We start from the raw sequence: 144,179 nt of genomic DNA, 5'->3' as shown, positions 1-144,179 counted from the left end.
ATAATCACTTTTTAAATTAGCATGCAAAGTATAATAGACAGATACAGTGCTATAACAACTCTTTGTGTAAGGTGCATAAGTTGTTGAATTTGAAACTAATCAATTTATTCTGATGAATATTATTTGAATTTCCAAGCCTGAGCATTTGAATTTTATTTTCAAAATTCAGCTGAAGGAAAAGAAGAAAAATAGAAAAGTTAGCAAATTATAATGGAAACAAGAATATTTTTCTATAATAAACTATGTATCTATGCAGCCAAACAAACCCTCCATACTTGTGTCTGATGAATTGGGTATTTACCCACGAAAGCTTATGCTCCAATACTTCTGTTTGTCTATAAGGTGCCACAGGACTCTTTGTCACGCCATATGTTGCAATTATTAGCAGTATATGATGTGTGACAGGGTCAGGCCAGATGGCTACAGGAAAGTGATCCTATTGGGATCCAGGCTTTGCCCGCCCACTGCTAAAGGATTCCCTGCCCCCCCCCAGCCTAAGGGGGGGGATCCACAGGACCTGGAAACCAAATGATTACGGGGGACAACTAATGAAATAATAGGGGCAGGAGTGCGGTCAAAGGGTCAAACAAAGGGAACCAGATGGGGACACCGAGCAGAGAATCACGGACAGTGCCCACTGCTCCTCGAAGGCGTCAACGGAGTCAGTGGACGCTGCCCAGAGGAACTCTGCCCATATACGTGAACTGATGGAGGATCGGAAATAGGCCCCAGAGTCACAGGAGACTCCATCGGCCAACCTCCTCTCCCTGGTTTTATAGATGGCCAATTTAGCCAGGGCCAGGAGAAGGCTGACCAGGAGGTCCCGTGACTTTGTGGGGCCACAGATAGGGAGTGCATAAATAAAAGGTGAGGGGAAAAGTGCAACTAAAATCTTAACAAGATGTCTAAGAGGAGCCAGAATAGGGGCTTCAGCCTGGCACACTCTAAGTAAATGTGCGCCAGGGTTTCCCTCATGCCACAAAAGGGGCAGGTGTCTGGGATAGGGGTAAACCACGCCAAGTACACCATGAAGGAGCCACCAACTGATATCCCCGGTGGGTATCGGGACCAGAGTGGAGTATAGGCTGGCCCACCGGGGCTCCTCACCCTCTAGAGGTGGCAAGAGGTCCTGCCACTTTGTGTCAGGGCGGGACACGAGGGTGAGGAAGTGAAGGGTGTGGAGCACAATTGTGTCTAGATGTTTCCCTGGTGTGGTCTAGAAGCAGACCAGCTGCAGATCGTGCAGCCAGCTCACAGTGAAGGGGTGGGGGGGCCAGTGGGGTCCATGAGGCAGGGGCCCGATGAAAAGATCCAGAGGGCCTGGGGTGGAGGGTGGGTGAGGCATGCCCTCTCGCAGGACCCAGTTGAGGTAAACTTGAGCAGCAGGCGGAAAAGCGGCCCTCACCTCCTGAAGCATGCGCCGAGGAGTACGAGGCCGGGAGAGCCCCATGTGCTGAGTGAGCGTCAGGGGCTCCAACCAGCTTCCCATCGTAGTCCAGGAGATCTCCAACTCTGGTGATTTCTGCCAGGACCAACCTCTGGCGCACTGAGGGGGACCCCACCACCTGCACACAGAGCTGAGGGTTGTGTAGCAGGGGCTCCATGAGGAGATCTGCCCCCATGGTGGTCGCCACAGATCTGGTCACTGAGAACAGTTTCCAGGTCCAGAGGAGGTCCTGGTAGAAGACCGGCATTCCAGAGAGGTCTCGCGGAAGACCTCTCGGATGGACATAAAGGAGCTGCCAGTCATATCGGAGCCCTCAGAAGCGGCACAGGAAGGTGCGTGCCAGTACGCTCCACGCCAGACTACCTGTACCATAAAGGAGCCTCTGCAGGGCCTGGAGGCGAAAAACATGGACCTGAGTGTATAAACACTTCAGGCCCTGCCCTCCCTCCTCCAGGGGTAGATGGAGAACCCCTGAAGAAACCCAGTGCAGTCTTGGCCAGAAGAACTCCAGAATCACGGTCTGGAGGTTGGCCAGGAAAGCCGGGGCCGGGACCAGGGTGTTGAGCCGGTACCAAAGCATGGACAGGACTAGTTGATTAAGCACCAGTGCTCTCCCTCGAAGAGAGAGGCACCGGAGTAGTCCTGTCCATTTCCAGAGCCACTCTGTTACCCTGCCCTCTAAACTGTGCCAGTTCTCTGTGGCAGAAAGGTAAATGCCAAGATAGAGCAGCAGACCCACGCTCCACCGGATGGCTGAAGTGCAGGTGAGAGGGAGCTCACCTGCCACCCATCCCCGACCATCAGGCCAGAGCTCTTGACCCAGTTGACCCGGGTGGAGGAGGCTGCCAACTAGACAACCTGGCAAGCCTCCACCTGCGCCAAGTCGCCCGGGTCCTGAACCACGAGGAGCACGTCATTGGCGTTCGCCGACAGGACCAACCGCAGCTCTGGCTCTCGCAGCACCAACCCCGTCAACCTCCTGCAGAGGAGACAGAGGAAGGGCTCGATCGCCAGAGTGTACAGCTGGCCCAAGAGGGGGCACCCCTGCCATACTCCTCGCCCGAAGCTGACTGGTTCAGTCAGGGTCCAGTTGAGCCTGACCAGACATTCTGCGGAAGCATACAGCACCTGGAGAAAACCCACAAACTGGGGTCCGAAGCCAAACGCTCGCAGAGTGCTCAGGAGATACCCATGGTCCACCCTGTCGACCGCCTACTCCTGATCCAGGGACAGCAGGGCGAACAACAGACCATCCCTACACCCAAGTTCCAAGAGGTCCCAGACCAGATACAGATTGTCAAAGATGGTGCGGCCTGGGATGGTGTAGGTCTGGTCTGGGTGGACCGAGTCTGCCAGCATGGACCCTAGCTGCATCAAGATGGCTTTTGCTACGATGCTGTAGTCCATGCTGAGGAGCGAGATGGGATGCCGATTCCGTAAATCGTGGAGGTCCCCCTTCTTCGGCAATAAGGTAAGCACAGCTCACCTGCATGAAAGAGGGAGGACCCCGCTCTGCAAGGACTCGGCCTAGATGGTGACTAGGTCTGGGCTGAGGACATCCCAGATAATGGGGTAGAACTCCATGGTCAGCCCAGCCATGCCCGGAGATTTATTGGTGGGCATGCAGTGGAGGGCTTCCGAGAACTTGGCCAGAGTGAGAGACAGCTCTAGCCGGTCTCGGTCGCTGACGCTGACTGTAGGTAGTTCGTCCCAGTGCTCTCTGCAAGTGTTAGGATTGGTCGGATCCAGGGAGAAAAGGCCTGCGTAGAAGGCCCTGGCCCTGCCGCACATCTCCACCGGATTCGTGAGGGGAGTGCCGTCCTCTGCCAGAAGGCAGGTGACGTGTTACTTTGCCCACTTCCTTTTCTCCAGGGCGTAGAAGAAGTGGGAGACACAATCCATCTCCCGAAGGAGACAGATGTGGGATCGAACAAAGGCGGCCCGGGCCCGATGGTCGTTGAGGGCCCAGAGCTCCTCCTGCTTCTCCCGGCATGCTCCACAGAGGGATGGATCCTTCGGGCTGGCAGCCAGAGGCCTCTCCAGCTTTAAGACCTCCCATTCCAACTGCTCTATCGCCGCATCCCTCCGTCGGCTGGCACCCAAGGTGTAGTCATGGCAGAAGAACTGAGTACACACCTTCCACGGGTCCCACCACTGCTGTGCTGAGGGAAAGGCACGCCATTGCCCTTGCCAGGCCATCCAGAACTCCCAGAAGGATGCCACGAAGCCCACATCCTCCAACAAGCTGTTGTTAAAATGCCAATAGGCCAGCCCTGGCCTCTCCGCGCTCAGAGAGGCAGTCAGAGAACAGGGTCAGCTGGAGGCTGGAGAAGTGGGCCCGTAAAAGGTGGAAACGAGATAAGTAGATGTGGTCCAACCGGGAATGGCACGACTAATGGGCCTCCATCTGGACAAAAGTGAATGTTAAAACGTTGTCCAGGTGGTGGTCACACCAGACGTCCATCAGGGAATGATGTTCGACTATCTCTTGGAGGATGTCCATGGGGGCTGGGCACTGCTTGATCCCCAAGCAGTCCTGCTTCTCGAGGGTGGCGTTAAAGTCCCCACCCAGGACCAGTGAGGATCCAAGGTGCTGAGGAGGGCAAACACCTGCTGATAGAAACTCAGCCACTCCGGGCCCAATGTCAGGGCATAGACGTTAACGAGGTTGACCACGAGCCCATCCATACCGACCCGGAAGTGCAGCAGGCGGCCCAGCACAGCCTCGGCAACCCCCAGCACCTCGGGCCATAGGTCAGGGGAGAACAGGGTTGCCCCTCCAGCTGTACGAGCTGTGAGATGGCTAAAGTAGACCCTGTCCCCCCATTCCAGCTGCCAGCTGACTTCAGCGGCCAGATCCATCTGGGTCTCCTGCAGGAAAACCACAGAGTACCCCTAGCCCCCGCAGAAAAAAGGAGAGCACCTGGCTCCTGCGGAGACCCATCCTACAGCCCCGGGCGTTCAATGTTGCGAAGATGATAGGTGCCATGAGGAGGGCTGGGGGGTATCCTCACCAGCAGGGATGGTCACGGCCCCCATCAGGCCGCGCAGCAATCCATGACCTACCCCGTAGGTGAGTAAGGAGTCACAGAAGAGGCAGACCCGCTGGTAGACTATGGCGGCCTGCTTCCCGGTCCTTTTACCCTCCCCCATGAGGGCCCTCACAGCCCAGAAGATTTGATGAAAATCCCCTCATTGCTGGAGAGTGAGCTGCACCTTGTTACGGGAGCCACAGATGTCTTCAAGGAACTCCCGCAGCTCTTCTCGCAGCGTATGGGGGGGTAGGGGTCACTGGCCCCTGGCTATCCTCCGAAGGGGCCCCTGTCAAAGCCTCATGGCCCACCAAGATGGGCAGGCAAGGGGTGGACCCCCGATGCCGTGCCCGATGGGCTGGTGCCACGCGGCCTACCTCAAACCCCAGCTCAATGGGGGGCGGCAGAGGGAAGGGAGCAGCTCCTGGTGGGTCAGGACCAGGAAATACAAAGACCGTTCACTGGGGGTCATCCTCTGGGAAATGGAAGGAGTCGGCCCCAGGGGCAGCAATGGCATCACAGGGGAGAAGGATGGAGTTGGCATCAGGGGCAGGGCAGGGATCAAGAATAGGGGCAGGGCAGGGGTCAGGAATATGGGCAGGGTAGGGGTCAGGAGCGGAGTCAGGAAGAGGGACAGAGGCAGGATCCTGAGCCCCAGTAGCTGGGCCACTGGGAGGTGGCCCCTCTCGGTTTGGCTCAGGGATCTGGGGGGTGGGAAGGGAACCCTCAATGATGCCAGGCTCAAGCTCTATGGCTGGTGTGGCAGCCATGGCATCAGAAGGTGGATAGTCTTCAGTGGGGTCCCCACCCAGGAAGGAAGTCGGTTGCCCCACACCTACGAGGGATACTCCATGGGACTCGGGTCCCGGCTGCGTGGCACCGGCCATAGCCTCATTAGGCTTGGCGGCTGTCAGTGGGGTGCAAACCTGCGGCCGGGCAGATGGAAGAGCCCAGGGGACCCTCGAGGTGGGAGCAGAAGCAGTGGTTAGGGGGAGGGAGCATGGGGAAAGTGGGGCCAGGGTGAGGTTGCTTAGATCAAGGCCCGCTGGCAGAGGGTTGTCCTCCCCCTGGGTGACCAGGGACAGACCCAGGGCCTCGATCTCCTCATAAATGGAGGGGAAATCACCTTCCACCACCCCGGTGTTCTCCCCGCCGGCACCCGAAGCGACGCTCACTTCAGGGCTCGCTAGGGCCTTAGGTGGCAAGGGGGCGGGAGGGGCTCCATCGGGGGCCTCTGAGGGAAGGGACTCCAAAAGAGGGATGGTGCTACACTCCAGTGCTGCCACATCATCCCCAGCCAGCACCAGTGAACAAAATCCACCTGGGGGCAAGGCAGAAGGCTCAGCATCATTGCCCCCCTTCCTGGTCTTCTGTGGGGCTTCCGCAGCGGTGGGAAGGAGTGGAGCTCGAGCCTTCCACTTGCCCCGCTTCCCCTGTACTAGGGCCCAGCCCTTCATGGCATCATCAGGGGGCTGGCTAACAGGGGTCGGGTCGGGGGTGCAGAGCCTGCAGAGGCGATGGCTCAGGGACTCGGGAGGTAGCGGTAGGGTAGCATCAGGGAGGGAAGATTTCCCCTGGGGCGGGCCCTCTCCCATGCCCGGCAGTATCCCTGCTGCACCTTCTTCCACGGGCCCTGCCAGATTGCATGCAGCAGAGGCAGGGCTCTCCCACTCATCTGGGCTTACTGGGGGAGGTACTCCTTGGGCCTGAGCGGGAGCAGTGGTGGACTGGGAAGGAGGAGGGGCAGCTCCGGGCACCAAGGTGCCAGGAGCGCTGGTGATGATGGGGCCAGTGCCCTGCCAGGGCTCGGGGGTCCCAGCCGCTCCTCCGTGCCAGGCCAAGGGGCAGTATCCCATTGCCCGGCAGAGGTAGCACTAGACCTCCCCCATAGAGTAATGGACCTGGTAGGGGGCCCCTTGGTACGGGACCAGGAAGGACTGCTCGAGCGCCTCTCCATCACGCACTGTGGGCGGCAGTTGAAGCCGCACTTGTCAGCGGAACGAGAGGATATGACGGTGGTCAGGGTCTTTGCAGCCCAGTGGGAGAGGGCTGACTACGGAGATCGGTTTCCCCAAGGTAGAGAGCAGGGGCGGCTCCAGGCCCCAGCACGCCAAGCGCGTGCTTGAGGCGGCACGCCGTGGGGGGTGCTCTGCCAGTCACCGGGAGGGCGACAGGCGGCTCTGGCAGACCTCCCGCAGGCGTGCCTGCAGAGGATCCGCTGCTCCTGCGGCTTCGGTGGAGCATCTGCAGGCGTGCCTGCGGGAGATCCACCGGAGCCATGGGACCAGCGGACCCTCCGCAGGCACGTCTGCGGGAGGTGCACTGGAGCCGCAAGACCGGCGACCGGCAGAGCGCCCCCCGCAGCGTGCCGCCGTGCTTGGGGAGGCGAAATGGCTAGAGCCGCCCCTGGTAGAGAGGGAGGGGAACAGGGCGGCATTGGGAAGGAAGGGAAGGACAGAGGTCAAGACTATTCAGACCCCCATGTCCTCTAGCGGCTCCAGGGGGACAAACCCCCACTCCCCACTGCCAGGCCCTTCTCCACCTCCTCCTGGGCGGCGGCCTCCGATGCTAGGAAGAAGACAACCTTTCCATAAATTTTGGAGGACGCCACAATGGCCGTGGGCCCCACCACCCTCGTCAATGCCCACATGTAGGTCTCCATGTGCGGCGAGGCGGGCACCAGGAGGCAACGGACGCCGTACTTTCTGGTCAAGGTGGGGAACGGCCCCTGGCCACTATATATGGTAGCAGAGGTGGTGGTCTGGAGAGATGACCTAGCAGTAGGCAGGGGGGTCATCTGGGCATACACCCTGGGGGCTGGGGGAGGGGCACCTGCAGAGCTGGTGGAGGGACCAGCAAGGAGGGACGCTGCGGCTAGTGGCAGGGCCGGCAGCGGGGGCAGCCCCTGCCATGGAGGGCCTAATCATTTTGGTAGGGCCTTTACCATTCTTTTTGCCATGGCCCTTCCTGCCGGCTGGGGGGGCTCCCCCAGAATCGGAGGGGTCGAGGGTCATGGCAGCAGAGGAGGTCACCCTGTTGTCCACCGCTGCCAGTGCCCCAGCAGGGGTGGAAGCAGATGGTTCATCAGCATTGAGGTGGAGGCCTGAGGGGTTGATGGGAGGACAGGCGGGGGGGGCAGCAGAGTCTGTCTGAGGGGTCTCGCCTGCCGTGTCCCCTGCCATAATGAGAGCAGAGGGGGAACAAACACCAGAGGGAGGAGGGCAAAGGGGAACAGTTTGATCATCCTTCTCCACTAGGCTGCAGGCAGGGGAGGAGGGCTCCAGAAGGGGAGGGCTGGATGGGCGGGGGCTATCAAGGACATGGGGCGGGTGTCAGTCACCGACTCAGAATGGGGTTCTGGCTCCTCTAGCTGCACTAGGGGATCAGGGGATATAACATCATGGTGGGGGGGTGCAGTGAAACAGGGTCAAACTCAAATAGAGAGGGGCACAAGCACATGGGAGGGGGCATGGGTGCATGAGGGGAGGGTCTAATCAGGGCAAGGGGAGACCAAAGGGAGGGGAACAACCAGGCTAGGAGTGGTGCAGAGGAACCAAAGGGCTTGCTTCAGGGCTGGGGGAGGGGCAAATAAACAGAGGCTGCAGAGAGAAATGGGCAGGGCAGACAAACAAACTGAAGCTAGCAAAGGGACTGGGGTAAAGGGGAGGGACAAAAGGCTGCAGGGGGCAAATGGGGTGGATAGCAAAGGGCAAAGCTGGGGGCTTGCTGCAGGGGGTCAGTCCAAGGGCGTGGTACGTGTGCCCATGGGCGCTTGCAAAAAGTCAGTTTGGGGCTGGCTGCTGCTTCAAGCCCAAAGGTGGAAGTAGGGCGTGGCAAGGCTACCTTTAATACCCTAACTTCAAAACAAGTGTTGTTTAAGGACAAAACTTTCACAACACAAGACACTTAACAAGTGATAAAAAATATGAATTCTGGCAAGGCCCCTGACGTGATGGCTTTTTGGGAAACTTCTACAAAATATTTGGTAATCAGATTTCTTCTATTCTTTCAAAGGTCTTCAAAACATTTCAAAAAGCAACCATGTTTCTTGTCATGAGAACTGATTTAATTACTTTAATATTAAAAGAAGAACAAAGTAAGTCACATCTGTGGTGACTTCTGCTCCATTTCTCTTTTGAACACAGATTGCAAAATAATTGCAAAAAATTTAGCAACATCCTGAACACCATTGTCCCACCAATTATACAAAGAGACCAGGTTGGTTTCACTAACGAAAAACTGGCTGCTGATAATACAAGAAAAATTGCTTACTTGATCCAGGAAGCTCGTATGTCAGATATTCCCTACATAGCCTTATTTCTACATGCAGAGAAAGTCTTTGATAGGAATCCAAAATTCAGATTTGGACCAATATTCCTGAATTGAATGAGTGTATCATACAACTCTCCCCTTTCTTCACTATTAACTAATGGAATTATTTCTCCCACATTTCAAGTAGAAAGAGGGACACGGCAGGGCTGTCCCTTCTAATCCCTCCTTTTTAATCACATTCAATGTACATGTGTCAGCATTCAGCCATTGAAGGTGTGACTATAAACAGGAAAGAATACAAAATCAGTTTATATGATGATGACAACACTTTTGTACTACTGAAGACTCCATCCTCATCAATCCCATCATTATTGAATGTAGCTGATATTTTTGGAACAATCTCTGTTTTTCACTTTAAGTGGAATAAATCAGATGCAATGGATATATACAAAAGACCACATCCTTGTCAGTTTCAACATTTTCCAGTTCAATTATGCAAGGAAATAGTTTATTTAGGTATTCAGATTTATCCCAATTTTCCCAACATTGTTTCTATAAATATGGACTACATATCAAAAGAAATCTTCAAGGATGTAGAGAGGTAGTGTCTCCTCCCTAGATTCTTACCGGAGAGAATAAAAATAGCCAAAATGAATATCTGCCCAAGACTGACTTATATCATTAGCCTCTTGCCTTTCAATGTCTCTCCCTTGTTCGTTGGGGGGAAAAAAGGGTTTATCATGTAATTTATATGGGATAAAAACAGTCTCACTTGTCACACAAGACCTGTGGTGTATTTGGTTGTCATGGGTTTTGTTACTATGGCAACTGAGTTAGACTATTAAGGGATAGCTCAGCCGGTTTCAACCGGCTGAGTGAGCTCTCTGTTTCTGTAAATAAAATGGAGGTTTTGGCTAGCTGTCTGCTCTCTGGCCTCAAGTGATTGCTTCCTACACCGGCTGCCCCTAGGACATAACACTGGCGACGAGGATGGGATCCTGGTGCTGCTCCAGTAACAGAAGGAAGTAGAAGTCAAGGTAAAGACCAAACAAAGAAAAAAAGCTGCTTGTTTGCACTGACTGTGAAAGTGAAACTAAAAATCATGGCTACTCTGACCAGGCCCCTGGAGCCTTTTGATGAGAATACAGAGCAGTGGCGTGTGTATACTGAGCGTTTTGAGCTTTTTGGTATTGCAAATGACATTACAGAAGCGAAGAAGGTGCCAATATTCTTAACTGTTGTAGGGGCTAAAACCTACTCTCTGCTACGCAGCTTACTACACCCTGTTAAGCCTGAGACTAAATCTTACAATTTGTAGCCATTTTAAAAAAGCTAGCAGAACACTGTGAATTTAAAGAGATGTTAAATGATGCCCTGCGTGACAGGTTAGTGTGTGGCCTCTGCAGTGAAGCTATATGGAAGCGTCTACTGACAGAGGCTCAGCTTACATTACAGAAGGCTGTTGATATTGCTGTCTCCATGGAACTGGCTACAAGGGAGACACAATACATCGGTGCACCCCCTAGGGTGCAAAAAGTGTCACAAGAACAGACCCACAAAACTGTGCAGAGTCAAGAATGTTACCGCTGTGGTAAGCCAGGACACCAGGCATCAGAATGCTGGTGTAAGGACCTGGTGTGTCGACACTGTGGCAAAAAGGGAGACATTGAGTGTGCCTGTAAACAAAAGAAAAAGAGGCCTGTGGTCTGGCCGACAAAAAGAGGAACCTTGCATACCCTAGAGCAGACCCAGGATGATCAAGGTGACACCGCCTCACAAGAGGAAGTGCCACTGCATGTTTTGTCTTTGGCAGCGGGCTCACATGAATACTGGGTAACCCCCTTATTGGAGGGCAAACCTATACGCATGGAACTAGACACCGGTGCAGCTGTCTCGCTGGTTCCTGAGACTGTGTATAAGGAAAAGCTACAGCATCTTCCGCTTAAGGCAACAAAAACTGTTCTGAAGACGTATACAGGTGAAGCTGTGCCCATGTTGGGCACTATTGCTGTTAAAGTGGAGCTCAATGGATGGGCGGCTAAATTGCCACTGTTTGTGGTGAGAGGTAACTACCCAGCCTTAATGGGTAGGTCTTGGCTTGGGAAGATTCAGCTGAACTGGGCAGAAGTGCACCGGATGACTAAAGAAGAAACCAGTTAACCCCTATACTAAGGAAACATGCTGCTGTTTTTGGAGATGATTTGGGAAGTATGAAGGGAATCACTGTGACATTGAACATTAAACCTGGCAGTCCACCAAAATATCTGAAAGCCCGAACTGTGCCATATGCCATCAGGCCAAAAGTTGAAGCAGACCTGGAGCGCCTGGTCACCAATGGAGTCCTAATACCAGTTACCCATAGCTCATGGGCCACTCCTATCGTTCCAATAGTGAAGAAAGATGGCTCTCTCCGGATTTGCGGTGATTTTAAAGTCACTGTCAACCCAGTGTTGTGTGCAGAGCAATACCCGCTTCCCCGCATCGATGACCTCTTCGCAGGCCTGGCTGGGGGACAAAAGTTCAGTAAGATTGATCTGAGTCAAGCATATTTACAGATGCACGTCGATGAAAAGTCCCAAGAGCTGTTGACTATTGTGACTCATAAGGGGCTTTATCGATACTGTCGCCTACCCTTCGGAATCACATCGGCTCCCGCCCTGTTCCAGAGGGCTATGGACCAGATCTTGTGTGGCTTGTCAGGAGTTCAGTGCTATCTGGATGATATCCTGGTCACTGGAAGAAATGAAGAGGATCACTTAAAGAATTTAGAGGCTACCCTACAAAGATTGGAAGAGTATGGCCTACGAGTTCGCAAAGACAAGTGTGAATTCTTCAAGCCCTCTGTTGAATATTTGGGACACATCATTGATTCTGCAGGTCTTCATAAGGACCCTGCAAAAGTTAAAGCTATTGTGGAGGCTCCCCCACCTCGAAATGTAAGCCAGCTGCGCTCATTTCTAGGACTACTGAACTATTATGGAAAGTTCATCTCACAGTTAGCCACACTGCTAAAACCACTTCATGAGCTCCTTGGGCAGAACAAGGCCTGGAAGTGGACTGAAGCCTGTGATGTTGCATTTAACAAAGCTAAGGATGTATTGTTAAATTCTGAAGTTCTAACGCACTTTGATCCATCCTTACCCCTGCAATTGGCCTGCGATGCTTCCCCTTATGGAGTGGGAGCGGTCGTGTCACACATTATGCCTTCGGGAGAAGAAAGACCTATTGCTTTTGCTTCACGCACTCTAAGCAAAGCAGAAACTAACTACGCCCAAATCGAACGTGAGGCATTAGGAATTGTTTTTGGAATTAGGAAGTTTCATCAGTACCTGTTTGGGCGAAAGTTTACTCTTCTTACAGACCATCGACCTCTGACATCAATTTTTGGACCCTACACAGGCATTCCCCCATTAGCTGCTAGTCGTATGCAACGTTGGGCATTGATACTTTCTGCACACACATATGAAATCAAATATCGGAAATCCACTCTGCACGGCAATGCAGATGGCCTCTCAAAGTTGCCTTTACTGGTCAAACATCAAGATAGTGCCCAAAAGGAAATCTTCTACTTTGAACAGGTAGAGAATACACCCATCACTGCTACTCAGATAAAGAAGGCAACCCGCGTTGACCCAGTATTATCCCAAGTTATGGACCTGGTGATGCATGGAAAATCTCGACAAACCTCTCCGGTCTCACCCGACCTTGTTCCCTACATGTCCAGGCGGACGGAGTTATCAGTCCAATCTGGTTGTTTGTTGTGGGGGAGGCGTGTCATTATTCCACCACCCCTGAGATCACAGATGTTAGAACAGCTACATTCCGGTCACTGTGGAATAGTGCGCATGAAGGAAATTGCACGAAGCTATTTTGGTGGCCTAGATTGGACAGTGCTATTGAAGAGAAGGCAAAAGCTTGTATGTCATGTCAGGGTGTAAGAAATGCACCCCAGTTGGCACCCCTACACCCATGGGACTGGCCTGAAAACCCGTGGCAACGTATTCACGTTGACTTTGCTGGCCCCCTTGAAGGAAGCATGTTCTTGGTGGCAGTAGATGCCCATTCTAAATGGCCAGAAGTCTCTATAATGCAGTCCACTACTGCAGAGAGTACTATTCAAAAACTACGAGGACTCTTTAGTCGTTTTGGTCTGCCAGAACAACTTGTGAGCGACAACGGACCGCAGTTCGTCTCTCAGGAGTTTCAAAATTTTATGAAGGCAAATGGGATACACCACATCACGTCAGCACCATATCATCCGTCCACCAACAGATTAGCTGAAAGATTTGTGCAGACAATGAAAAACGCTTTGAAATCAGCAAAGGGACAACACTCCATTCAAAAGCGTCTGGATACCTTCTTACTTTCCTACAGAAACACACCTCATGCTACGACCCAGGCTTCCCCAGCCTTTCTAATGATGGGACGACAGCTGCGCACTTGCTTTGATCTGCTGAAACCTTCTGAACCCAGACAAACTGTGCAACATCAGCAGCAATATCAAGTCATCAGACGGGCACCCAGAGCAAAAGACCGAACCTTTAGCCCAGGACAGCCAGTTTTGGCTCGGAATTATACTTCCAGAGCTAAATGGGTCCCGGCCACAGTCATCACTCAAACAGGACCTGTTTCCTATACAGTCCGGACTGCAGAGAATCTTACCTGGCGGCGACATGTAGATCAGCTGTTGCCAGGTCATGCCAGTCTTCAGGACGCATCTGCAGTTGAGGGGTCTGACTTCACCCCTCCTGGTGAGACACCGAATCATGAGTCACCTGTTCCTGACTGTTCTCCTCCATTACCGCCGGCAGCTGAGATACCCCTTTGCCCAGCACAAGCTGATACCACCTCCTCACCTATTCGTGCTGCGGACCCTGAGCCCCTAGTACTTTCGGGTGCAACAACACCAGAAGTTCGCCGTAATCCACCTAGAGACAGAAGGCCTCCTCATCGGCTGGATCTTTAGTTAGGGCGAACCCACGGTTATGGGGCAAAATAATCCCCAGGGTTTAGCCGGGAATGGAGGCAGTCTACCTTCCTTCTCTAGTTTAGTGTGTGTTTTATTTTGGGGATGTTCTTATTAGGGGGGGAGGAATATGTTGTGTATTTGGTTGTCATGGGTTTTGTTACTATGGCAACTGAGTTAGACTATTAAGGGATAGCTCAGCCGGTTTCAACCGGCTGAGTGAGCTCTCTGTTTCTGTAAATAAAATGGAGGTTTTGGTTAGCTGTCTGCTCTCTGGCCTCAAGTGATTGCTTCCTACACCGGCTCCCCCTAGGACATAACAAGACCCTTTAAACATCCTGAGCAACTAGAGGTGTGCAGTTGCCAGATTTGTATCTATGCTATCTAACATTCCAAATGCATCCTAGTGTAAAGTGGTTCCCTCCAATGGCTCTGTATACACTCCAGCCTGCTCTGAGATTGAAAAAGGTTAGCTGTGCTGTTTGGTCCCCTCTCTTCTTTTATATAACTTAAGATGCTACCCATATCCTTAAGGAAAAATCCAGTCTTTGAATCTACATGGGGTATCCTGCAACACTTTAAGATAATTACCACATCCGATCTTACTAATTCTTTTCTCATACCACTATGGGATAACCCATGTCTCAGGATCAAGGCCAATGCTACACTTAAGAAAATTTGGATAGAAACAGGATTAACAAAAATAAAGATACAATACAAGATGATAGATTAGCCTCCTTTGATTATATGTTTAACAAATATTAGCCTACCGCTGTCTCTCACAGTTCCTTCTTTCAGTAGCTGTGCTCAGAGATTCATGCAAGGATGGAGGACAATATTTTCTATTTCATCATTCTCACCTCTAGATGAGTATGTTAAGAACTATGGAAACGAAAGTCACTTTGTAGGATTTACTTTTACATGGCTTAATGCTTTGCATTACCTTCTCAATCTCAGTCTCAAAGAACAGAAACCTTGGAGGATATCTGGCTTAATGTGAAATATACTTCAAGTTCTTTCTCGTTGTGCCTCTAGCAGAACAAGATATTAAATAAGTACTACTGGACTCTAGAATGTTTATTTAAGGCCAGATTAATAACACACAGCAAATGTTGGAGATACAGCTACATACGAACCTTTCACTTATCCTCTATACTTGTCAAAAATGCATGTGTTTCAGGAGCAACATATTCAATATTCTCTTGAAAACTTTAAGTGTCACAATCTTCCCTTTTCCAAGCTTCTATATTTTAAGGGAGCTGGATGAGTTGATATTACCAGTTAACATTAAGAAATGAATTGCAGTAAATATTATAGTGGCCAAAAGAGCTATTTTGAGAAAATCAAAATCTGTAATTCCTCCCTCATCCACAGACTGTCTTAGTGAGCTTTCTGCTACTTAATTACTGGATAAAATGATTGACTAATAAAAACACTTGGAAAAAAATAGGAGGCTATCTGGTCACGTATGAAACTATATCATACTTTTGCAGTTTGGTATATATTAGCCCCCCAATACTCATAGGTTACGTTCTCACTTATTTATTCATTTAGTCATTTCAATAATTGATGCCCTGCATGACCTCTATGGGTTCAGATTTTTTCCCAGGTTTTGCAAATAATGAACATTGAATGTTGTTATTGATATATGTATATATATACATATATATATATATATATATATATATATATATATATATATATATATATATATATGTATATATATACATATATGCTATTTCCATCCTGCACAAGTATTTATATGTTTAATTATGTGTTTATATATTTAATAAAACAATAAAACAAAGGGTTTTTTTATTTTTTTAAACTCCCATAGGCAAGTATAGGAGTACTTGTGGCACCTTAAAGACTAACAAATTTATTTTAGCATGAGCTTTCATGAGCTGCAGCTCACTTCTCATGAAAGCTCATGCTAAAATAAATTTGTTAGTCTTTAAGGTGCCACAAGTACTCCTGTTCTTTTTGCGGATACAGACTAACACGGCTGCTACTCTGAAACCTGTCAATAGGCAAGTATGTTAGTGAAGTTCAGTAAAGACGTCACAGTATTAATATTTTGTGCTTATAGACTGTGAGGCTGATGCCAGAATGTCAGAACTAGCATAATTTTAGTACATTTTAAAAATCTTATTGCAGAGTGCATCGTTTTATGTTTCTTCATGAAAAGGGACCTATTAAAAAAAACCCCACAAAGCAGTAGATAATTCATGCCAGGCCCCATGAGATTATATCACTATATTTGGTTTCCAGTACATAGTTTTCTTTTTCAGTTGAATTTGCCCCCAGAGTATTCAGTCTCAGAAGAGCAGTGTCAGGCTCACTCAATTATTAAATCTCCGACTGTGAGCCTTCTGAATAAACTGCATCTTTCCCTGAGAGGAACCTCAGCAATGAGGATTAATTTGTGTCACAGAAGCCTTGGCAGGCTCTAAGTACTAAGTCAACAAATACTTTGAAACTGTACCTTCTTTTTTTATTCATTCATTGCCACAGCAATTCAGAACAACAAAGCTTTTTTGGAGGGTGGGGGGTGTTATGAGATTTGTGTCTCCTTATTTGGTGTCTTTGACTTAGGGTAGACCTCAGTGGATTCCCTATTGCATCTCCTTTTACCTTAAGGAACACCTCTCTCACCATGCACCACCAATATAATGGAGGTTGAAGTGTTCTCCAACTGGTTTTTGAATGTTATAATTCTTGACATCTGATTTGTGTCCATTTATTCTTTTATCCTTATATCTCCTTGTCAAGTGCTGGGAACGCATCCGATGAAGTAAGCTGTAGCCCACGAAAGTGTATTCTACAATAAATATGTTAGTCTCTAAGGTGCCACAGGTACTCCTATTCTTTTTGCGGATACAGACTAACACGGCTACTACTCTGAATTCACATTATATAGACCTACAAGAGCAAGGACAATAATGTATGTATATATTTTGAAAACACAGAATGCATATCCCATTCGAACACAACCAAATACACACACCTTGTGCAAAGAGAAAATCTGATCATGGGCTATTTACTCTTACATAGTCCTCTCAGGAAAAAGGTGCTATTAATGCAAAAGAAAACTGCCGCATGCCAGATAATTCTAAAGCAATGCTTTGCTTACTTACTGTATAAAGCTAGTTTATTATGAATTTGTGTCAGCTCATATAGAATGATCTTTTCCTTCCGTAGCTTTTCAACTTCATAGAACTGGTGAGGAGCTTATTACAAGTCAGCCCCCCAGATCAAGTCGCCAGAGCCACTCCACCTTTCTACTCCCCCTTATGAATATTTTTATTACTATTTAAATATTTTATTTACTAATATTTATAAAGCTGTATGCACTGTATAGACACTAAAAACCTAAGACAATCCTTCCCTGTAGTTTCATTGGATTCCATCCCACTGCAAAGATTCGTTAGACCAGTTGACATAACATATTACATGCTACAGTTGTGACTCTGTGTTCACTTGTGCACTGTATTTCAATTAATATTCTTTAATGTACTTAACTGTTGTGAAGCAGTGTGTTCTTACTGTTAAAACAAGGGTGTTTTATAGGGTCCTTGGAAGTTATTGTGGGTGCAGAGGAAAAATTATAATTATCATCTTAGATGTGATTAAAGTAATGTAGGTACTCTCTTTTCAAGACTGCTTTTTCAATTAAGGAAAAAAAACATTGAGACCTTTGAGAGTGGTCACAGGAATTCACACAACAGACAAAAAATCCAAAATGGCAGCCATACATTGGAATAGTGGGATATTCCATCACCTATTTCATAGATTCCTCAGTTTTAAAGTGACAAAATAGAAGATAATAAAACTGACAAAACACATTATTAAGATAAACCAAAATCATCTTCAGTAGAATCTTATTCCTCTCCTAGTGGGCAAAATTCCCACTGAATTAAAGGAGCAGGAGCTTTAAGTTAAGTTTAATGTTCCTTTAGGATAAAGAAATAAAGTGGTGAAGTTCCTTGCCTCCTCAACCAAATTCTCCATGACTCTATCAATCATGACAAAAGCTAATGCTTAGAAACATCAGCTTTTGAATATTTTATAAATAAAAAAGGTGTTTGTTCTAGGAACTCTCTTAAATCTCTACATTTTATTAAGCTTTTTTAAGGTTTACTTTTTTAAGGTTTAATTATTATGCAGAACTAAATGGCTTAGGCAATTGGTAAGAGGTTCAACTCATCTTTATCTCATCACTACTGGAATGTTGTCCCAAGGCCTTTGATAAATGACATTGGTTCACTAGGAATTTAGAAAGCACAATTAAAAATTAAATTTATAGTTTCATCACAAATACAAAACCACATACACAATTATCAACATCAGCAAGTCCATTGGCAGTCTCACTGAGGACAGGAATTAAAAAGACAAGGAGAATAAAACATCCTTCCACTTTTCTAGAGTTGTCTTTCCAGTTCAGATTTGAAGGAATTTTTAAAAATATATTAGGGGAAAAAAAGAATCGTATTGGTCCATTACTAGGTGCAAATGGTAAAATTATTAATAATGATGCAGAAAAAGCAGAAGTATTCAATAAATATTTCTGTTCTGTATGATATAGTCTCAGCACATTGTGATCATAACACTCTTTACATTCCACTAGTATTTCTGGAGGATGTTACACAGAAACTACTAAAGTTAGATTTTTTAAACCAGCAGGTCCAGATAATTTGTACTCAAGAGTTTTAAAAGAGCTGGTTAACCAGATCATTAATGTTGAATTGCAACAAGTCTTAGAGCACTTGAGAAATTCCAGGTATAAGGGACCAGGGCATAGGCCAGGAGTCGGCAACCTCTGGCACGTGGCTCGCCAGAGTAAGCACCCCGGCGGTCTGGGCCAGTTTGTTTACCTGCTGCGTTGGCAGGTTCGGCAGATCGCGGCTCCCACTGGCCACGGTTCGCTGTCCCAGGCCAAAGGGGGCAGCAGAAAGTGGCACGGGCGAGGGATGTGCTGGCCACGGCTTCCCGCCTCCCCCTTTGGCCTGGGATGGCGAACTGTGGCCAGTGGGAGCTGCAATCAGCCAAACCTGCCAACGTGGCAGGTAAACAAACTGGCCCAGCCCGCCAGGGCACTTACCCAGGCGAGCTGCATTCCAGAGATTGCCGACCCCTGGCATAGGCAGTCTTGCCTAGCATTCAAAGGAGGTCTGAGCTCTGCCCACTAGAGACAGAAGTCACAGGGCAGAGTTGGAGGAATCCCAAGGACAGGTTTCATAAAAAAGAGTCAGGGAGAGAGCCAGGCAGGGGTCATAGACTGGAGATCAGAGGCAGTACCAGCTTAGAATAGAGAGGCAGGAATCAGGGTCAGAGTCAGGCTGGAGTTAGAGACCAGAAGGCAAGGCAAACCTAGCAGTGCAGCAGACCAAAGTCTTCATGGTCACCCAGACAATTTCCTGGGGAACCCCTTGGGTTAAGTAGGGGCACTTGGCCAATCACAGGGCCATAGGTACTGTCACACTGGGTCTCATGGACAGTACTTCCTGTGGCACCTACTCTCCACAGTACTCCTTGTGTGTGGTTTTGCATAGTGGCACTGTGGGAACATCAACTGCTCCAGACTCTGCAGACTGGGTTCTAGTTCCCAGGTCCTTACAGCAGGAGACTGGAGAAAAACCTAATGTCATGCCAATTTTTAAAAAGGGTAAAAGGAATGACTTAGCTAATTGTAGGCCTGCCAGTCTGACATGGATCCCAGGCAAGATAATAGGGCTTGATTTAGACTTGATTAATAAAGAATTAATGGAGAAGAATGTAATTAATGCAAATCAGCATGGGTTTATGGAAAACAGATCCTATAAAACTAACTTGATATCTTTTATTGATGAGATAAGAAGTTTAGTTGATAACATACTTGGACTTCTGTAAGGTGTTTGACTTGGTACTACACAGCATTTTGATTAAAAAAACAACAAACAATATAAAAAAAACATAGCACACATTAAATGGATTAAAACTGGCTAATTGATAGGTCTCAAAATGTAACTGTTAATTTGGAATGATCATCAAGCAGGAGTGTTTCCAGTAGGGGTCATACAGGGTTCAGTTCCTGGACCTATTCTATTTAACATTTTTATCAATGACCTGAAAGAAAACAAAAAAATCACTGATAAAATCTTGAGATGACAGAAAAAATGTGGAAGTGGTAAATAGAGAAGAAGATAGATATGTTTTTATATAGCTAAATGTAAATGTAGACATCTAGAAACAGTCTAGAAACACAGACGGTAGACCACACTTGATGGTAGACTCTATCCTGGGAAGCTGTGACTCTGAAAAAGATTTGTGGGTCATGATGGATAATCAACTGAACATGAGCCCACAGTGTATCACTATGACCAAAAGAGGGACCAAATGCGATCCTGGAACACATAAAAAGGGGTATCTCGAATAAGAGTAAGGAGATTATTTTACATCTGTATTTGGCACTGATGAGATGGCTGCTGGAATATTTTGTCCAGTTCTCGTACCCACAATTCAAGAAGGATGTTGAAAAATTGGAGCGAGTTCAAAGAGTAGCCATGAGAATGATTAAAGGATTAGAAGACATGGCTTATAGTGACAGAGTCAAAGAGTTCAATCTATTTAGTTTAACAAAGAGAAGGTTAAGGCGTGACTTGATTACAGTCTGTAAGTACTTACATAGGGAACAGATATTTAATAATGGGCTCTTCTGTGAGACAGAGAAAGGTATAATGACGGGAAGCTGAAGCTAGACAAATCCATACTAGAAATAAGTCATACAATTTTGACAGTGAGGATAATTAACCATGGGAATAATCCACCAAGGGTGATGATGGATTCTACATCACTGACAATTTTTTTAAATCAAGAATGAATGTGGTTTTTTTCCTAAAATCTATGTTCTTGTAATTATTTTGAGGCAGTTCTATGGCCTGTGTCGGGCAGGATGCCAGACTGGATAATCCCAGTGGTCCTTTCTGGTCCTGGAATGTGTGAATCTATGAAACACAATGGCAGACAAAATGTGGGGAAACCAGCTCTGCTGAAGCAGTCATGTGGATATAGGACTTCTGTTGCCAATTCTTATAATCTGCAATCTTCACTAGTATCTAGTTCACTTAAAATTAAATATCTAAAAAGAAAAAATAAAACAATATGTTAGTAATCGATTCCTTTTCAACTCTATTTGTCATTATTTCCTCAGCAGCAAAAGTCCAAAAACTTTACCCCAGTGTAATACTTTAACCTTCTGAATTTAAACCAAAAAACCATGTTATATTTTGGTGCTGAAACTGTAAAGGTGGCATCTGTGATGAAGTTCATAAAAAGGACATGAATGAAGCTGGGTTGACTTGCCCTAAATTTTGTTCACATCATTGACATTTACAGTTGTTTTTATCTTTAACTTGAGTGACAGTTTTGTCCTATTTTCACACACCAATTACTGACACATTATCATTTCTCAGTGGTTTGGCAGCTAAACTACAAAAGATTACAAACAAACTTGCAAAAATGCAAGGAGGAAGATATTATTGTACAAGTGACAAGTGGGTATATAGTTATCTGACTTGACATGATTTGGCATCTCTGTACCAAGAAAATACTCATGGGTGAGAACTAATATCAGTTTCCTAGTATCTTGAAAAACTGAAGACAACCTGATTGCAAAGGAGAATGAAAAATATTTCTTAAAAAAATTCGGTGTAGTATTGTGCTAATCTCATGTCATATTTCTGCAATAGCATGAACAACAAGCATTCCATGGAGAAATGAAAGATGGGATTAAAGGAAATTGGCAAAAAGACAAAAATGTCTTCATTTGTTCTCCATCCCCCACGCAGACACATGGAACTAGTAGATGTTTAACAAATGTGAATCATTAAAAAAGGGGGGCCCTATCCTGGACTCTGGACGCCTTTGTCACAAATTAACATGGAGTAGGCCATGAAATTTCCATTACTGCCAACCCAAGAATTCAAACTTCAGGAGACAGGCTTAAAAAATAATGAGGTTGGCATAAAATTGTGAGACTACAAAATTAATACATTTGTGGTTCTTTCTGGTTGCCTTCTGGTGTGTGAGCCTTTGAGATTCAGCTTATTAAGATTTTCTCCACATCCTCAAAGCCTATACATTTACTTTTTCTTTTAAATGAAAGCTGAACTAGATGAGTCTGTCTACCTGTGCTGGGAATCACACATCCCAGCTTCAGTGTAAACATACCCAATGGGACTACTCACACACGTAAGTGCTCCACAATATGAGCAAAGGGTTTGAAATCTATTTAGCTGAGGAAACTACAGCGCAATGAAGAAGTTCCTCTAATTCAGTGGTTCTTAACCTGGGGTGTTTGCACCCCCTGGGGATGCGAGATGCTCTTTCTGGGGGTGAGAGATATGCCAGATTTTTTTAGAAGGTAAATCATCAAAACCACAAATTAAGCACAAGCACGTAAGCAGGGGCAGCTCTAGGATTTGTGCTGCCCTAAGCAGGGCGGCACGCCGCGGGGGGCGCTCTGGTGATCGCCGGTCCAGCGGCTCCGGTGGACCTCCTGCAGACGTGCCTGCGGAGGGTCCGCTGGTCCCGCGGCTCTGGTGGACCTCCCGCAGGCATGCCTGCGGATGCTCCACCAAAGCCGCGGGACCAGCAGACCCTCCGCAGGCACGGCTGCGGGAGGTCCACCAGAGCCGTGGGACAAGCGGACCCTCCGCAGGCATGCCTGCGGGAGGTCCACCGGAGCCACCTGCCGCCCTCCCGCGGGACGCCGCCCCAAGCGCGCGCTTGGCGCGCTGGGGTCTGGAGCCGGCCCTGCACATAAGTATAACTACTTTGTTTCATCAAACCTATGCATTTATTAACATTATACTTTTTTTAACGATTACTGTAATATACAAACAAAAAATATATGTAGGTTTATGGGGTGCGAGAATATATTTTTTATGTTTAAGGGGTACGATAACATATTTTGATTTTTGAGAACCAAAGGGGTGCAGGCTGCATTAAAGGTTAAGAACCACTGTTCTAATTGTTCTTTATCTGTTAAAGCCTTTGAGCCTCATTCCTAGCTATCTGTGAAGTAATTTGAACAAAAAAATTTCTTAAGTCATGACATTTTGTGGACAATGAATGCTGCCCTGAGATACACAATAGACTTGACCTGGTAAATATGTATATAATGACAAAATTTACATACCCCAGTTTTGTTCTGTTTTTTAAATTTCCTGTTGCAATGCTATTTTTCACAAGCCAGGTTGAAAGTCTCTGTTTAATTATCTTCACGTGTAATGAAGTAAATTCAAGTTCCCCCAAAATGTGACAACTACCATGGAATCAAGGGAAACTGTAGCAAGATGCCATAAAAAAAGCATGATCCTTGCTTTCACTTTAACACATCTGATTTATTAAAACTTTTTCTTCATCTTAGAGGGTTTTTTTTCGTTCTTTTCTTCTCTCCTTCATATTTTGTCACTCCCCTACAGTGGTGACAGTTCAGATATTTCTAGGGAATGAGAGCAAACTCTGGTGCCTGCTCATGTCACCACCATCCCCCCAGGAGTCTAGTTTTCAGTAGACTCCCCTGTACTTCACCATACACAGAGAGACTCCCTATGCACCAGGTCGTAACACCATTTGACCTGGCTGCCTCTGTATCTGGATGGAGGGGTGGACAGGTCAAATTTCAGTTGTACTGAGACCACACAGCCAGAGTGATGTTTGGACACTCCTGCAGGAGCTGTCCAGATTTACTACTGGACCAACTGCTTACAAGCGGTTGGGCCATGCCCACCCCATTCCGCAGCATAAGGCCAATGGAACTTTGAGCAAGTGCAAAAACCTTGCGAGGAGATCATTTGGCCTGCCAGCCCCTTTTTGCTTTCCTTTATTCTCCAGGAAACATTTATTCACATTAGCCTATTTCCAGTTAAAGTGTGTCTGTGGCATGTTGTGTCACTCATTACAAGATTTCAGGCTCTCTACTGAAGCAATCTACTGTCACTCAGCTATCTCAGCTTCCCTGTGGCAACCCCTCTTCTGATGCTTAAAGTGCTTTTGTATCCCCAGCTCTTGCTTAATAAGAGGCAGGACCAATGCAAACCCAAATAAGTGTATTTAAGAATTTATTGTCCCTTCCCCCAGAGGCCTGCTTCTGCCGTGCAGAAGCCCTAGAGGAAGGAACTTCAAGGAAGGCAGAGGCAGGTAGCTCAGCTGCTGAATGGAGATGTCTTTCAATAGCTGTGAAGTAAGACGGGAACATCAGGGAGCTCCTAGAGACCCTGCTGTGTATGTGATGGGCAGGGACAGCTCCAGGCACCAGTTGCTATGAGGGCGGCAGTCAGACAGTCTTCGGCGGCATTTCTGACGGAGGTCTGCCGGTCCCACGGTTTCAGCGGCAATTCGGTGGCAGGTTCGATGAAGATCCAGGACCTGCAGATCACCCACACAACTGCCGTTGAATCCGTGTGACCAGCGGACCTCCCGCAGAAACGCCGCCGAAGGCTGCCTGACTGCCGTGCTTGGGGCGGCAAAAAACATAGAGCCACCTCTGGTGATGGGAGGCTTAAGGTTGCAGAAGGGGGAGGAAAGGCAGGACAGGCATTACTTTTCCCACAGACAATAGGGGAGGGAGCAGATGTCTGTATCATCTATGAGTCCTTCTTTGAGAGGGATCTCTTTAAGGCTTTTTTTTTGGAGGGAGTGAGAGAGTTCTAAATCCCCTTGAGAATACACAGGGCTTGGCTACATTGGAGAGTTGCAGCGCTGGTGGTGGCTTTACAGCGCTGCAACTCACTCACCGTCCACACTTGCAAGGCACATACAGCGCTGTATCTCCCTGGCTACAGCGCTGGCTGTACTCCACGTCTGCCTGGGGAATAACGACTGCAGTGCTGGTGCTGCAGCGCTGGAGTGCCAGTGTAAACAGTGATTAATCTTACTACGCTGTAACTGACCTCCAGAATTTTCCCATAATGCTTTTAACTAAAGAACTCTCTTTGTTTTGTTATGATGCCTCTCTTTGTTTTGTTGTGAACTCGGGGCTCCCGGAGCTGCTTATCTAAAAAACAAACACAGCTCCTGTTTGCTGTGAATGAGGCAGGCAGGGGGATGAATGTCTACAGCCTAGTGTTTGCTTGAGGAGAGAAACAGCACGGCGGGGGGGGGGAAGGGGGGAAAAGGAGTCCATCGGAGCAGCTGCTTATCTGGTCTGCAGGCTATTTGCATTTAAGAGTGAATGAGGGGTCGGGGAAGTGGTCAGAATTTGCAAGGCAGGGAGCTGACAGTATCGGCTCCAAAAATCCCCCCCCCTCTCTCTCTCTCCCCCCTACGCTCCCTGTCACACTCCACCCCACCCCCCTCTTTTTAAAAGCACGTTGCAGCCACTTGAACGCTGGGATAGCTGCCCATAATGCACCACTCCCAACACAGCTGCAAATGCTGCAAATGTGGCCACACTCCAGCGCTTTCCCTACACAGCTGTACGAAGACAGCTGTAACTCCCAGTGCTGCACACCTGCAAGTGTAGCCAAACCCACACATTTAAATAAAAGTAGACACAACTGTGGGTCCCGACTATTTCGGTCATTTTATGAAGTGAAAATTGGGGAGAAGAGAAAGTTGCACTTTAAAGGTTCAAAAGCAGCTTTCCCCTTCCATCAGATCATGCAAACCGACTGAGGTGCTGGGACATTAGGAGTGCATTTGTTGTTTGAATTAGAGTAACCACAGACTGAGTACGGTGTGACCTTGAATACATTTTCAATAGCATGGTTGTCATGCAGGAAACAAGAGATGAACAGGTAAGCATAAGTAATATGCAAAGTACAGTGTGAATATGAATAGTCACCATATGTTAATCATGAAGTCATTTGTCCCCATTGCTGGATATAATGAACTCAGGTTACTAAGGCCCAGCATTAAACTTGGCTCTACATTGAAGATGTGCTTTGAAAAACAGCCTTTTTAAAATACTTAATGGATGTGCAGCAGGTCTCCTGATGACACTGTGTTTGTAGTAGCTGGGAGAGAACAGCTGGCAGACTGGAATATTTTCTAATGAGTTGAGGCTGGCATGAATTCCACCTTTTGATCATTGTTCCACACAGCTGTAGTGATATGAACACATCCCCTTCAGCGCGTTTCAGATCACAGCATACACTTCTGCGCATGGCTTTGCAAAGCTGTGGAATCACACTTTAGGAGAATAATGCACCAAAGAGGATCAGCTGCTGCACAGAATTTTATAATTACTTTAAAGGAAAACAAATTTAATGGTGACATCTGTTCACACACTGGCTCTTCAATGCTACATTAATTATACTGAGCCTGTGCAAATAGATTATTCATGATTATCACCTCCATGTCAAAGTGTGACTTCCTGTAGACCATAGGTAATATAACACATAACGAGATACAGCAGGTCACTCCTGCTTGTGCTGGAAAGATTTTTTTATTTTATTTTTCTTTTATATGTTTGGAGGGTGTTCCCTTCCCTAACTGTTACTGATGTTTTAAAATGTTCTACTAGGCTTTTTGGAAAACTCCAAGTAGAGGTGAAATGTTCTTAAAATTCTCAAAAATCAAGCCACAGGATTTTGAAATTCCAGAAAGACACAAACAGAGGATCTTTTATTAAAATATCATAAATCAGTGAAACTAATTCACTTGGAATTAAATTTCTTTTTGACAACTAGGAAGAAGAAAAGCAATTATTAATTTTAACCACCAGAATGTTCCAAATAGTGTATCTTTCTGTGCATCTCTTTGAAGGTCTGTTGGTAAAATGAGGTGGTTAGACTACTGATGTGCCTTTTTTTTAAACTGCTGTGATGGGTTTTAATGGTTTATAATGAAGGTTACAAAAATACCTTGAAAAGCATATTTCACAATTCAGGGTTTTTTTTTAAAAAATAAGCTTTGAAAATAACTGGTTTTGACAAACTGATGAAAAACACTTACTCAGAAATTTCCTGAGCAGTTCTAATACGGCTGAGATCGGGCCAGGGATCTGTTCCCATCTGCACTGGTGTAGTCTGTGGGCTGGGTGACTGAAGAAAACGGTTTGCTCACACAGAAGAGGAATTATCCCATTTTTAATTCTCCTTGGAGTGGTGTAGCTCTATGTCACCTCCTACACAGGGCTTAAAAAGGTTGAGGTAGCCCAGGGATCGGCAACCTCTGGCACATGGCTTGCCAGGATAAGCTACCTGGTGGGCCAGGACGATTTGTTTCTTTGACGTGTGCGCAGGTTTGGCCGATCGCGGCTCCCACTGTCCGCAGTTCACTGCTCTGGGCCAATGGGGGCTGTGGGAAGTGGTGGCCAGCACATCCCTCGGCCCGCACCACTTCCCTCAGCCCCCATTAGCCTGGGACGGCGAACTGCGGCCATTGGGAGCTGCGATCGGACAAACCTGTGGACACAGCAGGTAAACAAACTGGCCTGGCCCACCAGGGTGCTTACCCTAGTGGGCCACATGCCAAAGGTTACTGATCCCTGATCTAGAGGGCCCCAATATAGATCTTATTTTACAGCATTCTTTACTTTAAGGAAATGGTTCATTGATGTAAATTAAGATGTAAAAAATAAAATAAGATAAGGCTTAATAGTAAATTAGCGTCAGGATGTCTAAAATACATGATGCCATGTTTACTGTCCACAGTCTGATATGCCTCTCACTGCCTGAGTCTCACCCCAACCAGACAGATTTCTTTTCAGCTAAATAGCAGAAGGGAAGCAGCCCGATGTCTTATGGGACCCAAGCCAGTCATGTTCCCACCACCAGGCTTTTCCCAGTCTGCTTGTTTCCTACACCTCCTTTGATTTCCCATTCCATGTTCCAGTCATCCATGCCACACATGAAGCTCATTCCTGCAATCCCCCAAGGGTCCCTCACTTCTTCAGTTTTACAAACTGTCTCTGCTTTCAGGTCCTGTAGTGCTGCTGGGCTCCTTCCCTCTCCCCTTAGGTAGGTGCTATTCAGTGCTTCACTCTGCTGTGAATTTGCTGCAGAAAGTGCTCTGTAGATGTACCACTCAGGGAAAAGCGGGGAAAGCATAGGTCAGTGTGCCTTTGTTTAGTCTACAGGTGCAGCCAAGCAGTAAGCATTGTATCCCATCCATGGACTGGGCAGAGGTAGCAGGAAAACGTCTGAGTCAGTGCTCCCCTGAAGGGAGTCCAGAATCTCCCTAAAATATCAATAATATTCTGCAAGTATGAAAATCTGCACAAATTAAGAGATCTGTAGTATTACCAGCTAAACATTCATGTGATTGGCTTTATAATTCTTTGTGATTTTGGGTCTTAGGCCTTGTCTACACTACAGGACTATTTCGAATCTACTTAATTCGAATTTGTGGATTCGACCTTATGAAGTCGAATTTGTGAATCCATACTAAATACACTAATTCGAACTTCTGAGTCCACATTCACGGGGCCGGCGTCGACTTTCGAAGCGGTGCACTGTGGGAAGCTATCCCACAGTTCCCGCAGTCCCCGCTGCCCATTTGAATTCTGGGATTTCCCCCCAATGCATGCTGGGGGAAAAAATGTGTCGAGGGTGGTTTTGGGTAACTGTCGTCATTGAACCGTCAATCACGCCCTCCCTCCCTCCCTGAAAGCGCCTGCGGGCAATCTGTTTGTGCACTTTTCTGGTCAGTGACAGCGTGGACGCCACAGCACTGCAAGCATGGAGCCCGCTGCGATCCTCGCCGTTTTCTCCTCCTCGCACTTTATCGTCCACCTCTTCCACATTCAGCTGCTGAGAAATTGGGCTACTTTTCAATGGTTCTGCAAGCACTGGGGGACCATAGGGGACGTTTTACCAACATGAACGTCGGATGGCCGGGCAAGGTTCCTGATGCATGTGTTCTCAGGAACTGTGGGCTGCTCAGACGCCTGCTGGAAGGTAGTTTCTTCCCGTACCACGAAATAACTGTTGTGGATGTGCATTTGCCTATAGTGATCCTCGGTGACCCAGCCTGCCCGCTAATGCACTTGCTCATGAAGCCCTATACAGGCGCCTGGGACAGCGACAAGGAACTCTTCAAATACCAGCGAGCAGCGTGACCTGTGACTGTTCAGTTTCTTTACAGAGAAGCTGAACCTGCCCCTGTTTCTTTACCCAGTTACTGTTGACTCTCCTCTTCGGTTAAATACCCCGTTCTCCCCGTTTCCTCCACTTCCAAGACACGTGTAAAAATAAAATACATGTCACACTGTTACTGAGGAGAGGTTTCTTTATTCATGACTTTTCGTTAAAGGGTCGAAATTGGAACGCAGACTGCGGTGGGTAGGGTGTGCGCTGATGTAAAGACCGCCTCTAAACTTAAGGAATGACAGGTTCCTGATCGTACAGCGGTCCGCATTGCCGGACTGCTTGTTTCAACGGAGCCTGCCATCCCTCCTTTTTGGGATTCTGTGTGCGGGCGGCTATGTGGCCTTGTGGCGGAGGAGGACGGATACAGATTCCTCTGCTGCGTGACTCAGCGGTCCACAACAAGGACCGCTGTATAAGATCTGTACCCGACCTCCCCCGCTAAAAAGTCACATCCCCACCGCCCACACAGAACCTGGAAACCACCTCCCATACCGACCACGGTGCCTGCTGACTGCACTGTGTGTGTTACCCGCTGCTGATCCGGCCCCCGTGTCTGTACCCTGCGAAAGGTGCCTGTCCTATGCAATTAGCAACGCACTTCCCCACGCACCCCATTCAAACACAGTCTTCAGTGAGGAAACATGACGGAAACAGTACTTAACAGCAAAGTATTTTTATTACTTAAGTAGACAGTTATGGGATGGGACTGGGATTGGGACTTGTTTGAGTCCGGAAGGGAAGGACTTATGCAAACGTAGGGTATGAGAGCTTTTGGTTACTTGAGCACTCTGCTGGGGTGCAGTGACAGTATTCACGGACCAGGGCGGGCATCCTCCTGGTTATTTAGGGTGGGGGGTATGTGACTTTGTGGCGGGGGCGGGCGGTTGCAGAGATACTGCCGGGGGCTCTGTCCTGCAGCGGACCTGCAGAACATACACAAGTCGCCGGAGCATGTCCGTTTGCTCCCTCAGTAGTACAAGCATTGCTTGAGTCGCCTGCTTGTGTTCCTCACGCCACCTCTCCTCCCATTCGCTGTGTGAGCACTGGTACAGAGAGACTTTCTCCCTCCACTGCCTCTGCTGGTCCGCCTCGGCTAGGTAGCAGCCCACACATTCATCGAAAATCGTGTCCCTTGTCTTTTTCTTTCGCCGCCTAATCTTCGCCAGCCTCTGCGAGGTGGATGCTGTGGAAGGTCTGGAGACAGTGGAAGCTGTGAGATGGGAAACAGTTAGTTAATTCCTTGCAATGATACTTTTTTGCGAACAATTAACTGAATCTAGGCTGTCTCTGTGAATTTTTTGTTGAGACCCCTGTGCCTGCTGTTGCACAAATCATTTGCGCGGTGGATTCTGGGTAAATGTCGCCAGTCATTCCTTCCTCCGGGAAAGCAAGGGCAGACAATCATTTCGATCACGTTTTCCATGAAATGCCCTGGCACACGCCATAGCGTAGCAACAATGGACCCTATTTTGCCTTTTGTGTATGTCACCGTATGTGTACTGTATGCCGCTGATAGAGGCGGACCAGCAGCGCTACACAGCAGCATGCTTATGCTTTTGCATGACAGCAGCGATGGTTACCAGGCATACTGCACCGTCTACCATACCATGAACTGGTAAGAAGACGGTAATAAGATGGTCATGGTTACCTGTCCTTTTGCACTGCGCCATTTGGTGCTGTCATAAGTGCCCCTGGTCGATCAGCCAGGGGCGCAAAAGCAAAATTTGGGAATGACTCCCCGAGTCAATCCCTCCTTTTTGGGTATCTAAAAATAGAATCAGTCCTGCCTAGATTATGTGCAACTGTACTAGAGAACCACTGTATCATACAATCAGAGACCACAGCTGCTCTCTGTCCAATCCTGCATAAATTTTGAGCTGAACGCTATTCACAGGGTGTGCTCCTGAAACAACCCCAGCTGTTCATTACGTTCTTCCCCCAGCCTTCCTGGGTTCCAATACCATTGTCCCCCACTTGTGTGATGAAGTAATATAGAATGCATGAATAAGACACAGGTAGTCGTTTGTGAGAAATGAGTGGAAGGAAGCCTCCAGCTGCAATGATAGTCCAGAGATGACATTAAGGGGTGTGGAGGAGGGAGCCACTCATCCCTCTGCTACTCCAGGGGCAATTGAATCTTTTCTTTACAATGAAGGGTGGGGGCTGATGGATCTCAGCCCCCTGTTGCAATGATGAGGACGGTTACCAGCCATACTGCACCATCTACCATGAAAAATTAGCAACAGGCGGCCTTGACCGACCGGTCCCAAGCAAGTTGGTACGGTTGTCATGGTTACCAGCCCTTTTGCACTGCCCCATGTGCCAATAGGCTGATGATGAGGATGGATTTCCATCGTTTTGTACCATCAGCCATCCATAGCGTGGGGGGAGCAAGGATGTTGGTGTTGAGTGCTGCACCATCGCGTCTATCTGCAGCATTCAGTACAGATACGGTGACATGTAAAAGAGTCAACAGAGGATTGTTTTCCCTTTTACTTCTGGGGGTCGGGGGGGTGCGTAAATTGCCGAGCTATGCCCCGTCCCACCGCGGACACTGTGTTTGACCCTAGAAGCATTTGGAGATCAGCCAAGAATGCAAATGCTTTTCGGAGACAGCAGGAACTGTGGGATACCTTGCGTCCTCGTTCCCCCCTCCCTCCATGAGCGTCCATTTGATTCTTTGGCTTTCCGTTACGCTCGTCACGCAGCTGCGTGCTGAGTCTGTGCTATGCCGTCTGTCCGTTTATTTATTAAAAATACTTTGGACCAGGCGTAACGTAACATTTCTTCCCCTACTTAGATGCAGGAGTCTAAGAGCGAGATCACCGTGAGGACAGGCACTGAAGGAGATAGAGAGCGCATGCTGCGTGAAATCTAGCACGAACCACGGACCTATGCAGCCGTGCTCTGGGAGGCAGTGCTCCCTGAATACCGCATGAAAGCCTCGCGCGGAAAAGTGTGCTATCACGGAGCACCCAATAAGGCAGCTCTCCCCAGGAACCTCCTGCTGATGCTTATCGATTAACGGCAGGAGAGCTTCGTGGCGTTCTCCCAGGAGGATTTGTGTTCTATCACCATATATACAGAGACCTCCTTTTCACACACTTCAGATTCCTGTTATATTAAGAATAAAAGTTAACATGGTTAAAGCACTTACCGACTGCTCCTACCCCTGATTCAGGATCCGGGTTCCTGGCCGGGGAGGGTTGGTAGGGGATCTCCGTGAGGGTGATGAATAGATCCTGGCTGTCGGGGAAACCAGCGTTGTAAGCGCTGTCGCCTGCCTCGTCCTCCACAAACCCTTCCTCATCTTCCCCGTCCGTGAACATCGTCGAGGAACTGTCCGTCGACACTGTCCCATCATCAGAGTCCATGGTCACTGGTGGGGCAGTGGTGGCAGGCTCCGTAGCGTCCGTTGGCCGCTTTGATTTTTTGGTAGCCTTGTCTGGGGTCCTTGATTTTCACGCGGCGCTGCGTTGCATGACGGCTGTATCCTCAGTCTGTATCATGGCTTTGGAGACCTTCTCGTAGGTCTTTGCATTCCGTTCGTTGGAGCGCAGCTCCGAAAGCACAGACTCCTCGCCCCACACCGATCAGATCCAAGAGTTCCCGGTCTGTCTATGCCGGGTCCCTCTTTCTATTCAGAGATTACATGAACTCCTCTGCTGGAGAGCTCTGCATTGCTGCCGGTGCTGCGGAGCTCGCCCCGATGTGCAACCAGAACGTCAGATTCAAACCGCCCAGACAGGAAAATGAATTCAAATTTTCGCGGTTCATTTCCTGTGTGGCTGGGCAGAGAATCCAAGCTCGGGCTGCTGTCCAGAGCGTCAACAGAGTGGTGCAGTGTGGGATAGCTCCCGGAGCTACTAAGTTCGATTTCCATCCACACCTAGCCTAATTCGAACTAGCCATGTCGAATTTAGCGTTACTCCACCTGCCGGGGTGGAGTACCAAATTCGAACTAAAGAGCCCTCTAGTTCGAATTAAATGGCTTCCTGGTGTGGACGGTTGAGCGGTTAGTTCGAATTAACGCTGTTAAATTCGAATTAAAGTCCTAGTGTAGACCAGGCCTTAGTTCCTTGCCCCACATCTCTTTCTCAGCCCCCAATCTTTATCCCCCAATACTTGCCCTTCCAATTGCATTTTCTCTTTCACATTATTATCTCATTTTCTGCACCTCAGGGGTGAAAATAACTTAAAGGACTTACTGGTACGCCAGAGTCCTGAGCAGGGGGTGGGGCCTCAACCGAAAGGGGCATGGCCTCAACCAGAAGAGGTGGGGCCTTTAGACCCCGAGCCCTTTAAATCACCACCTGAGCCTTGCTGCCAGAGCCCCAGGCCCTTTAAATCTCTGCTGAATCCTGCAGCAGGGCTCTGGTGACAATTTAAAGGGTCAGGGGTGGTAGTGGTGGCCGGAGCCCCTGGTCTTTTAAATCGGTGCCCGAGCCTCGCTGCTGGAGCCGGCGGAGATTTAAAGTGCCTGGGGCAGTAGCAGCAGCCGGAGCTCCGGGCCCTTTAAATTGCTGCCAGAGCTCCACTGCCACTACCCCAGGTCTCTGGCAGCGGGGCTTGGATGGCCATTTAAAGGGCCCAGGGCTCCAGCTGCCGCTACCACGCCAGACCCTTTAAATTGCCGCCTGAGCCCTGCTGCTTTCAAGAGATTTAATGAACTACTTAAAATATAGTTTAGTGAGGAAATAGCATGTTCAGAGCACACCTGGCTGATCAGGCCTAGAGGCAAATCAGATGGAGGAATTCCTATGTTCACCTGGTTTGATGATTGCACTTGGGCAAGGCATGAGATAGACATCCAGGGACCTGCCTGAGGCAGCAGTGCACATGCCCAGAACCATAAACTTAGGCATCTAGGGGACATGGGTGGCATATGCCTGTGCCCCCTCCCCCCGAGCCACGCTTGCTTGGCCTCTTCCCCCTGAAGCCCCATCCATGCTCCCACCTCAGCCCCACTCATCTCCTTCCCTGAGTCCCCCCACTCGCCACTTGCACCTCTTCATCCCCTCCCCAGGCCCCATCCACCCACAGCTTTTATCTCTTTGGCTCCTCTCCCAGCCCCCCAATCTGCACACCAGTCAGCTGGATGCTCCCTGCTCACATGCATGTCTTTGTCCCCTCCCACAAGGCCACCATGCAGGCGGAGCAGGAACAGGAGAAGGCAGAGGAAGCGCGGCCTCGGCAGGAAGAGGACGACTGGGAGCAGGGCTTTAAGGCAGAACATGAGTGGGGCCATGGCCAGGGCGCCCACCCTTTTTACAATGGCATGTTCCAAAGGTGGCGGGCTGTCTGTTTGGGAAGGCTTAGCCCCCCTAGCCTCTTATACCCTCTGTCTATGCTAGGGGACTTTTACAGTGAAACTACAGGCACTATGTGAGTTTTGTGCCTAAAGGAGTAGACAGTAGTTCAGTACGTGTTTGTGGTGGGGGGCTTGTGGCTCACAGTGCCTAAATCTGGACTTTGGGTGCCTAAGTCAATTTGTGGAACTCAGCCTTAGAGCCATGAACTCTCAGGTTGATTTTACATGTTACCAGTGTGTAGCACCAAAACTGTGCCAGCTGCTTTCTAATCCATTCCAGGTCCCCACAGTGAAGAGTTCGCAATTTCAGTAGTCTAATCTCAGGCTTTAATCCTGGTATTGGCTCTGATTATGTCATCCAGTAAGGATTTGGGCAAGCTACTTGGCTTCACTGTCTCAATTTACCATTCTAAAATGGAGATAACAATACTTAAATGCTGCAAAGGGCTGTTGTGAAGATTAGTGTTAGTTAATAAACACTTATAAAGTGCTAGATAAATATTATAGGCATATGAATTTCTGATGGCTTTTGGAACCAAAGCTATCACTGAATCTGTTGTTGTTTGCTTATTATTGTTACAGATAACTTCTTGTTCCTTACTTAAACTAACAAACTGCACTTAAAACGTTAGGGTTTAGAAGACTAAATATATAGAATAAATGCATATACAATATTATGTGAAAACGATAAATCACCAGCAGCTTTTGAAAACACTGTACATGCTGAATAATTCACTGAATAACTCAGTGTATGCTTTCCATCCAAATGACAGTGCATCTTATCACAAAAGTAATAAATCATACATGGGTTATAGAATTTTCAGTTCATGATTCCAAATGTTGGTAGCTAAGATATAGCCTTGAGAGTTGAAAGGGCGTTTTATTATTGCTGAATTATCTATTTTAAACTCTTTTATGAGCTCATATAATAGTGTATATTTGTACCTTGACCCTTAATAGTTATTATTTTAAAATACCTGCCAAAAATTGCTATACCATAGAGATAAAGAGTTCACTTAAAGAACCTTCATTTGACTTAGAAAATGACTGCATGTTTAAGAGATGTGCAGAATACTTTTCAGAGAAAGCCAGGATGGTTCAGAAAGCAAGAGAATTTGCTAATCAGATTAGGTGTATCCTAACACCTTGTGTATCCTAGCACTCTGTTCCCCTTTTAAGCTTCTTCTCCAGCCGGTCTGTGCCTTTCAGGTGTGGTAGGGCAGAGCTGCCTGGGACCAGAGCAGCTCCTTAACCACTTCATTTCCAGTATGGGGTTTCTACTCCTCATTACATTGAATTTTCTATACTTATGAGGTTCAGATAATTTTGGATAGACTATAGATGCACCTGATTGTTTAATGCATGCCTATCCAGCTACAATCTGTGGCTGGAGAGTTAGATTCACTTGGAGGCAGCCAGTGGCAGTGAAAAGACTTACTCTCTGAAAATCTGCAAAATAAGAACAGTGAGAGGCCTAATTGCCGAGGCCCCTTATAAGTGATGGTCTACTGGACCTGCTGAGAGAAAAGGACTCTGGACATTTGCAAGGTTGGTGACTTCTTCTTTGAGTTATTTTGTTTACATGCCTTTGATTTTCCCTCTTGTGTGGGAAGGCTGGTAGGTTGTGATCCAGGGAGGTAGTCACATAGCACTCTAGGGTGCAAGACACATCCACTTCCCTTTTGTCTCTAGATTGGAACCTAGTGGAGAGGATGGACCTGGCTTACCCTACCCACCCTGAGATGGGGTGGAGGCAGAAAGCCTATACTTATACTAGAGACTCGGGACCTGGAAAACCCCATATCCTAGAAAGTCCTGATTTGGGGGCTTTGAATTTGCTGGGCAGTGGAAGTAGCCTTTGTTGGACTCTTTACATACCCCAGCAGAGGTAGACAACTTGTGGCCCCGCCAGAAGGCCAAATCACAGAAGGGGACTTTGACATCCTGAATAAAATTTGTTGAATTAAGTTAAACCTTATTGAATTAGATCTGATACCTTTGGGTCCATTGTATTAAAATGCAACTGTGTATGTGTTATTGTGGAATTGTTTGCACCTTCTCTAGCAGTTGGTGGATGCTAATATAATTCTACCATAATCAGTCCTTTGAAACCACCCCCCTGAAAATATGTGCATATACTTGTTCAACCTGAATTCTCCAGGGTCCAACAGACAAAGAGAAACTTTTTTGATAAATAGCCTGGTTTTAAACTAACTCAGGGCCTTCTTTCTGATCCAGCAAATGCTCATGAATCCAAGCTAACAGAGGGCCTCAGTCCTTAGGGAAGAATTGAAAGAACTGGGCCTACTGAGGCTTCATTAGACTGTGTGCTTGTTCTGAGCTGAAGCTGTGCTGAACTTGTAGCCACAAGGAATCTCTTTGGGTATGGTTTGAAGGACTGTTCCTGCCAGAGCCTGTTAGGGTTGGGATGATGAAAGCTTATTAGCATGCATGTAGGCTTTTATTGATTTTTTTTAATATATATTATTTGTAATGCTCTTACCTTAAGCGCAAAATAGGCTTGCTTAGAAAAAACTGTGGCACCTTATAACTATCGCAATTCCACCCGTTAATCATCTCTGAAGAGAAAGCAAGCAGGTGTGTATGGGAACCTGTCTCTGATTGGAATAACACAGTGAAGGTGGTGAACTGTGCAGCCTGGAAATAGCCTGGTCAGAAAGGAGTGTGGCATGCCTTCACCCAAGAAAGACAAGAGCTTGGGAGCTAGAAGCCTGTGAATGGATACCCTTGCTGGATTACTGAAGGGACCCTCAACTGTGACAGACACATACCATTGCAGGGATGGAACAGGTATCAAAAAAGAGGACCAAGAGCTTAGAGCACCTGTCATCCCCTTGCCTGATCACTAGGTCATGTCTCTGGGGAGCAGATTCTTTTCTATCTTCAAAGATTTCCAGTACTTGTTTTTGCTGGTCCAGAAATATTGTGAGAACCACACTTTTGTTGTAGTGTGATACTCCCACTTCTTGCCTTCATTCAAAACCAATAATTGTGGGGCAGTATTCAATTAAAAGATCCAAACACTTCACTAAACTTTTTTCTATCTTCAAAATAGAGGCTTTGTTTGTAGAAGGTTTTGGTGAAGATTTGGATTTTATCTGAACTAGGTTTGCAAACCACAGAAGAATATCGTACTGTATAATCAAAACAAGAAATATGTTTCAAAAAATTCCATCAGCAACTCATTTCAAACAGGGCACTATTAGCCTTTAAAGAGAAAAGATAATGGTATAATTTTAAAACAACATGTAGGTAACAGATTGTTCCTATACAGTAACAAGCATCATTTTATGTTTTAAAAATAGCCAGACACACATTTGGCATTATTTCATTTTGCAAAATGTTAATGACCTGAGACCTTTGTGTGTCATAGCAATTAACCACTGAGGGGAGCTCTAACCCAGCAAAAGATAAATCATTTTATAAATAGGGCACAGATGCCAAAAACAGCCTTTTCTAAAAGGAAAGCTAAGTATAAAAAGACGTAGCCAATTGCATACTGTTCCAATTACACCCTCTTTACCTCTTCAGAAATTGTTGTCTGAAGACATTTGTAAGTTTAATTTAAAGTAAATTCCTGTAAAAAGTAAGGCTTTTTGAAGGCTAAGCAGAATAGCATTACACATTAGCTTGGAATTACATCTCAATAGACTGAAGATTTTACTTCAAAGTAATTGTAGTTAATGAAAATGACTGTCAGTTCTTCAAGTGCTCCATGTTCGTGGATTTAAGTCACAGATAAAAGGAAATGCCAATAAATTGTACAATGTTGAAAAGAACAGAGCAAACCCGTAATAATATAGATTTAATTGCCCTGGTAAAATTAAGAGGGTCTTCTACCCAAGTGTGAAAGCTGCATGACCTATTTTTAGGGTCTCATGTGATGATTTAAATAAAGTGATCCAAAATCAATCCTAGTGACTAATATCCATAGAATTACACAATAAATGCATTTGATCTAGTGTTTTTTAATCACTCATGTAACTTATAGAAAGTCATCTTTTTGTTTAATTTAATTACTGATTTCACATACTGAATAAAACCCATTGCTCTTAAATCCTATTATTCTGGAATGATGACTTTCCCTGCCAGTCAGAATACACTCACTGGGATGGTGCAACACTAAAATTCCTCTTAGGCAAATTGCCCCCTCCTCCTATTCCTGCTCTTTAGGCCTACAAGGTGCTTTGTGGTGTGCAAAAAGTGAAAATTTTCTGTGAAACATGTGGATTGGATTTAGGGAGTTCATGGACGATCTTTGTGCCTCCACGTAGTCGTGTTTAGAGGGTGGACAGGGTTAGCCCTGGTCTACACTACGTGTTTAAACCGGTTTAAGGAGCGTAAAACCGATTTAACGCCACACCCGTCCACACTAAGAGGCCCTTTATATCGATATAAAGGGCTCTTTAAACCGGTTTCTGTACTCCTCCCTAACGAGAGGAGTAGCGCTAGTATCAGTATTACCATATCGAATTAGGGTTAGTGTGGCCGCAGATCGACGGTATTGGCCTCCGGGTGGTATCCCACAGTGCACCACTGACCGCTCTGGACAGCAATCTGAACTCGGATGCAGTGGCCAGGTAGACAGGAAAAGCCCCACAAACTTTTGAATATTTCCTGTTTGCCCAGCGTGGAGCTCCGATCAGCACGTGTGGCGAGGCAGTTAAAAATCAAAATAAAGAAAGAGCTCCCGCATGGACGATGCGGACGTGATCGCTGTAAGGGCAGGCAAATCTGTTCTATCAGCGCTCCGTTACAGAAGACAAAATTCAAAATCATTTTTAAAAAATCTCCAGACAGACGCCATAGCAGGGACTCAGCTCACTGCTGCGTGACAAGCGTAATGGAAAGCCAAAGAATCAAATGGATGCTCATGGAGGGAGGGGGGACTGAGGACTCAAGCTATCCCACAGCTCTTGCAGTCTCCGAAAAGTATTTGCATTCTTGGCTGAGCTCCAAATGCTTCTAGGGTCCGCGGTGGGTCAGGGCATAGCTCGGCAATTTACACCCCCCCCCGCCACATCCCCAGAAGTGAAAGGGAAAACAATCCTCTCTTGACTCTTTTACATTCACCCTATCTTTACTGAATGCTGCAGATAGACGCGATGCTGCAGCACTCAACACCAACATCCTTGCTCCCCCCTGCCATGGGTGGCTGATGGTGCAATAAGACTGATATCCATTGTCATCATCAGCCTATTGGCACATGGGGCAGTGCAAAAGGACTGGTAACCATGCCGACTAGCATCAGTTAGGTCAATCAAGGGTGCCTGCCCCTAATTTTTCCTGGTAGATGGTGCAATATGGCTGGTAACCGTCTTCATCATAGCAACAGGGGGCTGAGCTCCATCAGCCCCCACCCTCCATGTGTAAAGAAAAGATTCAGTTGCCCCTGGACTAGCAGTGGGATGCTGGGCTCCTCTCCTACACACTGCTTAATGTCCTGTCTGGACTATCATAGCAGCTGGAAGCTGCCTTCCACTCATTTCTCACTAACAAGTCACTGTGTCATCACACAAGTAGGGGGACAATGCTATGATAGCCCAGGAAGGCTGGGGGAAGAACAGAATGAACAGGTGGGGTTGTTGCAGGAGCACCCCCTGTGAATAGCATACAGCTCATAATTTCTGCAGGATCTGACACAGAGCAGCTGTGCTCTCTGGTTATGATATACAGTGGTTCTCTAGTACACTTGCCCATATTCTAGGCAGGACTGATTCTATTTTTAGATACCAAAAAGGAGGGATTGACTCAGGGAGTCATTCCCAATTTTGGCTTTTGCGCCCCTGGCTAAGAGCAGCCAGGGGCACTTATGACAGCAACAGATGGTGCAGTGCAAAAGGACTGGTAGCCACGATCATCTTATTACCAATTTATGGTATGGTAGATGGTGCAATATGGCTGGTAACCATCTCTGCTGTCATGCAAAAGCAAAAGCATGCTGCTGTGTAGCGCTGCTGAATCGCCTCTGTGAGCGGCATCTAGTACACATACGGTGACAGTCACAAAAGGCAAAACAGGATCCATGATTGCCATGCTATGGAATCTGCCAGGGCAATCCAGGGAAAAAAGGCACGAAATGCTTGTCTGCCATTGCTTTCCCAGCGGAAGGAGTGACTGACGACATTTACCCAGAACCACCCGCGACAATGATTTTTGCCCCATCAGGCACTGGGATCTCAACCCGGAAATTCCCAGGGGCGGGGGAGGCTGCGGGAACTATGGGATAGCTACGGAATAGCTACCCACAGTGCAATGCTCCAGAAATCGACGCTAGCCTCGGACCGTGGACGCACACCACCGATTTAATGTGTTTAGTGTGGCCGCGCACACTCGATTTTATACAATCTGTTTTGCTAAACCGGTTTATGTAAATTCAGAATAATCCCGTAGTGTAGACGTACCCTTAGATAAGGAGCAGGAAGAGAATCTGTGGATCCACTCCTATGAAGAGCCACAAGCTACCTTATAGAGCATATACAAAGCAGCTGTCTGAATCTTAAGGGAGACTTACCGCATCCCCATTGCACTTTTCTTTACTTTGGCAATGCAAAGCTGTCAAGTCCAATTATTATGGTTTGGTGTGGGGTGAACATCTTGTCCATTCAGGTGATGATCAATGAGCACTGTACAGTGCCTGTATTCTGAATGCCTTCCATCTCATCCACCGTCTCTATATAAACAAACAATTTATATTGCTGTGAGTGTGTGTGTGTGTGTGTGTGTGTGTGTGTGTGTGTGTGTGTGTGTGTGTGTGTGTGTGTAATCCAAAATAAATGTGTGTAATGTACACAAATAGCAGTAGCTGCATTATACAGGACAATAACTTGTATGGAGCAAACATTCCTACAATGGTGTTTGATTGTCATAGTCTGTGGCTATAATATTAATTGCAAAATAGCTAAGTGCACATCTCCCTGAGATAAATATATTTTGTCATATACGAACAATTTTAGGACACTTGGTGCAATTCACTATTTTAAACTATGAAACAGTTATGTGTTGCTGCTTTAAAACTAATCTTCTATTGGAGCTACTGCATTTCCTCTGTGAGGGAATGTAGGCAGGATTCCAGGATCTTGCACAAAGCAGCCATGGAACTCAATTTTTTGGGGGCAGGTGGAGAACATGCAGGGACCACTACACAAATTATCCAATTCTTACTTCCCTCCCATGACAATTAATGAGGGCTCAAGTTTTGCAAAGTCTATTTCAGCCCTTGGAGGTGCAGGAGCTTAGCAGCTCCATTTCATTCCACCTTCTGGTGCAAGATCACCAGTCTGGTAAAGTATCAGAGGGGTAGCCGTGTTAGTCTGGATATGTAAAAGCAGCAAAGAATCCAGTGGCACCTTATAGACTAACAGACGTTTTGCAGCATGAGCTTGCAGATTTAGACTTGCATCCGATGAAGTGGGTATTCACCCACGAAAGCTCATGCTGCAAAACGTCTGTTAGACTATAAGGTGCCACAGGATTCTTTGCTGCTTTTACAGTCTGGTAAAAACATAAATATATAAAACAGGTTACAGATTTTAAGTTGGAACTAGCTTAGGGTATAAGAAAAACCAGTAATTGGAATGCAGAATGTAAGGAGTCAATGTGAAATTCATTTAGTTCCTTTGCACGTATATTTACTAGCATCAGCCACTTAAGCGTCCCCAGTGGCTCAGCCAATGTAGTTAGGCTGAATGCTGAGGTCAAAATTTAGAACAAAATGTATGTAGCAAAGTTACCAGGGGACCACTGATTAGAAGACAAAGAAGTTTAAAGTTAAATATTAAATCCTATTAAAAATAAAAAGACAATTATTTTCAGTGTGGACAGCACTCACTTAAGTGGCTAGTGATAGTGGATGCAGATTCAGAGGAGTTACATGCAGTTCTTGTTAGTTTCTTGCACTCTGTATTCCAATTATTGTTGTTGTTGTTTTTTCTTTATATCCCAGGCTAGTTCTAATTTAAACTTTGTCTTTCTTATACAATCATGTTCCTTCCAGACTGCTGATCTAGCACCAGTGACTTTCCCGTTTATACTATTCCAACTTCAAAGCTAATAAGCCACAAGGCTCTCCCAACTTTCTCATGAATGCATGAAAATCTACAGCAGCTCTGATAGCTACATCAAAGCATGACTAGAGGAAATTCATACTTTAAAAGTTTCTGCTAAAATAGTAAAAGCTGATATGATATTCAGATTTCAGAGGTCCTGCAATATCTATCTCGAATACTTACCTGCTTTGACTTATTCTCTTGGTCCAAATTCAGCCTTGTTTCTTTGCTTTCTTGCTTTATTTTTTCTTGAAATTTTAATTTCTTTGAGTATTTTTCAGATGTACACTAAGGTAATGTCAGCTTCTGTGAATCAAACCCTTCAGGATTAAGCACATTACAAATTATAATTTTAATAACAATTTCCACATGCCCACACAATTTATTAGAAACTTGTTAGTCTAATTATGAGGCTAATTATCATCACTAATCACTGAGGGCTAAACTAACTTTATGCTCAGCCCTGAGCAAGGTGTGCTGCATAAACTGTACTAACCCAAATATAGACATGGGAGACATTGTGTCTTCCTACCCTTCATCATCCTTTTTTGGGGGAGGGAGGTTTGTAAGTTACCTATTCTGACCAACGCAGGGGAATGCGAAGCTAAGGTTCCACCTATTCCTTGCCCCTCCTCATCACTTCCCGCAGCTCGCATTGGCCAGGAACAGCAAACCACGGCCACAGGGAGCTGCGAGCAGCCATACCTGTGGACACTAAGGTAAACAAAGTGTCTCACGGCCTGCCAAAGGCTTACCCTGAACAAGCCGCGAACCAAGTTTGGGAACCCCGACCTAGAGGAACAAGGTGACAGGCTGCTGTTTTTGCTGCTGGGACAGTGGGAACCAACCAATTAGAGGGGGAATTGGTAAATAAAAACAAATAAACAGTCTACTTCCTGGAGATACTTCACACAAAGCAGTGAAGGGGAAGCTAGCAACCATCTTTACTCACCACATGCAATCCGGGATGCAAACAGCTTAGCCTGCACTGAGGGTCTGCAGATGGCAGAGGGAGCCCAAATGCAGCCAAAGGAAGAATTCTGCAGTGTTGACACACAACCAGAAAAGGCAGATTGTGCAATAACAACAGTCTTCCTTTGGAGAAAGTGGATCTGGGAGGGTGTAAAGTCCAACATGAGACCAGAGAAAGTGGCAGTTTTGTAGGCAATATTACTGAATTTGATGAAAATCACAAATTATGGGTGGTATAATTTGAACATTTTGAACAATTTGTAACCTGCAACATCATTCCAAACAAATGAGTTTCAACCTCGCTGACAGTAATGGGTCTGAAGGCAAATGGACTGCTATGTGACCTATTGTCTCCAGCTGTGCCTGTAACTGACAATTATGCCACAATTACTGCAGCAATACAGGAACATTTTTCTCTTACCAATCTATGATAGAAGAATGATATGCTTCATAAGGGAAATGGAAAGTTGGTAGCACACTTTGTTCCTGCTCTTAGGAAGCTGTCAGAGAATTGTCAGTTTGGACAAACATTAAAAGATGCCCCGTATGACCTGTTAGTCTCTGGATTACACAATGATCAGATCTGGAAAAAAGTTATAGATCAGGGATCGGCAACCTTTGGCACGCAGCCCAGCAGGGTAAGCACCCTGGCGGGCCGGGCCCATTTTTTTACTTGCCACATTCACAGGTTCGGCCAATCGTGGCTTCCACTGGCTGCAGTTCACCGCTCCAGGAAAATGGGGGCTGCGGGAAGCAGAGCGGGCCGAGGGATGTGCTGGCCACTGCTTCCCGCAGCCCCCATTGGCCTGGAGCAGCGAACCGTGGCAAGTGGGAGCTGCGATCGGCTGAAACTGCGGACACGGCAGGTAAACAGGGTGCTTACCCTGGCGAGCCGCATGCCAAAGGTTGCCGATCCCTGTATTACCCAATAATCACGCAAATGCTGATCCTTTAACTAAAACTAAAGGTTTTAATAATAAAAGGAAAGAAGGAAGAGTGTTGCAGTGGGTAAGAGATCAATATACCTACAGATATGTGAAAAGTCCTTAGGTCAGTTTCATAGCAGAGATGCTAGGTGCTGATTTGTAAAAGTCTTTCTGGAATATATTTAAAAGACTGTAGTTCAATAAGCAGTCCAGGTGCAGAGTTTGTTCAAATTGTTCCATGAGAATTCTGGGGTACATTTGGAATAAACCTGGAGACCTCAGTCTTGTGGCATAGACCTTCCCTGCCTGCCAAAGTTTAAGCAGACCTGAGATGTCAGGATCAGGCCCAAGGATTTTTCTTTATAGTCCTTAAGCAAGTTGATAAGCCTCTTGATAGCAATTGTCACAACAGGACCTTCCCTGGATGAAGACTAGGCAGTTTATATTGCTGCTTTGAAAATAATCTTCTATTTATTATGTATACAGGTAAACCAGCTACATGCATTCATATAAGGCAATTAGCCATTCAAATTATCAAGACAGTTTCTTATAGCATACCTAATAAAGTAGAAGATAATGTAAATAATATTTCTGTAGCATCTTATATCTTTGATTTTTGAGTCAATATAATACAGTAATAAAGCATTATAAAACATGAACAGGATTTTATCATCCACAAGCTATTTAGATCACATTGTTAAACTTCTAACAAGATACTTGTAAACACAGACAAATACAGTTAGCATCTACCATAGATTTCTATTACTACAAATACATGGGTTAATGATTGCTGGTCTAGAACATCTCTTTGAAGTTCACATACAAGAACATTGTCTTGATTACATTTCAATGCATCTTATAAAGTAATGGGTCATAGCAAGTTGACCAGTCTGTGTCACACCCTTCTGTATGGCAGGCATTTTACTTTGCTGGTGGATCATTGCTTGATCATTGCTTTTCAGCTTGTTCCTATACTATTCAATTCCAGAAAGAGGGATTCATCATGAGACTGCTCATGGGCCATCGTGCCTGCTATGCCCAAGCTTCTTTCAACCCAAATAAACATTTGGACAAGGTGTTCTATATCCAGTTTGATGGATGTTACCCATCACTAGCACAGACATCAACAAAGAAACTTTCTCTTGTAAAGGGGATGGTTCTACAAGGTACAGTACTAGATCAAAAGAATCTCCAAGTTGCACAATTAATGTCATGTCAATGTGAATTATGTGAGAATTAGGGTTGTATCTTATGAGGAATGCAAGTGATCATTCTGAAATCACTTCAATATCAGGTTTTGGAAGCTCTTCACAAAAGTCTTTTTGGCATTGTATAGATGAAGTCTATAGCCTGGAATAATGTTTGGTGTCCAGGGATTGACAAAGATGGTGAGACGAAGGTGATGTGCTATGCTATGTGTACTAAATTCAGCTTGTCTACACCATTGGCCGTGGCCTCAGACTCCGTGGACATGTATTCACCTGGAATTGCTGGACATTTAGAAGATTATGTTTTTGGTCACCTATTTGAGTCAAGCCAGAAGTTTTCACAATGGACTTTTATAGCTACCAAAACCACTGGACATCTTTAAACCTTGGTTAGCCAGTTTATCTTACTGTTACAGTTTGTGTGACAATGGACCTCAATTCTGCTCTGAAGAATTTGAGAGGTTCCTAGCTTTAAATGGAATTGAGCACATATCAACTGCTGCAAACAGACTAGTGGAACACTTTGTACAGTGTCAAGCATGCCATAACAGCTAACAAGTCTATTTTGATTAATCAGCAGAAATTAGACAATTTCTTGCTTGTCTACAGAAACACAGCACATGCTACTACTCAGGAGGTACACGAAACCATTTTCTTGAAACAATCTTTGAGTATCTGTTGGTGTCTGTTACGTCTTGATATTGCCTTTTGTAGCCAAATCCCAAACTATGCAACTTGATCGCTGAGACTTCTCCTCATTGTTTTCACTTACGAGACATAGTGGGGACCCACAACTATGGCTGTGCAGTGAAAAGGGTACCAGGAGAACTTGTAAAATGCATTGACGTATTTATTTTGTGGTAAAAATGTCTGTCTGACTCTATTTTATAGAAACAACATTTGGACCAGCTGCAGCCTCAACAAGTACTAGAGTCCAGGGTTGTTCCATTAGGACTTTCGGTTCATCTGATATAACAGAAGGAGGTTCAAACTCCTAATTCTGATGGTCTATTGGGAGAAACTTTGGTACCAGATCCAGCTGATTCCTTACCACTGACTGTTCCTGTTGTTTAGGGCACCACCATCACCGTGTAATTCCAGGAGAATATGAAAACTAGTGGTAAACCTGAATTTATAAATTGTGTGGTTAAGGAGTTATTCCAGGGTAGAATAATCCCTTGCAATTTAAAAAGTCTGCAGTTGTTCACCTGCATCTTTTTTGTTAGATTGTATAATGTTTTATATTAACCACGTAAAAGATAATGTGTGTGTGTTTATATATTTGGAATGATTTTTTAAGTAGGGTAGAGGAATGTGATACCCTATCCCTTTTAAATGTTTCAGTAGATATATTCACATGAGTGGGTGCTACTCAGTATGAACCTATGCTGCAGAATCTGGCCCAGGTTACTAACATCCAACAAGAGTATGATCTGAACAGATGATGTTTAGCATTGCAGGATACCTGGCAAATGCTATACCATAAAAGGGTAAGGATAGTGTTATACATCAAACTGAGATTCAGGAGATCTGGGTTCAAATTCCAGTTCTGGCATAGACTTCCTCTATATTTGGGCAAGTCACTTAGGGTATATCTACACTATGAAAGTAGGTAGATTTAATAGAAGTTGGTTTTTTAGAAATCGATTTGATACAGTCGATTGTGTGTGTCCCCACTAAGCATATTAAGTCGGTGGTGTGCGTCCACAGTATCAAGGCTAGCATCGACTTTCGGAGCGTTGCACTGTGGTAGCTATCCCACAGTTCCTGCCCCCCATTGGAATTCTGGGTTGAGCTCCCAATGACTGATGGGGCAAAAACATTGTCGCAGGTGGTTCTGGGTACATGTTGTCAGGCCTCCCTCCATGAAAGAAATGGCAAAAATCATTTTTTGCCTTTTTTCCTGGGTTACCTGTGCAGACAAAATACCATGGCAAGCATGGAGCCTGCTCAGCTCACTGTCACCGTATGTCTCCTGGGTGCTTCTGGCAGACGCGGTACTGCAGTGCTACACAGCAGCATCCCCTTGCCTTACCTTGCCTTGCAGATGGCAGAGGGTGCAATATGACTGCTAGCCGTTGTCATCGTCCCCTGGGTGCTCCTTGCCGACTTCGATTGGGTTGGTCAGGGGCGCCTGGGCAGACATGGGTGCCCCTGGCCAGCCTCGGTGAGGTCGGACGCGGGCGCCTGGACAAAAATGGGAATGACTCCAGGTCATTTTCTTCTTTAAGTTTTGTCTAATGGAGATTCAGTCCTGCCTGGACTATCATGCCAGCTGGAGGCTTCTGCCTTAGGCTGCTCTCCCAGTCGGCAGCACCGCACAGTCGCACCTACCCCAGTCTACCCCTTGCTCCCATGGCTCATGAAGCCTGGACAGTAGTAGAGGACAGTTCAACTATAGGCTGAGCAAGTGCATAATGATGGTAGAATATGCCTTTGGACGTTTAAAAGCTCGCTGGCACAGTTTACTGACTCAGATAGACCTCAGTGAAACCAATATTCCCATTGTTATTACTGCTTGCTGTGTGCTCCACAATATCTGTGACAGTAAGGAGGAGATGTTTATGGTGGGGTGGAAGGTTGAGGCAAATCGCCTGGCCGCTGATTACATGCAGCCGGACACCAGGGCAGTTAGAAGAGCACAGCAGGGTGTGCTGTGCATCAGAGAAGCTTTGAAAATCAGTTTCATGACTGGCCAGGCTAAGTGTGAAATTTCTGTTTGTTTCTCCTTGATGAAAACCCACACCCCTTGGTTCACTCTACTTTCCTGTAAGCCAACCGCCCTCCCCTCCCCCATTTGAGCTCCACTTGCAGAGGCAATAAAGTCATTGATGTTTCAAATTCATGCATTCTTTATTAATTCATCACATAAATGGGGGATAACTGCCAAAGTAGCCCAGGAGGGAGGAGGGAAGCACAGGGGTGGAGTGGTTGTAGGGGCACCACCTAGAATGGCATGCAGCTCATTATAGAAGCAGCATGTCTGGGGCTTTGACCCAGAGCAGCCGTTTGCCTCTCTGTTCTTTGGTAGGCTTCATGTGGCACTGCTGTGGGTCCCTGTTATAACCTCTATTCTTCATGCCCTTGGTGATTTTTTCAAATATTCCAGCATTTTTGGAATGGAGTTTGGATAGCACAGATTTGTCTCCCCGTACAACGATCAGATGCAGTACCTCCTGTTCGGTCCATGCTAGAGCTCTTTTGTGATTCTGGGACTCCATGGTCACCTGTGCTGATTAGCTCTGCATGGCCACCTGTGCTGATCAGCTCGCTATGCTGGCCAAACAGGAAATGAAATTCAAAAGTTTGTGGGGCTTTTCCTGTCTACCTGGCCAGTGCATCTGAGTTGAGAGCGCTGTTCAGAGTTGTCACAATGGAGCGCTCTGGGATAGCTCCCAGAGGCCAATACTGTTGAATTGCGTCCACACTACCCCAATTTCGACCCAGAAGGGTCGATTTCAACGCTAATCTCCTTGGCGGGGAGGAGTACAGAAATCGATTTTAAGAGCCCTTTAAGTCAACAAAAATGGCTTCTTCGTGTGGACGGGTGCAGGGTGAAATCGATCTAATGTGCAGACCAGGGCTTAGATTGAAATTTAAGGGAGTTAGGTATCCAGATTCCATTGGATTTCAATGGGATTTAGGTATCTAATTTTCATAGGCTCATTTTTAAATCCCAGGTTTCATCTCTGTTTCCTGTCTTTAAAATAGGCATGATAATATTTCCTTACTCCCAGCTCTATAAGATATAATAGCCCCAATGTCCACTCTTTCTCCATGCCTAGGGCCATGAATCCTGTCTTCTCCATTATTACTGGCTTATGGTGGTGTTTTTCACTGCTATTGTAGACTGAAAAGCATATAGATCTCATGGGTGCAGCAATAACATTGTAATATGGATTTAGTTATGCAAACTTTTGAAAACTTCCTTTGTGCAATAAATGTCAGTCTTCACATGATTAAATTATATTTTGCTTTGTTTTCTAAACTGCTCTTTGAAGTCACTTTGCAGCAGAATGCATAAATAATGCCAGCTCTCCTACAGTTATGCACCGTGGTTTCTTGATAAGACAATTTTAAAGTGGAAATGAGTTTTTAAAACTACAACCTTTTTGTAAAGGAATGCAGGAGGGTAATCACAGGCATCTTACTTTCATTACAGCAATCAGCATATTTTCTAGTTGCGGGGGCATAGCTGGTCAAAAATGGGACTTAAATTGAAGGAGAAATGTATTAAACTGATAGCTGAAGATGAAAGGCATATCATGAGCTGCTAATTTACTGCCAGCTAGCTTTTTTAAATAATGAAACAAACATTACAAAATCTCTTTTGTTCTGGATAATTGGTGACTGCATTGTTTTTCTGTTAGTATTAAAGGAACTTAAAAATAACCCTCAGCTTTCTTCCCTTTTAAAAATGATAAACAACTTCCAAGTTCTGTTTTTTTAAATATTTAAACAACTGAGAGCAGCACAATCTATGTAGTCTTTTGAGTAGGAAAGAGCATCTTGTGGTGGTGTTCGGTGGTCACAACCCTCCCCTCCCACTTCATCCCTGTACCTTATCCCTTCTGACTTTCTAAAGTAGCAGCTTTCCTGCAATTAAACCAATGAGTCTGTTGTGCCTGAAGGCAATCTGACTTGCTAACAAAGACTGCAAAGTGAGAGGGCCTGGCAGAGAAATTAGACTGCAGTTATTTGTGTTTTTTGTTTTTCTAAAGGCTTATTCCCAAATGGAACACTTATTACACTCTGTTCTACTCTTCTCTCTCTGGCTGAGTTTGTAGGTCTAGAGTTCTTGCTTTATAGCGGCAGGTCTCTGTCTAACTATAAAACTCTAACCCACCAGATGGCTGTCACCTGGGAACTTTGCCTCAGGTCTGCAGGTGAGATTGGCTCTGTTACCCATGAGACTGCCAGCCTGTGAAGCAGCAACATCATTGTTGACAAATGAGCTTACATTGTGGCAGGAAAATATGTTTTGAGCTAAGTTGTGAGTTGGGCTACATACTCACACAAGAGAATAAGAACTAGTAATAATAATTAGAGCTGGTCAAAAGGAGTGTTTGGTTGTTTTTTGTGTTACCTCGTCCACTTTTCTTACTCATAAAAAAATTCTATGAAAATGTCAAAATAGGTCACCCCTAAATGCCTCTCCTATACTCTGTCAAATTCTTTCTGAAAAATCACTACATTTGATTAAGATTCCGCTGCTGACCTTCATCTGCTTGTGCTCCAGATACTAGCTCCAAATGTGTATACACATTATTTCTCAAAGAAGTTAGGAACATGATATTGAACATTTATGCTGCTCATCAGACTTGATCCAAAGCCCATTTAAGTTAACCAGAGTCATAATCTTCCTCCCTTACTCTTTCCAGAAACCACCATTTGTTAATCCATATTTCATTACATCCAATTTAAACATAAGATGCTTAGGGCAGATATCTGTCATTGGAGGTTTGTTTGTTTTCTTTTCTGGGGAGGGGGGTCTTGTAAAGCATTGTTATGATGACGGATGCTAATGTCATGCAAACATCTAGAAGGTGATTGTCCGAAATAGATTGCGGTTCGTTAAAGCTTGGTATTGAGTGAGGAAAAACAGGCAGGACCAGAATAACAGTGAAAAGCCAAGTGGCTGCGTTTATTTGGGGGATAATAACTTGGGCCGGGGGAGTAGGCAACTTTGACTGGGATGGTATCAAAAGTACAAACACACCCCAAAACACAGTAATAATACACTTTATACTGCTCACCTCACCACACCAAATAGGCAGACACACCAATCACACAAGATGGGAATCGGGTTCATTAGGGCGGTGCCCGGTGCAACACAGAGAAAGAGACCCACGGGCCACTGCCTCAGCCACCCTTGCTTTCACACTAAGGGAAACCCAGAGTGTGGTGCGGCTGCAGCTGGGCAGATTCCACTCATTCAGATTGTGGGGACAGGAACCCCTTGGTCAGCTAATCTCCAGGTGGAGACAGCTCCCAGATTCATTCACTCCGGACAAGGACAGAGCAGTGATTCACACACATAAAACAGTTTGCAATTAACAATTCAATAACAAATAGAACTATTATACAAGCTAGCTAAGCAATTGTGCAATTCTGAGCTTATTAATACAATCCTGATATCCTGAGTAGATATTTGGTACCAAGTTAGGGAGGGAAAAAAAAATAAGAGGCTAGATAAGCTAACTGTCAGATATTAAAAAGCAAATACCACACTCCAGGCGCAGCTGACGAGCAGAACAGACATCAGAAGCATGACGAACTGACAGGGATCGGGTCCAAACGACAACGAATCCAAACGATACGACACGAGTGCACTTTACCGGGAGGAGACCCTGGCCGAAAGGGAGATCAGGTCCTTCAGCTAACACGCGGATACTCCACACAAATTTTTGGGGGAAACCTAGTTTTATTGAGAGGTCTCACTCCCTCGTGTCAGTATCTGATTGGCTCCCTGGTCCCTCCTCCCTTCAGGCTTCGAGCTGTTGCCACCCCACGTCGGAAGGATTTGCACACGGCACACTGGAGTTAACAAGTAAACAAACTTGACCCTTAGATGACTGGGTCCAAAAAGAGCGGGAAAGTGAGTCGCTGGGCAGAATTAACCTGACCTCCAGACGACCGACCCAAAAAAAACAGGTTGCCGGGCAGAATCAGGCCTTCACACACAGAACTAGCCTGACCTTTAGATGGCCCAGCAGGAGAGAGAAAAAAAACAAAAACACAGGAGAGCATACACAGCCAGTGTTGCTGGGCAGGATTGAGTCTCTGCCCTCTCCTATACAACATGAACCTGGTCCAAGATGGAGGCTGTCTTGTCCTTTTAACAGGACAAGATGGCCGTGGACCGACAATTGGCCATACAGAGCCATAACTATGTATCGGATTGCGACAGTGATAAGTAACAATCAGCAAGAATTTGTCAAGAACAAATCATGTCAAACCAACCTAGCAGCTTCCTTTGCCAGGGTTACAAACCTTGTGGAAATGGGGGGAAGTGATAGATGTGGTATATTTTGACTTTAGTAAAGGCTTTTGATACTGTCTCGCACGACCTTCTCATAAACAAACTAAGAAAATAAAACCTAGGTGGAATGCAAATGGTTGGAAAACTGTTACCACAGAGTGGTTCACAGTCAAGCTGGAAGGGCATGTTGAGTGAAGTACTGTAGGGATCAATTCTGGGTGTGGTTCTCTTCAATATCATCATCAATGATTTAGATAATTGCATAGAGAGTACACTTATGAAGTTTTTGGATGATACCAAGTTGGGAGAGGTTGCAAGTGCTTTGGAGGATAGGGTTAAAATTCAAAATTACCTGGACAAACAGGAGAAATGGTCAGAAGTAAATAGGATGAAATTCAATAAGGACAAATGCAAAGTACTCCAAATAGGAAGGAACAATCAGTTGCACACATACAAAAGGAGAAATGACTGCTTAGGAACTAGCACTGCAGAAAGGGATCTGGGGGTCAGAGCGGATCACATGCTAAATATGAGTCAGTGTAATGCTATTGCAAAAAAACCAAACATCATTCTCGGATATAAGCAAGATGCAAGAAGTAATTCTTCTGCTTTACTCCACACTGATTAGGCCTCAACCTGAGCATTGTGTCAAATTCTGGGTGCCACGTTTCAGGAAAGATGTGGGCAAATTGTTGAAAGTCCAGAAAAGAGCAGCAAAAATGATTAAGGGTCTAGAAAACAGGACCTATGAGGGATGATTGAAAAAATTGGGTTTATTTAGTATGGAGAAGAGAAGTCTGAGGGGGGACATCATAACAGTTTTCAAGTATATCAAATGTTGTTACAAGGAGGTGGTAGAAAAAATGTTCTCCCTAACCTCTGAGAATAAAATAAGTACAATTAGTACCATTATACATTATACAAGGCACCGGTGAGACCTCATATGGAATACTGTGTGCAATTCTGGTCTCCCTCAGGGCCGGCTTTAGGGCGATTCTCGGGAATTGGGCCCCGCGCCTAAGAGGGCCCCACAGCATCCGGAAGAGGGGCCCCACACCCTCCGCTGAAGCTCCTTCGGAAACAGTGGCAACTGATTGAGCTGCCGCTGAATTGCCACCACTACCTTCAGCAGCAGCCAGGGCCGGCCCCAGACCCCAGCGCGCCAAGCAGGCGCGTGGGGTGGCATTGTCCTGGCAGGGCGGCATTTGGCTCCGGCGGACCTTCCGCAGTCATGCCTGCGGGAGGTCCACTGGAGCCCCGGGAGGAGCGGACCTGCCGCAGGCATGACTGCGGAGGGTCCCCTCTTCCCACAGCTCCGCTTGAGCTCCCGCAGGCATGACTGCGGCGGGTGGGCTGGTCCCGCGCCTCAGACGGAGCTCCCGCAGGCATGCCTGCGGATGCTCCACCGGAGCCGCGGGACCACGGGACCGTCCGCAGGCACTTCTGCCCCGGCCACGGGACCGGGGAAGGGTGGCGCAGCGCACCGCCCTGCTTGGGGCGGCGGAATTTCTAGAGCCGCCCCTGGCAGCAGCTCAATCGCTCCTTCTGTCTTTGGCTGCATTTCGGCGGCAGCTCTTTCGAATCAGGCCCCGCACGTCCTAAAGCCCTGGTTTCCCTTATTTAAGAAAGATGAATTCAAACTAGAACAGATGCAGAGAAGGGCTACTAGATCATACAAGGAATGGAAAACCTACCTTATGAGAGGAGACTCAAAGAGCTTGGCTTATTTAGCCAAACCAAAGGAAGGCTGAGAGGAGATACAATTTCTCTCTATAAATACATCAGAGACATAAATTCCATTGAGGGAGGGGAGTTATTTGAGTTAAGTACCGGTCAGATTGGCTCTTCTGACCTCTAAGTCTATGAGTAAGAAGCAATGAATTTAGCTGGGCAAGGGCGGTTTAGGTTGGGCATTAGGAAAAACTTCCTAACAGTCAAGTTAGTAAAGCACTGGAATAAATTGCCTAAGGAGGTTATGGAATCTCCATCATTGGAGATGTACAAACAGTCCAAGCTTCCATACACAGACAGGCTTCCTTCTTTCCCACCTGGAGCCAGCACTTCCCCCAGTTCAGTCTTTGTTCCTCAGGTATTTCCAGGTGTTCTGTTGTGTGGGGAGTGAGGCCCTGTGGTGATGTCACTTCCCTCTTTTATAGTTTCTTCCATGTGGAGGGAACTTCTTGTTTCAAGCCAAGCCCACCAACACAGTTTGTGGAAAAATACAGGCATTAAAATGGAGTCCATGATCACGTGATCTAGTCACATGCCCTTGCAGGCTTCAATGATTCATGTCAGTCATTATCCATATACTGACAGAAGTGTCCACACATGAGGATAAAGCCTTTCTCATGTCCCATTGTCTTTGTTAATGAGCCATTCACAATGTGCTGGCTATACTAGATGTAAAGTGTGTGTGTGTTACCTAGAAGCAAGCATATTTCAAATACAGATGCACAGTCAATATTTATAACTCCAGATACAAAAATGATACATGCATACAAATAGGATAATCATATTCAGCAAATCATAACTTTTCATTCTCATCTCCCAGGGCATATTTTGTATAAGATGTGTGATAGACCCAGGCCAGTTGGGTACAGCAGAATAGCAGAAGGGAGCTATACTGGCCACTGGATTAACAGTTTTCTGTTCCCTGACTGACCAGAGCAGGGGCTGCTCCAGGATAATGAGAACACCTGACTCTAATTAACCTGCAAAGAGTCAGGTGAGGCCATGAAGCTAATGTGACCACCCGACTCTAATTAAGGCCCTGCTGATACTATAAAAAGGGCTCACTCCAGTCAGGCAGAGGAGAGCCAGGGGTGAGGAAGTGCGGCTGAAGGGCTGGTTAATGAAGACACCCTCAAGCCATTGTTAAGGGAGCCCTAAGGTAACGGTGAGGAAGGGAGAAGCAGGAGAGCTGTGGGGAAGTGGCCTAGGGAAATGTAGCAACTCTGGCAGGGAAAGGTTGGCTGCCAACAGCTGCTACCATTAGGGTCCCTGGGCTGGAACCTGGAGTAGAGGGTGGGCCCTGGTTCCCCCCACCTAAACACTACAGGAACATCTCCTGAGAGGAGAAGTCAGGCCCCTGTCAGGACAGGAGCCTAAACTGTTCTGAAATAAGCCTGCAGGGACAACAGAGATGGTGGGACTTCTCTCACCAACCTTCTTGCTGCCCTATGATGAAAAGGGCTCAGTAGACTGTAACCCTGGCCCTAGAGACAGAAGGGCTACGTGGAGGGTCACAGTGAGCTACTGAGGCTAGCACAAACCGCCTAGAAGTGCAGGATCCACGGGGGGCAAGATCAGAGCTCTGCCACAGATGTATCATCATTATGTCATGATCACATCACAATCATACCACTGTGGTGAATATGGAGTGCAGAGTGTCACAACTATATAAATTAAAACACAGTTCCAGTACCTAATTCAGTCTTTCAAAGGCACCCCAGGAATAGTGAAATAAGACATTTATCCTTATGTTTATATGTAAGTACTCAGATTTATATTTCTATAATGTATTTTGCCTCATGCTGTATGTCCACTTGCACTAGGGGAAGGGGACACATTAGGGACCTGGATGCAGCTATCTGGTCCTGAAGTGCCTTGTCCCAGTGTAAAGTAGGGCAGGAAAGGAGCTGCTTTAAAGCCTCAAAGACAGGCATAGTGAAACTTCACCTTGGCACATTCCCTCCCTTGCCCCCTATGCTAGAGATAAGTTGTAGCTGATGCAGAAGGTAGACTTTGGGGCTTCTACCAGCTTTATGCCATGGGAAGGTTATTCTAAGCAATGAGACTTTTTCCCATTGGTAACTCCCAACCCAAAACAATCAATCACTTTGCACCACCTGAACAGTGCTAACATACACATAACAGACTAGAAAAATTTGTAAAATGTGTTTTTTACTGCAATCCCATACTTGTGATACCAGCACCATGCTTGCAAACCAAATCATTTGTAAACTGTAACTGTATGTAGTTGAATGTATTTTTAGTATTGCTTCCACAGTTCAAGAAGTTACTTTGTTCATCTAGGAAGGACAAGGAAATCAAACATGAGCAAAAATAACTTTCTCCCTCAAAACAAGAAAAGGAGAGTTCCTTCTTTTTTTTTAATCAGTCGTTCACTGGAAATGTTAGGGAACTCCTTTGCTATTCAGGATGGAAATAAGGTTTCCAGATTTAGAACATTTATCTGTAGCATTCCCAAAATCCCATAGCCAAGAATGGAGTTCATACTGCTATTGCTCATCAGTGTGGATGGTATGCTCTTTGCCTTATTGAAAAATACACCATACTAATTAGAATATTTGTTCAATGTCATTCTGTGCTGACTTGTTTTCCTGAAGGTGACAGCATTTTGCTCTGTGAAATATTTCCCCCCCCCATGTTCAACAAAATTATTAGACAAATATCCTACTCTGACAAAGATGTATATATGTCTTGCTATCAGAAAGCTTCTTAAGAAGTATCTGTGAAGAATTCATGAATAGCAAATAAAGATTTTGATGTCAAATTTTCTACCAGGCTAGTGATTTGTATGAAAGCCTAAAAAAGAGCTAAATGAATCGCTCTTCACAATAGTACATTAGGTGACCTCTTTTTACCTTTTTGTTAAACAAAAGAGGAGAATTAGAAGGAAGGATCCCAAAAATCTGTAGTTTCTTCTACACAGGATACAATTAATAAAATTACATGCTACAAGCATTGTAATCATTATGCAACAGTTTTAGTTGGAAAAAATAGCTCCCTGAGGCATTTTCTATACTGGGAAAAAGCACTATGCTAGAAAACACTAATTAACACCAAGCTAAATATATTTTTGCCCTTAATGTGTAAAAGGACAGTTGTATTTAAACCCATATTAGCTGATTAAAGGCTTAAGCATAGGCAGATAATGTGTTGAACACAACTGCCCTTACTGACACTATGGGTAAATTGTTTTTAGCACCATATTAGTTAACACATTACTTATGTTTTCTAACATGATGCACTTTCCCAGTATAGATACATTTTTTTTAAAGTAGACTTCTAGGAGGCTATTTAGCATGGTGGCTCATCACTGAACATAAAGAAAAATCCTGGTCAAGTCAGAAATGAAATATGATAATTCCTTCCTAGCCCTACAGTCAACAGATTATTCAGGTTTAGCACAAGTCTAGAATATCAGGATTGATATCGTGTAGCATAAGACTCAAATTAATGTCCAAATTGGAGGGTATGAGGGGTGGGAACATACTAGGTATCATCCAAAATTAACTGCCATGGACCTAATCCTGCTCCTGTTGAATTTAACTGCAAAATCCTCATTGACTTTAATAGGACAAGGTGAGTATGTCTACACTGCTGCTGGGAACAGTGGTTCTCTGAGCCTGGGTAGACAGACTCACACTATTTTGGCTTGAACTAGTGCACTGAAGATAGCATTGTGGATGTTGTGGCACTGTCAGAGGCTCAGGCCACCCAAGCTCAGACCAAGGGGTCTTGAGCGCCAGAGATGTCACTTGGACCACAACCTCCACATTGCTACTTTTAACATGCTAGTGCAAGTCTGTCTACCCATGCTCCCAGCTACTGTGGGGTTGGGGTGGGGGGGGGGAAGAGAGGGAGAGAGAGAGAGAGAATAAGTTTCTATGGGTTTGAGGTAGTTATATTCATTGTCACTGCCACTAAATTAAAATTACAAAACAAAAACATATACTGTACATTTTCAGAAGTTTGCTTTGAAAATTCTCACAAGTTTATAGTCTAAAAAAAATGTGTGTCTGAGCTAGGGGTGGAGCCATGAGTGGGCCTGGGTGGGCCGTGTTGAAACGGATCTTTAATGGCTCACAGTTGGGAAGATTGTTACTAGTACCAATGAAAATTCAGATTCAATTTGCCCAATGCACAGCAGTTTATTAGAGAGAGAATCACACAAGCAGTAAAGGTTACATAAGACTCATCTCCCTAATAAGCCTCAATTCCCCAAGCATAAACCCTCTATAACTATGTTATCCTTACACAGTATCCTGACTGGCAAACAAAGCAGTTATAGCTACCAGTACTAGATGGAGACTTTTTCTCTTCTCTTCTTTTCCCCTCTCAGGTACTTGGTCTGTCAAACATCCCCCGAAGTGGGGTCTTGGTTACCCTGAGGCCCCCTGGTTCATAAGTCTTACAAAAGTCCCTTGTAGCAGCGTCTTGGCTACCCTGACCCTCTGTCTTACAGCGTCCTGGACCTCTTCAGATGTTAATTAGGGAACTAAACTAACTAATTTATTCTGTTTAGCATTTATACCTTTTGTTCTTAAAGGAGTCACTTGTCCCAGAAATACGCCTTGTGGGTGTTCCATTACTGTTTTTTCTAAGTAATATTTAAGACGGGACTGCAAAATGGGGACAGACCAAAGATCAGTTGACATTTACCCTCGCATTAATCGTTCATTTGAGCTCCTAGTGCAGTGTCCCCCAAAAGGGGTTATTTTGAACCTCATCAACCTGTACCAAGCCCACTGATCACATGTTTTTGCGTTTTCTTTACTTTGTGAGCTGGTCAGTTGGCTGACATGTTTCAAAGTCTCATGTTGAAACACACGCTCAGATGGAGCCTCATTTAACTATTCAAGTGCAATTAAAGCACCCTTAGTAAATTTCCACACCACATGTCTGATGTTAAAATAATCCTGTTCCCAGAATCCTCTAGCAAATTCAGATGTACCAAGCCATACCAACTCATGTTCACCAAATTCATTCATATCAGCCACAGTAATTCATAATAATTCAGCACTGTCCCAACAAGCCGTGGCCCAACCCATTTAGCATCCAGACTTACCCAAATCTGAGCAGGGGTGTAGTGCTGCCACAGCGATGCAGAGTGTCACTTGGGCATCTGAAATCCAGCATGGAGCTATGTGGCAGCCATTCAGGAAGCTACACTTTGGTAGCTCTGTCTCACCATTCTGTGAGCCACCCCATGTGTGTGCACAGCTCGGCAGGTGAAGCCCTGTGTCTGGGGGCACCATGGCTAGTAAGAGGGCGTGGCATTGGGGGAGAAGCTGAGCTAGCACAGTCTGTCATTGCCCATCCACCCGAGAGTCGGGGCTCTACCAAATTTCCACTCCTAGCTATGCCACTGCTTTGACCTGGAACTTGAGGGTTCTTAGTGAAAAGCCCTCATTTCAGGAATATTGTTTGAGACTTTGAAACATTGTCTTTGCTAGTGTGGGTGTATCCAATGGGCAGCAGTCAAGGCAATAAAATAAACTGTATGTAGGTTTTTTTTTTCATTTTTGAAAAATTACAGAGTGATGTAGTTATAGTTTCACTTTTCCTTTTACTACTCTCTAAGTCAAAGTTTTGAGAAAAAAGTTACAGAGGGGATGAAAAAAAAGGAGGAAAAATCCCAAGACACCATTCCATTTATTGTACTTAATGGGAAGAAAAGAGGATTAAGAAAAGTCAATCTCAAATGTTTTGCTTTTGTTGAAAAATCATAACATGTTAAGGGGGAAAAAACCTTTCACAAAGTTTCAGTTTTGAAAACAAGCAAACATTTTTTACATCAGAAAAAAATCTCAACCAAAAAAAAAAATCAACTATCTCTAACTAGAAAGACCTTCAGACATAGCAGCAAATGAAGACTTCCACATTAATGTTACTGGAATAAGCTTCTTTCTTAGTCCGTATGAGCCTAAATTTTGTAACAGAGCACAGAAAGGAGTTTCTTCAATTTTTTATTACTTTGGTTGCCCTCCTCCCACAGGCTTTCCCTGAAGGAGATAGTGACTGTGGACAAGAGTATGAGGAGGAGACAGGGGTTCCTTTGTCTCCCCTTTTCTATATCCCTCTCTAACTTTCCCTCTTCACTCTTCTCTGCCTCTTCTCTCTTATTTTCCTTCCTTCTGTTTCCTTTCCCTCCTGTCTCTGTAAAACTGCTTTCCTTCCCCCCACCACAATGTAAAAACTACACACTTAATATATCTAATGAAACATCACAATTTCAGCCATGTCTGCTTACTCAACCAAGTGTAAGCTGTTTAACTGAAACAACAGGAAAAACACACAGAGGGGTAAAAGTAACAGTTTGAGGATACATTAGGGTAGAGAAAAATCTCTAGGGTTAAAAGAGGCCTGAAGTTCTGAACACAGAACATCCTTTTGTAGCCCATCCATCCATTCTGTGTCTGAGAATAATGGTAACGGCATGGTGTAAGGTCAAATCTTTAAGATTTCAGGTATCTTTTCTTAGATTCAGTTATTTCCTTTTCTGACTGAAAGAAATTATCCCATAATCTACCAAGTATGTACAAGTGAGCCTGTTTTATGGTAAAACAGTGGTCTCAGAAGAATATTATTCCTATTGCTCATGAAATAGTCCAATTTATTGAATACATCTGCAACAATATGAAGCGTCAATATGTTCATGTGCCACTGACAGAGTCACACGCTAATAGTAAGGAATCCTCTCATTCTATCATTAGATGAGTGACAGGCTCCATCACTTTCAGATAATTCCAGAAAAAAACATTGAAATAAACTGCTTACCGCCCTATAAAAGCAAAAAAAAATTACCATGAACCAATACATCTATTCTGATTTATACTGAGAGCTATAGAATAGCATGAAACAAACTAAGAGTCTTTTGCTTTAGCAGCCTGGGTTTGGGGTGTTTTGCTACGTCAGACTATATCAGAAGAACAAACTAATTAAAACCTGACCGTCTTATTATATAATTCATTAGCCCCTTAGTACTGTTTCAAATCTGGAGATTGCCACCAAATAATAATGTATTGGGCTATCCAGAGATTGACCTATATCAGTAGTTAGACAAAACCACACTGAGAAAACAGTACTCTCTGATCAGCAAGAAATGAAAGTTGATCTCCTCTATGGTAGAAAGAAACTAATTCTTTTTAAAACAAAAGCTTCAATCTTCAGCATAATCTTCGCTTCCTTCATCTCTTTTGGCTGCTGGAAGAAAGATGTGGAGAAACTCCAGCATAACCAATTACTTAATCAAAGCAAGGCTGTTCTAATGTTCAAAGAAAGGCAAAATCAAACAAAGCTGCTTTTTCTGTCCTTGGTTGATTCATTAGAAGATCATGTGCCAGATGAGATAATGGACAACAACTCCCCTGTCAGTAATGGTGACATTGTGCAGATCATGTAAAAGTAAGTCTATAGATCTGTTATATCTGGAATGATGAAGAACAAATCTAGAAAGATCTAGAGCTAAATTTAGATCAGTGATGCTGAAAATCTGAGGAACACTTCCATGGAGGGCCACACTGTGACAGGACTATAACCTAGGAGGAATCCTGACATCTAGTTCTCTACTCCAGCAGCTAAGGATAGTACAGTCAAAAAAAAAAAGTTTAATGTAAGTATCTTCCATATATTACAAACTTTTAAATCAAAGTAAAAAACCTTGGCATTATAAGTTCTTGTCAGAACAGTATCATGTGGAATATCATGCACTTTGAGAAACAATTATGTGTTAGATGACAGGAAAAATAAATGGTGCTTTTTGCAAAATAAAAAAATATATATTATTTAAGGCCTAATAGCTAACTATGATAGTAAATGTATAGGTGTTTATGGCTTATCTCAGTATTAATGGATGTAGTGAAGACATGTAATTATGTCACTGCTGCATGAAGAAAAGTTCATTAGCTTCCCCTTCAGTGATAATTTATTCAAAGTTGTCCATTGGGAAAGCCAGCATCTGTACTGAAAGTTTAGGTTTAATTGTTAATCATCATTTACAGTTCTCTGTAATTATGTTAATTAGTTTCTTAGAGGCTTCATAAATGGCCTCAGAGCTATCATCTTATCAGCTAATAAGAACAAAAATGATATTTTTATGTTCTCTAAATGTTACATTTCAGGGAAAAAAATGCTGCCAAAGATTGTTCTTAAATGACAAATGACAGTATAATGGCTAAATGGACAATGGTATTATGCAATGTACACTAAACAAATCTGCAATAATATAAGAACATAAGAATGGCCACACTGGGTCAGACCAATGGCTATCTAGTCCAGTATTCTATCCCTTTCACTGGTTAGTGCCGGATGCTTATGGCAGTTGAAGGCTTAGGCCACCCAGAGCATGGGTTGTGCCAATGACTACCTTGTCTAATAGCCATTGATGGATGTATCCTCCATGAACTTATGTAATTCTTTTTTGAATTCCATTACGGTTCTGGCCTTCATAACATCCCCTGGCAATGAGTTCTACAGGTTAACAGTGTGTTGTGTGAAGAAGTACTTCCTTTAGTCTGTTTTAAACCTGCTGCCTATTTTATCAAGTGACCCCTAGTTCCTGAGTTCCTATTCAGTTTCTCCAAACCATTCATGATTTTATAGACCTCTATCATAGCCCCCATTAGTCATCTCTCTTCTAAACTGAAGAGTCTTTCTTTTTAATCTTTCTTTGTATGAAAGCTTTTTCATACCCCTAACCATTTTTGTTATGCTTCTCTGCACCTTTTCCAATTTTAATACATATTTTTGATCTGGGACAACCAGAACAGCCTGCAGTATTTAAGGTGTGGGCATAACATGGATTTATATAGTGGCATAATGATATTTTCTCTCTCATCTGTACCTTTCCTAATGGTTCCTACACTGTTAACTTTTTTGACTGCTGCTGCACATTGAGCTGATGTTTTAAGAGAACTGTCTATGACAGGGATCAGCAACATTTGGCACATGGCCTGTCAGGGTAATCTCTCTGGCAGGACGGACCGGTTTGTTTATTTCTCACGTCCGCAGCTTCGGCCAATTGTGGCTTGAACTGGCCACGGTTCGCCACTCCAGGCCACTGGGGGCTGCGGGAAGTGGCATGGGCCGAGTGATCTGCTGGCCGCTGCTTCCTGCAGCCCCCATTGGCCTGGAGCGGTGAACCGCGGCCAGTGGGAGCCGCGATCGGCCAAACCTGTGGATGTGACAAGTAAACAAACCGTCCCGGCCCACCAGGGTGCTTACCCTGGCGGGCTGCGTGCCAAAGGTTGCCGATCCCTTTAGTAATACATAAAGGATGTTGCAGCATTTCTAAACACTAGGCCAGACACAGAGATGGTGTAAATTGGTGTAATTCCATTGAAATAATGAATTCATTCCAATTTACAACAGCTGAGAATCAGGCCCTGTTAATGTTTATAACTTTAACTTGCAACTAATTGATTCTAATCATTTGGGGATATATTGAAATAAGTATGGTTGTGGCTTCACAATGTAATTACTTATTTGATAATCTCCCACAATAATTGTCAGATAATTGTAACACCCAGTACAGAGAGTAATTAACAGATTCATTGGGGAAAATAAAACCTAGATTAAACATTAAGGACCAGATCCTCCACTGCTGTATATTAGCTTAGCTCCACTGAAGTAAATGGCACTATGTCAATTTACACCAGCTGAAAATCCGTCTAAACTTTTACAATCTGATACATTCAAAGGGGGGACTCAAGTCTGAAATTTAATTATTTATTAAGTTGCTAGTACTGTGGCAGAAGTGAAGTATCTCTTTAAATCAGATACATTCCCATAACTTTGATTACTTTTTTTTTTAAATGAAAGTTTCAAAAGCCCAATCCAGTGCCCAACTGGATGAAACAGGAGTAACTGGATACAATTCTATGGTCTGTGTTATACAGGAGGTCAGATTAGATAACCTAACATTCTCTTCTGGCCTTAAAATCTAAGAATATGTGCAACCAACGAAAAATCCTTCACTGACGTCAGTAGGGATTGACTCAGACCCAGAATTAACATGATTTAGGCTTGGCCAGTTTACTTTCAGCCAGATGAGCAACCTAAACTTGAGCCTGGTCTACACTGGGGTGGAGGGGGAAATCGACCTAAGATATGCAACTTCAGCTACGAGAATAGCGTAGCTGAAGTCAACATAACTTAGGTTGACTTAACTCACATCCTCACGGTGTGGGGTCGACTGCCGCCGCTTCCCCATCGACTCTGCTTCTGCCTCTCACCGCGGTGGAGTACAGGAGTCGACGGCAGAGCGATCGGGGATTGATTTATCGTGTCTAGACTAGACACAATAAATCAATCCTCAGCGGGTAGTGTAGGCGTACCCCTGAAGTAGCAAGATAATTAAGTCAGTGAATAACTGGGTAAGTGAGTAATCTCACTGATTTTAATAGGACTGCTCACATTTAAACTTATGTACATGTTTACATGTCTTGCTGAATCAGAACCCTAATTAGAATATACAATAAAATGATCTGAAATGAAGTTCATTTTTTTTGAGTGCTGTAACTTATCTGGCATAGTGTCAAATCACTTTATTTGATCTGGTGGGGATTGGCTTGGGTCAAATATTAGACTAATAGGAGAGTACATTCTGATTACCAGGTGATATTGAGAATTAAAGCAGAAATTTAATTTGATGTCCACATAAAAGCAGAAATACTATGAGCTGAGAGACTGCATTAAGCAGATTCCTAACTCTCCTATAGAGTCTCCCAAAGCCTCTGCATTATATGAGCTCTGTAAACAGATGTGCTTCAGATTGCTATAAAAAGCTACTCTTGGAGCAAAGCAGGAAATATGAGGTGTTTGTGTAACTGTCACTAAAGGACTGGCTGGAATTGACCCATAACAAGAAAGGATCCAGAAAGACATCAGAAATGACAGAATAATTGACAACTAACACTGGAAAACTCTGGCTGGCAGGCAGACCATGTGAACTTAGCATGGCTCTGCAGGAGGACAATGTACAAAGGTGACAGGAGGCTGGGATAAGAACTGGCCTTTGGAGAGACACAGGAGCTTTCACCAGGACTGCCTGAGAGATACAGAGTCAAAATGGATTCTTCTACAGCTTGGCTGGACAGAGCCCTAACACTAGCTTTCTGTCTTAACCTTTTTTTCTCTGTGCTAATCTAAGGACTTCCTGGTGGTGTTAAGGCTGTTTTGAAAAGGCTACCGGGTGTCACTGCAAATATTTGTGGAGGTGCATTAATTCCTGAAGAGGGCAAAATGTCTGTACGGGAGCCTATGTCATTTGGACTTGTTGGGCAAAGCTCAGGAGTTCTAGAGCCTGACTGCAGCCACTTGAGGTCTGGCACATTGAAGGGTTCCTCCAGGGCATTGTTTACAAACTGGGACATAGCACAGATCCTATGGATCCATGGTACCATTGCCAAGTAATCTGAAAAAAAAATATTGCCCTGAAGCATTTAGTTTTCCAATTAATTCAGTACAAAATTAAAGGTCAAATGGGACAGAGAATTGGGAGTTCAGTTTCACAAGTCATTTGGAGGTGGGGGCAGATATTTTATCAAACATGCCTCAGAGTCCTGTCTGAGAAAAATCTTCAGAATTATCATAGGGTTTACTGGACACCATAACCTTAAACAGTTAAGTGAGTCTGATGTATTCTTAAGGACAGGCAGACAGCACAGACACATTGATAGGGTACTGGACGAGGCACCAGGAGACTGGGATTCTAGTACCATCTCTACCAGTGACCTCTTCAGTGACCTGGGGCAAGTCACCTCGTTTCGCCTGTTTCTCTTTTTCTTTCTTGTCACCTCACTCCTCTCCTAGTCTGTCTTGTTTTTTTAGGTTATAAACTGTTTGGGGACGGTACTATCTCTTACTATATGTTTGTCCAGTGTCTAGTGCAATGCAGCAACTAGACACTAATGTAATAACTCATACAGTACTATGAAACATGTTCTGCGAATACATCCTAGAATTAATAAGTATTACGATAATAATAAAATATGGGATTTTACAATACAGAGGCCTCAACTGATTTTGCACAAGTCTTTCACAGAGCAAGTGACATTTGTTCAGAAAATTGTGACTCAGATATGAACCAGACCTCAATGACTGCTACACCGATATACTGGATTTCACCACAAGTCAGCTCTTAAGTCCTAACTCTGATCTTAATTATCCTAATATAAGTCACTGCTAGACTGAATTAAAATTAAACTGTATAGAATGACATCAGTGGAGTTATGCCAATAAGCAAATGCCATATCAGTCACTTTCTGATTTTATACATACACTTAAAAATATCTTGGACAAAGTTCTGCTTTCTGATGCTTTTGTGCAGCTTTCAGCAAGATCAACAGGGGCTGCATGTACATATATGAGGATCGGACTTGGCCCTTTCTTTTTATTTTATAAAATTGGACTTAGAGAAAGAGAGATGAACAATACTAGATTGGAGCAGTGGACAGGGTCTTTTATCTTTGAGATGTGATTGTAAGTGAGAACACCAATATCCCATTGAATATGAGATTATTGCCTTCTTCCTCTCCACAGACAGATACTGAAAGATTGAGTGAGGTATTATCTGTGTGCCCTCCTAAATGCTCACTGAGGTGACCCAGTTTTGTCATACTCTTTCAATCCATCTTGATTCGCACAGGGTGGCTTGGCTGATTGAGACTGTATATTATCTTTGGATTTTCAACAAGCTATTTTCTTTTGTGAGTAGGAGAAAGGAACAAATCTGGGCCTTTTGACAGTTTTGAAATAAAGTACTGTAATAAAATACACTTTTTTCCAAATTCAGTTTAAATTTGTAAAATAAGCAGTTTTTGAAAACTGCAAAATATATTCTAAACATTGGCAAAAATGGCTGAAAGTGTGGCAGTCAGACAATTAAGTTTATAGTATAATCTACATTTTCTTTGAGCAACCCATAAAGCAGCATGTGCACCTACCAAGTGAGGAAAAAAAATGTACAGAGACAAAAGACATTGAAGTTCTGTCTTTTTCCACCTTTCTAATTCATTGGATATTTGCACCATGAGGATCACCTGGCAAAGCAATATATGAGCAGTGACAAAAAATCTGGTGGAAAAAAGACTCTCACAGAATGTATATTAAGCACTTCTCCTTTCTGGAGAGGACTGTTTTCTTTAGAATATACTTGGTATATCTTTTGGCATATGGATGTAGTGTATATTTGCTTCCTATACAATTTCATAGCCTTCTGGTTGAGGTGATGGCTGTTTGTGTGTTCATATTCTCCAGTAATAACAATTAAGGTTTTAGACATTTTTTGATGGGAAGGGAGAGAAGGGCAAGGGTTTGTGGGGGAGGAAGAAAAGGTATTATATCCTTTTCAATTTAGTTATGGCTCTGTGGGATGAACCTGGGCTTGAGAGAGTTACTGACTGTGTGGTACCATAGTGGGAGTAGGAAGAATCATTTAGCCATTCCCTGTGTTCCTGGGACTTTTGACCTTGTGAAACAAAGTCTCCTTTGTGGCCTGCAAACCCCGCTCTTCTGTATATTGAGCAATTACACCTTCAGGAAAGACAGAGAACTGGATGGTCTATGCTGTTGGCAGCACAAAATAATATTACCAACAACTGAGGGAGAGAGACATATTATGGCAGCTGAGGCAACCCATCTACCCTACTGTCACTCTGAGGGGAACTTAATGTAGGACTTTCTGAGAGACATAATGCTGAGAGCTTACAGAGGAGTGTTTTGGGGCAAGTTGCCAGGAGGTAAGCAGTAAAGTCAATGTAATGGACTGCTCAGAGATGAAGGTTGTGATGTGAGGAAGATGAATGAAGTACACAATGAGTCACTACAGAGAAAGTTGCTATAAGACAAAAGTGCTTAAGGGAGGCACTTTTAGCCAACTTTAGTGGGGAAAAAATGATCAAAATTGCCACTGCTTAAATGATGACAAGTTGAGAATATTTTCCTAAATTAGGCCTTGGTCCAGCAAAGCATTTAAGCATATACATAATTTTATGAATGTGAGCCATCCTCCTGATGTTAAGGGGACAGATTAGTCCTGCTTAAAGCTAAAGCATACTTAAGATTCATAGAAAGTAAGGTCAGAAAAATGACAATCTAGTCTGACCTTCTAAATGACAGAATTTCACCTAGTAACTCAAGCACCGAGTCAAATAATGTGTGGTTAAGTAAATTACTGAATTAGGGCCTTAGTTCCCATGAAAAGCAGGCAGCTGCACCAACTACTGTCTACCTGTTTCACAGGAGCACCAGATGTTCTGATGTGGAAGGTGAAAGGGCAGAGCCTATGAAGGGACCGTCTATGACTGACAGCTCTGCAAACCGTCAGTGTAGCTACCAGGCAGCATATAGCTCTACAGTTGGCTATCATAGATACACAGTATCAGAAGAAGATTAAATCCTGATCCCTTTGAGCCTTTCTGTACTGTCAGCACTGTATGCCCATTGGCATGTGAATCCTATATTTTGATATATTCACCCTGACTTCTTTTTGCAGATGAGGTTTAAAGCAACTTCACTTTTAACTCCACAAACCTGAAATAAGAGAAAGCAAGAAAGAAAGCAAGCAAGAAAGAAAACCACCCCAAGCTTTAAGTTGTGAGCAGAAATTGCTCTGGCCACTCAGTGACACAAAATGTGACAGCAGAAAGATTAACAACGGGACAGGAAGCTACCCGAGTAGACAGTCACAAAATGACTTTCCACTCTATTTGCCTAAGATTCATCCAGCTGGATCTTAACAGATGTTCCCAGTCTCTTGTAAAATATTAGAATACCTCTTAATTCTATCATAGGATTTCTACAGAAGAAACAGCCTCAATTTACTGTACTTTTCCTGCTGGCAGCAATAATCCATTGAAGTGGCAGTGAAAGCACAAGGAGAAAGAGTAACTCTGCTCCCTGGCTACAGGCCAGAACACACTGGGAAGTTACTGTTATTGTATTGCAGATGACAGAAAGCAAGACACATACTGCAGCTGAATTAATTGAACACAATAAGCCAAAAAACAAAGCAGAATTTAAATTTTAAAAACAAATCTTGACATGATTATCAGCATCTCACAACTCCAAAAGATTAAAACCCAGCTGAATAATTAAACTGTGCCAAACAATTGCATGATGTCGAATCAATACAGAAATATTTTTAAGCAATGGTCAAGGTTGTGTAAATATTTGAATTGGGAGGTGCGTGGGGGAAATAAGCCTCCCTCTAACCCACTCCCTCCCCCCCAGTTCCCAACAGTGTTGCCAGAAGACTTGAAAATAAATGGCTTTTATTGGCTTAGATATATAATCATCTTGAGGACATGGGCCACACTCCGATCACACACCAGTTTTACACCACTGCAAGTCCACTGACTTCAGTGGAATTACTCATAGACTTTAGAGGTCAGAAGGGACCATTGTGATCATATAGTCTGACCTCCTGCACATTGCAAGCCACAGAACCTCACCTACCCCCTCTTGTAATAGACCCATAATCTCTGTCTGAGTGACTGAAGTTCTTAAATCATGGTTTAAAGACTTCAGGCTAGGGAGAATTCACAATTTACAGTAATTTAAAACTGCAGATGACCCATGCTACAGAGGAAGGAGAACCTTCACCCTCCCTCAGCCCCCCGAGTCTCTCAGAAAGGGGGGAAATTCCTTCCTGACCCCAAATATGGCAATCAGTCAGACCATTAGCATGCGGCAGATAAGTGGGAATCAGTTATTAAAGAGAATTCTGAGCCCTCCACATCTAGTGTCCCGCTTCCAGCAATTGGGGATTTTTGCTACAGGCAGTCGCCGATGGGCCACATGTCATTGTAGACAGTCCCATCATACCATCCCCTCTATAAACGTATCAAGTTCAGTCTTGAAGCCAGTTAGGATTTTTGCCCCGTTAGGATTTTTGTGTCCCCTTGGAAAGCCATTCCAAAACGTCACTCCTCTGATGGTTAGAAACTTTTACTTAATTTCAAGCCTAAACTTGTTCATGGCCAATTTATAGCCATTTGTTTTTGTGCCCACATTGGTGTTTAACTTAAATAATTCCTCTCCCTTCCTGGTATTTATCCCTCTGATGTATTTATAGAGAACAATTAGATCTCCCCTCAGCCTTCTTTTGATTAGGCTAAACCAGCCAAGCTCTTAAATCTCCTCTCAAGAGGTAGATTTTCCATTCCTCAGATCATCCTAGTAGCTCTTCTCTGCACCTGTTTCAGTTGGAATCAATCTTTCTTAAACATGGGAGACCAGGATTGCACACAGTATTCTAGATGAGGTCTCAGCAGTGCCTTGTATAATAGTACTAACACTTCCCTGTCTCTACTGAAAATAAATACCTTGACTAATACCTCCTTGGACTGCATTACCTTTTTTCCAAGGCCACATCTCATTGACAGCTCCTAGTCATCCTGTGATCACCCAATTCACCCAGGTCTTTGTCCTCCTGAGTCACTTCCAACTGATAAGTCCCCAGCTTATAGCAAAAATTCTTGTTATTGCCTAAATGAATGACCTTGCACTTTGCACTATTACATTTCTTCCTACCGTACTTTCCACTCCATGCATCTGATGAAGTGGGTTTTAGCCCACAAAAGCTTATGCTCAAATAAATTTGTTAGTCTCTAAGGTGCCACAAGTACTCTTCATTCTTTTTGTTGATACAGACTGACACGGCTGCCACTCTAAAACCATTCCATTTCTATTCCTCCAGTTTTCAAGGTCATCCAGATCTTCTTGTATATATTTTGGTCCTCTTCCATATTGGCAATAGCTCACCATACATGTCATCCAAATTTTATTAGCACATTCCAATTTTGTGTGCCATGTTCAGTAATAAAAATGTTACATAAGATTTTTCCCGAGACTAATTCCTGAGGAACTCCACTAGTAACCTCCCTCCAACCTGACAGTTCACTTTTCAGTATGACCCATTGTTGTGTCCCCTTTAACTAGTTCCTTATCCACTTATAAGTGAGAAGGGGATCTGGCAATATCATACTAAAAATAGAGGAACTGAGCTTTGGCAGACAGATGATGAAGCAACCCTGCCAATAACAACTATAGAGTGACAAGGTGGTTGAGGGAAAATCTTTTATTGGACCAACTTCTGTTGGTGAGAGAGACAAATTTTCGAGTTTACACAGAGCTGTCTTCAGGTCTGGGAAATTAACTTGAAGTGTCACTGCTAAATACAAGATTTGAACAGACTGTTTAGCATAAGTAGTTAACACATATTTCAAGGGAGCAAGGTGAAGAGGCCCATTAACACATCTTGAGTCATAGGGAGTTAAGGGAGGGGGAAGAAGTTGTGGAGGATTCTTAGTGGGTTACATATTGCTGTAATGAGGCATAAATCCAGTGTCTCTATTTAGTCCATGATTTTTAGTGTCTAACAAAGGCATGAATTTAACTTCCAAGCTCATCTTTTTAAAAATGTGGTGCAGGTTTCCTTTGAGGATGGGGACTGATATGTGAGCTATAGAGTGATCACTTTATGAAAAGCATTCACCCACTGGTAATGGGATGTTTGTGTCTGATATTTTTCTTCTGTGAGTTAATTTGAGAGCCTAGTAATTGTCTGGTTTCACTGACATAGTTACAATTGGGGCATTGAATGCACAGGATGAGGTACACCACATATTGTGACAGACATGTGTAAGACCCATGAATCTTGAATGGTGTGTTGTGGGGGAGGGGTGTTGATCATTGTAGCAGTGGAGATATGTCTGCAGGTTTTGAATCTGTTGTTCTGGAAGGGTCTGGTGCTGCTTTGAGTTGGTGTCCTGGTCAGTGGGGAGCTTCCTTTTGATGCCTTGAAGAGTTTAGAGGAGTAGTTTGAAAGCCAAAAGAGGGGGTTCAGTAAAGATTTTTTTCAGGGTGGGTCCCCATTGAGTATGGGTTGTAGTTATTTGAGGATATGGGGTGCAGTGAGGGATGGTAGGTGACAATTGGGGGTGTGCATTCAGAGGGGGTTTTATACCTGTATTGAAGCAGGTTCTCTCAGGTATTTGGGTAGCCCGTTCCATGATGCAATCTACTTCTCTAGTGCTCTGATGGAGTTTCTTTGTTTGGTGAAGGGGGTTTTGAGTCTGTTAACGCTTGCAGTGACAGTTATTTCCTGGGCCTGAAGAAGAGGTCTGTGTAAACTCGAAAGCTTGTCTCTCTCATCAACGAAAGTTGGTGCAATAAAAGACATTACCTCACACACCTTGACTCTTTAATATCCTGGGACCAACATGGCTACAACAACACTGCATGCAATTTTGAGTATAGTAACCTAAAGCTTCCATAATACTGACCCTGCCACCTTATGCCTCAGGTTTTAAATACCTCATCCTCCAAAACCAAGTTATTGAAGGTGAACAAAACAGTATTATTTCTGAGGATACCTTAATATTCTTTTCTATAATGTGTACATGAGAAGAAATTAAAAAATAAAATCACTATTTTAACATGTAAACAGCTCTGAAATAATGGAGACCTCTGCACTACTTAACCCCTTCACATCTTTGGGATCATGGTGTAGCCTGATTTGGGGAGGGTTAGTAGGGACAGTGGAATTTATCCACTTAATTTAGTTTTATTTAATAATTAATTTTCTAATTAATTAATAATATTAATAATAATAGATATTAATAATGTGGGTATGGCTCACCAATATGTGTGATCAGAAGATAAAGTTCATCTTGAATCAGGCTTCACAGAATTATACAAGGAGATTGGGGGTATATGACAGGAAATTACACTGAGATAAAATTAGTCAATCAAGACCTTTTATTTAAAATCAATAAAACAAGAAGTAAATGTAAAATGTTAAAAGCAGTTTGAGATTACAAAGTTACAAATATCACAGTTCTATATGAAATATACCTATGACAAATTTACTTTGTGCAATAGACACTTGGGTGTGGTTTCACACTATTTTAAAAGGAAATAATAAAAAGACTGAGTATAAGTTTACCTCTATAAACTAGATGCTTTTAAAAGATAAAGCAGAAATAAGAATTTGTTCATACTTACAGCTGTGAAAGGACAGAACACTACGACATATCAGTAATTGACAGCCTTCGTGGGGGAGACAGGGTGAGGCGATGGAAGATAGAAAGATGGGTGTATCGCCTGCCTAATGGTGGATTGTCACCCTTTTTATAGGGAGAAATCCTTCCTCCTATGCCCAAATTTGTCTTTCCCCCATGGAAAGGTGAGGGTACCTGTTTTCATAGGCTGACCTTTTATGTGCGTATGGATGACAGATATGTACGCATCTGCGGTGTATATGTGTGAAATTTGTGGGCAGAAATTCCCCCCTTTTCACCCTATCTAGGTGAAAGGTTAGCAGACATTCAAAAGATCCCTAGACATTTTGCGTAGGTTTGTATCCTATTATTACTTTTCTGAGTAAGGGTCTTAAAGGTTTCTTTCAGCGTCATGGAGGAAATTGGCCAGGATGTCTGGCCTAGAAGTTTCTAGGTATCTTGCATTACAGCTTATTGTAAATAATTCTATTAATCTATGCAGCCTACACACTTTTATCAAAAAGACATTTTATACAGACCAACAGATTAATCCTCAGGGCTACAATGGGCAACAACAATAGCACAGTTGTGCCTATGCACCACAGAAAAAGCCTCTGTGCTGGTACATTGAGAGAGAAATTATAGAGACTGCTAGAGGAGTGGCCATTTGGCCTACATTTAGACAGATGCAGTCATCCTATTAGTCAGTACCCATAAGTGGCAGACACCAGGATCCCATAGGCTGGAGTTACAGTCACATGGAAGCTGCATTGCACACCCAAAATGTGGCACCAGGTTGAGGTGAATTTTGCCTCTATAATCCTCACACATTCATCAGTCCCACCTTCAAAATCTGGTTACATAAATTATGTGCAAGTTAAATGGATTTCACTAAACCATTAATGCTGTATATGTGGGAAAAGAAAGGGCCATCATAATAAAGTCACTTTTTGAAATGTTAACATCCACATTAATAATTAGAGAATAACATAAATATGCTATATTTGTGGTCATTCTATTCAGACTTGTATATATGTTCCATCTGCTGTTTTTCTAATCTTCCCAAGTGAAAATCACAAAGTGGATTTTTTCATTCATGGCCTAATTTCAAAAAATCTTTATTTGGCTGTCTCTTTAAGGCATCTACTTGGCTATATTGACCTTTTTTTTGTGTGTGTGTCATTCTCACACCCTCGTTAGTAAAATTTGGAATGGCTACAGAGATATGAGCAAGGACTGCTCCAGATCACTGAGGTACATTTGGTTACAGAAATTCATTTTACAATACATACACATACTGAAATAAACTGTGGCATAATCTGTACTTCAAAATTGTATAAAATAAGAAAGGTTACACTGCACATAAAATGCAGGCTGCATTTTAATGATGTTTTGGGAACTTGGATGTTCAGACATCAGTTTTATAAAAGGTGCTCATCAGCAGTGTGCCCCAAAATAAAAAGTTTCATGCATTCAGAAAGATTTCAGTTATTAGTATGTAATAGATAAAATATGGAATGACACTGCATTAACCAAAGCAGTTTTACAAATTCAAAATGCAATTAACTATTTTTTCAGATGTCTTTCATACTTTATATATCCAACTTATTGCTTCCCATAGCATGCTGACAAAAGTTATAGTTCAATGATTCATTCATGACTAGTGAGAAGAATGAGGTTATAGTATATGGGATTTGGGGGATTTTGGAATGGAAGATATACTAGGGTTGAAAGCAGTGCCCAGATGAAAGACTTAGCTGACATCTTGAGATACTATTTCATAGCAGAGATGTAGAGAATGTGCAGTAGGAGGTTGCTAAATTATGCATTAGCAAATTTAATTAGTTCCTTTACTATCCTGGCTTTAATTTTGATCGAGTTCCCCAAATAAGTACAAGGAGAGATGTTCTGTTAGTATATAATGTGATGGAACCCCAGGGTACAATCTGGAACTGTGGGATTGCTGTGTCCCCTTAACTCTCAAGCCTGGGCTGTCTCTTACAATGCTATGCTAGTGATAAGAAGCAAACACCTCCAGGTGCTGTAATCACTCAGCAACATGAAAGGAGACATCTAGCTAAATTGAATGAGTGCTCTCTAAGCCACTCTTGAACTATACAGATGGAAACAGCAGCAAATGTCCCTAGTTCTCAGTCTTGCACCCCAGAAATATTCCCTCTTTCACTGCTCAAGATGTCTTGAGCAATGCAAGCTCATTAATTAGTTCACCACTTCATCAAAGGATAGTGGATATGAACCGGCCTTTGTAATCTGAGCAGATTACCCAAGCACTTTTGACAAACTCACCGGTAAGGATAAAACATTAACACATGTTTATTAACTACAGAATGATAGATTTAAGTGATATGCATAAGGACAGAGATGGTTACATAAAAATAAAAGTAAAATTGCTGTCCGAATTCTAAACTTTATCAGACTAATCAACATTTGAATCAAGCAGTTTCTCACCCCACTAGGTATTGTAAGCAGTTCAGATTTCTTAATATGAAGGCTGAATTCCCTGCTCAGTCTGGGACCAAAGTATTTTCTTCCAAATGTTCTTGTTGCCTTCAGACTAGGTGGGGAAGGAGAGAGGCCAGAGGAGAGAGGTGACCTCATGATATCATTGTCCCCTAATTAGATTCCTTTCCATGTGCATGGAAAAATCACTGGCCAAGATGGAGTGGAGGGTCACATGTCTTAGGTCTTACATGCTCTGCTGAGCCACAGAGTTAAATAATCTCCATTATGTGAGCTCTAGCAACTATTTCTATTAAATTGTAAATTTCTTGGCTCAATTCAATGGCTCATGATGGTTACTTAACAGCTGTCTGGGTGTGAATCACATCCTTTGTTGCCACTGGAGAGTCAGCTGTGGGCATCTCCCAGACTCACAACATATTTCAATAACAACCATAGAGCAAAATTTCATAAGTCCATATACAATGATATTTTGACAGAAAAATGAGTTTCAGCAGATCATGAACTGTCATATGATACCTCACAAGACATGCTTTGAACAAAATATCACAACTATATACAAATGATGAACATGGGGGTTCATGGTGTCATTTTGAGGTACACTGTCACACATACTCATACCAGATAGTTATGATATCTATTTGTTGACATCCAAAGATTGGTGTCTTGTTGTGACAGAATCCCCCCTGGGGTGCAGCCTGGGACCGGGATGCAGCCTGAGACTGTGCCCCTTGAACTCTCCCTGGCCTGGGCTGTCTCTCACAATGCCTTGCTAGTGACCAGCAGCAACCCCTCCAGGAGCTGTGATCACTCAGCACAACTGAATGTGGAGCCCCACACCCAGCAAGATTGCGTGAATGCTCCCAGGGCTACACATGAATCACAAAGGCACCAGCCAAATCCCCCCAGCTCCCAGCATTTAGGAATATACTGTCTTTCACTGCTCTAGATGGGCAGTGCAAATGTATTAATTGGTTCACTACTTCAGCAATGGAAAGTGGACATACACCAGCCTTTGCCAACCTGAGCAGATTTGCTCCACACTTCATACAAACTCACTGGTAAAGATAAACAATTACACAGATTTATTGACTAGAAAAGATAGATTTTAAGTGATGTTAAGTGAAAGGCAAACGTTCAGAGTGGTTACTAAAAGAAAATAAAATATTAAGCATGCAGTCTAAACTCTCAATCCTATTAGACTGGGCAACATCTATATTAAGCAGTTTCTCACCCCACTGGATATTGCAGTCCTTAATATACAGGTTTGTTCCTTAAATCTGGGCCAATATCCTCTGTTGGATTCTTTTCTTCTTCTCAGTGTCTTAGGCCACGTCTATACTTACCCGCCGGGTCGACGCGGCGAGTTCGACTTCTCGGAGTTCGAACTATCGCGTCTGATCTAGACGCGATAGTTCGAACTCCGGAAGCGCCGCGGTCGACTCCGGTACTCCACCGCAGCAGGAGGAGTTGCCGGAGTCGACCTTGGAGCCGCGGAGTTCGCTTCCGCAGCGTCTGGACGGTAAGTCATTCGAACTAGGGTAGTTCGAATTCAGCTACGTTATTCACGTAGCTGAATTCGCGTACCCTAGTTCGAACCAGGGGCTGTGTGTAGACCAGGGCTTAGTTGCTTGCAGCAAAGGTGGGGGTAGGAGAAGAGCCCAATGTGTGTTCACTCTGTCTGTTTTATACCCTCAGTCCACATGCTTGGGGAGCACAAGTCCAGGTATGTGTGGGGTGCATTGCTGAGTCTCTCCAAGCAAAGTTGAGCAATTCCCCTGGTGTGGCCTCAGGCAGGTGAGTCATCGCATTGTAGCTCTCTTGCTGGACAATGGCTGTTGATGGGTTGTTTGACACCCCACCCATGCTTGGCTACTGTCCTTGCTGTTGCCTCTGGGGAGCTAATATCTGGCTGATTCCCCAACTTACCATATGTTTTAGTCACCACCATACAACACAATTCTCATAACTTCATATGAATTAATGATACTCATATATGGATGGAGAAATGACTTTCAGCAGATCATAACCTTTCCCCTGATACATATAAAGCAAGCCTTGTCAGGTAAGATCACAATTATATGAAAATGAGGAATATGGGGGTTACACTCCCCCAAGGTATAGAATGTCACACTTGTTCACTTGTAATCATTTAAGATTCCATGATTTTTTTTTTTTTACAGGAAGAACCCCCAGAGGAAGACCGGGGTTCTTGTAAGAGTTAAATTTTAGGTAGCTAATAATATTAGGCCTACTTGGATTGCCCTTTAAGTTTCAAGTGGAGATGGTATTCTTTACAACCTGTCTAAAATATTTTTAATGCTGCAATATGTGTGTGTGTGTATATATAGGACAATCACATACCACCCACTGAGCGCCTCTAAGAGGCAATACTTCTCCTCTCACAAGCAGAGTCTGAGTGTAGAAAAAAAACCTTTTATTAAAAAGGAGAGAAGTAACCCTGCATTAATTTTGGAAAACACTGCAAATAGGGTTCATAAACATAAACCATGAGCACAAGACCCACCCTCAAGTAAGTTGGGCAGTGTCCTTTTCTGTCAGCTTCTTGAGTCCAGCAACCAAAACTCCCTTTAATGTGCCCATCCCTTCTCTGCTCCCCACTCAAAGTTGTTATCCTTGGTGAGTGAAGACTCAAAGTCCAGGGGTGCATCTTCAGAGTTAACCTCCTGCCCTGGGTGGAGGTGGGGTAAGAAGGCACTTTACTTGCTCCACTCCTTGGGCACTTGCTCACCGCTCCTTTTCACCAGTCATCCTGCCGACTGATCAACACAAAACTCCTCTTCACCAGCTGCCTTATCGCCATACTTCCCTACCAGCTGGTCTCCACACCTCTCCACTGGCTTTTCTGCCATCCACTCACCAATCCTCTGGGATGTCTTCAGGTCCCACCATTTAACACAGCTCTCAGTGATTTCAGCTGTTAGGAGAGGAACCTCACTGTGCAATCTCTTGCATCAGAGAAGCTGTACAAAAGCAGGTCTAACACTTAGACCTAGGTATCATTGACTTGAGCTCTGCAATGTATAAGAAGACTGTCAATTGAGTCTAAATTAACTTCATTATTACATAGTGGAGAGAGAAAGGGTTAAATGATGTCTGAGGACCTCAGGTACAGCCCACACCACCAGATACAAGTACCTGTCCCCTCTTTCTCTCCTTCGACTTTGGAACCCATGTCCCCTGATTAGCGAGTGATATTTAATTGAAAGTAAGTCCCTCAGTCAGGGCATGCCAAGTACAGTTCTGCTGCTCTTGATTCACAGAACAAGGATAACAATGCTGTATTACTCCTGTCCCAATAACAAGTAGACGGGGGATCCAACACCAGCCAAAAGTGATCATATGGGCAAGCAATCCCATCATGCTGAGCACCTAGGCAGTGTGTTTTCAAAATGGCATTCTTAAAACTTGCTCCTTCATTCTTGCTCAACTTGAACAACAGAATTTATCCTACCTTGAACTAGCATTATCTGAAGCACATTTACATATTTGCTGCAAGGATTATGAGTTAATGCAAAACAGTTCAGTGATGGGTTACACAAAACAATGTTATCCAAAAATACAATATTGCTTATTACAAAGAGGCCTACAGGATATATTTTAAATGCATCAGTGTAACTATAGACAAAATTCCCTTCAACATGACATGCTTTCTTCTTTAATTTTTCTTAGAGTTTTAGAAATGCATGCTGGAAAAGCATGGAGACAACACAAAATACTCCAGCTATTATAGATATTTTCTTTGATCAAAAACCAAACAAATGGCTTAGTAACACTAGCAAAAGATGCATCACCATGACCAAATCTGAATGGGAACTCCTTGCACATACAAGCACCAGTCTATTTCAAAAAAGTAGCAGGTATTGTTAAGTAAAATTGGTCATGTAAAGACATGGCAAGAAAGTTTACTACCCTCCAAGAACTTATCTAGTTGTTTGTTTGTTTGTTTTTAAAACCCAGTTATAGTCTTGGCCTTTACAACATCATCTGGCAAAGAGTTTCACAGGTTGACTGTGTGTTGTGTGAAGAAATACTTCCTTTTGTTTGTTTTAGACCTCATCATTTTATATGTTGTAACAAAGCTCCAACCTTGTTTCAGTGGGTCCCATGCTTCCAGGCAGATTTACACTAGCCTCAGAGGCTCACTATGACCCTCCACATAGCCCTTCTCTCTCTCTAGAGGCAAGGGTCACAGCCTACTGAGCCATTTTCATCATAAGCCAGCAAGGGAGGTAGGAAGAAGCAATTCTCCCTCAAACAGTCTCTGTTATCTCACAATCTCTGTGATTAATTGTGGAGAGTGGGGGAGAGGGGAGGGAGCCCAGGCCCACCCTCTACTCCAGGCTCCAGCCCAGGGACACTAATAATAGCAGTTATTGGTAGCTGATCTTTTGAAACAAGACAAGTACAATTCCCTGGGCCACTTCCACACAGCATTCCCCACTTCCTCAATATCTACATCACCCTTACCTCAGGGCCTCCTTCCTTGTGCCTGATAGGGTTTGTACTGCCCAGTTTCTGCTGCAGCACAGCTTCCTCCTACAGCTCCTGACACACACATCTCACTGACTAACTGGGAGGCCCTTTGGTTGGCTTCAGGTGTCCCAATCAACCTAGCGATCTTCACTGCTTTCTAGAAGGATCTTAATTGGCCCCAGGTGTTTTGATTAACCTGAAGCAACTGCCATTTGGTTACCATGATACCAGGGATTTGTTTAGCCTGGGGCGAACGTACCTGTTCCTCACTGCTTTCCTATAGCCATCTGGCCTTGCCCCATCACAATGTATAGTTAGGATGATATTTTCCAATGTGCATTACTTTGCATTTATCAACATTGAATTTCCTGTGCCATTTTGTTGCCCAGTCACCCAGTTTTGTGAGATCCATTTGTAACTCTTTTCAATCTGCTTTTGATTTAACTATCTTGAGTAGTTTTGTGTCACTTCAGTGTTTATCCCTTTTTCCAGATAACTTATGAATATGTTGAACTGCACTGGTCCCATACAGATCCATGGGGGACACCACTATTTACCTCTCTCCATTCTGAAAACTGACCATTTATTCCAACACTTTGTTTCCTACCTTTTAGCCAGTTACTGATCCATTAGAGGGCCTTCCCTCTTATGCCATGACAGCTTACTTTGCTTACGAGCTTTTGGTGAGGGACCTTCTCAAAGGCTTTCTGAAAATCTAAGTACATTATATCCACTGTCCCTTCCATATGCTTGTTGACCCCTTCAAAGAATTCTATTAAATTGGTGGGTAGTTCCATTCACTTTAATCAGGCTTCTTGCAGTGCTCAGAAACTTGCAGGGTCTAGCACAAGCTATCCAAAATATCAATCTGGTTGTATGAAAGCCATAAATCAGGTTCATCATATTTATATTTGTATCACATTTACCTAGAGCAGGGGTCGGCAACCTCTGGCACGCGGCTCGCCAGGGTAAGCACCCTGACGGGCTGGGCCAGTTTTTTTACCTGCCGTGTCGGCAGGTTCTGCAGACTACGGCTCCCACTGGCCATGGTTCACTGTCCCAGGCCAATGGGGGTGGTGGGAAGTGGCGCGGGAGAGGGATGTGCTGGCTGTGGCTTCCCAAACCCCCACATTGGCCTGGGACAGTGAACTGCAGCCAGTGGGAGCCGCAATCAACTGAACCAGCCGATGCAGCAGATAAACAAACTGGCCCAGCCCGCCAGGGTGCTTACCCTGGTGAACTGTGTGCCCGAGGTTGCCGACTCCTGACCTAAAGAATGCCAGGAAAATGTCATGGTGTGAATAGAAATTGGAATTACTAAGTGGAATTCCCTCACACATGATGTTAGTTGGCTGTCCCATCTGACTTTCTCCTAGAGGGTCTGTATTTCTAAGCGCTGATGGTGTTTGAATCTGTGTTTCTGAGCTTCACCATGCAGATAGCTTAAGCTATGGATATTCTGGAGTTCTGGTGTGAGAAAAATGAGTGCTATTTTCTGGGGCTTAAATGATGTGACACTGTGCCAGCGAGGGTTAAGCAATTAGCAGGTTAAATTATCCAAATTCAAAATTAAAAAAAAACATATTAGGGAAATATTGAAGTGGTAAACAGGGCCATTTCTGGTTATCAAAGCAAAGTTAGATGACCAACATATTTGAAATGCAAGTTTGTATATTGTCAAATATTTAGAAGTAAATACTCATTTTATTTTGTCTGTTTACCTATACAGGCAAGTCTCATCTTACATGGGGGTTCCGTTTTGCGGTTAGCGCGTAAAGCAAAAACCGCATATAGTCAAAATTACACTGAGTTGAAAGGCAGACGGAATCTCCCACACTACAGTACAGTATTAAAATTATTATTTTTCTCTCTTTTTTTTTTGTTTTTGTTTTTTTGCCGACTGCATAAAGCTGAAATTGCACATGTTAAAAGCACGTAAGATGTGACAGACCTGTATCTCTTAGAAGCTTCACAATGTGATCTCATTAACTGGCAGATGATACAATTCTCTTCCGGTCTGTTATGATGTTACTATGTTCTATTGATTCAGAGATCAAAAGGGAATGTTAACATTTAGATTAAACTTGGGTGTGATAATATCATTGTGTATATTCTCTTTGAAGTTTGTAGAAAAATTGTAGTAAAAAGTAAGTCTGTGAACAGCTTGAATGGATAACTTTATGCTAATCAATGCAACTAATTGTCTGTGTATACATAGGAAATAGACATATTGCTTCAAAAGCCACAATATATATTACCTATTCTTCACCTGCTATGTTATCTGTGTCAAGAGGCTATAGTAGCTTGCCACAGATCTATAAAACAAACTCTAGGGCCTGATCCTGTCATCTAAGACCTTCTTAAGCTTGGTCAGGGGAGGCTTAAGTCACAAGACTGAAGTCTCCAGCTCCAGTCTGGATTACCATACTATTTCACATGGAAGAATTTAAACAGACTCTACACATGGACTTCCTATTGGACTATATCCTATAGAATTGATGATGGGAGAACTTTCTGCAAATCAGCAACTCACCATCTCTGCTATGAAACTACTTATGAACTTTTTTCATATCTGTATGTATAATGATCTGTCAACCACAATACTTTCTCTCTCTTTCGCTCTCTCTCTCTCTCTCTCTTATTTTCTTTTTTTAAAATAAATCATAGTTTAGTTAATAAGAATTGGCTGTAAGCATCTATTTGGGTACGATCTGAAATATTCATTTGAGCTCGTGGGGAATGTGTCCGATGCCTTAGGATTGGTAGAATTCTATGTACGGTGAACAAGATTTTAAGTAATCCTCCCTATATTTGACTTGGCTGTTTGGCAATTGTCTGCCCCATTCTTTGAAGTTTGCCCTGGTTCAGCAAGCTCGGTGTGGCCCTCTGGTCACACATGGTCACACATGAATTCTTAAGGCCAAATGGACCATTCTCATCATCTAATCTGACAGGCTGCCTAAACACAACTTTAGGATTTTACCCAGTAATTCCTGCATCAAGCCCAGTAACTTGTAGTTAAACTAGGACATATTCTTTAGAAAAGCGACCAACATTGATTTCTTATGCCAAGTACAGGAGCGAGGAGTATGTGGTGGTAAAGTTAGTTTTAAACCACTTTTGTGGTCTCTGTATTCTGGGGCAGCCATGACCTTACTTGGCACTCAGTGTAAGTTATATCAGCCTCTGCCAAATCCCAGGATTCAAGAGACTCTGAACCATGGGATGACTGAAATAGAAATCCAGATACCAATTTTGTGATTTAAGACCATTTCTAGGGTGGAAATTCTTTACCTGGCTGATATTTCAGTTTAGTGGTGTTTTCTGCCCCTCATAATATAATGCAATGGTGCCTGATTCCCACATTCTTACATCTTGTGTGGTTATTTGTACCTTGCAAAATTGATGTAGAATGTTACCAACACAGGATAGTAGCATTTATACCTTTTTTGCACTTGCTTTTCAGAGGCCTGAGAGGTGAAAATGAAAATACATGATGGAAGAAAGTGGAGAAGGTCTGTGATTCATATCCATGTAGCAAAATGAATTGACTACCTTAATACCGCAAAGCAAACCAATTAGTTACAACTCAATTAAGCCAATTCTCAAATTCCTGCTCCTTCTGGCATACACAGTGTCTCAATCTGGGGCTAAGTGATACACCTGGGCATATGGTAAGCTACAGGGGAACCTGAGGAAGGACAGCCAAAGGAGAAGCCACAGAATGAGCATTTCTCAATTCTGCTACTGAAGAATCAGCAATAAGGTGGCAACAGGGAGTTTTTGAGGTTATGGGGGTCTCTTCAAGAATTTAAAAGACAAATATAAATGTTTTCTAAAGGTTTTTTAGCCTTTTTATAGACGTGTTTAGATAAACATATCTGTGAAACAGAATTCTGGATGATTCAAGATACTACAAGTAAAGATATTCTCTATTACACTTTATTAATTATTGGAGTAACTGCTATAGAATCTTGTTCAATTTCTATAGCTCCCTACTGATTTCATCCTTATTAAATGCTAAAAAGATGTTTTCATAAGGCGAGAACTGTGATTTCTTACATCCCAATAAAATACGTGTTGCATGGGAGAGTGTGTTTATCATGATGTTCCCTCAAGGATTTGGGAAGGAGGAAGGATAGTCAATTACTCCTTGAAGATTCAAAAGGTGAGGTAGTTAGCTAACTTTGAAGCTATCAGCCATGTGGAGGTTTGGAAAAATCAGTACACTTTTCTACCAAACACCAAACAAGTTAGCAGGGTTGGGACAGTTTTTTGGTATGGCGGCATAGTGAGCAGTGTTGCTAAAGTTCGCTTATGTTTCAGCAGGGCCGTCCTTAGGCATAGGCAGCAAAAGCGGCTGCGTATGGCACCCGAAAAATTGAGGCACCATCAGCACAGCAGGTAAGAGCGGGTTGTCTCCTGCACACCCAGCATGCACTGCAGACTCCTTAGGCAGGGGCCATATTCACAGAGCCGAATATGCTGGAACAGCACATTCTGTGTAAGGGAGAAGGTACAGGGGTCTCTGCAGAGAACTCTGACTCTGCTCTGCCATGAGGCGGGCCGGTTGACTCAGTATCCTTTGCTGCCTCATTCCTCCCCCCCATAGTAATTGCCAATAAAACGTTGACAAATTAAAAAAAATATATTATTTGCATCGTTCTGTCAATAAATCCGATTTTTTTTCTATAGCACTACTTCAGCATTATAGTGTGCTTAATTTGTTTAAACTGTTTTTAATAAAGTGCATGTGGCAAGTTTTCCAATACTGTAAGACTAAGAAGTCGGGCATAGGGACACCAGTTTAATAATACTGCATAGGGCCCCATAAATCCTAAGGACAGCCCAGTGTCTCAGTAGGCCTTTTGGTGTACCCAGAACTCCAAGCAAATTAACATGCTGAAAACCCCTGCAACAGAACCTACCAGTTTCTTTTTTTAGTTAAAATATTACTGTTACTCTTTATATACATCAATTTTAGGAATATATCAAACAACTAACAAAAAATGTTTTTGCTGTCAAAACGCTTACACATGGTTCCATTGCAGCTGATTCTCTAGAAAATGTTAGTTGCCAGTACATTCAACATTGTAGCAAGTTGGATTCCATTTTTTAGTTTATTTCATTACTGAGGTATAATACATAGTCTTCTGTTAAGGAATTAGAATACACAGCTACATTGTAATTTTTATAAAAATTAGAAACACATTTCCCCGAGTTTTTCAATAGATGGCAGCAAATATTCACTGATCACTGTAGCTGCTCTGATAATACATGTTGCACAAAAAAACACATGCCACATTTGTCTTGTTTTATGGAGATACTTTTTGAAAAGCAAAGTTAACTATAGTAATACAAGAGTATTCATAAGATTTTTCTTTAAAAAATCATATTGTAAGAAGATACAATACCACCACCCAGCAGGGTTAATTTGAATTCACGTTTACTTTAATGAGCTTTCATGTGATGATTAAAACTTGGCAACATCTCTGGGTTTTACGGAGAGAAATATCTTTCATTACATTGATAGATTCACTGCTCTGATGTGTGCTGAAGTGCATTGTGCTCACTCTGCAGAGTGCAGGGGACCGGTGTGAAATGCTGGTAAACTGCATTCACTGAACGAAGAAAGATTGGCATTTGTGTTACCTGTGTTGCCCAATTTGCAAAACACAGGGTGTCATAAACAGATAGTTAAGGGTTAAGGTCTCTTTTACCTGTAAAGGGTTAACATGTAGTACCTGGTGACCACCTGACCAGAGGACCAATCAGAGATAAGATTTTTTCAAATCTCTGTGGAGGGAAGCCTTTGTCTGGGTGAGAACTGTTCTTGAATCTAACAGAAGACAGTCATGCCTCCAAGTTCTCCTGGAGTAGTTTCTACTAATTAATAGTGAGTATTAATTAGAAAGGCGAATTAGTCTTATGATTTGATTTCTATATTTGCAATTGTGTGTTTGCTAAAGGAAATGCTTTATTCCTGTTTGCTGATATTGCTTTTACTGAGAAAAGGGGGAGAGGGGATTCTCTCCAGAGATTGATAAGGTTATACCCTATGAGTGTCCAGCTTGGGCTCATAGAGATTCTGTATTTTTCTTTTTATTCTTTAATAAATTCTTTTCTTTTCTTTGGACTTGGTTAATGCCTTCCCTTGGGGAAATTCAGGGGAAGGGGAGGGGGAAGTGGGCTGCTTCCCTGTGTGTAGAGATTCAAGGCGTTTGAATCCAGGCACCTCTGTCTCCAGAGCAGGCTGGAGAGAGGGAGGAGGGGGGAGGTTCCTCCTCTGTGAATTGATCTGTGTTCCCAAGGGGGGAAACAGGGGTGTCCCGGCCCACGTAATCGACCGAGTGGTGGCAGCTTGAAGGAGACCTACCCTAGGATTTTGGGGTGGGGGGAAGACATGCGGGTCCTCACTTTGAAACCGCCCAGTTTCAAGTGAGGGTAGACTCCTGACACAGGGTCAGAGTCTTCATACTTTAAACTATAAGCCAGGACCCCACTGTGCTAGGTGCTGCACAAATACAAAACAAAAAGATGGTCCCTGCCCCAAAAAGCTTACTTCTTAAGTCCGCTTAGTGAAGGATGCATTCTATTTATGAATAAACTGGCTGGATAATGGTTTAAGTGTGAACCCTGACATTATTTTCACAGACAACAAGAGTCAATCTTTTCTTCAAATAGCATCTTATATTCTAGAGCATGCTTGTGTAACAAAGGGTAGATTCTAAGGCAAATTCCACAGCTGCAGAATCCTGGCATACACAGGGGTCTGGTTAATGGCTGGCATCTGTGTTGGATGAGTAACCTGGCTCATTTCTATAGTTTTCCTATGTGATTGAACAGTGGCGAGAACTTTGTGCAGGTGGTTAGGCAAGGGAATGTGTTTTTTGTATTGTATAATTTTTGTAGCAGAATGTCACTAAAGGAAACCAGGATTTGGCATAGAATTTCTATAACTTAAATTGGGTCACTTCTATCAAGTAAATCCAGCCCCTTTGCTGCTAAGACTAGGAGTTGCTGACAGAACTGTTGCTACAAAATGGCATTGGAAGTAACAGGCTGAATGCTGCTGCTGCAATAGGTGTGGGCATACTGACATAGGAAACAATAGGATTTTTTCAATCTGTCATGCCCTTTTGTCTACTTGCAACTCTCCTTCTTATGTTTTTACACCTCTGTCATATCTTTTTAACTCTAATTTCTGGTCCAATCTAGCCAAAAAGTGTCAGTCTCAAAGTTAATTGCATTTGCTTAAAAATCTGGAAAAAACTTCCTTAAAACAAAAACTACATCTGAAGCTTAAATTTTGAGGGGTTCTTCACCAATAACTCAGAAATGAAGTAAAAGTCTTCTTGGTCCAGGAATAACTGGGTGAAATCCCATGGTATTTGTTTTGCAGGCAGACAGACTAGTTGATTGTAATGGGCCTTTCTAGCTTTAACATTTATGGGTGAAATCCTATCCCCATTGAAGTCAACAGCAAAATGCCCACTGAGCTCAGTGGGACCAGGATTTCACCCTTATCCACTTCATTTGGTTTAACATTTTGGTGTATTATCTTTCTTACTATAAATGAAGGCTTGGAATACGACTGTAATCTGGTAAGAGTAATCATTTCAACAGGGTCGGCATCCATAGAATAGATCAGACATGTGCTCCAGTTATTCCTCATAGTTTCTGCTTTAAGTCAACAATTCTCATCAGTTTAAATGTCATTGTAGTTTTTATCTGTCATACTTCAATGTATTAATGCTTCAGTGACCTGAGCTTTTGCTTTTATATTAAGAATACCCAAAACAGAATTGAAGTAGTACCACTGCATTACACTGGGAATAAATAAATAAACAAAAGCACACATTCTTCTAGTGCTTCCTGCTTCCTCAACCTGTGAGGTCCCATATGTTGAGAGCCTCACTGGATAGAACTGCCCCTGCTACAACTACATGTAACCTAAAATCTCTGCAAAAATGAATTATATTGGGAAAATCATTCTGCGCTCAGTGTTAAATCCACACAAAATGGACTGGTTTGTATCTGACCTAAAAGAAAGCACCACCAGCAATGTGATATTTTCCCAATACCATTCCTGAGTATTGGTTCATTACTCATTCAGAGGAAAAAGTGACAAATCAATAATACTATCTCAGACACTAATTGGTAAATTCAGCCCTGCCATAAGGGATTAGAACTCTCTTGGCTGAAATTGAGTAATGAGCATTTATTAATTTAGCACCGACAGTCATAGAGACTGTGGACCAAATGTATTCATGAAGCCAAAATGAGCTAGCTACAGTTAACATTTGTGGTGAATTTCACTGATGGTAAGATTTTTAAGACTGCCTATGGGCCAAATTTTTTACTGGTATGTAGATACCTAACTCCTATTGAAATCAATGGGAGTTAGGCACCAAAATACTTTTAAAAATCTGGTCCCACGTGACTTAAGAGCCTAAGTTCCAGTTTCAAAAGTTACATAGTGCTTAGGACATCAGTCTAATTGAAAATTAATGGCATTTAGGTGCCTAAGAGACAGATTTTCAAAGATATTTAGGGACCTAGCAGGTTTAGGAATCTAACACATTGATTTAAATGGGTGTTAGGCATCTGTGGATTTTTAAAATCCCACAAGGCATCTATCTGCATATTAGTCACTGAGGGCTAGATTCTCAAAGCTCTTTAGGTGCATAAATCACTTTTTAAAATGTTATAAGTTGTTTAGGCACTTTTGAAAAGGTTACACTATGAATCTTGCTAACAGTCCTCAAATTTGAACGTTAAGGTTGCAGGTTGAATGTCTTCAGTGAGGGCCACCTCCACTTTGGAATTGGCTTCTCTCATTCATCTAACAGAAGCCAAGTATGTTGGCCTTCAGAACAGTTGTATGATTCATTAAGGCATTTGCCTGGAGGATTGCTTGAGTGTCTTTTTCTCTGGGAAAGTTTTTTTTTTAATTGACAATTTTGGTGTCAATTTCACTACATGCTTTGACTTGTTTTCTTTAGAAATTAATATACATACATCCAAAGGCTGTAGTAGGCATATCTGTCAGAGGACAGAAGACAATTAATTCCTCATAACTTTCTGTTGCACCAGGATGCTCTTGTGTTGCGTGTTCCATCCAAGTTATTGTGGATGATGGATTGAAACAAAATGAATTATGATGTATCTCAAGTGTGTGGCAAAAACCTCTAGCATTTATATTCTAATTACGGAATATAAGACTTCTGCATTACTTTTATGCATGCTGTAACAGACAGTCTCAGTAAGATTTACTTGTGTCACAGTAAAGACTTTTTCATATAGACTAGATTGGATATTATTATAAAAGATATGCTTTAATCCAGTTACTCAGAAAAATTCTATGGTTTGTGCATGCAGGGTGTCAGATTGGATAGTTATGGGGGTTCCTTCAGGCCTTGGAATATGTAAATCCATGAGTTCCCCTGTTCATCCTTTTCCTTCATGGGCCAGAGAGGAGCAGCAATCCCTGCATTGCCATCAACATGTTCATACAGCTCTGCATTAAGACAATGACTATAATCAAATCCCATGCTTCAGGTTTTCAGCCTGTCTCCTAGAGAGATCAGGAAGGAATTTTTTCATCCAACGTACAATTGGCCAGATGTTTTTTTGTTTTGTTTTTTCACTTTCCTCTGAAACATCAGGTATTGATCACTGCTGGAGACAGGAGACTAGATGAGGTGGATTGGTGCGTTGAGGTGGTATAATGAGTCCTTTTACCAGCTGCCTGGCTGGTGTCTCTTGCTCACATGATCAGGGTCACACTGGTCACCAGATTTGGGATCAGGAAGGATCTTCCCCCACATCAGATCAGCTGGAACCTTGGGGTATTTGTGTTCACCTTCCTTTGTAGCATGTGTTGCTGTTCACTTGCTGGAATCATTTGCAAATCTCCCTTGTTCCATTCTCTGCCACTGCAAGGGCTTTGGGCATTGATAGTACATTGATCTCTCCGGTTGTCTCCCTATGGCTCACAGTTTAGTCTCCTGAGTATTGAAATACTGCTAAATACTGAAGTACTAACTAGTCTCTTGGCTTAATGTAGGAGTATAGGGGTGGGGACTGATGGTCTATGGAGTACAGGATATGTGTTGGTCCTCTGAAATTTAGGAAATTGTTTTCCTTTACAGCTTATTTCATCTAAATGATAGTTTGTCAGTAGATGCAAAATCAGTATTAAAAACAGCATCAAATAATAAAAAATGAACTCTGGTACAGAGGACAGCAACGTGATCTGATGGAAATTTGCTTACAATGCTGATATGTTTGTGTTGTATAATAAAGCTAATATACTAGTATGCTGGGAAATGTGTCACTGTGCCTCAGTGAGTCATAACTGAGAATATCAGATACAGGACAAACTGCTAAGAAATAGGGCAGACACACACCCAAACTGGTGGTTATTCTTCCATAAGAGATACCAAACCAGCAACAAATGTAAACTGTCTCACCACACTGGCTAAAATGAACTCAGAAATGTAGCCACCTTAGGGACGCCAGTTCTTGTTTCAACATCCAGACACTAGACTTAATGATGAGTGGTTGTTTAAAACCAATTTAATCCACCAAAGGGTTTTTCTGATTCCAAGGGACCAGCCGCATACCCAGGTCAATATATAACTCAGATTTTACCCAGTAATCATGCTGTTGCTAATCCTTTAGTACAGAGGTCGGCAACCTCTGGCACGCAGCTTGCCAGGGTAAGCACCCTGGCAGGCCGGGCCAGTTTGTTTATCTGCCGCGTTGGCAGGTTCAGCTGATCACAGGTCCCACTGGCTGCAGTTCGCCGTTCCAGGCCAATGGGGGCGGCAGGAAGTGGCGCAGCCCAGGGTTGTGCTGGTTGCGGCTTCCCGCCACCCCCATTGGCCTAGAATAGTGAACCACGGCCAGTGGGAGCCGCGATCGGCCGAACCTGCTGACGCGGCAGGTAAACAAACTGGCCTGGCCCACCAGAGTGCTTACCCTGGCAAGCCGCGTGCCAGAGGTTGCCGACACCTGCTTTAGTATCTAATATCTAAAGGTTTATTTATAAAAAGAAAGAAACAGGTGAGTTAAAATTGGTTAAATGAATCAAATGCATACAATAATTGCAAAGTTCTTGGATCAGGTTTGAAGCAGTGATGGCATGAACTGCTGGCTTGCTAAGTCTTGGTTGCTTCCATATAACTGGAAGGTCCTCATTCCCTTGGTTAGAATGCTCCCATTAGTATAAGTCCATAGTCCAGAGGTTAGAGCAGGAAAGAGGCAATATGGAGATGTTTCTAGGACCTGTTATACTTTCTGCCATATGGTAGGTCTGCTTTCAGTACAGTCAGCAGAACAGTACAGGCACAAGATGGAGTCCAGTGTCACATTGGTTGGTCACATACCCTTGCATGCTTTAATGAGTCATATCTGGGGTCACTACCCATATTTTGGCTAGAATGCCAGCAGGAAAGTCCAGCAGGTGGAGATAAGCTTCTTCCATGGCACATTGTGTTCATTGATGGGCCATCAACTTGGATAGGCCATTCACAATGTACTGACTAGACTGGATATAAACTACCTTGTGAGTGTTACCACAGTAGTAAACATATTTGAAATACAGGTACAAAGTCAATATTCATAACTTCAGATTCTAAAATGATACAGACTTACAAATAGGATAATCACATTCAGCAAACCATAACTTTTCCATTTACACATTACATGTCATGCTTTGTATAAGGATTGTTGCAAGTATACAACAGAGGTAGCAACAATGATCTAAATGGTCATATTTTAATCATATAATACCATAACATGTAATTCAATACAGTAATGAATATCATGCCATGGAGTTTCCTCAGAGGTTTTTTTCTTTCTTCTATTATCTAAGACCAAACAACTATTATATACCACAAAAGAAGATTTTATCAAAACACCCATTATTAGTCTTACTATACAGCAATACTTTCAAATTAATGTATGCTGGGGTTCCTCTGAGACCTCTTCCACTTGTTTCCCACAAGAACTCATTTAACTCCAGTCTCATCACTCAGGTTCTTTTATTTGTCATACAGCAAAGCTACACAGAGTTGACCAGACTCAAGCATGGAAATGGGTATAAGGCACACCGCACATGCAATGCTACACAAGAAACCTCTTCCTTTATATACATTGATACATAGTATTGCATTTACTATACATTGCATTACAAATTTTGGGATTGGCTTGGTCACTTTGTAGGAACCAATCCCTACACTGCATTTACTGTCCATGCACGACTAACTCTTAACCTAATTTTATGTTCCAGACCTATCTAAATCATTGCTTTTTTATGCAGTGTTGTTGTAGCCATGTCAGTCTGAGGATACTAGCACTACACAGCGGGTGAGGTAATATCTTTTAGGGGACCAACGTCTGATGGTGAGAGAGACAAGCTTTCAGGTTTACATAGAGCTCTTCATCTGGTCTGGGAAAGGAACTCAGAGTATCACAGCTAAATACAAGATCAAACAGATAGTTTAACACAAGTAGTTAGCACATATTCTAAAGGACCATTCAAGGTGAAGTGTCCCTTTAACAGCTCTGTAGTCATAGGACAAAAGGGGGTGGGGGGATTAATAAATTATATATAGTTATAATGAGTCATAAATCCAGTGTCTTTAATTTGATTTTTAGTGTCAAGCCAAATTATGAATTTAAATTCCCAGACTCGTATTTTGTAATTGTTGTGCAGGTTTCCTTTGAGGATGAGGACTGATAGGTCAGATATAGAGTGTTCACCTTGTGTAACATGTTCACCCACAGGTGATAGGGTGTTTTTGTCTTTTATCATTTTCTTGTTATTTGGGCATTTAGTCCACTGGATGAGGTATATAACATGTTGTAATAGGCATGTAGAGGACCCATGGATCTTGAAAGGTGTGTTGATAATTTTAGCAGTGGAGATACATTTGCAGGTTTTCAATCTGTTGTCCTGGCAGGATCTGGTGCCATTTTTAGTAGGTGTGTCCTCATCTATGGGGAGCTTACTTCTGATGATGATGAGGTTGGAGAGTTTGGGGGAGTGGTTTGAAAGCCAGAATAGGGGGTTCAGGAAAGATTTATTTCAGTATGGGGTCCCCATTGAGTATGGTTTATAGTTGTTTGATGATACCCCATATGGGTTCCAGTCTGGGGTGGTAGGTGACATGTGAAGTCAGAGGAGATTTTATTTCCGTATTGAAGCAGGTTCTCTCAGGGTTTTTGGGTTGCCCATTTCATGATGCAATCTACTTCTCTTGTGGAGTGTCATTGTTTGGTGAAGGCAGTTTTAAGTGGTGTTCAGGTATTTATCCTGGTCTTTCTCATCAGAGCATATTCTGTGGTATGAGTGCTTGGCTGTAGATAACAAATTTCTTTGTGTATTTGGGGTGATTGCTGGATCTATGAAGAAAGATGTGGTGAGCTGTGGGTTTTCTTTCATTAAGGTGTCCAAGGAGTTGATAGCATGGGAGTGTTCCAGAGAGAGTTTAATGGACAGGTTGTTGTTGTTGAAGTTGTGGTGATAATCTATGTGGGACTTTAAGCTGTCTGTCCAGAGGATGAAATCATCATCAGTGTACCTCAGGTATATCATTAGTTTCATGATGCATTTGTCTAGAAATTCTTCTTCACAGTGCCCATTAAAAGGTTGGCCTGTTACCGAGGGCTTTTCCCATATTTTGGACAAAGTGTTTGTTGTTGAATATAAAATTGTTATGCATGAGGATGAAATAAATAAATTTGGCAGGCAGCTATGCCATCATTGTGAGGGATGTGGGCATATAGGAGCCAAAGTGGTGAGGATGGTGTTCTGAGGGAGGTTGTTAATATTGTGGAACTTGTGGAAGTACTTTATGACCTGGAAGAAGCTGGCCCTTTATGCGGTGGGTGGTTTGAAGATGTTTTATATGAGTCCCAATATTCCTTCAGTAAGAGCGCTGTGGCCAGATATGAATGGTCTTCCTAGGTTCCCTTGTTTGTGTATCTTGTTTGTTTGTGTATCTCTTGTTTGTGTATCTTGGGGAAGGTCCCTGAGGTGGATTCTTGGGGGGATGAGTTTGTAGAGTTTCTCTAAGAGTTGTTGGGGAAGGATTTGATGATATCATTAAGTTCCTGAGTTAATTGTGGTGTGGATCTTCTTTTATTTTTTTATAGTAGATAGTGTTGGGGAGTTGTCAGTTGTTCTCATTTACATATTCATCATGGTTGAGGACTAAAATAATGCCCCCATTGTCTGCTACTTTGATCATTCTCTGGCTGTACTCCACTGCTACAATTATCAACCCTCCTGACAATACAACTTTCAAGATCCATGGATTCAACACGTCTATCACAACATGTGGTATATCTCATCCAGTGCACTAAATGCCCCAATATCAATTTTGTGGATGAAACCAAACTATCACTACGCTCTTAAACAAACTTTCACAAGAAAATATAAACCCTTTCACCTCTAGGTGTACACTTTTTACAAACAGATCGCTCTGGCCTATCAGTCCTCATCCTCAAAGGAAACCTCCACAACACTTTCAAAAGATGAGCCTGGGAGCTTAAATTTAGCATTCTACTAGACACTAAAGATCATGGCATGAACAGACACTGCATTTATGATGTGTTACAACAATCTGTAACCCACTAACACCCTATTTTTGTCCTTTGACCGCAGAGGTATTAACAGACCAATCTACTTTGAATGTTCACTTACAATATGTGGTAGTTACTTATGGTAAACAATCTGTTCTACCTTGCATTTTGCTGTGACCTGGCAGAACCATTCCCAGACCTGAGAAAGTACTCTGTGTGGCTCAAAAACTTCCCTCTATCAACAATAGAATTTGGGTCAATAAAACATATTACCTCACCCACCCTGCCTCCTAGCATTGGTGGTATTGTGGTTGGTAGGTGTCTCTGTCTGGAATCATGTAGAGTTATATTCTCTATAATCAACAAATTTTAATGTCCCAATGTTTTATGTACACATACCACAAATGAAACATACTGGGAACACTGATTACATATTTTTCCAGTAAGGAATGTTAAATATAGTTTTACACTTCTAAATAAAAGAGTGTAAGAATGGAGTTATGAGCTCTTTGGAACAGGGGCAATATCTGCTAGTTTTCTGTATCCATCCTCAAGCTTGGTACACTCCCTGTGTCTGATTTGTGTCCAGCAGAGGTGCACATTTTGCAGATCTTCCCCTTCACTATGATTCAATTCATTATGAGGGTCTGAACCCAGGATCATCACTACCAAAAGCACAAGCATCTACCAATTAAGGTAAAGAAATAACCCTATTAGCCAGAAGCAATATTAGGTAGATCTTCTGTGAAACAGCCACTAGAAGGGGACATAATATTCTTCGGGAAGCATATAACACACTGGCTATGAGATTCCCCTGATTGTGCGAATCTCCAGTTTACAGGAGTTAAAATTCCTACAGGGGGCACCATTTTTAGCAATATCTCCACTGCAGATCATCAGTGGAAATTGAACTCAGGATTTGCAACATCAGAAATACAGACCGCTACCACTTGACCTAAGGGAATTGCTTCCTAAGCAGTATTAGGCTTTTACCCTCTGTGGAACAGCTAATGGAAGGGGACATGACAGAAGCTGTGTTTTACCTTACAGTCATTTACTCTGAGCCCGAATCAGTTTTATGACGTTCTCTCCAAGCAGATCCTTTACCTCAATTTAAATTACATTAACTATTGTTTACTTTTTAAAAATAGAAAGACATCATGAAGCTTTTGATGAGGTTACATTAATAATATATGCCATGGAGTTTTGAAAACATTGCAGTGCAAAAGCATGTTTAATTTAACTGAATGCAAACACAATAAGAAGACACTGAAAGCAGAAATATGACAAGTAAAAAAACTTCCATAGAGGGAATATGAGAAAGGAAAGAAGAAATGACTCTAGAGTGAACAATCCAATTTGAAAGAGAGCAAGAAGTTTCATGAGAGTAGTGAAAAGCTAGATAGCAATGTGATATAATATTTAAAGTAGTTTAAAAATAGACGTCTTTCTATCTTTGTTATGCTTTATGTATTCCAAAACACTGTACGATTGTGGTGCTATAAACAGTAAATATTGATAATCATTTCTACTTCATGTGTAATGTTGAGAAGCTTTCTATTAAAATAGCATAGAGATTCTGTTTCTGAAGAAAAATCTATCACAATAAAGCATCTTTGGTGTATGTTTAAACTTTTCAAGCTATTTAGATTGACCATGTAAATAACCGAATACAAACTGCAAGAGCACTCGTAAAAATTTTCTTTGACATTTATAACCTATAGATTAAGTGAGTGAAATCCACATTATGGCATGGTTGAGCGAATCCTTCTGAAGAAAGATGCAGACTTTTGAAAGTCACTCAAAATGAGGATTAATGTACCATCCTCCATTTACTGTTCACTAAAGGTATAATAGGTCTGCAGTAGAGGGTTGGAATTTGCTGCGTTCATTTAATTGTTGAACCAGAACACTGCTATGTGTTTTACCATTTTTTAGACACCCTACTTGGTAGTTTACAAATTTTCATTCTCCTGGAGGAATGAACAAATGTTTATTTTACTGCAATAATTGTGGAAGTTCAAGTGAAACTAATTATACTTCTAATAATAATTTGAAGAGTTGAAGACATAAATTGTTTTCTAAGCTTCTTTCTGGCTAATGTTCTAATATTTACAAGGTTGAATTGAGTTTTTAATCTTAATGTCAAGCATGATACCTCATATGGGTTCCAGTCTGGGGTGGTAGGTGACAAGTAGGCATGTGAAGTTGGAGATTTTATTTCTGTATCAAAGCAGGTTCTTTCAGGGTTAATGTGAACACTCTGTTTACCTTGGTGCAGAATAACTTGCAAGACTGGTGCTTTAGAGGTGGGTCCTGTGATATAATCTTGTCCTCCATAGGAGGAAGGGATTACTCCAGGATATCACAGGGCAATTTTTGTTATTAGTAGAGCTGGTCGATTTTTTCCCCCATTTTGACAACAACAATTTCAATGGAAAAAAGAGGGAGAAAATGACAGCATCTCTCAATTCACTCCTCCCCTCTTTAAAAAACAAAAACAAAAACAAAACAAAAAACCAACAGCTGTAGTTATTAGCCTCACTGTTTCTCCAGATCTCTCCCTTTTAGCAAGGCCAGTGCAACAGGAGAGATTATAATTTACTTTTGGTTTGAGCTAGGGCAGAATTGGCCTCTACATCTGTGTTTGTATAGCACATAGCAATGTCACCTTTGGCTGACCATAGAGAAGCCAGGTCAAAAGTCTTAGCAAGACAGAGATCCTTCACACTCAACCATAGTAGATCTGCCCTTCTGTGGATTGGGCTTGAGTTTGGATTTATATATTTTTAAATATTTATTTTACTTTGCATTTCAAGTTCTAGAGAGGGATATCTGTATATGTTGGGAAAAGAAGCATTTTCCAAAATTGGTGGTGCTAATAGTGATATTAAGAAATCTTATATTCATTAGAGAGCCATGTGTCAATGCTGGGAATATTTAAAGCATCTGGTGTTTTACAGACACCTTAGGGCTGTGATTGTTCAAAAGTCATTTATGACCTGGATGTCAGTCCTATTTAGGGCTTCCGAACCTTTTTGGTCTGAGGCTACTTAAGTCCTCACTTGCCATTCCTGTAAGGGGCAGGGTGTAGTGCAAAAACAGAACGAAGAACAATTTCCTTCAAATAAACAATAGCTGTTCTTTTAAAAATAATAGAATTAATCAGCAGTCTTTTTAATATTTTAAATACTGATAATGACATAGCTGAAGTGATATGTGAATTTCTGGAGTCCTATATCACATGAAAATGGAGATGGTTAAAAAAATCAGTTATTTGATGTTTGAAGGCAGTTCTCCAAAAAAAAATCAGTTTGGGTCAAACTGGATCTGAAATCTTTTTGAATTTTTGCTGAATTTAAAATGTCCATTTCGTATCTGTTCTAAAGCAGTGATTTGAATCTTGATTTTCCATATCCCAGCTTGAGCACCCTAGTCACTTGGCTAACAGTTAGCTGGGAAGGGGCATGATAGCATCATTACCTCCTCCTCCTGTAGCCATTTTTGTGAATGACCAAAATTATTCATGTCAAATTCACAAATCGTTTCAGGTCAACCGAAACTGCACTTTTTGTGAAATAGACTATTCGTCACCAAAATGTCACCCAGCTCTATATGAAAGGCAAATTCTTAGAAAGTATGATAAAACAACAATGTATACTCAACTTTTGTCTATTGTACAATTCAAGTTGAATTACACTAGTAATAACCTCAATGCTATTTAATAGTTTTGATTAAAAAAGAAGAAAATATTTTCCAAGTTCTTCCATTTGAGCTGAAAAAAATGGTCTTTTGCACTGAGGACATTTTTAATTAAATAAAATGCTTGCCCTTGGTCTCTTTCCTCTCCTAATTACTTTGTCCTACAAAATCCCATGTTTAATGAACTGTAAAAACCTGATGGGAGACATAATTGCTAACAACTCTCTACGTGTTCATCATGGACTCAAACAAAAGGTAAAAGAGTAAAGGTCCACCCATCTCTCTTCTATTCTTTATGCTAAAATATTACAGCATTCTTAAATCTAGACAATTTTATTGACAATTATAATAAAACAATGGGTAAACAGGATTGATTGAATGCAAACAGCTTGCTTCACAAGAAGGCCAAATTATTACTATTATTTAGTAATAATGAACCAATGATTTTTTTAGTGAGATACTGTGCAAATAAGCACAGATATTGTGGAGTTATTCTTATGTTATATAATACTTGTGGAATTGTTTTATAGGGAATTATTCTTAATTGTTTAATACATTATTTGTTTAGCATTGATAATGTCTTTGGAGCTGCACAGTATAACAGATCCTGCCCTCTAAAGTTTAATTGAGCATGCGCTTATGTTATCTTTTAGCAGGTAAATCCAGACACATAGAATCATAGAAATTCAGCACTGGAAGGAACCTTGAGAGGTCATCTAATCCAGCCCCCTGCGCTGAGGCAGGACCATGTATACCTTTACCATACCTCTCCAGTATTTAAGTTGTTCTTTAAAACCTTCAATGACAGGGATCTCACTGTGACACTCTGTACCTGGGGGGGGAACACCTTGCATCCCCATGTTCATCCTTATAATATGATTGTGTAGTATCCAATGTAAAGTTTGTCATGTTGGGGATCTTTGGAAGGCTCATGATGCACTTAGCATTTTTGTTATAGTAATGTTATAGCAGGGGTCGGCAACCTCTGGCATGCGGCTCACCAGGGTAAGCACCCTGACGGGACGGGCGAGTTTGTTTACCTGCTGCATCAGCAGGTTTGGCGGACCATGGCTCCCACTGGATGTGGTTCAATGTCCCAGGCCAATGGGGGTGGCGGGAAGCGGCGCGGGCCGAGGGATGTGCTGACCACGGCTTCCCTCCCCCCCTATTGGCCTGGGATGGCGAACCGTGGCCAATGGGAGCTGCAATCGGCCGAACCTGCCAACGTAGCAGGTAAACTAACTGGCCCAGCCCGCCAGGGTGCTTACCCTGGCAAGCCAAGTGCCAGAGGTTGCTGACCCCTGTGTTATAGGTTGTAATTTCATGTATGTAGTTTTGAGGCTGAAAATGTGTTCTCGTGGCTTAAAACAAGCCCAGGCAAAACTCTCCAGGTACAGAGGGGCTGTTCACACCTCATCAGGGCATGTATGGGACAAACCCAGCCCAGCCTCACAGGAACAAAGGATACTAGCATAGGCAGCAACAAAGGATCTGTTGGCCTCTCCAGTGAGTCACCCTCCTTCCCTTGGATAGTTTGGGACTACGATGAGGTAATGCTCACCTGACCCTGAAGGGAGGGGGGCAAAGCCAAGGGGGAAGAAAGAACATGATAAAAGGGAGAGATGTTTGTCATACTCTTCATCTCTCTTCCACTTCCATCTACAGATATCACCAAGCGACTGAAGTGCTGATCAAAGGGGAGAGCCTGGCTGAAGGTGAGCAGCATTTGGTGAGCAGCATCTAAGTTTGTAAGGGCATTGAAAGTGTTATGATCAGCTTAGAATGTGTTTTGCTTTTATTTCACTTGACCAAATCTGACTTATTGTGCTTTGACCTATAATCACTTAAAATCTATCATTTGTAGTTAATAAATTTGTTTGTTTATTCTACCTGAAGCAGTGTGTTTGGTTTGAAGCATGTCAGAGACTCCCCTTGGGATAACAAGCCTGGTACATATCAATCTTTTTGTTAAATTGAAGAACTCATATAAGCTTGTAGCATACAGGGAATAACTGGACACTGCAAGATGGATGTTCCTAGGGTTGTGTCTGGGACTGGAGATATTGGTTAGTGTAATTCAGTTGCACAATCCAAGCAGTGGCTAACCAAAAGTGCCCACTCACGTATCTGGGAGCAGCTTACATGCTAGAGGCAGTGCATGAATAGCCTGGGAGTGGGGGTTCTCACAGCAGAGCAGGGTAAGGCTGGATCTCAAAGTCAAGGATTGAGTGACCTAGCAGATCACCGGTCCAGATAACACTAGGGGAACGTCACACCCACAGTCTCTTTTGGTAATCTATTATACTATTAATTATCTTTGGAGTTAGAAAGTCTTTCCTAAGATCTAACCTAAATGTCCCTTGCTGCAGAGCAGATTATGCCAATTACTTCCTGGCCTATCTTTAGTGGACAGAAACAGGTCCAGTATTATTGTACTAACAGAGCCTAAGCAGACTGTTAAATAAGCTAACACCTTGCATACTTACTATTGACTGTTTCCACCTGCAGTGCTGGTTTGGCCTTAAAATGATAATCTATTATGCCTCTCATCTGAGGGGCTCAAGAGGCCATTCTCAGTCTCAAAAATAGCATGTAGTCTACAAACCTCATAATTTCTTCTTTGAGGTGGTTTCTGCATATTCCCACTTCAGAACCGTCTGGAAAACACTGACTGCATAGGTTGCACAAGTGCTATCTCATGGTAATGAATAGTCAGGGCTGAGGATATAAAAGGGCCAAGTAGTCCTGATCACCTTAATAAACTACCAAAATTTGAACTTTTTTTCTACAAATCTTTGGCAGAGTTCAAAATCTGAACCAGCATGTGAAAACTGCTTCTCAGCCCAGCTCTAATTAGTGACATTTGTAAACATGTATGAACAATTGCATTTGAATGATGATTACAGTACTATGTTCGTAAAGCATGTAGTTAGAGGTAAGGGATTGTATGATTGAGAGAGAGAAGAAAACACATATTTTCTCTCTATTACATTCAGCTGTAAGTAAAGATGTGTACTAAAAGACGTAACACCAGAGGGAGAGAGGGGTGTGTCTTGCAAAAACAGTCATGTTGTGTTCTTTTATTATTAGAATTTGAACTCCATAACAATTACAGCAACTTTATGTTTGTCTGCACTGTAATCACAGGGTGTGAGTCTCCTAATAAAATCTCATTACATATACATATACTGTATAAATACTATAGATAGGAATTTCCAAAGGGATCTAAGTGAAAATGTGTTCCTAATTCACTTAGGGTACATCTACATTGTTTTAAAAATGCATGGCAGTGAGTCTCAGAGCCCAGGTCTACAATCTCAGCAATATCTGCTAAAAACAGATGTATTTATGTTCAGACAGTCTGGAGCGTGGCTCTGAAGCCCACCCTTCTTCCTCGGCTTCAGAACCTGAGCTCCAGCCCAAAAGATTATAACAGATTTCAAAAAAGAACCGGATAAGTTCCTAGAGGATAGATCCATCAATGACTGTTAGCCAGGATAGGCAGGGATGCAAAACCATTCTCTGAAGTGTCCCTAGTCTCTATTTGCCAGAAGCTTGGAATGGACAACAGGGAATGGATCACTTCATAGAATTAGAGAAGATTAGGGTTGGAAGAGACTTCAGGAAATCATTTAGTCCAACCCCCTGCTCAAAGCAGGATCAACACCAACTAAATCATCCCAACCAGGGCTTTGTCAAGCCAAGCCTTAAAAACCTCTAAGGATGGACATTCCACCACCTCCCTAGGTAACCCATTCCAGTGCTTTACCACCCTCCTAGTGAAATAGTTTTTCCTAAATCCAACCTAGACTTCCCCCAATGCAACTTGAGACCATTACTCCTCGTTTTGTCATCTGCCACCACTAAGAACAGCCTAGATCCATCCTCTTTGGAATCATGCTCACTTGATGATTCCCTCTTCTATTCATTCCTTCTGAAGCATCTGGCATTGGCCACTGTTGGAAGACAGGATACTAGGCTAGAGGGATTTTTGGTCTGACCCAGTATGGTTGTTCTTATCTTCTTAAGTTGTGTATATATGCTACCTGTCCATACTGGTGTGCAATATTCAGCTGGTAAAAATATGAAGTCAAGGTGGCTTCCCACAAGGTATGTCTGCTCCTCAACTGGTCCCAGCTAGTTTGCAGATTATAATGTTCCTAGCCTTTATTTCAACATTAGTCTTTGTCAGACGGAGACAATATTTTGGGAAATCTTTGCACCTAAATGTGATGTCACAGAAGGTGACATTCAGGCATTTCTTTGCATGGTGGTTGCTCAGGTGGAACATAGGGACAGCTGAATTTTGGAGGGTTTGGTCTGAATCACCTTAACCAATAGTACTCCTCCTATTTTTTTTTTCAGATGATCTTAGAGGATGCATTCTGCTTGGGTGAAAGTGCTTGCTTGGATGGTAAGCACAAGATCATCTGCATATTCAAATTTCTGTGACTAGTTTGATGGTATGTTGCGGACATAAATATTAAGAGTGATGGTGCAAAGATGGATACATATGGGAGCTTGTTGTTCAGTAAATGAGTTATGCTGGTCTGTTCCCTTTAGATGTACACAAAACTGATGGCTGGTGAGCATAACTGTCAGTAGGCACCATGTTGTTCTTCAATACATTTTCAACACTTTCAACTCTGGCCATTCTACCAGAATGTATTGTATGTCAAGGAAAGGTCCACAAAGGCAATTGTTGTTTTGAGTCCATGTTGATAGCTGGCTTTGATGTCGGTCATCAGTGTGATTACTTAATCACAGATGCTTTGTTCCAGTCTGAACCCGGATTGCTTTTTAGGGATGTAGTCCTCAAATATGGGTGTAAGCCTCTGGAGTAGCATCCTTTGCAAAAACTTGCACATTATGCATAGTAATGATATCAGCCATTAATTCTTTGGATCATCAGCTGATTTCCCTGGTTTCAGTATGGTGGTCACCTCTACTTGTTGCCATTCCTTGGGCATTTTGCCAGAGGTGTGCTTGTTGGTAAAGAAGCATGTCAGCCATAATGACGTAAGTTTTTCTGTAATTCTGGGAAGATGCTTTCTGGGCCCGTGTCCTTGCCAAGTTTGGTGAGTATTATGGCTTTATCTGCCTATTCTCTAATGAATGACTTTGACATATTTAGTGTTGTGGGGAGTAATATAGAGAATTATGAAGATATTTCTTTTCTTTTGGGATAGCAACCTGTTTGAGATTTGGAATTTAGGAGGATTTGGGCAGTGAAGAGGGAGGGATAGCTCAGTGGTTTGAGCATTGGCGTGCTAAACCCAGGGTTGTGAGTTCAATCTTTGAGGGACCATTTAGGGAACTGGGGTAAAAATCTGTCTGGGGATTAGCCCTGCTTTGAGCAGGGGGTTGGACTAGATGACCTCCTGAGGTCCTTTTCAATCCTGATATTCTATGACAAAGTCAGCTATGAAATCTAGCACTCTGCTTCTGGGGAGGATTAGCACTATAGAGATTACAGTGAAGCTCCAGGCTTTCCTACTTAAGTGGGTAAAATCTAGTCTCTGGGTAGCTTTTGCCAATCATTCTTGTCTAGCAGAGTTCAGTGATATCAGGAGTGTAGTTGCAACAGCAGGGTTACCTGTTGTCATCCTGTGCTCCTTTGAGCACCTCTCTGTCTACCAACCAGCAGGGAACATAGGTTTTCTTTTATCAGTGGGGATGTTCTTTTTCATGGCCAGTTTAAAGAAGTTGTAGTTGAGGACATTCATGGGTATTCAGCAAACCCCTTTTTGCATTGCTTCCATGTAGGTGTTCCAATTGGCCTTCCTTAAGTTCTACACCATGGTTTTGGTAGCAATGTAATTAGGGGTGCCTTGGAGACTAATATGTATGATGACAGGATGGTATTCCCTATCCTCAAAATCATTGAGGACAGTCCATTCCATCAGTAGGGGTAGTGTATTCTGGTCACAAGACAGAAGCATAAGGCTGGAAAATAATCTTTTCTACATCTCGTGGAATGGAAGGTTCAGCTGTACATAAATATATATTAATTGTCTTGTGACATTTCACATCAGCTGCCTGTTTCTTGGCTAGATCGTGCTGCAACATCCAAACTGACAGTTTCATCATAGATGAAACCTGGACCATTTACAATTATATTAGTTAATAAAAAATATTTGCTTGGCTCAAGGTATTTTGCAGCATCCATCTGGCCAACAAACAGATTAAAGTTCTGACTTCAAACTAATGTCCACTAGCTTTGATCCAAATGCAGCATTGCCCAGGATACAATCTGGACTGTTGAACAGCTGTGTCCCAATACTCCAGCCTGGGATTCCTTTTACCCTGCTTTGCTGTGGGAACAACCACTCTTGGTCCTTCTCATACACAGCCTCCCAGCATGCAAAATCACTCTCAGCTACACAGCATGAGTGCTATTAGCCAGGCACTCCTGAATTACACCACAAGAAAACAACAGCAAACACCCAGTCTCAGCATTGTCCCTCAGAAATATGGTTCTTGTACTGCCCAGCACTCGACTTGGCAATGCAAGCTCATAGAAAGTCTATTATTTCATCAAAGGACAGTGATATCCAGAGACCCTACTATCTCAAGCAGTGGTTCCCAAACACTTCAGACAGACAAATATAGATGATATCTTAGGCACAACCACTGGAAACTATATGGCTGTTCAGTAACTTTCTTCTGTCACTATAAGACACATATTGATTTGTCTTGCTTTTTGGGCCATGGTGTAGCAATTTCTTTTTCAAAAAACTAGTTTATCTAAGAACTGAAAATAGAAAGGACTGGTTTTTGTTTGTTTGTCTTATGTCCATCCCCATTTAGTGTCCAAAATAGTTTTTCATTGTGTAGATTGTAATGGTTATTTGAGACAAATTATTAGGTGTGGAGTGGTCTGGCATCAGCTCTTAGAATATGCTGTTCTAGCACTAAGGCCTACACTATAAATCTAATCTGAATGTTTGAATTTATCTGTTTTAGTGAGAGAAATGAGCTACGCTCCCTGCGGGGGGATATGAAGTAGCAAGATAACAAATCTGGAGTTCCGGGACTCTGGGATGCTGTGAGAAGTTATGGTTTTCTTCAGAAAACTAAACATTTGAAACTAGGGATCACAAATGATATCCTGGTAGAGCTCTGAAAACTCCACAGGGAGATTCTCAAAACTTGGAAATCTTTCCGGTGTTTAGAACACACATAGCTGCAAATGTCACTTCCATCCACAGAACTGGAGGTTGCTGGAAACAATTTTACCAACTGGCCAGAATTTCTGAGATTTTGAAAATTTTCTCTGTTCCAGATCAGGATGAAAAATAAAAATCTGATTTTTCCACAAACCAAACACTTTTGATTTGTGTAAATTGAAACATTTTGTTTGTTTCTTTTTTTAATCTTTTTAGTAGAAAATAAATTTTGAGACAAAAGTTCAATTTTTTTTCAAATTGGGAAACTTGGCAAAATATGACTCTGTCCTGCAAACAGTTTTGGTTTTAATTAATTTCTTTTCTTGAGGATTTTTTTTGCACCTCTCCCTCTCAGCCCTCTTCCCCCCCCAAAAAAAAAGTTTTGCCAAAAAAAAAAAAAAAGAGAGAAAGAAAAATCCCAACCAGCTCGACAAAGAACTTCTTCTAATATAATTCTGGTGGTCAAAGGAAGTTTATTTAATTTAGAGATAAATAATTTAAAAATAATCATGTGGGTCCTTGTAATTCACAGTAACCTTTCCTAAAATGTTTTTAGTGCTGGCTGTTACCCGAAATTAGGCCAGCTACTAAGCTTAGGGAGGACTAATGATGCACCAGAGTTTGGCAGAGAGCAGCACATTTATTATCCTGATAGCTAAGCTCAAAAGGAAAAGAGGGGGTGACACTTACACTCGCATACTCACGGTCCCAGGACTGGCACAGCCCTGGAGATGTCAGGATCCTTCAAGGTAAGCATCCCACAGTGCAGCGATGGACGGTGTGATGAAGGTAAGTCTTCCTGAGGTACGATGGAATGCCACTTGGTGAACCACTGGCTAGGCGGTCCGGGCGAAGGGCCTTTATGGGAGGTAGAGTCTTGTGAGTGCACTCCTGAGCACATGGCCCTTTCCCCTTTTAAGGACCTGCTACTCATGGCCTGCGACTAAAGATGACTTGGGAGCATCTAGTTGGTCATACTCCACCTCGGACAGTGTCCTTGCAGTATCCATGCATTCAGCGTGTGATCGCTGCCGAATCAGAGTGTAATACACCTTGTCTGCCTGGGAGCTCTTCTGATCTTCCAGTTGCTCAAGCAGCCCATTCATCCCACAAGCATTCCAGGAGAGAGTGGGGGGGGAGCCACTTCAAAGGTATTCAAAGAAGGAGAGGAGACAAAAGGTGTAACAGATCTTTTGAGCATACAGGTTATACATAGCATACAGATCATTGCTGCTCCTACAACGCTGGCTGGGTAGATAATTAGTTGCAGTTGTAATTCAATAATTTAATCTACACTTTGGCTACATCTCTGTCTGTCTGTGTTCTCAACACGTTTGCATTAGACAAATAAAGCTACTTAGTTAACATTGTACATAACAACACTGGACAATACCATCTTCTTTAATGTTCTCTGTTGTTAGTTCCAGGGGTTGGACTGGTTCTCTTCTGTCTGCCTCCTTAAAATCAACAGATGGGGAGCATGATAAAGATTTTTGCTTGACTGACTCTTCAGATTTCATAAAATAAAGCTTGACAGGTTTATTTAATTCTATGATATACCTCAGTGTGATACCTGGGTGTTCTGTGAAAAAAAAATGTCTTTAGAGGACATTTAGACTGTACCACTCCTTGGTTCAGTTCTCTCTTACATGTATACTTACTGGAAAGATTTTTTCTTCTTTTCTTACATTATCACAGAGAATGTCAACAGGACATTCTCCTGTCAGAGAAAGATTGTGCAGAATTTGGGCATTGAATTGGATCTGAATGGTGCCCAGGCTCATCCTGGTCTCCTCTGTAGGGAGCTGCATAATAATGGCCTCTATGATTAAAATCCTGGCATGTCTCACTCTAGCCTTTGGTAAACTATGATGTCCTTGAAGCATGTATCCTTTTATTGATAGGTGATCCTTAAGGGCTTGTTTTCACAGTGCATTTCTTTGCACTAGAGGACTGTAAATTCCAGTGCATATTAGTATGTTGCACACAAACTGTCCCATGTGGACCCTGCTCACGCACATTAAACGTTCCCTAGGGTGCACTAATGTAGTCCAGTTTCAAACAGTGCTACCTTAATGTGCACTAGGGAACTTTTAGTATGCACTGGCAGGGTCACTTACAGCCTTCTAGTGTGGACTAATGCACTGTGTAGACAAGCCCTAGGACACCCAGATCCTATTGCATTAAGGGCTCTAAAACTGAGGCCCAAGACTTTGAATTGAATCCAGGATCAAATAGGGAATGGGTGGAACATACAAAGTACTGGTGTTGTGTGCTCTTCTCTGTCTTAATTGCCTAAACTGTGTATTGTTGTTTGTTGAAGCTTTATGTGGCCCAGTGAGAATGCACTGCTGTAGTCCAGGGGTAGGCAACCTAAGGCATGGGTGCCGAAGGCTTCACACGAGCTGATTTTCAGTGGCACTCACACTGCCCAGGTCCTGACCACCAGTCCAGGGGGCTCTGCATTTTAATTTAATTTTAAATGAAGCTTCTTAAACATTTTAAAAACATGATTTACTTTACATACAACAATAGTTTAATTATATATTATCGACTTATAGAAAGAGACCTTCTAAAAACGCTAAAATGTATTATTGACACGCGGAACCTTAAATTAGAGTGAATAAATGAAAACTCGGCACACTACTTCTGAAAGGTTGCTGACCCCTGCTGTAGTCTCTCCTGGATCAAGGAATGCATGGGCCATTGTGGATAAGTCCTCATTGTAGATAAATTAGTGCTATCTCCTTGTCATCTTAAGATGAAAGAAGAGGTTTCTATTTACCATTACAATCTGTACTTTGAGGAATAGTAGTTAATCCATTGAGACTTAAATCCACACTGTTCTTGATGAATGAAGGGTAGACACCATAAATGCAGGCTGAGGTCAATGTTTTAGCCAGTGCCTTGAAGTGTTTTCCCACTTCCTTCATACATCACCAATATCTTTGCTGGACTGAGTTTGAATCTTGCCTTTCACCATTTGCTGATTTAATATGGGGACTGATTTGAATCTGGCATTTTGATTCAGACCATCTTTAATATTATTGCAGCCTTGAATGTGAAATGTGTCGGAAATATCACTGAATAATATTGAAGATGGAAATGTGATAGAAGTGTATGTATCAATTATTCGTTAATATTCAGATTTAAAAAAAATATCAGTTTTTTAAATTATGACATTCTAGACCCTGGACATTCACATTCCTAAATTAATTGGGGAGTTAAAAAAAAAGCAAGCAAGCAGCTTTGTGGTAATTTGTGGCAATTAAATTCATTTTAAACTACAATAAATTGCCAGATTATATTATTTTAAGCATCTAAATTTAAATAGATTAAGTGTAGCACACAACAATCCCATCAAATCTTAAATTTAAAGGATTATGTTTTAAAACAGAAAAATATACCATATAAACTATGTAGTTATTTCCCCCCCAAAATATCACTAGATGGTGCTCTGGGTTAAATATCCTAGCAGATTTTCAGCAAACACTTTGTTTCTGTACATTTTTAGATTCATTTTAATATCTTAGTTCATTCTATCTGTTGCTATAAAATGAGGTGCAGAAACTGTATTATTTTTACTACTTTTATATGTACTGTTTTTGAATAGACAATTGTCATAAAGGATGAGAGGATTAAATAGAGAAATCACAGATGCTGTCATCCTATCATGGCTGTTGCTACTACTTAATGGTGCATGCCAATGTATCAGATTTGTCATCATTTGTATTTTGATTTAACTGAGCTATAATACTCCTGCTTTTGACTTATTAATAATTCCTACAGTCCTTAAAATTAGTTTTTCAAGATGTGTTGAAATTATTGATTTATCCTAATTATGCATTAAAGATGATCTGATGGAGGATAAATAAAATACTGATACAATTTCAAATTAAATTTCCCATGTACTACCTGGCATATAAAATACTGCACATGGTATTTCTTCAGCAAAAGGCAGTATAAGTCATATATAAGACTTTTAACATTCATAGACCCAAAAGTAGTCATCACAAATCTGCTGAAAGAATATGTCCCTGAAATTTTTATGGAAAGACAGACACCCATATTATAGCAATATTTTCCCACAAATTAAGAAAGCCTCACATTTTATTAATTGTATAGTGGATTTTTTAGTTTTCTGAGGAACCTGTAGAGGCTCAGGCCTGGTCTACACTAGAGAGTTAGGTCAACATAAGCTTACATTGACCTAAATCTCTAAGCGTCTATACTAAAATGTAGCTTCCACCAATGTAACTTGCCCACTGCACCAACTTAATAACCACCTCTGGAAGAAGTGTTCCCCTTAAGTCGATGGAGTTAGGTTGACTCAGGGTCAGTGTACACACTGTGTTGCCTACATCAACTGTTGCTGCCTTTCAGAAACCATCCAACAATGCCCCGAATGGCAGTTAAACCCGTGCAGGCACTCCCGGTGAGGCTGAGCACCATCAAAACAAGGAGCATAGTGTGCACATGTAAAACCGATTTTACAATTACTGGGGTGGCTGTACATCGACATAATTTAGATCAACTTAATTGTTCAGTGTAGACTTGCTGTCAGATTTGACATGGAAAGAAAACTCTTAAGTGTTATCTCTGTTATCATTGTGCATCATCTGTGTATTTTTATCTGAATTGTGATATAGCTGTTAATATGAAAGTCTATTAAAATGCTCCATTATTGGTAAATTTCAGAAACTGTAGAAACAATACAAGGCACAGTAGCATAACTAAGGACACTTAAGTTACCATACAAACCAAGGCCAGCACAACAAGGTCTGTTGCTTTAGGGACACGAGCATGTGTCCACATATGTCGGATCATAGCCCTCCACATTATCCAAATATTTCATTGCTCCTGATATTTGTCTTCTCAATGCAGTCACCTATTCTGCCTGTAAAGTTCAAGCTGACACTGGCAGAAACCTACAATATATATAACTTCAAGAAATGAACACACTTTTATTTCATAGAATCATAGAATCTCAGGGTTGGAAGGGACCTCAGGAGGTCATCTAGTCCAACCCCCTGCTCAAAGCAGGACCAAACCCAACTAAATCATCCCAGCCAGGGCTTTGTCAAGCCTGACCTTAAAAACCTCTAAGGAAGGAGATTCCACTACCTCCCTAGGTACCCCATTCCAGTTCTTCACCACCCTACTAGTGAAAAAGTTTTTCCTAATATCCAGCCTAAACCTCCCTAAACCTCCCTTTCCTAATATCCAGCCTAAACCTCCCCCTCTGCAACTTGAGACCATTACTCCTGGTTCTGTCATCTTCTACCACTGAGAACAGTCTAGATCCATCCTCTTTGGAACCCTCTTTCAGGTAGTTGAAAGCAGCTATCAAATCCCCCCTCATTCTCCTCTTCTGCAGACTAAACAATCCCAGTTCCCTCAGCCTCTCCTCATAAGTCATGTGCTCCAGCCCCCTAATCATTTTTGTTGCCCTCCGCTGGACTCTCTCCAATTTATCCACATCCTTCTTGTAGTGTGGGGCCCAAAACTGGACACAGTACTCCAAATGGAATCATATTGCTTGTAAAATGTGATTTCTTTATTACAAAGACTAAATCGCTCTGTCTCACCTTCTTCTTCCAATAGCCTGTGTGGCATCTTGGCCTATTAGGTCACACTAAGACACTGCTCAGACTGGGCAAAGTTGGAGGCTTTTGCATAAAGTAGAAAGACTTAATCTTTAATACAAATGTTTATGGTCACTGCAGTCTACAGACTACTGGAGCCACTGTCCACAGATGGCGCCTTACGCTTTTCGGACATGTTGCTAGAATGCCACCAGGAATTCCAGTGAAGGTGGTTCTCCGGGTGACTTGTAACATCCAGGATAAAATTATACCAACTGAGGGGTGGAGGTGGCCCAGAGGCAGACCCCCTATTACAGCATTTCTCAAACTGGGGTTTGCGAACCCCTGGGGGTCCATGAGAGTATTCCAGGGGGTCTGTGAGTTATATCTGGAGCTGTTGGCCCCGCTGATCAGCACCTCCTTCTTCCTGGCAGTGCCTCCTGGATGTCGCAGAACAACTCCTCCCACTCCCGCGCAGTGTCTCCTGCACTCTGTGGAACAGGTGTTCAGCGGCATGCAGGAGGCACTGGGCAGAAGGAGGAGGAGCGGAGGCAGGGCATGCTTGGGGAAGTGGACAGAAAGAGCCGGCGAAGAGGAGAGGCAAGGGTGGGATAGGAAGAGGTGGGGCAGGGGGCAGGGGAATAGCCACGGGTGGGCCTGGGTGGGCTGTGGCCAACCCACTTAGCATCCAGACCCATCCCCAACCCTGGCTCTGTTCTGGCCCCAGTGATCGATGTGCCTGCCTGGTGCTCCTTCTGGGGCCAGATGCGTGGAACAGGGCAGATCCCTGTGACCCACTGGAGCACCAGGAAAGTGGCCGGAGTAGGGCAAGCCCCCCTTCCTGACCTCATTCCTATAATGGAGCATTGAGAGGCAGGAGGAGCGGGGTAAGCCCTCATGCCCTGACCCCGCTCCCAGGATGGATTGCCAATGAGGCAGGTGGAGTGGAGCAAGCCCCCGTGCTCCCACCCTGCTCCCCAGGAGAAGCGCCAGGCAGGCAGAGCGGATGAAGGTATGGGAGTGCTCATTTTTCAGGGGCCCCACCACTGGGAGTAGGGCGAGTGAGTGGATGACTATCGGTGGTAGAAGAGATCTTCAAAAAAGGTAGGCCCACTGCCTGGGGGAGCTGGGCCCAGCATGGGACAGTGGGACCTGGAAGGGAGCTGGGAGCCATGCACACTGGAGAGCAGTGTCTCCTCACAGAGCTGGGTGTGTGCTCAGGGCCCTGGGGTGCCTCTGGCCGAAGGGTGCATCCATCACCCCCCACAAGGCCAGGTGCAGAGTGTGGGGGGAGGTGGGCCCCCCATTCGTCCTTCCCTCCCAGCCCCCCTGTAATTGCCCACCTACCCAAATTTGTGGCCCACCCAAATTTCCTATGCAGCTATGCCACTGGGGTTGGGACTTGGGGAATGGGTGGATTTGGTGCTGGGCCTCGGGCTGAGCAGGGGCTTGGGGGTCCACAAAATTTTTTAAATCAAAATGAGGATCCTTGGCTTGCTAAAGTTTGAGAACCACTACTCTATTACATGGGTTCATCAAGTCTGTTCCTATGTTGGACTCCCAGACCTTCAAGCCCTTGAGGCTGTGCAGGAATGGTCCAAATGGCGAACGATTGCTACGGCCAACTGTTTGGCTAAGCATTGAGGAAAACCAGGTATATTCAAAAAATAATAATATAAAAAGCTACCAAAAGAAGACACTTCTACATATTTCTCCCTCTGGGGAGAGGATGAGAAAGCCAACAACAGGTGATGGAAGTTACTCACATCACTTAATTGCATTCAGATACAATGGTGAAGAGCACATTGTAAAAACCTATATGGAATAGAAATATTTGCAGTAAACAGAACTATCCTTTCATATTTTTTTTTATTTTATTATTTTAATTCCATGGTCTGAATCAAAGCCAGAAAGAAACTCATTTGTGCAAAACAAATCTAGATAAATGGAAGCTGAAACTGATGGAGAACCTGGATGGGAAAGACACTAAAAGTTCCTAGGAGTTAAGGAGAGCTGATTAGAAATTGAAGAATGCTTTAGAAAACCTTTTGGATAACAAAGAAAATGAAGCAAAGGAGTACCTGAGATTTCTGCTCTTTCATCCTCTGGAAATTCACTAAGAATCAACACAATATTCCCCTCTCCCCATATAGCTCACCTCAAATGGAAAATGCTGGATGCTAGGGCCAAATTCTATCAATACTTATGTGAACGTTTACTCTCTCTCAAGAAAGGCAATATAATGCACAAATCAGCCTTTGTTGCTTCCATTTGTAGATGTATTTTGTCATGTTTGCTTAAAATGAGTCTCTAGGTCAGGGGTTGGCAACCTTTGGCACACGGCTCGCCAGGGTAAGCACACTGGCGGGCTGGGCCAGTTTATTTACCTGCCGCGTCGGCAGGTTCGGTGGACTGCGGCTCCCACTGACTGCGGTTCCCCGTCCCAGGCCAATGGGGGTGGTGGGAAGCCACAGCCAGCACATCCCTCGCCCGTGGCGCTTCCCGCCTCCCCCATTGGCCTGGGACAGCAAACCGCGGCCAGTGGGAGCCACGGTCTGCTGAACCTGCCAACATGGCAGGTAAACAAACTGGCCCGGCCCACCAGGGTGCTTACCCTGGCGAGCCGCATGCCAGAGGTTGCCAACCTCTGCTCTAGGTGCATGTAGCAGAAAGGCATGATGGTGGGATTGCATGATAGACAGAAAGGGAATATTTCACTGATCCCTATCCATTTGTTTTGGGAAACAATGCAAATACACTGTCAACTTCACTTGGAATAAGTCAGCCAGATTACAGTACAAAGGTACATGGCACAATTTGTAGGCTTGCATGTGAATTTGCCTGGTGCTATTCTGGAGATGAATTGTGATTCAGCTTGTGCTATACACATTAAGACCAATTGGGCCTTCATGTGATTAAGCAAAGTGAATTGCAGCTCCCTGATCCTGTTCTGCCTGGCTGGGGTGTAAGTTAGAACTAATGAGGAATAGCTTTGATTTATACCACTGTACTGTGTCACTAAAGGAACTTAAGTCAATGGAGAATCAGCATAGCAGAGCGCAGCTATATCACCACCATTCCTGTCCCCACGCAACCCTCAACCTACTCCTGTCATGCCTTCTGCACCAGAGAGGGGCAGGGCACTATGCACAGGATTAAGTAAGATTGGACATAGTGGACCACAGAATCCAGTGCTGTGTTTTCTGAGCAGTACATGTAATTTGCACATGTCCAAGTCACAAACAAAGTTTCATTATGCCACTCCCAGTACAGTGCAGTAGAAACATCCAAATAGGCAATACCTGTCTCTTTGGACCACTGCCCTGTGTCTGAACACCATTATCCCAAGGATTTTCTGCCAAATCCCATCCTTGCCTTTATGGGAGGTGGGCTGTAGTTAAATGCTTGATGACTGCATAGCACAACATGCATGGAACTAAATGAAACACAGATTGAACACAAGCTGTGTGTTCCACAATATAATTAGGTGTGGTTTGCTTTCTCTAACCACAAAGCCAGATCCATGGGGAGCTGCATTAGTGTAGGCTGAGGGCTGGGTTTCCAAATGACTTGGTACAAATACAGGGGCACAGAAAGAAAGTTTTTAATCTTCAACATATTTTCAGAGGATTTGGGAGATCTTCAAAAAGAATAAGGACTTTGATAGAAAATATATTGTGTAGGGTATTGGGGAAAAAAATGGTAGTATACATAAAAACAGCTTTAGTTAATCTAAGGTCGTGACAGGTTGTTTGTCTTTGGCATTTTGGCTGCGTTTCACTGCAGGTGATTCTGGTGGGAAAGGTTTCCACCTGGGACACAGCCATGGGAGGTGGCCGAATGTCTAAGACAGGGGTCGGCAACCTCTGGCACATGGCTCGCCAGGGTAAGCACCCTGGCGGGCTTGGCCAGTTTGTTTACCTGCCGTGTTGGCAGATTCGGCCGATCGTGGCTCCCACTGGCTGTGGTTCGCAATCCCAGGCCAATGGGGGTGTCGGGAAGCTGCGGCCAACACATCCCTCGCCCGTGGCGCTTCCCGCCACCCCCATTGGCCTGGGACAGTGAACCATGGCCAGTGGGAGCCACGGTCCGCCGAACCTGCCGATGCAACAGGTAAACAAACTGGCCCGGCCCACCAGGGTGCTTACCCTGGTGAGCTGCGTGCCAGAGGTTGCCGACCCCTGGTCTAAGAGAACATTGTGAGCATTGGTCCCGCCTGATAAGAAAATGGGAACCCTGAAAGAGTAGTCTTGGGGCAATTTAACAAAATCCTCCCCTTCAGAAAGTGAGAGTGGGTGAAGCAACTCTGTTCCAAAGACTTCTACAATACAGTAGCATTATGTCAGAGTTATCTACACACCACTGTTCCCTTAGCAGACTCCATAGGGTGGCCCAACCTCACCCCAGTTGATGAATGCCACAGATGGGAAAAGGAATGAAGGTGGCATGAGAGGTCCCTGACAACTTGATCTTGGCCAGGCCAAAGCTGCAGATCAGTGGTGGTATTTGGGGGCGAGGACCCAGGTTGAAGAAGTGCCTTAGGAGGAGCCTCTTCCTGAAAGTGACAGTGATTGTGGGAGACCAAGCAAGAATCCCTTCATCAGAGCCACTGAGAGCGGGTTCGGGCCCCAGTGAAAAAACTTTTTCAAGCCCCCCAGCAAGGGCAGACTGGCTAAATAGGGCTAACGAAGCCAGGGAAGCTGGGCCCTGGGCCCCCTTCTGGACAGCCAGGCCCCGGTAATTTATACCAGCTTCCCCCCACCCCCCCGTCCCCCGTCGTCCCTGCCCTCGGTGACAAGGATTTGCTTCATATGCGGGCAACCAAGCCACTTACACTGAGACTGTACATACATGGACTATAACTATGGACAAAATTAGAGGTTCGCTTCCTCAGATGCCTTGAAAAATATTGGAGATTAAAGCTGCTTAAGGTCTAAAATCCTGTGCACTATAATATTAGAAACACCAGATTTATAGCACTGGAAAATTAGAATCCTCGTTTCCAACTGGGTAAAAAAATGTCATTCTAGCCCTGCTGTGTCATTAGATACTCTACATTAAATTCACAACATTATTATGTAAAGAAAAGCTATCACACTTCATTTCTAAATGTTTCTAGACTGTGCAATTTATCATTTTCCTCTCCCTTGAAGACCTGCAGGTTCCTGGTAATGTACAAATGCCTTTCGTTACAGGTGGATGTATATGAAAATGCTAACAACAACAAAAAAGATTTATGTGCATTGCATAAACAAAATGCATGATGGTGTGGGGTAAAAATGATGGTCACTCATCTGGATGCCTTCAATGGATGTTCCTCAACTTTTTAGGCCACTTATAGCCAGATTCAAAGGGTGTTGCAATGTCTAATTTTAAGTGCCTTAAAAATCACTTGGATCCAGAAAAGCCTGAGTTAGGCACCTAGGTTCCCTGTACAATGAATGGGGAGAGATAAGCACCTAAAACTGGTATCCACAAAAGGCAGCACGCTGAGTGGGGAGCTGCCTGTGCTGACCAGTGAGAGATGCTAATGACAGGGGTGTGTCTGAAGTCCCACCTATCTCAGAGAGTTAGACACGTAGGTCTGGGTTGTTGGGAGGTTCCTATCCCCCCTTGTGATCCACAACTGGGAACGCTCTCCTGGAATCAGATTCCTATGTCATTTTTTACAAGGACCAGTGGAGGATGCGGTGTTGCTGGTGCTGCCCATCTTATATATTTTAGCCTAGTGATTAGATCACTCATTTGGGTTGTGGGAGACTCAGGTCCAATTGTGTCTTCTGCTTGATTGGCGGGGGGTGGGGGAAGGATTTTAACAGGGGTTTTCTACCTCTCAGCACTAATCATTGGGCTATAGAATAATCTGATACAACTCTTACTCAGTCTCTCCTGTTGAAGCTGTTCCACTTTGGACAAATAACTACAGAGCCATTGGAGCAGCGGGACTGGACCCTGAGTGTCCCATGAGTGCCCTAACCCAAGGCTGTAGGGTCACTGTCAGTCTCTCTATGCCCCAAGAAGTAGGGTTTTGTGAATGCCAGTGCACCTAGATGTTGGATGTAGACACCTAAAATGTCAGTTAGGCACTTACGTTTCTTGTGAATCTGGCCTTTGGATAAATGTCTAAATATATTTTTAGGAGCCTAACCCAAAACACCTATTTTTGAAAATCTTCACCTACATGTTTATAGCATTGGTTGCAGTGATTCTGAGAAATTAGCACCATGTATCTTATTTCAATGGAATTTTTGTCAATCACTATCTGCTAAATCACTTGTTATTAAACTTAGGGAAGTATCCTATTGGTATTTGTCTGACCCAGAAGACAATGTCTGATTTATCACATTAATTAACTGAATGCAGGTAGGAATCACAGTTTACTTGTTACTAGGTTACCATTTTTTTCTGTGGGCTAAGAAATTCAGTACTTTACTTCCAAAGAAAGCTCTGTTTTGAATTGAAATATATGATACTTCGAATTAGTTTTTAATCTAAATGATACATTTAATACTGATAGGTAAGAGAACTATTTTCCATAATCCTTAATCCTGTAATCCTCCCTCCAGCATAAAAAGGGTCAGGAACTACATGCACTGTAATACAAGAAATAATTGATTTGTACAATGTAAGCTCATGAAATTCACTCTCTCCCTGAATGTTGGGGAAGATATACACAGCTTCCCTCCCACCATTCCCGCAGTATGGGTTCCGCAAACTGGCTTTAGAGAAAACAAAAACAAGTTTATTAACTACAAAAGATGGACTATAAGGGATAGCAAACAGATTAAAGCAGATTACTGAGCAAATAAAATAGACAGGCAAAGTAAGATTAATAGAGTAAAGAACCTAGTTACAAGTAGTAATTCCTCACCCTACATGTTGTTTTAGGCAGATTGCAGAGTTTTTTGAAGGCAAGCTGCTCTTGCTTGCAGTTTAAAATCGCAGGTATTTCTTTCACAGGCCAGACACTTTTCCAGCCTGGGCTCAGTCCTTCTCTCCCCTTTCTCTTTGTTTCTTAGATGGTTCCAGCAGTCATTCTGGATGGGGATTCAGTGAAGAATGAATCCTGATTATATGTATCTCCTGCCTTAAATAGGTTTTACATATAGTGGGAATCCTTTGTTTTCCAGCATGGTTCCCCTCCTCCCCAGTGGAAAAATACTGGTATTCTATGATGGAATACAGTACCAGGTGACTTAATCACATGATCCTGGAGTGTCAAAGCAGCCATGAGCCAGAAGTTGTTTGTAGACTCCCAGGAAGGTGGGAGATTAGCATCTTCAAAGACCTATTGTTCTCCCTAATGGTCCACTGACTTGTCCCCAGCTAACCACCTAGACTGATTTCATTTTGTCTAGTGGGCATTCCCCAGATGCAAACACTATTGTGATGCAGATTCATAGTCAATATTCCTAACTCTAGATACAAAAATGATACATGCATACAATTAGGATAATCATATTCAATAAATCATAACCTTTCCAGTGATACCTCATATGACCCATCTTGCATAAAATGAATCTTAAATATATTATAATCATATTATAACAATATTTCTATGAAGAATATGTCACATTCCCCCCCCCTTAGATTATTGCCAGAGGGTTAGTCACTGACTAATATGAAGGCAGTGTGCCTAAAATTCTTGGTTATCTAACTTCTCAGTGTTACCCCAAATTGTATTTTTATCCACAAGCGTTTTTACAAAGTTCTGGGCTTCTTTTTTCAAGTTGCCTGAAAGCATTGTAGTTGCAGCATTATTAACATAATGTAGATATCAATATCTTTTAGAGTGTAGGTGTCTTGGCATTTAGCCACCAATGCCATGAGGTGGTGTGCCTCGATTTGCCCTTCCACACAGCAGTCTATGTTTGTTATGCTTTTTCTGCCATGCCAAGCTTTAAGCCCATTTACAGGTACTAACTGAGAAGAAGTGTTCTTACTGGACTTCCTTGGTACCACTCTAACATGTTCAAAACTTTCCCCCCCAAATTATACACATTACACATTTTTAAATGATTTATCATCAGCACCAAACTATTTTTTTACAATCAATTAGCTGTCTAGCATGAGGCTCAAGAGTACCAGCAACTTAATTACAGGGAGGTGTTTCCAAGTATATTTATTATACCATGCCTTCTGTTTAGACAGTCAGGTTTGTTCAATAGTCATTGTATTTCTCAACCCCTTCTTGAACCACAGTATGTATTCTGATACTGGCCTTTATTCCCCTTTAGTAAAGGTTCTCAATTCATATATTTCTTTGGGGCTTTGATGAGGAAAGGGCGTAAGGAGACCTTGCATGTTACTGGCCAGCCCCCTGTGGAGCTGCATTCCATCTCCTGGTCTATGCCCACGTGAAAAATTCACCCCTCCCCCTCCTGGGGATTTTTTGTAATTCTGACTCCTAGTGATGGAACCTTCCCCACTCTGTTTTCTCAGCTCTTGCCTAGCTATTAGGAGGAGTTTACCTGCCCAGGAGAGAGTGTGTCCTCCTCCCCTTTCTCAGGTGGGTCATTAGCATTTTCACTGACCCCCAAATTGTTAGAAAGACTCTCACCCTGCCTTAAAGAGACAGAATTAGTATTCATAGGTAGATCAGGAACAACATTTTGCAAAAATGGGACCTGGATTGGGGTACCTTTTCTCACCCCTCTCTGTTCCCAAGAGGTCAGTTGTATGACTGCTCTCCTCTGGGAGGTCAGTTACGCAGTTCCCTCTTAAAACCTGAGCCCCAGGTGAGGTGCCTGGGAGCACAGATGCTGATCCAGCAAATTTCTCCTGGGAAATCCCTGCCATGTAATCATTGAGGGGAAATTCCTGTACTCCCCCACATTTCTTCTTAACTTCCTTCTCTGGGACCCCTTCTAAGGCACACCCCTCTGTTCTCTCTAGAGTGGGATCTATCCCCTGTTCAACTGTGGGCTCACAGCTAACAGCCAGAACAGTCCCTTCATTGGTGAGCATTGAACCCACCCCCACCTTTTAATTGGACTTGCTTCCAGCTACAGAGGCCATGGAACTCTCAACCACTGCAGCGGTCACTAGGATTCCACCACCCTCGTATGGGCTTCCCTCTATCTCCCTATGCATTCTAGAGTGAGATCTGTCCTTCACTTGGCTGCAATCTGCTGGCAGCCAGCAACCTGGACAGTCTTCTCATAGACAGGCAAAACATTCCCTTCCCCTGAGGAAAAGCTGCCTTTAGCCACCTGGCCATAGGAGCTGGCCTCAGCAAACCATCTTCCCTGGTAGCAGATTATTCTCTACTGCTGCAGATGAATTAAAGAGACACTCCCCCATTCCTCCAGCAGTCCCTGAAACTCTTTTCCTCTGGGACTTCAGAACAAGATTTCTCCTTGTGGCTGACAGATCCCTGGACAGCCTGAACCACATTGAAAAAGTCATTCCCCAATAATAATTTGTTTGAGTTATCGGGAATAGCAGCAACCGTTAATTCAGCTTGCAAATCCTCAGTTTCCACGTGTACTTTAGCCAAAGGCACAAGGATTTTATGACTTCCTACTAACAAAAGCTCTGCCATCTGTCCTTGAAGTATGTCTTTCTCCTGAACAAGGTCTTTCCTGACCACAGAAATTTCTGCACCTGTATCCCTTCATCCAGGGAGTTCTTTGCAATTATCTTTGACAGCCTTTATCTGCTTCTTGCCAGGCTGCACAGTGGCTACTTTTACAAACCCTGTATGATAAGTGGCAATTGCCTGAAGTGCCTCTGTGCTCTGGGTAGCAGCATTTACATGAGTTGCTTGCTGCCTGTTCCCATTCAGCACAGGGCATTTATTCCTCTGTGGAATTATAATAATAGCACCTTTCTGGGCTCTTCTGTTTTTATAGGAGATTTGGGATGAGGAACAAAGGAATGAACCTAGGGAGGTGAGTATCCAACCTCCCATCCACCCTCCTTCTTCCCGGGGGTAAAACGGGAATCCTGCTTCTCACCAAACTTAAACCCCTCTGCCTGTGATTTATTTCTAATGGATGCTTGACACTGGTCAACTTCATCCACAAAAGTAGCATGTTGTTCAACAGTGTTCACTTTTTTGTCCCATAGGCCTGGTCTATACTACGGGGCGGGGGGTCTAACTAAGGTACGCGACTTCAGCTACGCGAATAGCGTAGCTGAAGTCGAACTACCTTAGTTCGAATTTCCTACCTGTCCAGACGCCGCGGGATCTAACTCCACGGCTCCCCCGTCGACTCCGCCACTGCCGTTCGCGGTGGTGGAGTTCCGGAGTCGACGGGAGCGCGTTCGGAGTTCGAACTATCGCGTCTAGATTAGACGCGATAGTTCGAACTCCGAGAAGTCGAACTCTCCGTGTCGACCCGGCGGGTAAGTATGGACCTACCCATAGACACTGTTTTACATCATCACTACACATATTCAGGAAATGCTTCTGAGCAACAAAATCACACATTTCTTCAAAGCTTGAAATACCTTTTCCCCTCACCCACTTATCTAGTAAATCTCTCATTTGGTTTACATATTCTACATTACTCATTCCAGACCCTCTCTTAAGGCCTCTGAATTTTACACTACATAATTCAGGTGTAATCTGAAACTGTTTTAAAACCATTTCCTAGAATTTAGCCTAGTTTGAAGCATCATCAATTGGCATCTTACTGAATATATACAGAGCTCTCCCAGGCAACTTTGCAACCAAAATAGTCATCTTTTGATTCTCAGGAATCTCATGGATCACACACAGCACTCAGAGGTGATGAAATATTCAGCAACGTCCCCTATCTTGCTGTATGCAAGACATAAGCATTCCCATTTGTGGACTTTTGGAGAGCACATCCCTCGGCCTGCGCTGCTACCCACATCCCCCATTGGCCTAGGATAGCAAACCGTGGCCAGTGGGAGCTGCAATCATTTGAACCTGCAGACACAGCAGGTAAACAAACTGGCCCAGCCCACCAGGGTGCTTACCCTGGCGAGCCGCGTGCCAAAGGTTGCCGATCCCTGGTCTGGATTCTTCTGCTTCCTGTAAGTCCATACATCTTTTGTGTTTTTTCATTTTCTGTTGCCTGCAAACTGCAGAGCTCCAATTTCAAAACTGTTTCACTATTTTCACTCATCTTGCTGTTCTTCCCTACTTCCCTTACCTGAAATAAGCAAACAGAAAATAACAAATAGGTAAAGACTTTCTCTGTTCTCTATCTTCAAAATTCACTGAAAAGCACCACTAGTGTCTCAGAGCAACAAGCTGTGCACATTACCCTGCTTGCTGTGCCCCCGTAACACCCCCCTCCCTCCCCAGTGTGCCACCTGATATACTGCTGTCCCAGAGACCCCGCCTGTTCCACCAGCCTGGGTTCCCTTGCATTGTCCTGCTGAGCCAGGCCCTCAAACCTCCTCCAGCACACACAGCTGCAGAAAGACACAGACACTGAAATAAGCACTACATGGGAAGGCTTCAGCTAGGGAATTGCCCAGCACTCAAAGTGCACATCCCTTCTGGAGTATAAACCCAAAATTGTATCATCTTGCACTGCACAGAGATCTGTGCAATGTAAACTCATGAAATTCACTCCCTCGCTCATGAGTTCCACAAACTGGCTTTAGAGAAAACAAAAACAAATTTATTAACTACAAAAAACAGATTATAAGGGATCGCAAACAGATTAAAGCAGATTACTGAGCAAATAAAATAAACAGAAAAAGTAAGATTAATACACTAAAGAACCTAGTTACAAGTAGTAGTTCCTTACCCTAAATGTTGTTTTAGTCAAATTGCAGAGTTTCTTAAAGGCAAGCTGCTCTAGCTTGAAGCTTGACACTGCATGTATTTCTTTCACAGGCTAAACACCTTTCCAGCCTGGGCTCAGTCCTTCTCCCCCCTTTGTCTTTGTTTCTTAGATGCTTCCAGCAGTCATTCAATGAAAGATGGGAATTCAGTGAAGAATGAATCCTGATTATATCCCTCTCCTGCCGTAAATAGGTTTTACATATGGTGGGAACCCTTTTGTTATCCAGTGTGGTTCCATCCCCCATGCCCCCAATGGAAAAATACTGGAATCCAGTACCAGGTGATTTAATCACATGACCCTGAAGTGTCAAAGCAACCATGAGTCAGAGATTCCAGGAAGGTGGGAGATTTGCATCCTCAAAGACCTATAGTTGTCCCTAATTGTTCATTGATTTATCCCCGGCTAACCGCCTAGACTGATTTCATTTTGTCTAGTGGGCATTCCCCAGGTGCAAACACTTTTGTAGTGCAGATTCATGGTCAATATTCCCAACTTTAGATACAAAAATTATAAACACATACAAATAGGATAATCATATTCAGTAAATCAACCTTTTCAATGATACATCACATGACCCATCTTTCATAAAATACATCTTAGATATGCTATAATCATATTATACCAATATTTCTATGAAGAATATGGGTGAAGTGTCACAATATGCTGGTAAGATACCCACTTGATCCAGTGGGCTTTCATATTTGAGTTATGCCACAAGGAAAGTCACATTGCTGCCCAATGAGGATGCTCTTGTACTTATCTAATAGAATAGATTTCAAGTTCCCTCATTACATTTCTCCATTGAAAATCAAGGAATATAAGAGCAAAGACCTAACTAAAATGCCATTAATCAATCTAGCGAAGCCAGAAGTCTTTATTCAGGCAGAATTCCCCTTTGCTTTAACAGAAGTCTTGAAAGAGCATGGACTTGTTGATTTGGTTCTGTACCTCAGATTCCTGGTAAGTACTCTCTGACTACAACAGACAATATAATAGCTACGGTGGAGACTAAAATGTATACATGGGCTTGAACCAAATTTCCTTTTCAGTTCAAGTTCACAGGCTGCACCTATCTATAATAGGCAAAATCTAAATATCCTAAATATTGGATATAGACTTTACATTTGAACCATTACGATTCAATATGCTCAGACAATTCAGGATTTTGGCCTTCCATTTTACAGAGATACTGAGGGTATGTCTACATTGCAATAAAAGACCCAAGGCATAGCTGGGTCAGTTGACTGAGGCTCATGGAGCTCAGGTTCCATTTCTATAAAATTGCAGTGTAGACTTTTGAGCTCATTTTGGAGACCAGGCTCTGATGTCCCACAAAGGAGGAGGATCTCAGAACCTGGACTCCAGTCGAGCATCTACACTGCTATTTTAGTCCCACAGTCAACTATCCCAGACTCTGACATTCAGTACCACATATATTTTATTGCTGCATTGAGATACCCTAGGAGTCTGATTCTACATTCTACACTAGTTTCATGCCAGCATACCTCCATCAAACTCAATAAGGTTTCACAGGTGTAAACCCTATGTAATGCAGTAGAAACACAGGCATCAAGTTTGCAGGTAGAGTTTACATCTGGGGTTTGGACTGAGGCACATTTCTACTTAAATATTTTATTATTTTTAATGCCTAATCCCCTTGGGATAATACAGGGATCAGCAACCTTTGGCACACATCTCACCAGGGTAAGCACCCTGGCGGGCTGGGACGGTTTGTTTAACTGTTGCGGTGCGGCCAAGGGATGTGCTGGCTGCCACTTCCCGCAGCCCCCCTTGGCCTGGAGCAGCGAACCGCAGCCAGTGGGAGCCGCGATCGGCCTAACCGGTGGATGTGGCAGGTAAACGAACCGTCCCACCAAGGTCCTTACCCTGGCGAGCTGTGTGCCAAATGTTGCCAATCCCTGGGATAATGAATTTGGTGATACTACTTGGATCTATAGTGCTTATTTTGTAAGTGGGAGAGATGTAGTAGGTGTTATGCAAAACCTTCTCTTTGATCTGTTCTTGAATGAGAGAAGGACAAACAAATTAGAAAGACTTTAGTGAAACTAGAAGCATACAGTATGTTATAACCTGCAATGAATTGCTTGTCACAGAGCATTCTCCCTCACCCTAAATGTCTATTTGTAAGCAGTCCTCAAACACTTATGTATGTTCACCACAATGGACTTTATTTATAGTGTCTTATGCAGCTTCATGTCCCATCACCATAAGGCTTTTCCCCAGCTTCTACCTACTTCCTAGACAAATGAGAGGGGATGAAGGTCTACCCAACCTGAAATCCTCAGCTTCTTTTTCCTCCTTCCAGCCTCCCTTTCTCCTTCCCTGTTTCTCACCTAGCAGTCCCCAGCTGACAAGCTATATCCCCTTGTTAACCGGTTAATTACCCAGTCCTAATCAACTCTTTTGATTTGGCTCATGTGGGAATACTTACAAAGTACACAGTACAAGGCTCCCACTCTGTCATACTGCTCTATTGTGCCTCTTGCTGACCTCATGAGGTGCTAAAAGCACTCTTTGCTTCAGTTCCTCATGTTCCCTTCTTCCAGAGCCCCTCAAAATGCCACACAATCCAAAAGGGAGTAAGAACAAATTCCTCTACTGGGATTTGACTTTATTTAAAACAGATAAATTTTAAATAAAATCTAACCTCTTTGGCTCACAGATCACACATCCCACCTCCTTGGGGCCTGAGGCTTTCTGGGAGATAGAAGTTCTCCTAAGGGAGACTCTCTCTTTCCAGGCACTTCCCTTAATTGAGATCTAGAACATAAGAATGGCCATACTGGGACAGACCAAAGGTCCATCTAGCCCAGTATCCTGTCTTCTGACAGTGGCCAATGCCAGGCGCCCAGAGGTAATCATCATGCCAGGAACAGGTAATCATCAAGTGATCCATCCCCACTCACCCATTTCCAGCTTCAGGCAAACAGACACTAGGGACAATATCCCTGCCAATCCTGGCTAATAAACATTGATGGACCTATCCTGTATGCATTTATCCCATTCTGGTCTTATCCTGTTATAGTCTTGGCCTTCACAACATCCTCTGGAAAAGAGTTCCACAGATTGACTGTGCATTGCATGAAGAAATACGTCCTTTTGTTTGTTTTAAACCTGCTGCTTATTAATTTGATTTGGTGTCCCCTAGTTCTTGTGTTCTGAGAAGGAGTAAATAACACTTCCTTATTTACTTTCTCCAACACCAGTCATGATTTTATAGACTTCTATTATATTCCCCCTTAGTCGTCTCTTTTCCTAGCTGAAAAGTCACAATCTTATTAATCTCTCCTCATACGGAGATCATTTAGTTGCCCTTGTTTGTATCTTTTCCAATTCCAATATATCTTTTTTGAGATGAGGCAACCATATCTCAACACAATATTCCAGATGTGGGCATACCATGGATTTATATAGAGGCAAGATGATGTTTTCGGTCTTATCATCTGTCACTTTCCTAATGATTGCCAACATTCTGTTAGCATTTTTGACTAATGCTGCACATTGAGTGGATGTTTTCAGAAAACTACCCACAAAGACTTACCAGTTAGCTGTACTTAGATCCACCCACTAAATCCTACATGCTCTTGGCTTTCTGGGTCTGAGCAGATCCTGGGCACTGTCTTTGGCTTGGGGTCTATGCATATTCTCTGGGTCCAGGTCCTCTGTTTAGTATCCCTTCTGAGAGATGGATTTTAACTGTAACACTAATGCTAGCTTGTGCAGGCCTCCCCAGTAACTCTTGCAAACTCCCAGTGTCCCACCAAAACCATGGACCTTTTATAATACCACTTCCCCTTTCAGGTACTCCATAAGTGTGAAAGCAAGGGACACAGACATTTGTAATTGACAAGCTCCTAGGGGAGTATTAACCTAGCAAAGATAATGACATCTTGAAGGAGAGGAAATACTTTAGTCTTCTTGTAAGGATAGAAGGCTGGCTAGATTGTTGGGCTCAACGGGTAGTTATCAATGGCTCCATGTCTAGTTGGCAGCCGGTTTCAAGCAGAGTGCACCAAGGGTTGGTCCTGGAGCCGGTTTTGTTCAATATCTTCATTAATGATCTGGAGGACGGCATGGACTGCACTCTCAGCAAGTTTATAGATTACACTAAATTGGGAGGAGTGGTAGATATGCTGGAGGGTAGGGATAGGATACAGAGGGACCTAGACAAATTAGAGGACTGGGCCAAAAGAAACCTGATGAGGTTCAATAAGGACAAGTGCAGAGTCCTGCACTTAGGATGGAAGAATCCCATTCACTGTTACAGACTAGGGACCGAATGGCTAGGAAGCAGTTCTGCAGAAAAGGACCTAGGGGTTACACTGGACAAGAAGCTGGATATGAGTCAATAGTGTGCCCTTGTTGCCAAGAAGGCTAATGGAATTTTAGGCTGTATAAGTAGGGGTATTGCCAGCAGATTGAGGGAAGTGATCATTCCCCTCTATTCGACATTGGTGAGGCCTCATCTGGAGTACTGTGTCCAGTTTTGGGCCCCACACTACAAGAAGGATGTGGAAAAATTGGAAAGAGTCCAGCGGAGGGCAACAAAAATGATTAGGGGGCTGGAGCACATGACTTATGAGGAGAGACTGAGGGAACTGGGATTGTTTATTCTGCAGAAGAGAAGAATGAGGCGGGATTTGAGAGTTGCTTTCAACTACCTGAAAGGGGTTTCCAAAGAGGATGGATCTAGACTGTTCTCAGGGGTACCTGATGACAGAACAAGGAGTAATAGTCTCAAGTTGCAATGGGGGAGGTTTAGGTTGGATATTAGGAAAAACTTTTTCACTAGGAGGGTGGTGAAGCACTGGAATGGGTTACCCAGGGAGGTGATGGAATCTCCTTCCTTAGAAGGTTTTTAAGGTCAGGCTTGACAAATCCCTGGCTGGGATGATTTAGTTGGGAATTGGTCCTGCTTTGAGCAGGGGGTTGGACTAGATGACCTCCTGAGGTCCCTTCCAACCCTGATATTCTATGATTCTATGATATGATAAATCATTGAAGGTTAGGTTAATTTAGGTTAAATACATATGAATTATCCATTTAGAGCTTGCCTTAACAAGGGGCTAAGCATTTCTGTGAGGTGCTGGGGGCCCTCAACCCCTGTCAGTTTCTAGCAGGGTTCAATTTATGGTGCTTAACACCTTGCTGGTTAATCTTCAATAGTGCATGTGACAATTCTGTGTTTGAAGTTACTGTTAAATAGTTTTGATATTCTGTAGAACATAAGAAGTTGTTTTGATATACATAACATGTAGTGTTTATATTTAAGAGATTTTTAAAAAAAGTATTTCCCCCTTTTTAATGTTAAGTTCACAGAAGCAGGTGGTTCATGAGCCGTGAATTATGAACACCATTTTGTCATATGTAGACTACAAGCATTATTATTTTGTACAGCAAATCTCCATCAGTCTAAGAAGAGAAGATTGCTCATTAATCTTGCCTTTTTGCATGGCAGCATGATGGAACATAATGCAGTCTACAAGCTTGGAAACAGCTACCTTATATAATATACCTCTCCTCCTGAACAGACTTTGTTCATTGCTTTAGTGCATTCTGCTATGTCAGCTATTTTTTTTAATCATAGAATGTTAACATTTACTTTGTCTTGAGTTTACTTTTACTGTTATTACTTTACCTCAGCATTGTAATGAATGTTGGTTATTTTTTTAAAGAAACAGTTGATTTGCCCTGTACAATCTTCTTGACAAATTAATGTAGTGTTGTCAATGATTGGGAAATGTGCACTTTAATTATTTAGACTCTAGCTTACATACTTTCACATAACATCGGGCTGATTTTGCACGCCAAGGTAAGTCAAAGAAAGACAAAAAAAGGTTAGTTGTTGGGTAGTAATGGCAAGGTCTACAAAAGGTAACAACACTTTTAGTGATCAACTTGACAGACTTCAAAAATATTTTATTCTTAAGTAGTTATTATGCAGATTACTGTAATTTGTGTGAAATGTATGTTAAAGAAACTGAAAGCCAGTGAAATTCTCTTTATACAATTAAGTATTATAAAGTGTGTTAGAATTTGAAATCCCTTCCTCACATTCCAGACATACAAACACCTCTTATAGGGAAAAAAATCCATTTTAGCAGTTGGTCATTGAAAAAAAATGGCAAATAATAAATTATAAATCAAACTCCTGTGAATTTCAATAGGAAGTAAATGTCTCCACCTTACTCTTATTGTACAGATATGGTAAAATAAGACAAGTATCTATCTAGATATTTAGGCTGCCCCATCACCATAGTAACTGATCACTCCCAAGCTCTTTAAGTATTTTTCATCGCATCAGCCTTATGAGATCAGGCAATACTATTATCCTCATTTGAAATGAGGAAGAGAGATTAAATGAGTTTCCCAGGGTCACACAGGAAGTCCGTAGGAGTGCCAGGAACTAAACCCAGATTTCCTGATCTTCAATCAGCCTTAGCTACAAGACCATGAACAATCACACCTGCTAGGTAAGGTATCAACTGAAAAAAATCAAGGGAAAGACTCTAAGTCCCAAGACTCAATCCTAGTATTATTGATAAAATGTAATCCCTTCCAAATCTATGAGTAAATGTCAGTAAAAAATTGATTTCACCTTATACATATATGCACAGATAAAAAAAAATTCCATTGCTCGTAATTGAAATCTACAGATAGGCAAAGAAAGCAAAATGTTGCTTGAAAACTTATTAGGGTTTGATTTAAGGATATGTACTTTGTATATTTTCACATGTGATGTTGACAAATAGTGCTTTAATGGTTATAAAGCTTTAACTTTTGGAAACTCAGCATCTACTGTCATTAAATAATTATTTTCTGACACCCCCCCCCATTTTGTGCAACCATGAAAATCGAAATATATAAAAATCAGAAAACAACTTCCAAAGAAACATTGATATCATCCGTAAAAAGTATAAAAAATGAATTCTGTCAGGCGTCTTGAAAGATGATTATTGATTTTGTTTATTCTACCTTCTAGTAAAGATAACATGCAGAATTATAGCCTGCTACCTATTTGGTCTGTGGCCAGCCTCATCTTATTACACTAGCTGATGCTGACTTCTGAGTTTCTAATATTGTTTGTCAAGTTTGTTCTGCAGGGCTGCATTTGTACTTAGCAAAGCAGATTGGTACACTGCTTTTTAGCAAACCCGATTGGTGGCCTTAGACTACTTATGTTATAAAGTTTTGGAGTACGGATAGTCTTTCTTTCTATGTTTTTTTATGTTGCTTGGCACATTGGGGTCCTGGCCCATGACTACTGCAATACAAATAATAATAATTATGGGTAGTCACAGTGAACCAGATTCAGCACTGGTCCAGTTCCCATAAATTTGTGCTCGCTTGTGATAGGATTGAATTTAGCCCTTTAATAATAAATTTCACCATCAGTGATCTACTAAAGTAAAATATAAAAACACATATTATCCACTTCTGACAATCACATTTAAACTTGAAATTCTGATTTAAGTTGGGCCATGCACCTAGTTAATGTAGTTTGCAATGACAACATTCTGTGTGTAAACATATTTGTGATCAGGTTTCAAAATTCTGGCCCTTCTGTTTCTCATTATAGAATGTAATACATGTTAATCTCCTCCCTTATTATATTATAACTTTCTGCAACATGAAATGAAACAGCTGGTCTTACCACAAAACTAAGTCTTCTATAGTTGTTTATAAATCATCAAAAGGACATTTAGATTTTTTTTAAAATTTAATTTTGGTAATGTGATCTATTATGTCAAAACAACAATATTTGGTATTTACAGAATGTTCCACAAAATAAAACTAGATAGCTGATCTCCTGATTCATGTTGGATCTTAAAGCAGTCTTAAGTTTTAATTTAAATACCATATTTCTTCCAATGTCAGAGTTGCTGAAGATATCAGCAAATATCCAGAACCATGTCTTAATGCATAACTCCTCTACTCTGCTCTAAAATATGGATCTCAGAATAACATACTTCTTTGAACTTGAGTTTGATGTGGTTCTGAAAATTTTGACTGCATGTTATGATTCTTAGGGCATAATATTGCAATTAGATTGGTGGGGCAGTAAGTAAGTGGAAGGAATACAGGCATTATCATGCCAGAAACCACTACATTATCTCCATTTGTGCACCACCTCTGCAGTGATTCCATCTGATCTCCCAGAAAGTTCATTGTGAAATCAAAAAGAGAAGTTCCTCCTTCATGCACTTCCCCTTTACACTCTCATACTAGATGCCAGAGGAAAACATGTTCAGGTGCAAGAAATATTCCATCCCTGAAGTGGAGTTTCTGATTTACAACAATCTCCAGAGACCTAGACATTTAAAAATGGATAAATGCATGCATCTCTATATTAGTAGAGTAACTATTAATGTAAAGACACCATGCCAGGGTAATCATGAAAGTTATTGTTCTTTCATTCCCACATCATGGGTTCAGTTTTTTACAAAGACTTATTTTTCTATATTTTCTCCACACCAAGTTAGGTACTCTCCAGTAAATCACTTTCTCTTTTGAGGAAAAGTCTGAAGCACTATTATGCAAATATGATGACCCCGAGGAATAGATAGTATAATGGAAAGAATAGCAATGAGTATGGCCACCATTAGAAGATAAATCAGGGACACTTTCTTGTCTTTATGAGTTCAGTGGTTAAAACATTTGTTTGAGCAAAATATGTTTGAAAATGGACAGTAAAGATCTAATAGCATACATCTTTGGCTTTCTTGCTACAGACAAATATATATTTGGAGAGACAGTGACAAAAATATTTTGCTCTTTGAGAGAGGAACACAAAATTCTTTGCAAGGGAAGGAAATTCCAAATATATACCTGGCTCCCCTTCTAGGTTATTGGGTAAAGTCAGGGAGCTTTGTGCGTAAGGAATATATTTCTGAGACAGATGTTTCTGAGACAGATGTTTCTGTCCAGGGAGACTGAGACTCAGATATGAAGAAACAAGTGATATTTCTGCTAATAAATCACTAGAGAGGATGAAGACTGACAAACACCTGAAGGAGCCAGAGGGTAATATTGTGGAGGTGTGATGGAGAATGCCCTAACCCTAGTAAAGAGGACATTAATGAGCGCTTCTGAGTTCAGCAAGCACTAACCAGACACACTTTCAAAGCCTGCTCTGCCTGGAGGGACGAGTCTTAAAATGAGAAAGTCTGGCACAGGAAGGGGTGGGGCTGCTTGGTGGTGGTCTGAGTGCTGGACTCTGGGTGAAAATGATGAGGCTGAGCTGTAGGAGCAAGCTGTGTGGAAAGAAGGAATACATAGAAATGAAAAACAAAAACAGGGTAAAAGTCAACTTTTTATAATTGTCAAATCAGTGACAGAAGAATTGAAAATATGAGATGTTAACCCCCTGAAAATGACAGAATGAACGAAGCAAAGTGATGGTGAGATACAAAGAGTTAAATGAATGCCAGGTGAAGATCTATGGAGAGAATGTATACATAAGGAGCAAGCTGAAAAATTTCTTAAAACTGTAGCCTTAGGGAAAATGATAGTTACTTTCCAACTGCCTAAATTCCTGACAGGAACAAGAGGGGTAATGCATGGAATGCCTTTAGGAATGTCTGAGGATATCAAAATGAGTATATGTGAAGATAAATTACTGTTTGTTAATGGCTATTTAGTACAAGAGAGGGAGAAAAACAGCCATCTATGGCTTTACGCATAACACTTAAATGTGGGACACTTCCAGATAGGATCTAAATGGGGTATCAATATTTCTGGATTAAATTATATACTCCCATTTCCCAACCTCCACACCCCCCAAAATGCTATAATTGTCAAAGGTTTCGACATTGTAGCAGCCATTTGTAAGGGAACAATGAAGTGCAGTAAATGTGAAAGAAATCACTTATATGAGAACTGTATAGAAGGAACAGAACCTAAATGCAGTAATTGAAGGGAAAACCACAGTGCAACATATAAAGAATGTGCAGTAGAAGAACAAGCTAGAAAAATACCAAAGAATACAATTATTCAAAAAGTATCATATGCAGAGGATACCAAAAGATATTCACTGCAGAAAATAGAAAAAAAAAGAAAAGAAAAGTCGCAAGTAAGAGAAAAGATGTATAGGGGCAGAAAAACACATCTCTGATCAGGGAGGAGAATATGAGAGGAATCATGTAGGTAAAGAGATGTTTATAGTGTTCATTATAGAAGTAATTAACTGCATCTTGCAGATGGGGGGAAAACCTGAGAGGATTAAAAACATAGCAAAAGCAGCTGAAAAAATATCTATAGGCAACCTTGCAAAATACTACATTTACACAGTTTTAAATTAAGACAATAAAACAGTTTAAATAATATGCTCTTAACTCCTTAGCTGGAATGTGCGTAGTTTAATAATGCATAGATAGGAATTTCAGAAAGCCATCTTTGAAATGGGAACAAGTCTGATATAATATGTGTGGAATAAATATGGCTAATAAATAAACTTGTCTTCCATCTTCCAGAATATGATGTGAGGCATCGAGAAGTTCCCAGATGAGGGGAGATATATATATTTATAAAACAGGGACTATGTTGAAATGGATGTGCAGAAACAAAGTTGTGAATATAATGCAGTACAAAAACTCATATGGATTTATAATGTTTATAATCCATGTAAAATAGTTATTTTAGAACTAGAAAAAATATTTAATGTCAAAAACCCATTCATAATTTCTGGTGACTTTACTATCAATAAGGAACTATGGGAAGTAAGAAAACTGATCAAATGGGAAATGTGTAGAATAATTTATTGATATGAATAAGCTTGTAATATTGAATATAGAAGCACCTATTATATTTGATTCAGTGGATGGATCCTTTTCTGTTTTGGATCTGGGAAACCACTATAATCACCTGGATCACCTGAATCGATCGGTCTTGAGCTCTCGTTAAGACTGCACCGATCACAACACGTCGGCCATTCTTCTCGCATCCTTGCCTTTCTTCTCCACGTTTGTCCTAAATGTTTAACAAAGTCATCTTCCCATCTACTTGGAGGCTGACCAGGTGGTCTTTTCTGTTCTCGCGGGTACCACTCAGTAATGATTATGGTCCACCTATTGTCCGTGAACTGTGCTATGTGGCCCTCCCATCCTATCTTATTATATCTGCTTTCCACGACAATATATTTCACACTGCTGCATTCTCTAATCATTTCATTTGAGATACGATCCAGAAAGGAAATTCCCAACATAGCTTGTTTCATTGCTCTTTCAACTACCAACAGCTGCTGTTCTTCTCTCTTCATCAGTGCCCACGTTTCACTACCATACAGCATGGCTGGCAGCACTGTTGAATTGAAGATATTAGTACATGTGGTCTTATCGATTTTTCCTTCGAGGATGTCCTTGAAGGAATTAAATGGACACCATCCTGCCCAAATCTTTCGTGAAAATTCTCTGTTTATGTCTTGGCACATATTAACTTCTTGGCCCAAACATGTGTACTGTTGCACTTCTTCAATTTCTTCTCCTGTTACCATTATTTGGGCTTTTCATAAGATGACTGATCACATGCATTTCATTTTGCAACAGTTCATTTTCAGAGGCAGGTGGTAAATAGTTTCAGTGAAATCGTATCTCCTTGCTTTACGCCTTTCTCGACTGGGATGCAGAGGGGAGTTTCAAGGAGAGTAATGTCTGTTGTACATCCAGTATTCACTTCCTTCCACAAACTGATGTACTGCGTGTTAATGCCCTGCTCTGCAAGCGCCTTTAATATTGCATTGAACTCAATGCTATCAAAGGCCTTTTCATAGTCAATGAAAGCAATGCACAGTGGGAGTTTGTATTCCCTCGCTCTTTCTAAGAGCTGGCTAAGGGTAAATATATGGTTGATCGTGCTGAAATTTCTTCAAAACCCTGCCTGCTCTCTCGGCTGTTGTTCATCCAGACTCTGCGAGAGTCAGTTCATTATCACCTTTGTAAAGAGTTTATAGATAGAGAGCAGGCATATAGGGTGATAGTTCATAAGGTTTTCTTGATCCCCCTTCTTGTACAGCAAGATGGTATTCGACTCTTTTCAGCTTGATGGTATTTTTCCTTCTTCGAGATATCGACTGAATCTTGAAGCAAGGGCCTTCCAAAGTTTTTTTGCCTCCTGTGGAAATCATTTTGGACATTATTCCATCTTTGCCTGGAGCTTTTCCCTTCTTCATCTGGTGTAGTGTGCTTCAGACTTTGATGATGATTATTGAGAGGACACGTTCTTCTTAGTCTTAGAGAGTTGGAAGAGGGACATTGATTCTTGATTTGAACAGTTCTGTATAGAAGTCCTTACAGATCTCCTCCATCCCCGCTCTGTCAATTGACAGTAATTGAGCAACAAAAAATATAGCTAATAAATGCAGCTGCGAAATCATAAAAAGATAACTTCCTTATGCTTACTGAGTACCAAGACCAAGGAAATGTCTAAACCACAAAAAGACTTCCTAGCTGGAATTTTCAAAAAAGCTGATTGTGGCCTCTGTGATAAACTAAAAGTAAATGTATACCTGGCCTTATAGTAAATAATGAAACAACTTAGGAGAGGCAGACAGTTTAGCAAAAGCATTCCAAAAGGTCAGTAGTGACATGAATCAAAATAGTGAGTTTCCTGGGGGTGGGGCGGGGGAAGAGTTTTATTGAGGATATCTGTGAACTATTAGATAGCTGCAGAGAATATACTGATGTGTTAAACAAAAATTTTGTTTGGAAGAGCTGATTGCAGCCATAGAAAAAGGAAAAAAATATAGCTTAATAATGAAATGCTTCAACATATGTCAGAAAGGAGTCTAAAGATTCTATTGTGGTTAGAAATCTTTCCATTGTATTCAGTGGGCCCTGGATCAGGCCTACAATTATTAGTTAAGTCAGGTTTCTGCAACTAAAAGGGCTTTTATTCAAGAAGTCACTTCTTTTTACTGCAGTGTTTACATGCAGTCAGGAGGCAAAGTCATTTCAGTATTTCACCATTCTCAGCTCCATCATGACCAACATTCCCCCCACCACATCTATTCCCAATGTTCTATACTGCTTAAATCACATTTGCCACTTTTGGTCAGGCAAGAGCCTGGCATGGAATTTCTGCCATACCCACTCCCACAAGAGCAAAAGTCTGACTCTGGAAGCTCACATTATAGTGAAGCACAAAATATCATTAGGCCCATGAACAGGTTCTCTTTTCTCCTACTTATGAGCAGCAATAGGACTTTGGTTTGTCCAGTGGCTACCAAGCAAGATAAAAATAGATATGTATCAGAGGTTGAAAAATAGAGAGAAGATATAGTGTCCAGTCAGATAACATTAGTGCCAAGTTTAGTTGTAATAGTATAAAAAACTAAAACAGACTCAAGCCCCCAGATTTTCATTTGCACTCAGTGCATGTTTCCTATCTGACTGTTTCCATGACCTTTAAAGTCTGAAGCCTGGGTCAGGAAGCTGAAGTTAAATTAGCAGAGACAGACTGGTAATGATACGTTCTTTCTAATGTAGTTTGTAATATGTTTATAGCTTTTTTTTTTTAAAAAAAAAAGGCTTGGCTTTTTATGCATTTAGTAGCAACAACATCTATACCTCCTTTATAAACAGTATTTCCCTATGAACATATTGTAGCTGCATATTCAATGACAAGACTGCCTAAACTCAGCTCACAATCTGAGAAAGCTATGAGCAGTTGTGATTAAGGTGTGGAAGTAGAGAAAGAAGTGACAGGGATTTGAAGGGGATTTCAATGCCTGACAGTCTCTGTGAGCAAGAGTCAGGCCAACTGTAACCCTAATAGCGCTAGATTTGTAGAAGCGAGGATTGTGTGAGGTGAATGGGAAGAACTGTGTGAGAAGTTGTTGCGACCTTGTGTTAGATATAGAATGTAGACTGCAGTCTAAATAGAAGTGAGGAAAATAAGAAATCAAGATGACCTATGTATAAACAAAATGCAGCTGTTGCTTATTATTGAATGTAACAAAAGGTATAAATGCTTGCTGTAATTGTTTACCTGTAGAGAGACCTGCCTAGGAGGGGGAAACCCTGTGTCCTAGTGCACTCTCTCCCTCTATGCAATTGCTTGAGATAATAAAGTATCTGACTTTGCTGCACCCAATCAGAAAGTGAGAACTGTGTTTTTTTCCAACAAAGGTTAGGCCATTGGAAACATCTGCTTTATAAAATACTGAAGATAAAAGAAATGAAGATGCTATTAGATACAGAGTTGAGATGAAATCCAATTTTCCTGCTCTTCTGGTATTCTTTGTTAAATCCAATGAAATAAGCTACCAGAGAATGGTATATTTTCAATGCAGTGTACTATAATTAGACTTATGCCTCATGTCAATGATAATGGTATTAATAATGTTCATTATATGTCACATTAAAAATGTACCTCGGGAAAAACAAAACATGTTTAACTTACTTAATTTCTAGGACCGTGTTTTGGGGGTCTGCTCTGTACTCAGCGAAGCTGAAAAAATGGGAGTACAAAGGTGCATTTCAGCCATCTTTTTGTCACTGCTGAGACCAGCCAGGGACTGGAATGCTCTTCAGCATAAGTTACAGCAGCCTTACATCTGCTCTAACCTTTGCCTGATTGCTCATAGCCCCAAGGCAGAGCTAGTTGGAAAGTTTCAAATGTCAACATTTTGATTTTTTCATCAAGATTTTGCATTTCAATGAAAAACAAAAAATGGGGTCTATATTCTTACACATACATCTCAGATTATTTCATTCTGTTAAATAGAGTTTAATATGTAGATGCAGTTAGGAATCATGTACCATTTTTTGAATGTCACTATCCAAGTAATTCAGACCATCTTCAGAGAAGCTAGTTCCTTGGATAAATCAAATCTAATTCAAATAGTTGTCATATACCAACTAGTTAATATTAGCAGCTGTGACAATACAATGAGGGAATTTAAATATCATTAGAAGCAAAGATTGTTTTACCCTTTGTGATTAATTTGGAATGTGTATCACTAATGTCTAATGCCAGAGGCAGAATACTAAACTAGATGGACCAGTAATCTAACTTGACATAAGAACATAAGGACTTCCTTTCACTGAAATCTAGAACATAAGAATGGTCATACTGGGTCAGACCAAAGGATACTAGCCCAATATCCTTTCTCACGACAGTTTCCAATGCCAGGTGCCCCAGAGGGAATGAACAGGACAGAGAATCATCAAGTGATCCATTCCCTGTCACCCACTCCCAGCTTCTGACAGAGGCTAGGGACACCATTTCTGCCAGTCCTGGCTAATAGCCATTGATGGACCTATCCTTCATGAATTTATCTAGTTCTTTTTGAACCCTGTTATAGTCTTCACAATATACATATGTATCAGAGATTGAAAAATAGAGAGTAGATATAATTTGCACTCAGTGTATCTTCACAATATCCTCTGGCAAAGAGTTCCACAGGTTGACTGTGCATTGTGTGAAGAAATACTTCCTTTTGTATTAAATCTGCTGCCTATGCCTATGTCGCAACCCTATACATACTTATGTCTCTGTATGGCCAATTGTCAGTCCACGGCCATCTTGTTCTGCTAAAAGGACAAGGCAGCCTCCATCTTGGACCAGGTTCTTGTTCCACAGGAGAGGGCAGAGACCTAATTCTGCCCCGCAACACCGTGGTGTCGTGTGCAACCCTGAGGTGCGGTGTGCAACATTATAGTGCTGTGTGCATTTTCCCACTCTTTTTGGCCTGGTCATCTAGGGGTCAGGCTAGTGCCTTGTGCAAAGATGCCAGTGTGCCGTGTGCAAATCCTGTTGGCGTGGGGGGCAACAGCTTGGAGCCTGGAGGGTGTAGGAGCCAGGGACCAATCAGATGCTGACACGAGTGAGTGAGACCCTTCGAATAAAACTAGGTTTCCCCCTAGTTTTTGTGGAGTGTCCGCGTGTCAGCTGAAGGGCCTGATCAACCTTTCAGCCAGGGTCTCCTCCCGGTATAGCTAGCTCGTGTCGTGTCGTTTTGGATTCGTTATAGCTTTGGATTTATCGTTTTGGATCTATTTCCATCAGCTCGTCATGCTTCTGGTGTCTGTTCTGCTGGTCAGCTGCGCCTGGAGTGCGGTATTTGCTTTCTAATTTCTGACATTTTGCTTACCGAGCTTCCTCTTTTTCCCCCTCCCTAACTTGGTACCAAGTGTGTATACAGTATATGAGAGTTGAATTATTGAGCTCATAATTGCACATTTGTTAGTTTGTATAGTTGTTCTGGGTTTTAGTAGATAGTTAACTATAGACTGTTTTAAGTTGTGTGAGTTACTGCTCTGTCTTTGTCTGGAGTGCTTGGTGCTAGGTGCTGTCTCCACCTGAGGATTAGCTGACCAAGGGGTTTCTGTCCCCGCGGTCTGTGTGAGTGGAACCTGCACAATCGCAGCCGCACCACACTCTGGGTAAATCCCTTAGTGTGAAAGCAAGGGCGGTTGAGGCAGTGGCCTGTGGGTCTCTTTTCTGTGTTGCACCGGGCACCGCTCTGACGAACCCGATTTCCTCCTTGTGTAATTGGTGTGTCTGCCTACTCAGTATGAAGCAGTGAGCAGTAGAGATTTGTATTGTTAATGATTTTTTGGTGTGTTTGTATTGTTTAATAACATCCCAGCTAAGAATTGCCTCCTCCCCTCGGCCCAAGTTGTAACTATCCCCCAATAAATGCAGCCACTTGACTTTAAACTTTATTCTGGTCCAGCCTGGTTTTTCCTCTCCCAATACAAATCTTATCGAACCGCAATTGGTTTCGGACAGCCTATTAATTTCATTTGGTGGCTCCTAGTTCTTGTGTTCTGAGAAGAAATAAATAACACTTCCTTATTTATTTTCTCCACACAAGTCATGATTTTATAGACTTCTATCGTATTCCCCCTTAGTCATCTCTTTCCCAAGCTGAACCCTATTACTCCTTGGAGTGAAAATTCTCATGTAACTTCTCCTAATTTCTCACATATTATTTTGTTGGTCTGCCACTGTCTGATAAACATGGGCAATGGATGCATTTTTTGTAAATACTATTTCGTTTCTCTTTTCCCAGAGTTCTTTTGTTGACTTCTTTGCCTCTCCCTATTGACATATAGGATGTTTAAGATTATAGTCTCACTATTTTTGTCTACACCTTAATTAAGGGTCATATTCTGATTCACTGAGAAGCACCTTGCCTCCCAATTATGCCCATTTGCTAATCAATGTAAAGGTACCAAAATCTGGACCCAAAATTTTAGCCATGTCCAAAGATTTCTCCATTGTACTTCTGAGTTTTATATTTGTTCTTCCTTATTAAAAAACAAACACAATATATTTCTCTATTTTTATATACTACTTTGGAGTCCTAGCAGCACATCTGAGAGAACTTGAAACTCAGGTATTTCTCATTTAAAAGAAAGAAAAGGCAAAGCTGGTTTCTTTTAATAAAATAACTCATATATGTAGCACTTAGTTATGTTTGTATAAATGGAGAAGCTCTCAATGAGTGTCATATCACATTTTGCTTATAGAGAAAAATCTTATGAAGGATTAGAAGTTTCTATTATCACAATTATACCAAAACAGTCCACAGGAGTTGGAGCCAAGTGATACTGCACCTAGGATAAAAAGTCTGGATATTAGGCAAGTAAAATTAATATCTGAAAAAGGTACCAAATGTAAATTGTCAGGATCCCAGCTACCAGGTACCAATTAAGGCCAGGGCCTTGGTTAGAGGTGGCTTAATAACAAGGTCTGAGATCCATCCAGATGATCAAGGTCAGAAGCAGCCGTTCATACTAGTGTGATATTGTAGAATCAGGTTGGAGTTATGATTGATGAGCTACACTGGGTCAGAGCCAGGTAGGTCAACAGAACAGAGGCAGAGCAAGGTGTGAGGAGCTGAGCAGTGGGCCAAAACCAGGAACGAGAGGCAAGGTTTCAGGACCATGTAACAGGGTCTATTGCAGCAGCAAGCTGAGGACACACCTAGTTGCAAAGATAGCCTCCAGTGTTTCCCTCTATGCCTTAAACAGGATCCCCAGGCCAATCAGGGGACATGGTAGGCTTCGTCAGTCAAGGACTCTGTGGGTGGGATAGCCCCACAAGGCTCACAGGCTGTCCAGCTGAGCTATGCCAGAGCTGTTGGATGACAGTGTGGCTGCACCAGTTGTTCAGTAATCAGCAGCTCCAGATTAAAGCCCGGTGGAGCCACACAGAAACCTATTTGCCTTTGGAAAAGATAAAGAACATTCTTAACTTGTATTAAGAATACCAATTAATTTACTAATAATACTTTCTAGAGTACAGAGCAGTGGTGGGCAACTTGTGACCCACGAGCTGGATGTGGCCCATCAGGGTAATCTGACTGCGGGCCGTGAGACATTTTGCTGACAGTATGCAGGCATGGCTCCACGCAGGTCCCAGTGGCTACAGTTCGCCGTTCCCAGCCAATGGGAACTGTGGGAAGTGATGAGCCACAGAGATAGAAAGCACAAACTTCAAACTCCTCTACGGATTTGCTTGCTCATTGAATCATAGTTGTAACTTCTCTTAAATTTGGATACAGTACGAAAAATACCCAGATTGTGAGGAAGGAAAATAGAACATTTTTCCACATTTAAAAATAAAAAATAAATAAATGAAAATTAGTCATGTAATGGTGGGATAATCAAAGGTGTCCAGTGTTGCCCAAACTCTGTTCTCATAGAAGAAAATGATAAAACTAATGTAATTGGCCTCCTTAGGAGCAAAGATTGGCCAATATTGGGTATTTTTAAATGTTATCACCCTAAATCTTGATTGATTTTTAAGAAAGCCAGGCTTCCAACACTACTTAGCACTTATATAGCAGTTTATAGTTTTAAAGTACATGCTAGAATTAGCTAAACCCTACAATATCCTTGTGGCACGAGAGTGTATTTTTGTTTCTATTTTGCAAAGGGAGAGATTAAGACAGAGAGAGGTTAAGTGACTTGCTTGAAGCTACACAACAATTGAGAGCAGAATCTGATTTAGACATCAAGAGCTACTTCCTTCCTGTCTAATACTCAGCCCACTGGATCCTGCTCTCTTTCATGGGGATAGGTACAATAAATGATTGCATTCAGCAATGTAGAGAACCTGCAGTTCGCACTGATGTCACTTCTGAAAATGAACATATACAAGTCTATCATTAAGTAAGTCAGCATTAATGCCTATTATATTGATGTATTGATAAAACCAAATAATATTTTGCAAATCACCAGGGGGTATAGAAAACAGCAATGTAAGGTAAATATATGGTCACAACATCACTAGAACAACACTATCAGAAAAGAAAGCAAGAAAGCAAGAAAGAAAGCTTTCAAATGATCTGTAACACAGAAAAAAAGAATGACTAGTACAAATGTGGTATGAAAGGAAATCACAACCACCAGATGCTACAGTATATGTAAAGAGAACTAACGTCTACTAGCTCTTATGCAGTTTACATCCAACAATGTAGCTTTATAACCCTGTCCAATGTAGTGTCAGTTTTCCAAAGTACTGTCTGTTTTAATTACATTCATATACATTTTGTTTCCATTGTGACATTGACGGAAGCATTCATTGGTTTGAATTATCTTGGAATACTGCCAAGTAACTGCTTTTCAACACAATAATATCTACAATGTGAGATAAGAACATTCAGGGGAAAATCAGATAGCTGTCAAAACAATAATAAGTTGCTACACGCCTCCTTTAAAACTGGCAAGCACTTATATATTTCTGTTGCATAGTATTGTATTAGTTTATACCATTTTTGTGTGCTTTTTGATTGCCATGAGATTAATAATGCAACTCTTTAGAGATTATTAAAAGAACATGACTCAGAGTTAATTTTATTCTTGCAAGAAGCGAGTGGGAAGCAAGGTTTGGGTCAACTACTCTGACAGAGTAATCACAAGAATCTAGAGAAAGTGACACAGACAATTCTGTATGTGCTGATCTGTGAGTCTAAGAAAAGAGAATATTGCTTTGAAAACTTCACAGATGTAAGAACAGAAAGACTTTATTTTTTCCCTTTGCTATAATCCAATTGTTCTCTTCATATCATGTACTGCTACTGTTACCTAACAGTGTGAAATGATGTAGGAAAAAAATCTGTTATTCAAACCCACAAAACTTAAATATACTTTATTCCATTGGTATAGTGAAGTACTACATCAGCTTTAGAAATGTATAGGTATTAAAATGTCCATTACAAGCCCAAAGCATGTGACATTCATAGGTCAATCACAGTAAAGTGTCTGTTATCACAGGAAGATAATGAGAAAGGTATGTGTAACGGGGTAGGGACTCACCACCTGGCGCCTCCTGCTGACTCTGGGAATTAGCTCTGTCCAGTGGAGCGCCCCCTCCTGGTGGTGTCCCGTCCATCGTTCTGCCCTCTGTTGCTCTCTCTGGACCCGCGTTGCTGCCTGCTCAGTGGCATCCTCTTCGAGGCCACTGCCCTCCGGCAGTGCCCCTTAGTCCATCTGCACCCCCTTCTGGGGGTCGGTGATCAGCAGTCCCACACCCCAGCTTCTTGAGTTTGGCCTTTTATTAAATTCCAAATCTCTGAACATTACTCTCATGAAAATATTGTTACAGATGCAGCCATCAACACCATCAAAAGCCTACCTGTTTTAACCAACTTGACAATGAACTGACTGTCAAGGAGCTTAGACTTGCTATAGATGGCCTCCCCACTAGAAAGGTCCCTGGAAAAGACTGCACACCATTCAAGATCATAAAATGCAGAAAACCTATTCTACTGCAACATCTTCATGAGTTGTTCTGCCTGTGCTGGAAAGAAGATGAAGTACCACAAGAAAGGAGAGATGCCAACATCATCACTCTCTATAAAAACAAGGGTGACAGGAGTGACTGTAACAACTATTGTGGCATTTCCCTTCTTAGTATTATAGGGAAAGCCTTTGTCCAAGTTGTTTTGACCAGTCTTCAGATCCTTGCAGACAGAGTCTATCCTGAATCACAGTGCGACTTCAGTGTGTGATAGCTGAAAAGTCTATTACCGACATGATCTTCTCACTAAGACAACTACAAGAGAAATGCAGAGAACCAAAAAAAGCCCCTCTATATAGCTTTCACTGATCTCAAAGATTTTTGACTTTGTCAGTAGAAGCAGACTATTTGCACTTCTAGAAAAGATTGGATGTCCCTTCTTCGATCCTTCCATGAAAACATGTATGGCACAGTCCAATACGACAGCACAGTGTCTGAGGCTTTCCAGATTCATAGCAGAGTTAAGCAAGGTTGTGTACTTGCCCAGCTCTGTTGGGGATCTTCTTCTCCCTGCTCCTGAAACAAGCTTTTGGATCTTCAACTGAGGACATTTACTTGCACACAAGTTCTGATGGAAAATTGTTCAATCTTG

At 42.8% G+C, this 144,179-nt stretch overlaps 1 long non-coding RNA gene across 1 annotated transcript; it reads left to right on the top strand.

Moving 5' to 3' along the window:
• The first annotated feature begins 55,638 nt into the window (after window positions 1–55,638).
• On the top strand, window positions 55,639–100,046 carry LOC123347173. Its single transcript, XR_006573066.1, has 4 exons — window positions 55,639–55,751; window positions 83,460–83,508; window positions 84,323–84,397; window positions 99,956–100,046. It is a non-coding gene; the product is annotated as an uncharacterized LOC123347173 (long non-coding RNA).
• The last annotated feature ends 44,133 nt before the right edge of the window (window positions 100,047–144,179 follow it).

The sequence above is a fragment of the Mauremys mutica genome, chromosome 1 (genome assembly GCF_020497125.1).
Source record: "Mauremys mutica isolate MM-2020 ecotype Southern chromosome 1, ASM2049712v1, whole genome shotgun sequence".
NCBI lineage: Eukaryota > Metazoa > Chordata > Testudines > Geoemydidae > Mauremys > Mauremys mutica.
Note: the sequence above shows the minus strand (reverse complement) of the source record. Positions and strands in the feature narration are given on the sequence as shown.